General features: G+C 40.5%; 7 protein-coding genes and 1 non-coding gene across 9 annotated transcripts in view; 6 read left to right on the forward strand and 2 right to left on the reverse strand.

Annotated features, from left to right (window-relative positions):
• Positions 1–4,418, forward strand: part of mafgb (v-maf avian musculoaponeurotic fibrosarcoma oncogene homolog Gb) — a 13,745-nt gene extending 9,327 nt beyond the window's left edge. The window contains exons 2-3 of the mRNA XM_030772503.1: positions 3,595–3,661; positions 3,939–4,418. Coding sequence (XP_030628363.1) covers positions 3,626–3,661; positions 3,939–4,418 — 516 coding nt within the window. The 5' untranslated portion in view covers positions 3,595–3,625. The remainder of the gene's footprint in view (positions 1–3,594; positions 3,662–3,938) is intronic.
• Positions 4,419–13,324: 8,906 nt separating this feature from the next.
• Positions 13,325–19,754, forward strand: cp110 (centriolar coiled-coil protein 110). The gene is given in 11 exon segments (XM_030772076.1): positions 13,325–13,462; positions 13,647–13,772; positions 13,901–14,608; positions 14,610–16,023; positions 16,431–16,555; positions 17,559–17,741; positions 17,977–18,093; positions 18,212–18,313; positions 18,617–18,733; positions 19,111–19,193; positions 19,361–19,754. Coding segments are annotated over 11 exon segments (3,234 nt in total). The 3' UTR covers positions 19,482–19,754.
• A 2,783-nt stretch (positions 19,755–22,537) lies between these two features.
• Positions 22,538–35,550, reverse strand: trappc10 (trafficking protein particle complex subunit 10). The gene is made up of 23 exons (XM_030770758.1): positions 35,383–35,550; positions 33,737–33,818; positions 32,821–32,956; positions 31,927–32,123; positions 31,471–31,666; positions 31,215–31,326; positions 30,729–30,976; positions 30,396–30,542; positions 29,980–30,094; positions 29,695–29,771; positions 29,475–29,566; positions 28,101–28,241; positions 27,726–27,846; positions 26,978–27,511; positions 26,626–26,767; positions 26,046–26,204; positions 25,490–25,719; positions 25,091–25,191; positions 24,821–24,947; positions 24,358–24,522; positions 23,932–24,112; positions 23,371–23,565; positions 22,538–23,116 (listed from the first exon to the last, which is right to left on the reverse strand). The coding sequence occupies exons 1-23, from the start codon at positions 35,441–35,443 to the stop codon at positions 22,860–22,862; spliced, it is 3,816 nt and encodes a 1,271-aa protein (XP_030626618.1). The 5' UTR covers positions 35,444–35,550; the 3' UTR covers positions 22,538–22,859.
• A 2,116-nt stretch (positions 35,551–37,666) lies between these two features.
• Positions 37,667–42,206, forward strand: tdo2b (tryptophan 2,3-dioxygenase b). Of its 2 annotated transcripts, none has more exons than XM_030770337.1 (12): positions 37,667–37,770; positions 37,906–37,997; positions 38,201–38,291; positions 38,664–38,734; positions 38,837–38,964; positions 39,297–39,483; positions 39,690–39,797; positions 40,174–40,285; positions 40,647–40,704; positions 40,796–40,875; positions 41,069–41,159; positions 41,540–42,206. In XM_030770337.1, exons 1-12 carry the CDS (start codon positions 37,734–37,736, stop codon positions 41,706–41,708), a joined length of 1,224 nt encoding a protein of 407 aa, XP_030626197.1. In that variant the 5' UTR covers positions 37,667–37,733; the 3' UTR covers positions 41,709–42,206. The 2 variants fall into 2 exon arrangements, with proteins under 2 accessions (XP_030626197.1, XP_030626196.1); XM_030770336.1 differs by having other exon boundaries at positions 37,667–37,768; positions 37,901–37,997.
• Positions 42,207–54,252: 12,046 nt separating this feature from the next.
• col6a1 (collagen, type VI, alpha 1) lies at positions 54,253–82,940 on the forward strand. Its single transcript, XM_030771632.1, has 35 exons — positions 54,253–54,441; positions 56,241–56,370; positions 57,526–57,726; positions 58,072–58,231; positions 58,645–58,758; positions 59,180–59,200; positions 59,314–59,334; positions 59,579–59,623; positions 59,799–59,852; positions 61,227–61,271; positions 61,371–61,397; positions 61,506–61,532; positions 61,621–61,665; positions 62,455–62,508; positions 63,292–63,354; positions 63,651–63,713; positions 64,008–64,061; positions 64,183–64,218; positions 64,406–64,468; positions 64,822–64,884; positions 68,754–68,816; positions 68,914–68,976; positions 69,308–69,358; positions 69,507–69,542; positions 70,019–70,081; positions 76,198–76,263; positions 77,385–77,420; positions 78,135–78,171; positions 79,477–79,485; positions 79,652–79,785; positions 80,140–80,237; positions 80,589–80,775; positions 80,965–81,136; positions 81,251–81,280; positions 81,422–82,940. Exons 1-35 carry the CDS (start codon positions 54,351–54,353, stop codon positions 82,015–82,017), a joined length of 3,018 nt encoding a protein of 1,005 aa, XP_030627492.1. The 5' UTR covers positions 54,253–54,350; the 3' UTR covers positions 82,018–82,940.
• On the reverse strand, positions 74,396–74,467 carry trnam-cau (transfer RNA methionine (anticodon CAU)). Its single transcript has one exon. It is a non-coding gene; the product is annotated as a tRNA-Met (tRNA).
• An 8,332-nt stretch (positions 82,941–91,272) lies between the features above and the next one.
• Positions 91,273–109,014, forward strand: col6a2 (collagen, type VI, alpha 2). The gene is made up of 28 exons (XM_030771278.1): positions 91,273–91,417; positions 93,519–93,606; positions 94,176–94,783; positions 95,085–95,105; positions 95,252–95,317; positions 95,826–95,879; positions 96,093–96,137; positions 96,247–96,273; positions 96,443–96,469; positions 96,661–96,705; positions 97,407–97,460; positions 97,834–97,896; positions 97,991–98,053; positions 98,152–98,205; positions 98,531–98,566; positions 98,656–98,718; positions 98,905–98,967; positions 99,244–99,306; positions 99,569–99,631; positions 99,832–99,882; positions 100,462–100,560; positions 100,713–100,775; positions 101,293–101,328; positions 101,430–101,475; positions 101,942–102,094; positions 102,193–102,648; positions 102,844–102,882; positions 107,355–109,014. Exons 2-28 carry the CDS (start codon positions 93,534–93,536, stop codon positions 107,954–107,956), a joined length of 3,033 nt encoding a protein of 1,010 aa, XP_030627138.1. The 5' UTR covers positions 91,273–91,417; positions 93,519–93,533; the 3' UTR covers positions 107,957–109,014.
• A 982-nt stretch (positions 109,015–109,996) lies between these two features.
• Positions 109,997–114,597, forward strand: zgc:162816 (D-threo-3-hydroxyaspartate dehydratase). The gene is made up of 8 exons (XM_030771751.1): positions 109,997–110,026; positions 110,418–110,578; positions 111,216–111,496; positions 111,939–112,119; positions 112,513–112,634; positions 113,223–113,412; positions 113,688–113,793; positions 113,985–114,597. The coding sequence occupies exons 2-8, from the start codon at positions 110,439–110,441 to the stop codon at positions 114,072–114,074; spliced, it is 1,110 nt and encodes a 369-aa protein (XP_030627611.1). The 5' UTR covers positions 109,997–110,026; positions 110,418–110,438; the 3' UTR covers positions 114,075–114,597.
• Positions 114,598–116,069: the final 1,472 nt, after the last annotated feature.

A 116,069-nucleotide genomic window follows, 5' to 3' on the forward strand; every position in this document is an offset into this window, starting at 1 on the left:
AGGAAAGACTCTATCTGAAGCGAAGGCGGATTCAATATAAACAGCACGAACCCGCCGAGGAGCTGCTGAAATACATCAGCAAGCCCGCACAAACTCGGCTCAATTTAGAAACGCAGATTAAACATTATCGTACTACTTCATCTGTCATTTCACAAGCTTTTAAAAAAATGAATTTAAATAAACTCCAGCACCCTGAGTTTTTTTTTAATATCTAAATCTGTCTAAATTTAGTCCCTGTGTGATTCCAGCACATTCCAATTTGATACTTTGCGTTGTACCTAAACTTCTCCGAAGCACTTTCTGTACACTTGACATCTTGTTTCTATCTCCAAACTGACATCTGTTATTTTATTCAACAATAGCTTGAGGATTATTCGGTTATATGAATCCAGTGTGCTAGACATGCACTTGAACAGGGATGTGTTGTGCCCAGGGCTTGCTTGAGAAGCTGATTGGCAAAGACTGTCACGGTTAGGGCCCAGCTAGTCGGTACTGGCGCATCTGTACCCAACTGGCACTCCGAAAAGGGAGGGGTGGTACGGCGAGAACAGGGGGCTGATGGGGGATGGGGGTCAGGCACCAGGGAAATAAGATCGTGCCTGGCAGTGAAAAAAAAAAAAGAAAAGAACCCTCCCCCAAATGAAATTTCATTGGCTTTGATCTGTCTATTGTGTGGCAAATCCTTTCAGGCCACATGGGAATGCAACGTGTGTGTGTGTGTGTGTGTTTGTGTTTGAGTATGTGTGTGTGTAGGTGGGTGAGTGGGAGTGTGCCTAAGGCAAATGCACTTGGTACAGGATCTGTCTGCATTGAGACAGTGCATCATAGTCTATCAGTATTTTTTTTTTTTTTCTTTTACTTTTGGTGTTTGCCGTTTCCTCTGTCTTTTGTGTCATTGTTTGCCTTGTTTCCTGTTGTTTACGCTTCCTTTTGAATCAGGAAGGTTTAGACTATGTGGCCTAGTCACCCTAATCCTAACTCTAATCCTGCCCTCCTGTGCTTGATTGTGGTGGATTTTTATTTTTTTTTGCAGTGTGTTAATGAGGGGGTGGCAGAGAAGGATTAGAAAAGAGACAGGTCAACTGTAGTCTCTTTTCCTGGGATTTGTGATTTCTCAGTAGTTGGGAGTATCCTCTCTCTCTCTCCTTCTCCCTCCCTCCCTCTCTCTCTCTTTCTTTCTTTACCTCATCTTTGGCTGTTGTTCTTGTGGGTTCAATTCTAAGAATAGCCATAGGATTTGTGGCTGAACTGTCCATGCTCTCTCTCTCTCTCTAGGCAGGAGGGAGGTTCTCTCCAAAGCATATGCCAGGAAACACCCCCCCATACGAACACACACGCACACAAACACACCCTCACTTCCCTAATGCGCTCAGTGTGAGCCGTGTTTGCTTTGGTGTAAAAAGGTCAACACTTCAAATCCAGGCTCATGTACTTCCGTTGAATTTCTCACTTTACCTTACATACTTGGTGCAAGTCCTGCTGCATAAATAAATAATATTAATAAAAAAAAAAAAACCTGGATGCTGCTTTATGCTACTGTAGATAGTCTGATGTTGATCTTTACGTATTGACATTTTTGTAGTTATACACACGCTAGCCAATTCACTTACCCTATTTGTTTGTTTGTCTATTTGATTAGCGTTCTGCTCTCTGACAGTAAACAGGCCCATGTCAGTGTCTTGATCCAGTCGCTGTGCAGTGAGCTGCACTCTCTCTCTCTCTCTCTCTCTCTCTCTCTCTCTCTCTCTCCCTCTCTCTCCCTCTCTCCCTCTCTCTCTCTCCTCTTGCCCTTGGCTGGATCAAGTTCAGAGTAGCGTCTGTTCCGAGTCAGTTGCATAGTGGGCCAGCTAATCTGCTCTGCTGTGTGGTCTTGTCATTCCCCTGATAGAACAGCGGGGAGAGAGAGAGAGAGAGAGAGAGAGAGAGAGAGAGAGAGAGAGGGCAAGGGAGCGATTGGTTTTAGGAATGTGCCGAATCATCCTGCCAGAGTCCCATGATGGCCGATGAGGGGCAGAAACAATGCCTGGCCTTCATCCTGCCGCCTCTCCGCTTCAGGGGTGTCATCTCCTCATTCTGCTAAATGGAGCCTATTGTGTGTGTGTGTGTGTGTGTGTGTTTGAAGCAAGGGGGACTGATCTCATCCATTTCACAGTTTGCTCTTGTTCGCGTAGCTCTTGTGTTTATTTTTGTTCGTATCCTTCACTTGCTCAGACAAATGAAATAAAACACACACTGGATGCTTTGGCTTTCACAGAACTTTCCGGGTGCTCATCTTGATTGTCTGTGAAATCCGTCGCTGAAGCTGTTTCTAAAATATCGACTTGTGAATTTTGTGCTGACCTAAATTAAGAGGAATAGGAGGGATATCCAAGTATTCCATACAAGCGGATGGAACATAACGTTTTCACTAGAGTATTTCTCGAGATTCAGTCCAACTAAATTACAGTCACCGAGCAGACACTTAGCAGGGAGGAGTTTGTTTTAGAAAGGTAGAGCGAGTCTTTGAGGAGTGAATTGCTGTGATGTGAGATTTCTGGGTAGAAGTTATTGTTCTCGCTACCTGCAGACTAAGCTAAAGAACTTCTTAGGATATGACAGTAAAGACAGTGAGGAAACTGAGGAAGAACTAGCGAATGCATTGTGTTTGAATTGGCTCATTTGCCTTGAACTTTCTCATAGAGAAAACGATGTTTTTAATCATTTTAATGTACTCTTTAATGACAGAATCTAGCCAGACGATATTCACTTTGCATATTTTCCGTCATGCCAGATGAGTCATACTCATGTGACGAGTGCCATTGCGGAGTAAGTCATGCCCTTATGAACAATCTCTTGAAGTATTTGGAAGCAGTTCTGTTTTTCCTCCAAACAAACATGTATTATCTAACTCGCTAGACTATTTCTTTTAACGGGCGACGTCTTCTCGCATTGAAATAAAACCATATTCCATGAAGCGACCGCTGCCTGGCTCTATCTGAGAAGTTTGTCTTTGAAACATGCGGGTCAAGAGCTCAGTAAACCCTCGCTTTCCAGCCAGTCCTTATCCTGAAGCCATGGATTTGTAGTTTACTATCTAATTGGAGTCCATTACCAGGTGGTAACCCCCTGGACTCAAGCCCATGTCACCATCACTTCCTTGTAGGCTGTTCACCCCTCCTCTGTTGGTTGCTAGCCAACCCGTCAGCGTCCTGTTGGGCTTTCGTGAAGGTTATGTGTTCTAGAACGTTTAGAATAGGCTCCCGGCCGCCAGAGCCACAGAGGAAGTTGGAAACAGGAAGCTGTGGTTTTAGTGCTGCCACTTTCACTGGTCCAGACGCTCGTTTCTTTTCATTTCTTTTTTTTTTTTCTGAAAGGTAACCAGTTCCTCCTACACGTGGCACAAAAATGAAGAATGCTTTCACTTGCACTTTCCCCTCAGCAACCGTCATATTTAGGGCGAAAAAGTAAAGGTGAAATTTTATTCTCAGCGTTTCAGTGAAGGAGCCTGCGTGCCTGTACTTGCCTGTTTTATTCGGACTCTTTTGTGAATCCGTTGACCCTGACGCTGCTCTGAGACCCGGGTTCTTAATGCCGGCACTGTCTCTTGCCTTGTAGGTTTGTGTTGTTTGACGGCGGTTCTCGTGGCATGACGACCACTAACAAGGGAAACAAGGCCTTGAAGGTAAGTTCTATAGACATGGCAAAAAATGTGTTTTAACTTTTAAATGTCAGAAAGGTCTGTCTTTGTCCCTTTCTATCTGTGTTAGTTTTTCTTTTCTTTTTTTGTTTCAGTCTCTTCTAATTCCTTCTTTCATCTCACTCATTACTTCTTTTCTCCATTTTTTTTGGTTTTGGAATTCCTCACATACTTACATTCTGCTCTCTCTCTTTGTATGTGTGTGTGTGTGTGTGTGTGTGTGTGTGTGTGTGTGTGTGTGTGCGTGTGCGCGCGCGTTCAGGTGAAGAGGGAGCCAGGGGAGAATGGAACAAGCTTGACAGATGACGAGCTGGTGTCCATGTCAGTGCGGGAGCTGAACCAGCACCTGCGGGGGCTCTCCAAGGAAGAGATTCTGCAGTTGAAACAGCGGCGACGCACGCTCAAAAACCGCGGTTACGCCGCCAGCTGCCGCGTCAAGCGCGTCACCCAGAAGGAGGAGCTAGAACGGCAGAAGGCGGAACTCCAGCAGGAAGTGGAGAAACTCGCCTCTGAAAACGCCAGCATGAAGGTGGAGTTGGACGCCCTTCGCTCCAAGTACGAGGCCCTCCAGAGCTTTGCCAGAACTGTGGCCCGTGGGCCCGTGGCCCCCGTCACCAACGCGGCAGTCCCGGTTTCCGGTAGGGGCCCTCTGTCCTCCGTCATCGGCCCCCTCGTGCCTGGCAAGGTGGGGGCCACCAGCGTCATAACAATAGTCAAATCAAAAACGGATGCCAGGTCTTAGTATTCATCAGGGGCTATGAGGAGGGAGGGGGTGGGGGTGGGGGTGGGGACGGGGAGAGAGAGAGAGAGAGAGAGAGAGAGAGAAGAAAAGAGAATGGGGAGGGAGGAGCTTGGTCAGTGCATCATCATTTAGGCACGGGATGGAGTCAGTGTGTGGCAACACCCCCCCCCCCCCCCCCCCCCCCGCCAAATATCAAGGTCAGAGGTCAGTCTTGCACAAATTCCACCTGACTTTCTGTTCACTTTTGGACCGGGGTGGAGAGACGGAGGATATCTGCCTGAAAACTCAACCGCTATTTCTACATTACTCTCAGATGTGGGCAGTCCTACCTCATTCTGTGTTAGAAAGAGGAGCCTACATTGGAGAAAATTCAGTCACCTGAGCTTCCAGTTAAGTTGATTCCTCACGCAAAGACACATAGACACACACACACACACACACACACACACACACACACACACACACACAAAAAAGATGTTAAAGCAGCAGATAGCTGCTAATGCTGATCCCAGGCTATTGCAGTGGTTCTTTGTATTTATATTGGGGTTTTTTTTTTGTAATGTGGTGTTCACATGGGGTCCAAGTGTATTCTGTTTGTGATTGTTCTGTGTTTTTGTTATGAAACTTGTGATCTATGCGGCAGACGTTCGGTTGTTTTGATATACTGTATTTTAGCCACGTTGCTGTTCTTTTTTTGGGGTGGGTGGGGGGGGTGGGGTGGGGGGGGAGTCGCAAAACACTGTTTGTATCACACAGGCCTCCATGGGTTCCCTTGCTCCTCATTCTACATCTTTCAAACTGAATGAAAGGGGGGAGGGGGGGGGGCAGGACTATATTTTACAAAAGAATGATAAGAGTATTGTCATTCACATACTATAAACAGGAGTCAGTGAGGGTAACAATGAATACTGTACTTACTGCACTGTAAAATATCTATCAACTCAAGGTTTTGCAGAAAAAAAAAACAGTATCCCTTTACCTGTGCCTAGTTTTATGCACTGACCAACCACTGATTAGGAGGAAGACTAAGCGGTGTGTGTTCTCTGGTATTGCCCGTTTTTGGAGTTGTATGGTAGCTATCAGGATAATGGAGACCAGTTTATGTGATTGGGTAGTCCTATTTTTGTTTTGTTTTTTATTTTTGTTTTTAAGAGAAAAAAAAGTGAGTGTTGTTTTCCTGAAGCAAACAAACAAATCTGTTGGCAAGGCAATAAGATCTGAATGTTTTAGAAAGCTAAAATGATTATTTTGTTCCTTTTTTTGGAGCTATTGAGAATTTATTTGTCAAACTTGTTTATAGTATGTGAATTTGGTTGTACACTGTTTTTGCAGTTATAGCTGCTAATGAACTGTTTGCGTTAACATGAGTACGAGGTAATAACCGTTGTTTTCTAAGGATAGTTTAGCAAGCATCACCTCCTCATCTTTTCACTAGCTCCAGGTAGAAGTTTTGGTGAAATCACTTTGTTTGATAGAACACAGTTTAGCGAAACAACAATAAGAATATTGTTAAGTTTCCTTCTTTTTTTTCTTTGTTTTTTTTTGTTTTAAATCTTCTCTGGTTTTGAAATGCGGACTATCTGGTCACATAAACAGGTGTGCTCTCACAAGCTTTACCATAAATTTGTCGACATTGTGGCGTTACGTAACGTATTCTAAGAATCTTTGTCTATATGGTGGAGTCTTGAATTTTATAAAATACATAGAGTATCTTGCATTATTTATAAAACATTTAAAAAAAAAAAAAGACTATAAAGTTGTTTGATATCTCTCTTTTTTTTTTTTTTTTGCAATTGTACCAAAAGTGGCTTAACTATTGAAGTCGATAGCTTTTTCTAGTAACTAGGCGCGTAAAAACTGTGGACTAGCGCGTGGTGTGACGTGTAAGTGACAAGGTGACGATATTGTTCACAATATGGTTGTGATGCTCCTCTGTTTTTTTTTTTTGACTTTGGCCAAATACAGGTGATATGTGCAGGGTACCCATAATCCTCCAGCTTGGATGTGAGCGCTAGCTCCCCTCGCGTCATGTTTTAACCTTGACTTGAGCGCGCTTACGACGTGTCTTTTGTAGAAACGCATCTTTATCTTTAAGGATGGTGCACGGTAAATCGTTTGGGCGCCCCCCCCCCTTCCCCCCAACGTTTCAATGAAATTAACAGGAAACTGAGTAACAAAGAGCCCCGGGTGTTAAATCATCCTGGTAGTTGTTAAACTGCAGAGGAACTAACCGTCGTCCCAGTCGACACGGGCGACTGCCGCTCTTCCGAAGAGCCTCTTACAGTCTTACCCTTCCATGCCTTTATCGCAGCCAGCGCTTAGAATACTGGGTCACACTCTGTCCCACACTTGATCTGTTGGCCTTGCATCTCTGTCTGAGCTGTAGGCTGTTAAAATTCTGCTGAACTCAGTTCAGTTCCATTGGCTGGTTCTGTGTGTGAGCTTGGCTTCCTCAATGCCAAAGGATCTGGATGCAGTTTCCTTGACATCAGCAAAAACTGTCTTTGTGTACCCCCCGCCCCCCTTCCTTTTTTTTTTTTTTTTTTTGGGGGGGCAGACTTTCTGAGCCTCAATTTGTGTTTCTGTGTTTAAGAGGGGAACAGGGACAAGGCGGGGTGGAATTGAATGATTTGCACTGAATCCTTAGTTCTGTAGAACTACCTCCAGGGCTTATGGGATGCGATTCGTGGGGCCTGCAGCTCACATTATCACCTGTGTTTGTGTGAGTTCTTTTCGTGATGTGTGATTTTTATATTTTCAGTGTAAAAAAAAAAATTTCTATGGTAATATTGTATTTAATGTGTTTTCTTTATTCATTTTGTTTGTTTGTTTGTTTGTTTTTTTCTTTAAATGCCAGGGAAGTGACTCTTTTATCTGCACTGATTCAAGAAACAAACAAAAATAATGCAATGTGTTTTCTGCTACTGCTGTCTGTGATAGGGCCTGCTAATGGTAATTATGAATCTAGGGAGGTCACAGTGTAAGTTACTGCTGTGCAGTAGAAGAGACTGCACTACTGGTTTGGATTTGAAATTACTGCTATGAATTCAGGAGGAATGGGGGGGGGGGGGCTGTTTATTGTTAAACTCAAATGTTTTTTTCTGTTTTAATCCTTTGGAAGGAAGCAACTTCCATATTCAGTTCCTATTTTTTTTTTTTAGTTTAAATTTAAGACTTGCTTAATTTGCAAGTCACATTCAAGTTAAACTGTCTTTTACAAACACCACCTCAAAAGTTTGCCCAAAATGTATTCGATCTTACCGACACTTAAAGTGATGGCCTGGAATTTTTAACAAATGGTACTTAGTTGTGTAGAATACCCATATACAGATATTTGGAAGATTAAATCTGTGCTTTTCCAAAATTTACCAGATGAAATTGTGTTCATCTTGGCTTACATGAAACTACAAAACAAACAAACAAAAAAAAATTCAATACATTGGGAAGCAGCGCAACAGAACAATAGATTAATTTTTCAGTTCGCCATACAACCTCACCACCCATGTGTAAATGTCTTACTACCTCTGTGACGTTTTGTCCTGATCTGATGGTGGTTTGGGTCCCCATTTAGATAGTACAGTAGACAGCGCATGATCTAAACAATATCTAAACATGACACAAAGGTGTCTACGACAAGAGACAATCCACACAGACCTGTCTTGTACATATGCTCCCCTTTACTTTAACACAAACACATCTTAAATGGTTTAATGTACTTTTTTTTTTAGCAGAACTATTTTGGTACGTTTACATTGTCCTTGCCAGAACCGAGTTGGTTTGGCCTGTTTTGTACAGCTCCGGTGCAGTTTTGTTGGAAACGTGCTAGAATTATGGTCTCTTTAAAGTTCAAAATGAGGAATTTGAGGGCTCTTCTCCTATCACACTTATCTGGCATTTAGGTCCAAGATATGCAGTTTAAGTATAATTAAATATTTTTCTTTATTAAACCACGAAAATAACTTCCTCTGACTGGTAATCTGTGAAATCGTTTTGTAATGGAGTCTTTGGTCCACCTTGGCGTTGCTTTCGTAATCAATGGTAGCGTTCTCCTATTGGCTGTGACAGTTTTGTGGCGTGTCAAACATTCTGTGAGCAATGTGTTAAAGGTTTATAAACTGCTAAAGTTTAAAAAAGTTCTACTAGATGATGCAAACAATAACGTGATCCTTGTCCAAGTGATTGTGTTTCAGGTAGCACCATTATCTTATTTAGAAGCTCCTGTTCTTTTCCTACTCATTTCTTCCACACTGCTGAGAAAACGAGTGGCTCACACAATGTGCATTGTCGTCATGGTTGTCGTGGTGACTGTTTGTGTATAAGTGAACATGTTATTATATGCAAATCAGTGTGCAGTAGGGAAAGACCATCAACAGGAATAGGGGTTTGTCATTGCTGATGTTAGTAACCATGTATACTAACTGACTGAAGGCCGGTTAGTATATGCAGAGATACATTGTCTCTAAATTTGTCAAATCTCAATTAATCGTTTTAATTTCATTTAGCCTGTTTGAAAAATGACCATTCTTTTATACAGTATAACAAGTTGGGATCGGCGTGTCTTATGAATGTATGTTAGTGAGATGATTGGAAGACCTGTTATAAGTCCACCCAGTTTTCGTACAGCTATTAAATTGAAAGATGTCAAAAGTGGGGTATTGCCTCTCCTCCCCAGAATCAGTGCCATGTCCCATGGGCCAAAAGAAATTGTCATAAAGGAAAAAAAGATTTGACAGTCCTGGTTATAGCTCTTAATACACCACCGATATGCTTAGGGGGAAAAAAAAAAACATGCACATTGAATGTTCACTTTCATTTTTTTTTTTTTTTTATGTCATTTAACCTTTCAAGTCACTTAAATACTCATTTGTCAAACAGTCTCCAACCTTCTTTCCCAAAAGGTTGAGTGTTTGTTAGATTTGAAAAGGAAATGACTGGTGATGGCACAAGAGTTCGGCCCTACCTCAGCCTCTAGATGCCTAGCTGGCTTTGACTGAGTTTGGTATTGTTTAGGCTTATACCTATCAAGGGTTCTTCAACCACAAAACGAAAAGCCTCTGCTGTGTTTGGGCTGGAACAATAGTCATACATGCTAAGAGTATGCATGTTAAATGAAAGATATTAGTGCTTTTTACAGACTGGATCAAAACTGGTAGAACAAGCTTTCGAGAACGGTGATTCTGTAGCTGTTTTGTTGCGGCAAAAATCGGATGATCCTTTGACCTCCAGTGTTTACTTGTGTGAGAGTGATTGGCAGAGATTGTTTTGGGTCATTGAGATCAGTTGAGTTTTAATCAATTCATCACTCTGTATTTCAAGATCAATAGAAACCAATCGGCTGAGCAAGACAAGTCTCCAGTTTGTCTGTGTTGCTATGCACATTATGGTCTGCCTACAAACCAGATGCTGTCCTACTTATTACCGCCAAGTGTAACTATAGTAGGTTAAATATTACCATACCTAATACCTTATCTTGACACATATTCTCTCTTCTCTGCCTGATAGCCCCACTGAGGTTTTTTTTTTTTTTTTTTTTTGGAACTACACTTTCAGTGGACTTTTTCCCTGGGCCTCTTGGGATAAGGATTAAGAAGTTTCATTTCAGGGCTAAGAAAAATGAGTGTGGAAACTTCAAAGAGGTTTTATATTGTCTTTTGTTAAGGTTTAACCAGGAAACCGTGTTTTCTCTCCGTATAGTTCTGCCTGCCGTGGTTGTCTTCAAAGGTTTAAATCATTAACTTCTTATCGTACTGCTAGACCAGTTGTTAACATCTTTGCCATTGGAATTTTCAATGCACCAGTCACGCCACCGGACATCTTGCTCAGACTCACTTTTCACGGATCATTAAAACACAAACACACGCACACACACACACAAAAGAAAGCCCCTTATTATTAATGTTAGACATTTGTATTGATAGCACTATCCTTTGGTTTTATTGCAACTTAATACTTTTTCTGTGCTATAACACGATTCATTAAGTGAAACGAATTCTATGTGTTTTAATGCAAAATTGGTTTATATGCATCACTATGGAGATGTGTGTTTAAGCTTCAAATTATTTGTATGTTTTTTGTTTGCCTTTTTAAAGTGTGTATTTTGTATTCGGATTTTTTTTTTTTTTTTTTAACTCTGATGTTTCTTCTTCCCCTCCTCAATGAAACCACATGTCGTTGTCAACTGGTGAGCATATGACTGCGTATGAATAGTCTGCCTACAGGCACAGTGTTTTAGGTGTCGTCCCAAAGTATACAACGAGAAATTTCAAGCTATAAAATGTTGTGAGTGTATGACTATGGCAGTTAAAAATGATTTTTTTAAATGTAAAAGAATCTGTTTTTTTCTGTATGGGGTGTAATAAATTATGATATCATAGTACTTTGTATGGAAATATACATACGGTAAAAGTCCATTTAATTGTAAGTATTTATCAACTAAGTTATTGTACTTTTTGCAATTTGTAGATAAGTAATATAATGTATTGGTATATAACAATGAAATTAACTGTATCAGTCAGTCTGGGGCACCTTTTAATTTATTGATGTATATACTGTATGTTTGTTGATATACAGCTTACTTTATTTTGTATATGACCAATAAATACATTTTGAAAAACACACCCAAATTGTGTGCGTGTGTGTACATGTGTGTTTGTGTGTGTGTGTGTGTGTGTAAATGAAAGGAGGATGTAATGATATCATGTCTTACCGATATATGTCAATCCTGACCTAATTTCTCAAGCATAAAAATTAGTCTCGAATTAAGACCCCGCCACACCTCACCCCCTTTCCTTTTTTTTTTCCCGCTATGAATAGTCCGGCCACATATGATTTTATTTTCGCCGGAACCCAAAAAAAAAAAAAAAAAAGAATCAGAAAGGAGAAGAAAAAGCGACAGATGACCTACTTTGAACAGCCTCTCAGCGGACGTATTTTTGGCCTGACATTAGTAAAACATGACAGAGTCATGAGAGACGTATATAGGTACTCCTGCCACTTAATGGGGATGTGCCGATGGTTGGGTATTTATTGTCACTGTGTTCCAGGCACCTTGGGAATGGGTCTGAGACACAGACGACAGAATACTCTGTTTGTCTGACAAGTGCTGCCCAGGAAATGACTAATGACATTGTTGTCCTCATTGGTGCTACATCTTGAGTCAGAGAGATTTATATTTTGATTGTGTGTGTGTGTGTGTGTGTGTGTTTTAGTCGGAGTGCATTTAATGGCCTCTTTGGGATCTAGTGTATGTGATCTAGCGTTTATTTATTAGATAAAGCTTTTGACTTTTCATCTTTTACTCATCTCTCTTTTTCTCTCACTAACACACACTCACACATAAAGAGGGAATATAAGGTATACAGGTACAAACAGTCCATATGTGATATCTCAAGACACAAGAATATCATCCAACATTTTTCTCCATATTTTCAGTCTACCTTTGCAACACCCTACTCTTTCAAACCTGATTGCTTTGAAGAATTTCAGACCGTTCGATGGAGGTGATTTAGTGGGCAATCTGGGACAAGTGCACTCAGGTCACAGTATTTGTCACTAGCTAGTAGTACGTGTCTGGCCGTGTCCTAGTTCCATCATCCAGAACCAAATACTCCATTAATATAACCCTCTCTTCTAGTGCAAAGTCTTACAATTTTTATGATTTTATATAATCCTTGATAAAGTACCCGTTAATTGAGTTTATATTGCGTGTCATATCTTCTCTCAAAGACTGTTGTACAAGTAGGTTAAAGAAGTACGCTTGTCATTAAACTGAAAAGAAAACTGAAACTGAAAAGAAAATGTAGCGATAAATAATTGCATGGAAGCTCTTTTTACAAGTCAGATAAATTGCATATATGGAGAAAATAATTTATTGAGAAACTAGACTCCAGAAATAGGGTTTCGAAAAATTCAAGATTGTTCACCAAACACCGTACGAGCAGATCGATATTATTAAGTTAAAAAGCAAAACTGAATTTAAAGGTTGTAGTTCGCTGAACAGGACAACATCTGTTATGCAAGCTGTGCATGTTCAATAATCCTTTGTTCTTTACGAACGAAAAGTCATTCAAGACTGTAGGTGGCAGTGGTTAAGATTTAAGTTACTTAAAAGAGAAACTCCATTCATGTGCGCGTGTTAAAACGCGTACTGGAGCGCCATTCTCGAGAGGGTGCGTTTAAATTTATTAGAATCTCAGATCTGATAAAATTTTCATGTTAGGTCAGTGACCTGGAAAATATAGGTTAATGATATCTATCAGTTGTTCCGTTACAAATGATTTCATCTCTATAAGGTTGTAGTCTGACGTTGTCGTGACACACGTGGAAAATCCAGATCCATTTATGATAAAAATCCACCCCACGAAGTCCGAAGAGATCCCCTTTCAAACTGTCAGTTTTACTAGTGAGTAAGCGGGTAAAATGTAAACACCATGCAAACGGAATTACCCTTGTTTCAGTTTAGCACGACGTGCGTAATCAACAGATTTTCCATTTTAGCCCGCATCAGTACTAAAATATTTATTTTGTTTACTTGATCACAATTAGCTGCAGAGTGAATCTTAAAACAAGTTTCAGATTTTTTTCGAGAGTTCTGTTTAGCTAGCGGATTAGCTTGCTATATTAGGTGTCGTTGATCAAAATAACTGAGTCAAGAAAACTCGCCGAGTGTTGCAGTTTATTCTTAGATGATTGCAGTAAGTAAAGCTAAGTAGCGCTTAAGAAGCTCCATGAGCAGTCCGTTGCCTTTTTAAAGCACCCGGTTTAAGTTTACTAAACTGATGTTAGCCAGCAAAGGTACTTTTGCCCATTCTGTGCTCACCAATATTGTGTGATGTTGGTTAGACGTCCCGGATTGTATTGCAGATTTAAGTCTCTGTACTCCTCGTAGTCCGTATTTTGATCCTGCCATGGAGAGTTACGAGGAATTTATTCAAAAACAGCAAAGGAAACTGTGCAGGAGCGACAGCTCTGTGTGCGATTCTTTGTTTAATAGCTATACCTCATCGTTGATCAGCTTTTATGGCTCCCCGATTCTTCCCCCATTGGTAAGATATTCGATAGCTAATTTTAGTTGGATAATTTACCCCTCCTGAAATATTCTGAATGATCTGAAGACGACGCGTTCTTTCTGAGGTGTCAGAGAAATGCTGTTAATCACACAGCAAATCAGTTTGCAAATCTGACATAGTATTCTGCTTATTATAATGAATCCTACGATTTGCTTTTCAGTTGAACGGGGAGCAGAGAAAAGAAATGCAAAGGCTCAGAGAATCGGCTTTGAAAAAGTCGGTCAGATGGAGAGAGTCTTCTAATTCACGAATGTCTTATGCCCAGAAGATTCTTGACAGCGTTCAGGTAACGCGTCATTTTCTAAAGTGTTTTGCTATGTTGCAAGCTTTCTTCACAGATTCAAATATTAAGTTAGCAACCATTAAAAGTATTCTCTGATGTTTGAGGTTTACATGTGTGTGATGTTATTGCAGTTCAGGAAGGCACCAACACTTCTGGAGTTTCAGAATGAACCACAATTTACAGATGTTCTGAATACAGATTTCCCAAGCACCAGTAACAGTGCAGAAAGTCCAGCTGATGAATATGCTGACATCTCAGGAAATTTTTGGAACCCACAATCCATGTCATTATGTCCTTCTGAAATAATTTTCTGTGAGAAGGTGAGAGACCCATGTCATCCTCTGACATCTACTGCTTGTGATGACCTTTCAGCCAGTCCTCTTAAATCTCTTGAGGAAGAAGAGACATTTGACAACAGCCAAGTGACTGTCCTGTGTGAGGGTTTATCAGTATTAGGATATCAGAAACAAAGAGCTTTGGAGTTGAACACTAGTGGTGAATTAGATTCTGAATCGTTCTCTGACTCAAAGAAACATCCTCACGCAGATGTTAGCCACCAGGCTCTTTCATCAGGGTATGTGACAAATGAAACAACTGACGTAGCCTCTCAGCCTAGCTGGGTAGACAGCATTAACGGAGGAACAGAAAGCAAGTTCTTGGCCGAAGGAGACCTTGACGTAGTTAGCACCGCACAACCGACCAGCAAAAGCCAGAACATAATCAGTCACGCTCCAGTAGACGGAGATGCTTTGCAGGAGGAATGTGAAGTCAGAGCTGTTTCCCAGGGTGATGAAATCACGGAACGCGCTGATGTGTCGCCTGAACCGGACACGGCAGAAGGGCCCTTACCGCATGAGCCTTCAGACCCTCCTGAAGAAATCCCAGGAGCACCGGCGTCGCCAGCGCATGCTGCGCAATCAGGCGAAGAACTTACGGGCGTGTAAGACTGGACAAGCAGAGGAGCACAGCCTGTCTGACAAAGAGAACGAGGAATTCCATTCAGCCGCTCTCGGCAAAACGGAACTCAGAAAAGCCAGAGAGAAGAGGAAGGACCAAGGGAAGGTTCAGTTTTCTGATCCTGTCCAGACACACACAGATGAGAGAGAAACAGAGCGGGCAGAGTCAAATAAAATGATGAGCGACGTTGTAGAAACAAGTGTTACACAAACCGAAGTCTTGGTTGAGCAATGTGCAGATAACAGCTCAGATGTTGAGCTTATGTCTGATAGCTTTACTGGGAAAGCTGCGTTTGATGTAGATAACCACCCCCGGTCCACCTCCCCTACAGCTCCAACCACGGCTAAATCCCTTTATCTAACCAAGGGAAAAAGAACAGTCAGTAGACTTCCCAGGCCTTGCTTATTAGATGGTAAAAAATTTAAGAATGTGCCCACACCTCAGTTCTGTTTGAGCCCTGTGCGTAGTAAAAAAGGTGGGGGCAGATTTGACACACTCAGGAAGCCTCTGGGTAAGACGTTGTGTGAAGACAAAGATCCAGATCCAGGGAAACGTGGCAACAAAGGTGCTGATATGTCGTCAGTAACCGAGGTTATCGCACCTTTGGATAGAAGTATGGAGAAGACTCATCAGATTGCTCAGTTGGAGTTGAATCTGTCAAGCCTGAAAGCATTGATATCAGACCTGGAATCCACTCTCATTGAGTCACAGGCGGACCAGATGGAGGCTCCTTCACCTGGATCCACCAGCCTTCAGAAGCAGCAGCTGTCTCCAGCAGGGCATTGCAGTACTGGTATTTTTAATCTTGGGGGGAACCTCTCTTCTTTGGCGTCTGTAAGTGGCCCAAATGGCACCGTGAAGCCAGTGAGTTTCGGTCAGTACGCACCATCTCGCTGTGTTACCTCACTGGTCCAGAAGAAGAGGGTGCCATCTGCATTTCACAACATAGCAGAGGCGAAACGACAGCAACACAGGGGGTCCGTTCTCACAGATAACAGCAATCAATCAAACGAGAGGAGAAAGAATGAAGAGGAGAAGAACAAAAAGAAAGCATTAGATGATGTCAAAGAATCTCTGAGCGCCTCGTGCCTTAATCGATCCTATGATGTGGACACTCCCTCTCGGCTCTGGTCGTGCGACGTTTCCCAGGGGAAACAGCTGACCCCGGAGACCCTGGGTCAGGATGGGGCTTCACGTGCCAAGAGGAGACTCCTGATGCATGCGATGGAAGAGAGCTGTCCATCGGGAGGGGATGGGATTGGTTGGGAACAACTTGAGTACAGGAGCAGCCCTAAAGGTGAGTCTAGCCTAGTCTCCCAGACTGGGAGTTTGTAAGTTACACTGACCATTGAGAACTGAGGGTCAGCAAATCTAGACCATGTAGAGAAAAAAAAGCTCTAACATGCTGAAGGGGATATTATTGTGACAAAAATGAGTACTATGTATGAGTACTATGCCTTCTGTATTATCCAATCATATTGTAGTTTAGTTCAGCTCTTCTTTGAAATGAAGAGACCAGTATATCATCGGCTGTAGAGGAATTTGATGAGTTCCATTCTCATGCCTAGGGCCTGTTTAATACTCTGTATAAAACAGTGCCTGTAACTAGCACTGTGATTATACACTGGTTGATTGGGATTTGGATTTCGGTCGTGGTGAAATGGACGTTGTCTTCTCTCTGCTTTCATCTCGCCGTGTCAGCAGCAGTGCAGTCATCTGCGCAGGAAAGGCAGCTGCTGCAGTTGAGGCTGGAAGATGAGAGCCAGAAGAGAACTTTGGAGGAGGAGGAGCAGGAGAAGGAGCGTAGACGTCAGCAGGAGCTGCTGCAGGTTAGGGCCCTTCAGCGTAATGTGAAGCGTAGTACAACGTGATTACTACAAGAACAATAATACTGTAATGTTATTGGACTATCACTTTGGATTTCAAGTGTAGCTACTTCAGAGAGAAGATGCACTGCATAACGACTTATGAAATAGCAATGCATGATTTATCGCTTTCAGAGATGGAACAATTTTATTACATTTTGAGAAATGCTTTTCTTTTCTGTCTCCCCCTCCCCAACAAAAAAAAACAGAAAAGAAAAGAAAAGAAAAGAGAAAAAAAACCCCATCTGCTGAACAAGAGCTTTGAGATATCACATTGACATTTATTCCCCAAAGATTCAATTTAGAGAATGGGATTGTTCTGGTGGCTGTCAATTAAAATAGAGTACCATCAGACAATATGTCTGTGAAACAGCTTAAAAAACTGGCTGGAAGCCCCAGTGAGCTTTGTTTAAAAGTTTAATATTTTCCCTTTTTTAGAGGATACAGTGACTGGCTGAGTGTCACAGTAATCCAAGGACACCTGTGTTAGCATCCAGTTCTCCTTCAGTGTGTTCTCTGGCCCTGTCCTTATGTTGTTAATTATAGGCTGTAATTAATACGTCTAACAGCCCTTTAATGAACAGGAGCTGTTTTGTACTAAGGCTTTTGGTAATTCTTTTTCTCCCCTTTCTCACCAGATTGGGGAGCAGTCCAGCCATGTTGTGGGAATTGACACAGAAAATGAGAATGTAATTCTGTTTAATTCATGAATGTCTCAGCTTAAGTGCTAGCTCATCTCTTCATGCTCTTTTTTGCTCATCTCTCTCTCTCTCTCTCTCTCTCCCTCCCTCTCACTCTCTCTTTCTCATGAGAGATTTTCCAATCTGTCCCCACCATTAATTTCTTCCTCATGCCTAATTTACTGCCCTTGTGCACTCCTGTTCCATCTCAATCTCCTCCTTTCATTTCTCCCCTCATCCATCTATTGTTCTTTTACTTTCCCACTCTCTCTCTCTCTCTCTCTCAGTCTCTTGCTATGCGCTACCAGTTCCTCCGGAGCATGTCCTTCCCCTGTCCTGGTTCCCGCTCACGTCTAGAGGACACGCCGACCTCCCTCCAACTGGTTCTCCCCTCTCCTGTAGGCCTCGATTCCTCGACGCCCGAGCTGACGGCTCCCACCTTCCCCTTAGTCACGCTGACTAGTTCCCAGGTATGTTCGGTTACTGATCCCTCAGCCCAGTCCAGTGTAAAACAGCACAGTACACTCAATCATTTGGTATCGCCTAAAACAGTTTCATTTCAATGTAAACATTTGAACTTTGGGATGTGCAGCTGGTGTAGGTATACACAACTGTTGCTTGTCAGACAGGTCTTTTTATGGTGTGATTATAAATGGCCAACACTGCTGTCTAATACACTCCCTTCACACGCTCTTTCTCTTTCAGTCCCCCGTCTCTCTGACGGTCTCCTGTGGCCCCCTTGTGGTCGCGGCAGTGAAAGGTTATCTGACTCGCAGGCTTCTTCGCACAGAGAGAGTAACTCAGCTGATCAGAACCATTAAGGTGACTGACAGCCCCCCGGTCCTCACATTCATAATTGGGATGACTTTCCAGACGTTCTTCTTTAATTTTACTAGTCTACTGAGATTGACGTTTTTAATCAGAGCCACTTGCCTCACAGGACACCCAGCTGTTCCTGCTGGGTTTTCAGGCCCAGACTCCAGTCAGAGGAGAATACAGCAGCAGACAGGACCTTATGCTGCAGGAGAGAGTAGCTTTGCAGGTAAAAGCACAGACACGTTCACATTTTCTTGCAGTATTATTCCTGGTACTTTTTGTTTTGTTCTCAAAAACATATTTTGAGTTCTCTATCATTATGTAATACTATAGTTTGTGCTGCAGAAATACATAACTCTTTAAACCTTTGTACACACCAATCGCTCCAGTTCTCAAGTGTCTGGAATGGTAGGTGTGCACAAGGCCATGAGGAAACGTATTTTGTCTTGTGAGTGAAAGTGTATTTGACTACTGTCAGCTCCTTGATCTCCTCAGTTAAGAAGTACATCTTTTCTCCTCTCTTTCTCAGCTGCGTTCAGCCAGGTATGAACTCTATGATCTCTTCTTCAGCGTCTCTTCTTCTGAGCGCATGCAGATCATCGCCTGGGACAGGGAGCTGGCCAGGGAGAGACAACTAAAACGCCAGGTACGATCTGATCCCAGAACAGCCCTGACCTTCTCAGCCATGTTTGTCCTTTAACAAGAACACAGGCAAAACTGATCCCAGAACAGCACTTGAGGGAGCTTTTTTTTTTTTTTTTTACATTAACTGTGGTTCAAAGCACAGCCAGTCTCTGAGAGAGCTTAGGATGTCGTCGCAAGACACATTGGCCTTTTGTGCTAGCTCCATTTCTTTACTGGTTGTGCAAGATATGAAATATTGATTTTAGCTCTGTACTGTCGATACTCATTTCAAAGAGTCAACATAAGAACATGCTGTTTTGTTGAGTGGTACAGGCAGGAGGGCAAAGGAGAGTAATGTGGAGAAAGGGAGTGGGAGTAATGTTTTGGCACATTTTGTAGGAACACAAAGCTCCACGGTCCAGTGCAAAGGGCTCTCTCTCTGCAGCCACTAAGAAAGCACTAGAAAGGAAGAGGAGTATAATGTAAGTGCTGAGTCCGCCACAAAACACTTTTCAAACGAAAGAGATGCTGTATTTGGTAGACTGTCAACCACTGAAGTCACACTTGCTGTACGGTCTAGTCTTAAACGTGTACTGCTATGGATTGACTTTTTTTTTTTTTTTTTTTTTTTTATAAATTTTGGTTTCAGGTTACAAAAGAAAGTGCCAGAAAGGGCAAAATCAGCACAGGGAGGGGAGTGTGGATGGACCGTCATGCCAAATCCTAGAAGGGTGCCCAAAAGGACCACCCCATCTCGTCGCCCTCGGTGACGGCTTTCGCAAGCCGGGATCAGACCGCACCGTACGCGCAAACGGCAGTCGACCGAACGCGGAGCTGCGTTAACCCAGCTGAACCGTTCACACGTTCGCGATGCGCTCTGCCAACGAGCAAATTTAGCCAATTTTTTTTTTTTTTTGTACGCCACTGTTTATTGTCAGACATCAAAAACCATTTTATACATTTGTTTCCCTTTATGCTTCCAATTCTGATGATAAATTCATTAGCAGAAGCAGTGCAGCGTCAAAGCCCATTTTGTAAAGGCACTCCCCTTTCATTTCCATGACACTCAAGTCTTTTTGAAGTGTGAGCTAAATTATTTCTATTTATTCTTCTCTAGTTTCTAATAAATAATTAACAAAACTCCTGCCGACTGCGACCTCCTTAATTCTTTGAAAATGTTCCATGATAATGCTCCAAGTATGAAATGAGGACCATTCAGTCCTCTAATCAGCCATAGTATTGTTGGAGGAATAAATGTACTGAATATGGTCTGTTTCCATTTGAATCAGTGTGGTAAAACTTTTTAAGGCTGAGCTCATAAGAGCTCACATTTTTAAGCAGAATACATGATTATATGTAAAATAACTATCAGAACAAAGCTTTAAATAATTTAGATTGATCTGATCTCATAATTCTTAGTTAAAAAAAAAAGAAAGAAAAGAAAAATACAAGAGTTGGTCTTAAACAAAGGGTGCAAACTGACTTCTTAAGCTGTACAAAAGAAACAGACTACAAATGTCCTTTTAAAACATAAGTATATTTTCAATTGTATAATGCGTACATATTCATTTCATTTAAATAATTAAATCTAAATACAATCTGTGGTGCTCAACTCTGATGGAATAATTTACAACTTGTGAAAACTGTTTTTGTTTCTTTTCTCTCTGGTCAGCTGAACACTTGAATCACATGATAAAACCCAAGGTCAGTATGCTTTTAGTGTGAGAAGTCACAAAGGCTACAGTCCACTTCTGTTTTCTCCAACTCATCTGGGCAAAAATGAAAAGAAAAAAAAAAAAAACATATATCAGTCGCAACATAAATACTGTGCTGGACGTGTAATCACAGGATCCCCAGCGACACGCAGACAGACAAATCTTCATTTATTACGAGACCGATCTTCATTTATGACCTTATCTTTAGCGTTCATGTCCTCCGTTAGCTCCAGCTTCTCAGGACCGACGGTGCCAACATTCAAAACAGAAGACAAGCACCACAAACAAACACAAGTCCGCTCAGAAAAAGCGCTTGCTTTCACAATAATCCCACAGAAAGCTTCAGCTTCAGCCCCCCCCCCCCCCCCCCCCCCCCAAATGAGTTGCTTCACACCCCCTACCCCCCCCTCCCTTTTTTTATTTCTCCCTCTCCATACACTGTAATGCTCTCCTCAATCCGACAAGGGTATTGCACAGCAAAATAAGGGTCACGACCAAAGCTTATGAATCGGCGATTCGACGGATCTCCTGCTCATCATATGAAGTGCACTCAATTATGTTCTCAGTATGCTCTTATCTTGTCTATTCCTAAAGTATCCTTACCATCCGACGCAATCCACACGGGAGGATGGACGCAGGCAGGAGAGAAATACCAGGTGGACAGGGCATCAGGTGCGCTCACAAACCAAACCTCCACCACTGACCGCTGCTTCTACCGAATGACCTCCGACACTGACGGCGACTCTCAACAAGAATGACCTCGACCTTTTATCCTGGACGCCCCCGACCTCTTGGCCTTTGGTGGCTACCCCACCCAAAACTGAAAGATTTTTGTGACCCTCTACCTTAAATCTGTGGCCTTCACCTTTTATGCTGTAGACCAGCTGAATCCACGGACGTTAACCCCACGCAAAAGAACAAAGAGAACAGTTCTAAACCAACAGCACAGTAAACAAAAGAAAAAGGCTGATTGGCATATTTATGACGATTAAATATTCCTTCCAAAGCATCCATGCCAAGGATATGAAACATGTTACTTTGCAGTCATGGATGACTCACCATGTTAACAGATCCGTTCTACGCAGTACAACAAAATATCCATGGCAACATGAGTTCCATACACCGACAAAAGGTTCCATTCATGCTTCATCACTGATCAATACTGAGACTTACTGTAAGGACAAACCTCAGGACCTTGGACATTGGACAAATAATACACAATGTCTGTAAATACCTTAGTTTCAGTCACTGTGTGTGAAGTGCTGTTTAACTGGACTGTGCCTCTCTTAACCCTCTAACACATCAGAGGAAAAAAAAAAAAGAGAATTTAAATAAGGCAAAAAATATATATATATATATGTACTCCCACAAACCTGACGGAAAAAGTAACTATTAAGAACTTTGATACAGTGACTCTCACACTTGCATGGAAACAAAAATAAGATCTTGTTTTTCTCATCTTTTTTGCCAACATCCCTCTCTAAATTGTATTTGGTGCAGCCTACAGACAGTCATTACAGTGATTCTTCTTTAAATAATATCTATGTATTTAACAGTATGTACACTGGCCAGATGGCTTCTTTATGACTGAGGCTGTGAGCAATTTTCAGCAGGTCACGGAGTGTGTATGTCAGGAGGGGAGCGCTACTGCTACTTTTGCCCCTCTATCAGACACACGCACTCGCACACGCACACGCACACGCACACGCATACATGTCCACATTGAATACAGCTACAAGAAAAAATAGAACAGAACCAAAAGCATCATCAACAATATTCAAACCATCCTTTTCTTTTGTCTCTCCTGTCAAAGGTTAACACATTCACACACACACACACACACACACAGACAGAAAGAACAGACACCCACAACCCAACATAATCACACACACATACAAATGCATCCTTGTTAACAGCAGTTTGTCTGTGAATGTGTTGCTGTGAGAACACGTGCAAGTTCGAATGAGTCTCATTCAGCAATTTTTGGGCAACAGGCTTCGTTCAGGAGATGCCCACGCTCTTCAGAACATCCTGCACAGAGTTTAATGGGAGGAGGCAGCAAGGCATTATGGGAATAATCCGAGGCTGCCCCCCCCCCGTGTCCGAGGAGAAAGCAGTGGGTGTTCCACACTTGCATGCTGTGCTGCCCAAAAAAGGAGAAAAGGAACAGATGAAGAAATCTTCCAAAAAGAGAGAGAGAGTGAGAGAGAGAGCAAATAAGACAAAATGATATGACAGCAGATGAATCCTCAGGCTCCAGTGATGTGTTTCCGCATTCAGGTCAGGCCAGCGACCATCTTCTGCCCTGTCAGTCCGGGGAGAGGGAAACCCCAAGGCCCCACATTGGAGCCCCTCCCCTCCTCCAATAGGGGCACAGAAACCAGGGTGCCAGAGCAGGTGGGGTGGGGCCCTGCAGGGTGCGGCCCATGGGTGTCATGTGACGTTGACCTCCAGGATGTGGTCGTCTGTGCCGGGCAGCACCAGGACCTGCCGTCCCTGGCTGCAGTTGAAGACCTGGCCGGGGCTGAAGGGCTCCAGCCGGGGCATGGGGAGACCCCTCTGCTGCTGCTGCTGCTGCTCGTTGCTCCCCAGCGAGTGCACGCTCCCTCGGCTACGTAAGCTGGCTGTGTCGGCCTGGTCCTCCAAACCCTTATCCAGCAGGGAGAGGTTGTCGTTCTCCAGACAGCTGTCTGTGATGGGCCAAAGGAAAGAAAGGCATCAGAACGATCGATGAAGAGCAGTCTCTCAGTCATTGAAAGGGTAGGGTACTTAACATACGTGTAAATACGGACACGATAAGAGAGAGTGAGCAAGAAAGAGTGAGAGAGTGAGAGAGAGGAAGAAGGAGAGCGGAACGACACAAAAAGAAGGAAAACGCTAGAAGAAGAGAGTGAATTCTGAAGGAGGGGAGCTGTGAAAGAAAGCTTGGTGATCGCAGTCGTACCAGTGTCGGGTTGGATGGCGGGTGTGGCGCTGTGGGGCAGGTACTTGAACACTTTGATGCTGGGGAAAGGCAGGTTGCCTGCAAACAGTGGCATGATTTCCATCTGAACCTTGTGGGTTGCCATGGCAGCCACTGGCATGGACACCACTCCTGAGCTTTTCCCACACACAGCCCAGTTGCTGTTGTTATCCACCACTGTACGGCAAACAGTATCAAAGGCACATATAAGGACATATATACGCCGAGACGTGATATTAGAGAAACACACAAACATTTCCTTTCCTCTCTCACACACGCATACCTAGATTCCCGTATTCAACGTTTTCTTAGTCACAAATTAGAAACACACATTGTGTCTCATTACATTTATGTAACACATATATTATGCAACTTGGTGTACAGAAGTCAAAGTCTGATGCAATCAAACACATACACACACACATCACTATCTCTCTGTAGGGATTAGGCATTGCGTTGCATCTCTCTCTCTCTCTCTCTCTGTCTTTCACACACACGCGCGCACACACACACACACACACACTTTTAAAACTGCGCACTTACCCTCATACATTAGTCTAGTGGTACGGAGACCTTCATTCTCTGTAAACTCCTCATCCTCACGCTCGGCGTCACTGGGTTCGGTCAGCCGTGTGATTGACACTTCCAGCCCACAGAGGGCGCCGGTGCGACAGTGCTGCTCTCCGGCCGCAGGGCGTATCTCTGCTTTCAGACTGTACAGAGTCTGAGGAAGAGAAAATGTCTGACAATCACATGTCTGTGTGCTGTGGTTTAACACGACATATACCTACACGCTCATCCGTACAGCACCAGCTTTTTCATTAGATAATATCATTAAAACAATATACTGATCACTTTAACCCAAAGGCATGAAAGCGTAACTTATGTAAATTTCATTATATTAACACGGAGTGTGTTGACGCTGCTCTCCGAACTCTCGGAGACCTGAGGAGCAGTGAGGATACTCACGGAGATTCTCTCCACCTGGAAGTCATAGCTGTAAGGTTTCAGAGCTGAGTCTGGACTGTCCACAGGTGCAAAGCTAGCAGAAAAAACACACTGCAGACACGGTGGGGGCTCTGTGATCCACCTCACTTCCCACAGACAAAACACCCACTGCTTACTGTACACCAACTGTGAAGCAAAACAAACAAACCGTCACATCAGAATGACACAAAGTACAACGTGCGACAGAGAGAAATGTTTAAGGCAGGGTGTGAGTATGTGTATAGTAAACACTGACCAGGCTTGTTTTCTTTGTGCTGAGAAATGTGTGTGTGTGTGTGTGTGTGTTGAATGATTGAGTGTGTGCAGTAACATTGACCTTATGTTCTTATCTGGTGACAGCGTGCATGTGCAGGATGTGTGATGTATGACGTGTGATGTGTTTTTAACACAGGCCTGGTGCATGTGTGTGCTCAGTAATACTAGCCTGATGGGTTTTAGCGTTGAGCGCATGCAGCTGCAGAGAAGGTGTTTGCTGTCGTTCTGTAAGTGTCTGACTGGCCAGTCGAAAGTTTGTGTCAGACACATTGTGGAGGCACACCTGGATATACTTCCTTTAGTCATAACAAACAGTCAAACACAAAAATAAATTAGCATGAACACTCATTTCATTGGAACACAAAGGTAATTTATTATTTTAATTAGTTTATTTATAATCAAAACAGCTGTGTCGACACATTAAGAAACACTGACTGACCTCTTTCCTGCAGACAGTAGTGAGTGCTTGGCTTTAAATGGGATGTAGAAAGTCAGGGATATTAGCGTGGAGTATATAGACCATGGACAGTCTATGGAAACCTGAAACATACAATTCAGCACATTCATTAAATGCAATCACTGAAGTACACTTAATCCTTTTCATCATTTAAAAAAAACCAAAACAGCAATGTCAGAATATTCTACAACCACTAGTCACTCGTACATCATTTTATTTCAATCATTACTGAATTTTTACTAAAAGAGATTAGAATTTGGAGAGAATACTATAACAAAAGCAATTATTGCCTACATAACTTATGAAGCCTTAATACAGTTTTATGTACGAATATGAAACATTTCATGTCTTTGGCACAGAACCTTTCAGTCTCATACAGACCTTCTGGTCTATGGAGGCCATTTTGCTGTTGCCGCGGCTACGGCTCTTGGTTCGATGGCGGACTTCTCCGTTAGTGAGGCGTTCGTTCTCAGCTCGGCCAAGGGCTGACGGGATATGGCACAAGACATCCAGCTGGAACTCTAGTGTGTGGTAGGGAGGGGTCAGCGGCAGGGAGATACTCGTCACCTTTTCAGACGACTGGATGGACAGTGCACTCTCTCCAACCAGCTCTATAAAAAAAGAGCAAGAAAGACAGAGGGAGAGAGAGAGGGGGAGAGAGAGAAAGAGAGAGAGATGGAGAGAACAGATAAACACACAAAGTCAGAAAGTGGGCAGGAGAGAAAGAGGAAGAAGGAGTGAGAAAGAGTGTGAGTGTGTGAAACAGAGTGTATGTCTTGTGTGTGTGTGTGTTGTTCTGCGTCTTTGAAGTTATTCTACGGATAAATGGAAGGCACTGTTACCGTGGCTACGGTCAGCTCTTACCTGCGGTGCCAGACTAGATCTGTGTGGAGCAGGAGGAGTTGAGGAGGATTGGCATGGAATCTGTGTTACTCACCTCCGGTGCTGGACAGGATCCGTGCGGAGCAGGAGGAGGTGTGGAGAATTGGCATGGAGTCTGTGTTACTCAGTTGGAGAGCGTCACCCTTCTTCACTGTGTAGTGACCCGTCACTATGGTGAACTTCACTTTCTGCGGTAAACCTGCCAACAGGTTGTCTAGGAGACAAACACAAGTCATGTTAATCACGCTGATATGGGACTAGAGTGATACTATTTCATTCTCAAACTTACAATTCGAGTTAATTAGAGTTAGCTTTGTGCTATGAAATGTGTGTGTTTCTGTTTCTGTGTGTGTGTGTGTGTGTGTTGAATGACTGAGTGTGTACATTAACATTGACCTTATGTTCTCAAGTGCTGACAGCGTGTGCGTGTATGATGTGTAATGTATGACAGATGACATCCAAAGAGAGTGAACCAGCTTTGAGTGGTTCAGCCAGATGTAAAATGGGAACGGTCGACTGAATTTTTCAGACAAAGGCTGTTTTTAGTTGTAACTAATAGGGCTTCGGTCAGGAACAGATTTGTGGATTTGTGTAGTTGTCAGAGTCAGACAGAGGGAAGCTTTGGGCAGTCAGACCTGTGAGAGGCTCGATGGAGAGCTGAGGCTCCTGGGAGTAGACGTCGTACTGCACTATGGGGTAAATGTGTGGAAGGACAAACTGCACGCGCCCCACTGTGGCACACAACTGACGCAGAGTATAGGTCCCTGGCTTCTGAGTCTAAACGAAGACACAGAGAGAGAGACAGAGAGAGAGACAGAGACAGAGGGAGAGAGAGAACGTTACTGCCTTAGTGACAAGTCCACTGCTGATCTGCAGGCTTGTGAAACCCCTATTTGGGTTTTAGTTAAACCATGAGTCCCAGTGTGGTAGCAAGTCTAAAGTGAAATTCATCCTGTCATTGTTAAATTTTTTTTATTTTAGCCATACCGGTGCTGTAAAGAGGATGCTGTTGTTGCCTGGCAACAGTGTCACATCGTTGGTCTTTAGCATCTGTGCTCCGTCTTCCATGGCAATGGCAGAGGTGGAAGCGTTGGGCGTGTCCAGGGAGGCGGCGCTGTCGTGTCGCCGTAGCAGCAGGTGAACGTTTTTGCAGACCACACCGGCGGAGTTGAGAGAGTTGTCAGACGGGCTGCGATCTTGTATCTCATACAACTCCAGGGCTGGTGGAGGAGCACCCAAGGGTGCTGCTCCGGAGGGGCTGATGGTGGAAAACTGAACCGTGCCCTCGGCGGTACCCTGGCCCTGGCCCGGCCTCCGCTGGGCGGCCGCGGTGCCGCGGGAACCCGGCTGTTCCAGATTAAAGTGCACGCTAGCTGCCAGGTGCTCTAGACGCACGGGCACGGGCATCAGACTCCATAAACGCAATTCCAACTGCAAGGTGGCGCCAACGTGTACCAGCGCAGCCGGAGGGAGAAACTGCAGCTCCCGCAACTGAGCAAATGCAGTCATGCTGAGGCCAACCTTCTGTTCATCTAAAAAAGAGAGAGAGAGAATTAAACGATAACGGACGAGGCAGGGGGGGAAAAAAGGATAGAGGAAGAACGAGATTAGGATTTTGATATAGCCTGGGAAAGACAGATTGCAACAAATTTCAAAGTTCATAAAAACAAATGCTCTTATCTGCACAATTACGTCAGCATTCGAAAGCAAAAACAACATTCGAGGTTTTGTTGGCGTTCCTACCTTGGCTCCCTGTGGTTTGGTTGGCAAAGGTCAGGATCTCTTGGCAGAAATGCTTTCTCTCCTCATCAGTCAGGTTGGCATCACTTGCAAGCAGGGCACTTGTCTGCAAATAGCTGGCAAAGTGGGTCAAGGATCCCAAACAATGGCTTTAAGCCTGAGACTGAAAGACGGAGACTGAGATATGACTGACGCATTCGTCCTCACTGACTAAGGATTAGCTGTAACTGTTTACTGGAACATGAGCAGGAATAGAAAGAGGTTGTGCACTGCTTGGAGGGAAACTGAACTGCGTGCGTCAGTGACGAGTATAACGCATTCTAGGCCAACAAAGTGGTTTGATCTGTTCTGAGATCAGCGTGTAGGATACTCCTCAGTCTTCTGTAGTCGTTTCTGGCACTCTGCAATCTGTTTTCTGGTGTGTGTGACTGGTAAACTCCAGCCTTCTGCCACATATGATTTTAGAGAATCCTGGAGAAAGTTTTCTGCACTCTGGGGGTCTCCCTTCCTCCTGTACACACACACAAAACATATTTGGTAGGTTTTAAAATTACACTACGCAGTTTGCACTGTCAAACATTGTTACAACAATCACTGAATTGACTGCTCATCCTTCTGTCTAAAAATTTCAGCACAGCTAGGTGATGAGAATTAGATCAAAGTAGGACTAAACAATTAATGAAATTAAAACTGAAACTCCAGCATAGATACATACAATTACAAAACCACAAATGGCTGCGATTAAATAAATATATTCATACCATGGCCGCATAAAATACTTGTTTCTGATTGGCCGGCACGTCTCTTTTAAGACTGTATACGGAGACATGTTAAACATAGGTGTGGTCAACTGTTTAATCACTGTTCTAAATCAGTGCTACTGACACATTAAAGGGCATGTAACCATAACAACAGTTATAATAAATGGTAACAGGTGTTTGCTATAGGTTTATGCTATGCTACCTCATTTCAGAGCAATTTTAATTTGCTTGGAGAACACAAAACTTTGCTGTATCTTGGATTAAGTTTTGAAAGAACCAACTAAAAATGTGTTGGCCATGTCCCTTTCGTATCTTGGCGTGAAATTCTTATCAGAGAGATTTTAGTAACAGGGAGACTATGTCAGATAAGCAGTCTCATGTTCACAGATGCTGCTGTAGGGCAATATCCACAGACTGTTTCAGCCAAGGGCGAAATGGGGTTCGACTAGAAAGATGTGAACGTCACAGAAAAGAGTTTGTTTGCTTTTTTTTTTTTTTTATCTTAATGTTTCCCATTATGAATGAATAAAATCTACACAAAGCCAGCGTTGTTTTTAATCCTCGGGTAGTGGTAGTGATATAAGTGTGATAATGTCCTCCTGAGTGTCCTAATAGACAAAAATAACAGACTCGGCAGAGGAAAGTGTGTCATCAGAGTTCTCCGCCTCGGCCATTATTCTCCTACACGAGGACGCTTCAAAAGACATCATCCCTTACATGTCAGACAACACAGAGAACTTTATGATGAATGTACGGCAAAGAAGGCACACGCAAGAAAAGAACACTCAGACCAAAGCCAATGTGAACCAAAACAAATAACAGTTGCTGTTGCTTTTGCAAGCGTGACACCACATCACAAAAAATCTCTTTTTTGAAGAAGAAGAAGTTAAGAACAGCTGGATTGGATAAATAGTGCTTCTTTCTCCGTTTCCATCTGTCGTCAAGAGAGAATGGAATGTCCTTTTATTGAAGAAAATGCTTACATGTAAAACTCGGCCAGGCTCTTCCCGACCAGTCGAGCTGACCTCAGTCTCCCGATCGCGCTGTACATTTCCATGGCAGCATGAGAGAGCTCCTACACAGCAAAAAGGCAGTTAATGAAAAACCGCAGCCTGGTTTATACACATGTATGCACATTTTCAACTGACATGGTCACAAAGTTTTAAACGTAGATCCAATGGACTTTGTTAGACCAAGACTTACTAGATAGTGTTTTTCAAACGTTTCCACGGATGATAAGGCTTCTTTGAGTTTTTTATATGGACTCTGAAGGCTGTTGGCTGTAAAACAGAAAAAGCACACAGAGAATAAGGGTTGTGTAACCTTATTTTAGTATGAAAATAAAATATTATCAATCCAGAGCAAAGATGTGTGCTTTTTGCTGGGACACAGGATCATTATGGATATAGAAACAACAAAAGATATTTACACATAAAACACACTGAAGTGTTTGTTTTACCATATGACTCCCATAATACTCAAAGTTACCTGTTTCTGGCCTCTCTGTCCCCAGCCCAGCCAACAGGTCCACGGTCCGGTTCAGGTCCTCCGAATTGGGCCCGTTCTCCGACACAAGACCACATAAGTAGCCCAGACACTTCAGCTGAGAGTGCACCACCACAGTATAGTAAAGACAATAATTATTTCTATTCTCATCAAATGAGTTCATCTTTATGTATTTTCACTGGATGAACATTATTTATGATTATTTATTATTATTAATGAATCAGCCAAATGTGAAATGCGTTGGATGATATAAATATTTAAGGTTGGATTAGTGTTTCATAATGTAGGTATCCCAAAGAGCTTTCGTTTTAAACAGTGAAAAGTGCTTAGGTGGCGTAGGACCGTGATGGGTGGGTGGATGCGTGCGTGCGTGCGTGCTATCATTTCAACGCTGTTACCTTCTCTGTGGCGTAGGTCCACAGGCCCACCGTGTGGGAAGAGTTGGTCTCCAGCTGGGCTCTTTCGCAGCACCCCTCGATGCGATGCAGCACCTCCAGACAGCTCAGGAAGACCCAGCAATCCAGTGCCCCCTGCACCACAGACACCTAACACAACAACACCCATCCGTCCATTAAAGCAGATAAAGCCAGACGCACGCACGCAAACATCCGCAGGCACACAGGAGCATCCAGAAATACGGTAACAACAACACAGGAGCATCCAGAAAACAACAACAACAACAACAACAAAAAAAAAACACCGCAGTGCGGGTAAGCAGATGGTGTCTCTACCTCCAGTAGTCGGAGTTCCTGAACACAGTTGTGCAGCAGCTCCAAGGCTCTCTGTGTGACCTCCCATGGCCTGTTGAGGAAGATCAGCAGGGTGCACTGGCGTGAGAACAGGTAGCTGCGGAGATCCAGGAGACTGGCCTCCCCTCGCTGTATCAGCTCCCTCTTCTCCATGTCTATGGGCCTTCGTAACACCAGTCCGCTCCAGCTCTTCACCGGCTGACAGAAAGAACTCAGCCAGTTGGCCCCATCTGCAGACGCACACACCGGAGCGCTTAGCAAAATCAAGTCTCATTAACCTCGTCAAACTAATACTAGACGCGCAGCAAAAGGGACCTGTAAGATGAATCGTTTACATTTGTGTTTTGAACATTTTCATTTTAAACTAATCTTGACGTGTCTTCCGTCTCCGAACGGAGCACAGATTTTCTCTCTAAAGGTTATACTGACGCCTTTCACTGTAACTCTGGTGTTCTGATTTGTCTGTACCTCCAGCACCAAAATTGAGCACATATTGGGTAAACAGAGCATCCAGCTCGTCGTACTGGACCAATGCGTCTTCAAACTGCTGTAGCATCTCAAACACAAACGCCAGCTCCTCCTGGAGCAGAAAGTGGGAAAACACAAAGGGAAAAAAAAAAAAAGTTTATGTCACATAAATAAACGTGACGGTTTCTGAGATCGTGCGACTAACTGAGGGGTTTCTAATTGAGCCTCAAACCAGGAGATGTCTTTGGTGACTTACCTGAACCATAAAGTAGTCACAGAAGCTCCAGCCGGGCTCGGTGCGTTTCTCGCGTAGCGTGCGCATGTCATCCTCGAATCGCCCCAGGTTCTTAGTGAAAGACATGAGGAGCAGCGTGCGCAGCTTGGTCAGAAACGAATTCCACGACTCCTGAGAACGAGACGACTCTTTCAGCGGGTCCGACAGCGACACGCACCTGAGAAAGAGGGGGGGGGAGAAAAGCTGCCATGAGGATTTTAGTCATATTTTTATTCAACTGTTCATTCCGTTTCAGTGCCTGACTTACGAAAACCTTTTGAACTGAGTTGTCATTGTATGTGAAATCAAAAGCGGGTTTAACCCGCTGGTTTACTGGCTGGGTGAATGAACATGAGATAGAGTAAGAGGCGTATAAAGCCTGATGGCGTATGTGGCGGCCTGAGTTTCTGCTACAAATTCTTACTACACTGCCCTTACCTGTCACTCTGTTTGTTACAAAAGTCATTTCGGATCTTGTCCATGATGGAGGTGCGCGGCAGGATGTTGGTCTTGTTCTTCTTTTTGCCATCGCTCTCCACCACCACGATGAGCCAGTCGGCCGAGCCGTGGTGCCGTAGCGTGCTCTGCCACCTAAGCATGTCCTCCTTCACCGAGGCCTTGTATGTCTCTGTGTCCTGACGCACACACACAAACAAACACAGGCTGCTCCTTACGCTGCTTCGCACATTAGAGCAAGATGGCTCTGGTCCTTTGAGGTTACCCGATCAGTTACTATTTATACCACAGGAGGCAGCACTGAAACCATGCTGGACTACATTGTCCAGATAGGTCGTGTCCTGCAATCACCTAACTTTTCCTATTTGACACATATTACACATCAGTCTAGCAACAGCTTCAAACAGTCTACACATGTGTAACAGAACCTCTGAAAACTATTTGAAGTCCAAATTTGCAATAGCAGTAGTTAACTAAATAAATACAGTAAACAGACACTCACACAGGATAAAGACCACAGCGTTAGCAAATGAAATGTCACATCCATACAAATCTTTAACAGTCTGCCACTGGAAATGATAAGACGCTTTCCTGTAAATGGTTTCTTTTACTCTGAAACAGGACCAGACATTTTCAAAGTAACGACGGATTTCTCCTAATCGACATTCTGAGGTCATGTCAAGACAAAGCTGCATTCCTTGATTTTGGTGGTTCTTTTTTTTCCCCCCTTGTTCTTTGTTTTGTTTTGGGGTTTTTTTCCCCTGAAGTTTCCCATCATCAACCTCTCATCATACAGAATGATACCGTATGTTCGGTACTGTAAAACCGATTAAAATGTACTGCATGACAGCTGCCTCACAGCAGTGAGTTACTTACACAGCAGTCAGTCCAGTAGATGTGGAGAAAGGGGAATGTGAGCAGCGCTTTGTTCCCCTCTTTCGGAAGAAGTTCCTCTTTGAACTGGACAAAATTAGCTTCCAGATGAATCATCTTTGGTGCCCGCCCATACGACCTGAAGACGAAGACGAAGATGAAGAGAAACGCAGACGCACTCGTAAACTCACAGACCTTGTGCTTTGTTTAAAGTCAGCGAGAACAGCGGTGAAACATTAAGAGATAGTCCCTTCAGAACCTACTATCTCTTATCTCAGAGAGAATGTAGTAGACTCTAATTCATGCCTTTGTCTCCCTCACCTGTTGACACCAAAACACCTCAATTCTTGCCAAACACCTCATTATTCATGACAGAAGGGGCAAATAAAAAGCTCAGTTGTGTTTTACGGGGTCTAAAACCATGTCCGTCAATAAGTCTATAATCACTGTCAAGGATGGCTTTGTTCTAATTTATTTTTAAGGTCAAGACACCAATTAGAGGGGTTTTTTTATGTCTTGCTATCTGACCACTAGGGTTGTGCCAGAATAGGTGCTGGAGGTACAGAACAATAGCCTGAAAATGACTGCTGACAGAGAGAAATCAGCCTGGTGGTTTCCTTTTCCCAGTTTAGAGGCTTAGAGTGAATTTTATGCTGGAGAACACTTCCCAGGCTGTAGTTCCAAACAGGAAGACAAAAAATGCTTAGGTTATACACTGATGATATTCATTAGCCTGTCAGCAGAAAATGCCTTTTCAGACACACTGATCTGTATGACGCTTGCATAGACTTAAACTATGCTTTAACCGTACCGGAAGACATCAACTTCCATATTTATCTTTTTACCTGTCAATAAAGAAGGACAGAAACAAAGAAAGCATGGTTGTTTTTTTCTTTAAAACAGTCTGGCAGTTGCTCACCTTCTCCACTCCATTGGTTCCCTGGGAAGCTGCTGTGCCAGTGAGCTGTAGAGAGCTGTAAACAGGGCCTGGTCCCCGGCACCTGGAGACACGACAAGAACCCGATTTTACGATGACTGGCATCATCAACTATCTTTAGAAATGAGTCATAAAGAGCAGGATTCTTTCTGTTTGGGATGTGTTTTCTGGTAACATAACACCACACAGTTACACCTAGCCATGATCATGCATATTGTAGATAAATGTAAGAAGGTAGGCCTACCACTGACATAGAACTCCTGAAAAACCGTCAACGTGATATTATTTTTACAGCTGTCAAAAATGATGCTGATACTGCTAAAGCTGTCATAGTTGAATCTGCCTATATTTATGATTCTGGTCATATTTATGATTCTGTTCAAATAACTGGGTCCACCTATTCTGGACCTGATACAGAAAACAGGCCCGCCTATTCTCTCAGTCATGTGCTGGTGTGCTCAGTGTGGCTTCTGTGGCAGAATGCTTCTGCTGGCTTGAGGAATAACAACAAACAACAGAGCTTTGTGATACAACAGATTCAATCGTGGCACCTCAGTAACTCTCAGAGCTTGATTTACCCTGACAGTGTATCAGTCTGTCTAATATCCTTTCCACGAATCAACTACCATATGTACAAACAACTGGACAACAACAAAGTTTATGACCTCCAGACAACCGACATGCACTGTATTTTAGACCTGTTTCTACCTGTTTGAGGCATGGCCAAATCAAATGTCCTAATAAGTCCGTTGTCTTGCAGTTTACCTGAGTTTCATGCTTTGATTGGTGACAGACCTGCAAGTTTATACATATCAATGATACTAACAGGTGTTCCCTTGGCAGCTGGATCAGAATACAGGGGATAAATAAATCTACTTCTGCCTATAAACCTCACAAATAAACAGAAAGTGTTTACCTCACACATATATGCAAGCAACGTCCTATTCGCACACATACAAGTAATGTCATACATTTACTTGAATTTATCGACAAAGTGCAGACACACAAGACAGATTTAGCGTCTTGGCTACGTTTGTGGATGGCTCATTTCCAGCTCTCATGGCTGGCAACTATCTATATCCGACAGTCAAAGTTGCAGACCTCCGTAAGGTCTGATGTCTGGTGTTGTCTCTGCTAAGAAATGAAACTCGAAACATGTAAATATGTGTAATGTAGCATAATTACAATTTGTGTGATGTAGCAGAATTCTTGGCAAAACATGCCCTCCTCCGTAATTCTGAGCGTGTACAGTTGACCAGGCCTTGAATCTTATTCAGCTGGACTGTTACTTGAGCTGTCAGTTTAGTATGTAAGAATGTGCATACACAGCCAGCTGAAAACTGCAATGGGCAGTAGACTAGTGGCTAACATTTAAGGATGTCTAAATTGTTCATTCATTGCTAACAGGCAAATTAAGACTTCTGTGAGACCAAACATCACATAATAAGCGATGTCATTAAATATCCCCCTAGCTCCCAAGTCCATGGAATTCCTGAACAGCCAGGAAGCAGGCTAGCTGGCTAGCCGAACAATTCAAAAGCTAATTCTGCAGTGAACACTGCAATGCTAGAGCGACAGACAGGTTAGCTGGTTAGCATATTTGCTAATAACAACTCAGACGTACTTACACGTCACAATCGGCTTGTTTTCCATTGTGTAGATTATAGGCTTTTCCTCAAGTGACTCCATGACTTCTGAGAATTTGCATTACTCCGCCATTAAACGTAAATCATGTCAACAATATTGTCTAAGCACTAATAAATGCAGTAAGCTAGTGTATCGATAAGGCCCCCTTCCTTCTCCATTTCCTATCTTCTGACACGATGACAACTTCCGGTTCTCTTGAGAAAGACAGACAGGAAGTTATATATTACATGAGACAGATACCCCACTGAATGGGGTTTGAGGTGGGGATGTCAGCAATACACTGGTTAGATCGAACATACTTTAAGTTGATATTTTATTTAGTGTCACACAGCGTCTTTATAGTATTGTCTCTTTCCAGAATGATGCATCTCTGAAGCCAGATTTTTCACTATTTCTCACCATAAAACAGGTGCTCTACTCCAAGTGAGAGAAACGCAAATTTCTGAAAGATTCTTTTATGCTGTGTGCATAGATATCACATAACAGACTGTAAATCACTTAATCACTTTACATACCTTTATGTAGCCGTTGGAGGGCGCCAAATGAAAATAACAGAAAAGTGTTAGCAATCTGTGGATTAGTGGTGCCTCTCTTGGTAAAGTGTGTAATTGTGGAAAGCAGTTGCTTTGAAATAGGCAATCCGAGCTCCAGAAACTACCTTAAAAGAAGTCTCATGTAGACCATCTGAAACTACCTTAAAAGAAGTCTCATGTAGACCATCTGAAACTACTGTAAAAGAAGTCTCATGTAGACCATGTATGTCACAGTTTAAGAGTAAGAGCTGCTTTGAAGGAGAAGGTGCTAATTACGCCAGTTTTGGATTGGCACTGACACTGTCAACTGCTTGGTATCACTGCAGAACACTTACAGGAAAATTACAAGACAAGCCATGAATCCCCTCATCATTACGCGCTTCGGCAGATTAGTTTCCCTCGCGACAGTGTGTAGGACAACATCTATACAGTAGATCTGAGAGAAAATCTGAAGAGAGAGAAAAACGAACAAGTCAGTAGGCTGTATGCGACTTTATTAAAATTTTATTGAGCACATGTCCTCTGTTTTGAACCATGTCACGTGGGAAAAGTTATCATGTAATCTGTGACCGATTGCAAAGTCCCTGTGCAAACTTCAACCACCACAGCATGTGACCCAACAAACCGTCAAGGCCAAGCTATTAGGTGCAGGCTCTCTGGGAACCAGCGGTATCCCTGAATTTGCCTTGTTCCTGTGCGTTTGTTTTCACTCGTGTTTGCTCAGAATTTACATATTAACTCGGCTGATGTTGTTTAAGATATTCTGGATTTGCGGACCTTTGGTCATTGCAAAGATCTCTAAGTTGATGATTTTGTTGTAGTTTTTATTAGGTCAGGAGATTTAGGGATGCAAATGTGTTACTTAGGCTCAACAATTCATTTCCCCACGGAAGGCTCATGAACAGAAAAGAACACCAGTTCTTATATAACATATATCTACACACACACACACACACACACACACACTCACACTCAGACGCGTAACTTATATAATTATTGCATGTTTATATCACCTTCTCACTGCTATGGGGAGGTATTTTAGCAGTCTTTGTGTCCTAAGGAAGTTTGTCACAGAACTAGACGTTTGTGTCTGTATTACATTCAACTTAATGGGGAGGTTGTGATCTGTGAATCGGGGTGATAGGCTACTGCTGTTAAAGACAAGAGCATACACGGTCATGATCCAAACAGACATTGACTATTTTCACAGTGATTAAAAAAAAGGCAATAAAGATATGCTTTCACATGGTTCTTTTTTGTGATGTAGGGCTAGTTTATAAGACACTCATTCAACATTTTGAAACCAACTTTGTTACTGACAGCCCTGTAAATTTCATGTGCGGAAACTTCTCAAATTATGTTCCATGCGTCAGCTGAATTGGATTGAACTATTGTTTGGACATGAAAAGGAAGAATTTTAGTATACATTAATTTCAAATAGATGATCATTACACTAGAATATTTTAAAACCACTGTGACACCCATACACATGAGATAATAAACTGAGTGAAAAAATAGCCTCATTCAAAGACATCACCGCTGCAATTTCTCCATTGATAAGAGCAACAAAAGGGTACTCCACCTTTGGTCAAGGTTTTTTTTTTTTTTTTCTCGTACGTCTGGAACCTACTGGCATTTACCTTGATGGGCAGGGGTCCAGGTTTTGGCTTTTGATTGGATACTCAAAATATTTAAATAGTCAGTTTCTTGTGAATGCCCCAGAGCTTTGTACAAATATTCAGTAGCTAACTAAGAGAGCATTTAGCCAAGACAAACTAAGTGGCAACCTGTGGCAAAACATGAGTGGATGTCCTTTTTTAGGGAGGAAATATCAGTATGTATTCTAAGAAACATAATCTCCAGTGATCTATGAAAAAAAAAAAAGAATTCAGATGTCAACATTGCCAAACTTATTATTGTGCAAAATTATTAAAGTTTTTTATTATGTTCTTGCTCTTAAAATTAGATTACTTGCTCACAATACTACAGAGGAGGAAGATGATTCCCAGAAGGGCGTGAACAACGCCGCTAAAGGAGGAATCATTTATGGAGACTATCTAAAGGTAAGAGCATTTGAAAGTTAAAACATTTTTACGTCGCTGGAAAATAACATCTCACAAGTTATTCAAACTAAAATGAAAATTTCTTCCTCCTCTATCACATAACAATAGTTGTTCAGTCTACATACGGAGGGCATAAAACACATTTTACTATTTTTTTTAATGTTTTCTGGACAGTTTATAATAAAATCTTATTCTATCATTAGTTGGACAAGGTTTTAAATGCTCAAGTGTTACAAAGTGAGCTGAGAGGCAACAAAATTCATGATGAGCATCTCTTCATTGTCACCCACCAAGGTAACCTCCATTTTATCTACTTATTGCTAAATTCATTTTCAAATTCATTTTACTTCCACTTCATTTGTGGGACCTGACATCTGACAAAGGGGCAACGGTGCCTTTGATGTTTTGTAAATTCTTCATTTTAGCTATCATGCCAACACATATTTTTCCACGTGTATAGGTTGTGTTTAACAAAATAAAATATTAAAAAAAATGCATGCTTGTCTTTGTAAATGAAGACAGATCTTGAGATTTGAACCTTCTGCACTGTTATCGCTTATAGGTAACAAGAAAAATTGTATTGAAGTACGTCAGTATCTTCAGTGTCTTTGTACATTATTATTAATGTCTATTTCTGACAAAATTAATCCTTTTGTGCCTTTTTAGCATATGAACTCTGGTTTAAGCAAGTCCTTTGGGAACTGGACTCAGTGCGTGAACTGTTCGTACAAAATCACGTAAGTAACTCTCATACAGATGAGTCTGCATCATGTCAGAAAAAAATGAAATATCTGTCCATAATAAGCCACCACTGCTGTATTACCTTCATTTGCTTCCAGGTACGAGATGAGAGGAACATGTTGAAGGTGGTGAGTCGGATTCATAGAATTACCATGATATTCAAACTACTTGTGGATCAGTTTGCTGTTTTGGAGACAATGACTGCATTGGACTTCTTTGACTTCAGGTAAGCTGTACATTGCCAAAAGCTTTTTGTACACATGTTACTTCAGATAGTGATGACTTTATGGTCTGACCTAAGTATAATCCTAAAATCTGAGGCATCTGTTAATTAAAAATATTGACACAGATTGTAAAAAGTTTTTTTTTTTCTTACTGTTTCATATAAGACACAATCAGCGCACAGAAATTCCAAATGATTTTCTTCATATATATATATATATATATATATATATATATATATATATATATATATATATATATATGTATATGTATATATGTATATGTATATATGTGTATATATATATATATTGTTTTGTTTTGTTTTGTCCATCACAGGGAATACTTGTCTCCAGCTTCAGGGTTCCAAAGTCTTCAGTTCCGTCTCTTGGAGAATAAAATTGGTGTGGCAGACAACCTACGAGTTCCATACAACCGTCAGCATTACAGGGACAACTTCCATGGCCAGGAAAGCGAGAACTTACTCAGATCAGAGCAGGACCCTACCTTGCTGCAACTTGTGGAGGTACCTTCTACATTTAACTATTTTAAACTGTTCTGCTTACTCTTTCATCAGCATCAAAACTGACAGAAATGAAGAGAGCAAAATTTGTATTTGAAGTAAAATGGAAATGACCAAAATTGTATTGCTTTTTTGGTGCCATTGTGTATCCTGTCAAATCTCATGTATAGTGATTTTTATTAATTTTGGTATTGTGTATTTATTTTTAGAAATGGTTGGAGAGAACACCTGGTCTGGAAGAAGATGGTTTCAACTTTTGGGGGAAGTTACAAGCAAACATTGAAGAGGGTTTCAAATTGAAGATGCAGAAACTTGAGGTTCATATTGTTTAAGGATAATACTAGTCATCAGGGAATTTTACAAAGATTTACAATAGGTTTTTTAATGTTGTTAACCAAATGAGCCAATACACCTGTTGTATGGACTTTCTGAGTGTGTCTCACTGAAACAGTTCATTGAAATTCTTTATTCTTAGGACATCATTAACATATCTTGTATACTATGCGACTTACAAACCTCAAGAAAACTTGTTTGAAATTTGTTGTGTTTAAAGAATATTTGTATTATTCTGAATGCTCAATCACATGGCCTCCCCTGTCCCAGGACCTCTCCCAGAACTGCCCTCTCACTATTTTACTTCCAAATGTTCCACACAACACTATCAACAATTAACAATCTTCTATCTGCTAACAGAAAGAACCAGATTCTGAGATGAAAGAAGACATGATTCAGGATCTCAACAAACAGATCGAAATGTTCACTTCTCTGTTTGATTCCAAACGTCACGATCATCTTTTAAGCAAAGGTCAGTTTTTGTAATGTTGGTTTGTTTTTCAGGCTGATCTTCATGACTGAGAGATCTTATGAGGCCAAAGTGCTCCTTGTAAACCTAAGTCACCTGAGCTGCCTTTAAAACACAATTTTCACAACGTGTTGCTGTTACATTTCACAATTTTGGTGGGGGCTTTTTCCGTTGACCTGTTAAAAATCAAACTTGTGTTGACATTGTGTCACAGTCAGCACCTATTTGCAATAGGTGCTTTGATTGCATAACTGACTGTTTATTTATTTTCAGGCCAATCGATGTTAACTGTGAAGTTTATTTGTGCAATAAAACCATTAAAGTGTGCTTTTACAATTAAAAGTGATACATTTCTTGTGCGCAGGTGAACGACGACTCTCGTACAAAGGCCTTCAAGGAGCTCTGATGATCTACTTCTACAGGTACATGTAATTTCTGTTTTATAAATGATACGTGACAGGTTATTATGACATGGGACATGGATAACATATACATTATTGAAATATCTCTTAGGGAGGAACCTCGCTTCCAAGTGCCCTTCCAGCTACTGACTTCTCTGATGGAGATTGACACCCTCATGACTAAATGGAGATGTAAGTCAACTGTTCAGAGCCATTAGGCCTATTATTTTGCCTATATAAAATGAAATAGCTTATATTCTTAGAGAAGGGCGTGTCTGTTCAGTTTCATTAATTGCACATGACTTGAATCATTTTACTACTGTTCAGAGGATTAAGACACCATTGACATCGCTGTGGACTTATAAATACTTTCATACTCGTCCAGATAACCATGTGTGCATGGTGCACCGCATGATTGGCAGCAAAGCAGGCACAGGAGGGTCCTCAGGCTACCACTACTTGCGCTCCACAGTCAGGTGAGTGCATCATCATCTCAGGCAAAGGGATAGATAGATAGATAGATAGATAGATAGATAGATAGATAGATAGATAGATAGATAGATAGATAGATAGATAGATAGACAGATAGACAGATAGATAGATAGATAGATGTGTCTCACCGAGAGGATTTTTTTTTTTGTGAAAAGGTACTTTATGACTTCCTGTGCTCAGTGCCCCACATGCAGTTATATCTTTATGTGCAGTCTTTAACTACTGTAATTAAAGTTACTATCTTTGACTATGAAGATTTAAGACTGATAAATGATATGTTAATGATCAGATATAGCATAGAGTATTACCAAGTGCGTATTTTTGATTTCTAATATTGTTGCTGTCTTTTTTTTTTTTTTTGCAGTGACCGTTATAAAGTTTTTGTGGATTTGTTCAACCTGGCCACTTACCTGGTGCCACGTGACTGGGTTCCCAAACTGAACCCCAACATTCATAAATTCCCATATACAGCTGAGTGTTCTGATAGCTCATACAGTTCATGTAGCTCCTGCAGTGGAGAGGAGTCTGATTAAAAACACTGCTTTCTCTCCATTGTGGAGTGTAGACATGTAAGAAGCCAAGCAATTACAATGAGCAGACATTTAAATAAAATCATAAATTGATGAGACTTTCAGATAAATGCTGGCTTCCTCAATCCTGCTGCAAAAAACTGTCTTAAAGATTAAGGAACTTAAATTATTCCATAACATTTGTAGACATAATCCTGTAAATATTATTTATATCCCAAACTTTATGGAGAGCAATCTTATGACAAATCTCATTTCCTCTGTAGTGATTAGATCTCCTAAGAGATTAAACATACATGTTTTGTACACAATTAATTGTAAATATATGATATTTACTTAGATATAACTGTGTATATTGGGATTCAGTGTAGTTTTTATTCAGTTTGTACACAGGAGTATATTTTAGTTGATAAGATCAAATTTATAGTATTGTTACACTTGCTGTATGTTCATATGCTTACAAATAAAAGTTGAATAAAAACATCTGTACAATCTATAAAAAAATTGTAGAAATGTCTCATTCTTTTACGACTGCTTGTCGAAATTCCCTGATGGAGGCAGAATGTCTATCACTTGAACAATGACCCTAAATATTTGTTTAGTGAAAAGGTTTTGGAGAACAGTTTTATAACACTGACAACATGGACAGGGACATGGACAAACGCTCTCTGCCTTTCTTCTGTTGTGCCAATGCTGCTCGGCACTAATGTTTGAAACAAGGACAAATACACAACAAAAGAAGCTGGTCTGTACACACACTACACATGTTGTCATGTTGAAACTCTCTGTTGTCAAGAAATAAGATATTTATATTTGACATATTAAAGATGTTTATATTCAATATAGATAGATAGACAGACATACAGACAGAAAGACAGACAGACCGACCGACCGACCGACCGACAGACAGATAGATAAATAGATAGATAGACAGACAGACAGACAGACAGATAGATAGATAGATAGATAGATAGATAGATAGATAGATAGATAGATAGATAGATAGATAGGTAGATAGATAATCAAATTAATGTTTATATTTGATTGCTCCAAACCATGTCAATATGGTTTCCTTTCTCTGCTTCTGTATTGTTCTCTTGGTGTAATTCAGTCCTCTGAAGAGAGGAAGTAATGGATTACAATGATTAACACAAATATGGAAAATGTTATTTAATTTGGTAAAGAATCGCCAAAAAATGAACTGCCAATTCCATTGCCAATTGCTGGACATTATACTGGTTAAACTTGGGGTCAGAGAGTCGATATACACAGACTGTATTGCTCCACAGGACCTTAAACTTTGACTACGCCTCATGCAATAGAACTGAGTTATGACATAATGCTGTGGTCACACACACAAATGTAATGCAAAGATATATATATATATATATATATATATACAGAGAGAGAGAGAGAGAGAGGGAAGGAGGGAGGGAGAGAGAAAGAAAGAGGGAGGAAATGAGCGAGAGAGTGAAAGAGAGAAAGAGATGAGGGAGAAAGAGGGGGAGAATTAGAGAGAGAGAGAGAGAGAGAGAGAGATGGGGGAGAAAGAGGGGGAGAATGAGAGAGAGAGAGAGGGAAAGAGAGAGAGGGAGAGAGATTCTGCAGCGTCATTGATTCTGCCTTGTCTGGGTCACAGTGCCACCTATTGCCAGTTGGCAGTTTACATGTGAGGGCAATCTGTACTAGGGGTGGCTCGATACCACTTTTTCTGTATGTCCGATACTGATACTGATACTGATACCGCAGCCTTGAGTATCTGCCGGTACCGATACCAATCTGATACCAATCCGATCTTTTTCCCTCTCTTTAACAACTAAACTGTTAAAACACGTTTGTCTGGATGCACTTGCTTAAGGGATAGTCCATCTGTGGGGGTGATGCCCCCTTACACCCCCCCGTGGTGCCGGGTCTGCCTCAACCCACATAGTATATGTTGCAAAGTGTTCATTTCAAGACAAAATGCCACATCTACTGATTCAGCTTTAGCACATGAGACATTTGTGGTAGTCGGCAATGATTAAACAATCAGCTGTTTTTATGCACTTACGGTGAAACCACTGCCTACAAATAACACACAAAATGTACTCGTCCCTGTACTCTGGATCACTCTTACATTTTGATGAATAACACAGGGTCCAGTTCTTTGTGTGACTTGGCTGTAGCCTTTGCCAGGTGGAGATGGACTCTGGAGCAATGGAGCGAAAACACTTAATGTACGTAAATTTAGCTAATTTAAATATTCCTTGTATTTCTGTTCTAATTTTTCGAGAGCAGATGTGTGAGAGAAATTTAGCCCTCTTTGATCGTACTTTTGGTGTGTTAAGCCAGGGAGGTTTTTCCTTTGCATAAAGGGCGGCAATGGAGAGGACAGCGCTTAACGTAACGTAGGCCTTACTATCATCTTCCTTGGATTTTAGTTTTGCTTTTTGGATAGGAGATGGTGTTTATGACATGAGATATCAGACAAATTTGCTGGTCATCGGACGCTATTTTAGAACATTAAGCCACGTTATGCCTTTTCCTGATGGGCGTCAATGGAGAGGAAAACGCTTAATGTAAGATAATGGGATAATGGGATAAATCATAGGATTTTGGTTTTGATTTTTTGACTGGTGGAAGTGTTTAGTGTATTTACACAGCAGAGCATGGAAGTTTGGTGCTCCAAACTCCAACAGGTGTTTCTGTGTTAATGGGATTTTCAGAGTTTCCACACACAGAATTTCATCTCCCTCTGGATATAGCACCGGAGAGGGTTAAAATGAATCAGTTCCAAAGAAAATAGCTGTAAGTGCTTGAATGAGACCCAAGGAGGAAGAAGAACAGATGTGAAACTTGTTTTGGCCAGCAAAACACTTTTAGTCCTCACCTATTTCCATATGATTATTACTTGAGATAGTGTTAGTTAGCACTCTTGTAACAATGGCGTCACCTCCGTTTATTTCTAAGAGTCCAGAATCCAAAGATACAAAGGAACTAAGGAGAGGGAGTAATGAATTACGATGATCCTCACAAAGGTGTGAAAAAATATTAAATATTGTAAAGAACGTAAAACGATGCGATTACAAAATTAACAGTTTTGACTACAACAGCCTTTCTCTTGTGCAGTTAGCTTAAGGGAAGCAGATGTAAAAAAATGACATTAGTAATAGTTTTCATTCAAGCTTCAGGGAAGATCTTCACTGGTTTAAATCTTCAAGGAATTTCAAAGATTTGAGACTTCACTTATCATAGACTATACAGTACTTTAAAAACAAAAAGTTTGACGTGTGACCCCTGTGTGTTTTTGTCTTAATAATTTTCTGAATATTTCTATGGAGCTGTTGGTAGGGCTATTACACTGGAACCATTATTATATCTGAACCATTTTGACATTTTATGCAGATAATGTCAACATGTCTTTGTCTTTGTTTCTGTTCAATGTCTTTGTGTCTCCTCTGACACACAGACCAGAGGAGAAATCATTCCATTTGTTTACTAATGGCAACATCTCTGTGGCTGTGTGAAGATGCTGGAGAATACTATATGTCGTACGGTAACCATTACCAACTTCTCTGCCATGGGAAAGAATGTTACAAATGAACTAAACTAAAACTAGATTAAAAGTCAACACATGTGATGGAACCAAACTACTGCTGTTTCCCTGTTTATGTCCTGTTTAAATAGCTTCTTGCCATAGATACTTTCCCTTGTTATAAATCATAGAAGTAATGCCCTTTCCAGCTGCCTTATCTCCTCTACAGGCATCCCACTCTGTCCCGGCGGTTACGTCACAAGGGCTCATTTAGTTCTCAGGAAGGGGACAGCCATAAAACAAAACAACCCAACACTGTGTGTTCTGTGCTTTAGATTAGAGTTCCTGGCATCATCAATGTAACTATCTGTGCAGAAGTTATTCATCTCTGTTTACATTATGACTGACTGATTTATGCTGAGTGTACTGTCTGCCTGGTATATGCACAATGCCTTTTTGATCCTGCACTAGCGGTGGCTCCCTGCACAGGTTGTACGCTGAAATAAAACTTCAAGTCCTTTGTCTCCCTGGTCCTTCTAAAAGTGTTGGCGTCGCATCAGAATCGCATCACATGCATAAGTGAGGCTGGAGTAACAGACACATACACACACACTCGCGCACACACACACACACATACACACACTCGCGCGCACGCACGCACACACACACGCACACACACACACACACACACATTCTCTTTCTAATTCTCTTTCATTGTTCATAGGCCCCTATTCATATCTTTTTCCTTGTCTGAATGTGCAAAATGGGATAAAAGACCATCTTGGGACAGAGTACAGACGATTCCACTTTGTCTTTGTCACAGTACCACCAGCTGCCACTAGGTGGCAGCCAGTCTATATACCACGGCATCGTAAGAGCTGGAGGTGGGAGATCTGGGAGAGGAGGGGGGATTGGGAGTGGCAGAGGGAATTGTGAGGGGGGGAGGGGGTTTGGACGGTGTGGGGGTGGAAGGGCATAGCTGAGCTGACCAAGCCCTTTGACAGAGGAAGTTCATCTCCTGTGTGATTTCAGCACTGATTTGGCACCACAAATCATTTCCTGTATTTATCCTCAGTTAAACACAAGAACATGCAGTATGAGAGAGGAGAGGGAGAAAAAGTCTACAAGAGACTCAAAAAGATGGCAGGTGTGGGTGTGCAGGTGTGGGTGTGCTCTTCCTAAGAAACTTGCATCAACGTTTTGTTAGAATCCCTTTGACAAGATTGCATCTTTCCATGGAATTACTAAATATGGATATTTGTGGTATTGGCTGCACATGTGATATTACTGTGAAAAAATCAGGCTTCCATGGAAAACCACAAAAAGCAGCAAGTATAGTTATCATGCACTGTTCAATGTCTTGAGACAAAACAGAACCACTACTCCTCCATAGCTCCAACTAATTGAAATGTTCCCTCTCTTTTGACCTTTATCATGATTGCTCGCCATTGAACTATACTTGAGGACAGTGCAGCCTCATTCCACATAATTACAGAGAGTTTGTTATTCTTTTTTCTCATTAAAAAGTACTTGTAAGTGCATTTCTAGAGCTCTGGAGGTTGGGTTAGACTTCATCTAACTCCCCTGGCTCTCTCCATCTGGCGGGCAGATTGAAGATGGAGATAAATGGAACTGTCGCTGTGCTCACTGACTCTACAATGTAGCACAGCTCTGTCTCCAGAATATCATCTCCCTCTGGATACAGCACTGGAGACAATTATACCATGAGGAAAATGTCTGCAAGTGTTTGAATGAAGCCTAAGGAGGTACTAGAACAGATGCAAATGAAAGAATACAGTGTCTAGTATGGTAACAATTACAAACTTCTCTGTCATCGAAAAAAGCGGCACTAAAAACTTCGAATGAACTTAATTTAGATTAATTTAAAAATAAAACGAATTGAAAGTCAACACCTGAGTAAATGACAACATTCAGAGGCTGCAGAGACAGAAATGGAAGTGGATGACGACATTAAAAAGAGTTTAGTTCATTGGCTACTTACTTCACAGCCACCTTTCTCAAGTTCATGCCATCTGGGCATTATGCTAGTTAACTTTTGGGTCAGAGAATGGATATTCACAGACTTTATTGCTCAATAGGACCTTAACATCTGATTATGCCTCATGCAACAGAACTGAAACATGACATAATGCCAGTTGTACACACACACACACACACACACACACACACACACACATGCAAAGAGACACACATGTGTGAACACACACGCAAACATACACACACACACACACACGCACACATACATGCACACAAAACAAAAACAGATACCACAAGCATTATTATTCTTTTTTGACTATACTCTGATTCATAGGGCCTTATTTGTATCTTTTTCCTCATCCAAATGTGCAGAATGGGATAAACGACCACCCTAGGGCAGAGTGTAGAGGATTCCACTGTGTCCGTTTCACAGTGCCGCCAGCTGCCAATAGGTGGCAGCCAGTTTATGTGTGAGGCTCAGCCTGAATGCTGAAAGTGAGGAGTTTGGGGTGTGGTAGTGGAAGGGCATAGCCGAGCTGGCCAGGCTCTTTGACAGAGGAAGTTCATCTCCTGTGAGATTTCAGCACTGATTTGGCACCACCAACCATTTCCTGTATTTATCCTCAGTTAAACATATCAACACAAGAAGAACGTGCAGTATCAGAGAGGAGAGGGAGAAAAAGTTCACCTCATTAAGACTCAAAACAAAACTCAACGGACAAAACTCAACAGAACAGTTATTTTTGTAGGAGTTGAGCATTGCTAGAGAACCATTCATTAAAGATTTGTTTTATTCCTCTGACAAACACACACCTTCCCATGGAAATAACACATTTTGTGGATATTGACTGATCTTGTGATATTTCTGTGAAGAATTCAAGCTTCCATGGAATAACACAAAGCAACAAGCCTAGTTCTCATACTGCGTGTTCTCTGAAGGCAGTCAAACCAGTTTCTCATCCCAAGATCCAATAAACTGAAATTTTCCCTCTCTTTTGACCTCTATCATGATTACTTACACAAGACAGATGCAGCCTTTTTCCACAGAATTAGACACAGAATAGAACTGCTTTTTCTATTTTTTTTTCTTCCAGCCCAAACAGTACTTGTAAATGCATTTCTAGAGCAGAGCTCTAGAGGTTGAGTAAGACTTCGTCTAACTCCCCTGACTCTCTCCATCTGGCAGGCAGATTGAAGACAGACGTGGATTAAACAGTCACTGTGCTCACTGACTCTACAATGTAGCACAATTCTGTCTCCAGAATAGTATCTCCCTCTGGATACAGCCCCTGAGGCAATTAAACCATGAAGAAAATGTCTGCAAGTGTTTGAATGAAACCCAAGGAGGTACTAGAACAGATACGAATCTTGTTTTGGCGGGCAAAACATTTTTAGTTCATACATATTTCCATGTATGAGCCATGAGCCTAGGAGTTGTAATCAAGATTGTAACTTGCAGTTCACTCAATGGCTTCCATGGAATCCATTTTGGACTCAACGGTCCACTTGCATGGCCAGATGCGATACTTGGAAATAAATTTAAATTTTTTCCAATTCTGCTTCTGTCTTTATACATGAATAATTCAGTTAACATTCAGATCCACACAGACAACACCTCTATTTACTGTCCATGTTCTGTCAACAACCCTTCTAAGGACTCTTTGTTATAAACCACTGACTCTTAGTTGTAAACCACTCAAAAGCATTCCAGGGGACTCTCCCCAAAATTCAAACCAAAACGACAGAAAAAGTATATAATTACCACATGTAAATTTGAAACACAGACAGTGAGAAATGCTTTTCAGATAGGATGATTTTAAACATCTGTGTTTATCCCAGAGTCTCTGCTATGAAATTTAGCTATAAGATCCATAATAAACACCACAGCTTCGTCACAGTCATGTTCTCAATAAAGATTAGTGGGTAACTGATGGGAAATTAGCTCCACAAACCACTTGATAAAAGTATTTTTTATTGCAGTGAGGTTGAATTCCGAGAGACCACAGCTATCTCATTCATCTGTGTTCATACATCAATGTTGTACACATGTCACAGGCCATTTACATGTGACAGAGGAGGTTGTATATACTCAATATATTGTATATTTTAACCCACATAAACAACAGTGCCAATGAGTTCTGGTGTGACAGTGATGAGTAGTTTATGGTGGTCTGTAATAAATCAATAATCTATATTTATTTTTCTTTCCTCTGAAGGCAAAATTAAACAATTTATATCAGCCTATGATGACTCTGAACATGACCTTCCTCCTTGGGGAGAACCCCATGGGGAGAACCCCTGGATTCTAGTCCTTAGCCCTCCTTAGAACTGTTACTTTTACCTTCATTGCTACCCTTCCTACTTCCAACACTTGTCTATGTGAGCCTAATTCGAACAAAGCTTTGTCCTCGCTACCTAACCTATTTAGTCAACTGTCTCAATTTCAAACCTTTATCTTCCAGTCAGATTGTCTTACCTCCTGCTCTTTATGACCTTCTGCTCCCTCTGAATAACAGACTTCTCCATCTTAGCCCGTCTGGCTATCCAGGTGTCCACGTAATGTAATTTTTTTCTTTCCATGCAGGAAAGCAACCACTGTGATTTCCAGTTGCTCTGTGGTCTCTACTTGACATTCAGAATGTTGACCTACAACATATCACACACTGTAGCCATTGTTATTATTGTGCGACTTACATCTTTAGTAGTTTTAAGCTTGTATTTTTGTACAGATGTGCAGGTTATGTAATTCTGTGATTTAATCATTTTTGGGAGTATCTAAGATTATCCTTCGCATCAGCATCTGTGGACAAAAAGAATAAATGTTCTCAGAGACTGAAAACTGAAAGGATACTGGGAGTCACTGAAGCTAAATTTCTATTTTATAGTCGTAAACAACTCAAAAACGCAGGTAGACGCATTAAAACTATCTTTGTTCGTTAAGAGTTTTGCAGGCATATGGAAAATCGTTCCATTTTTATGGAACCAACTGTTTTTAGGTTCATATTTAGCAGGACATTTTTGATGAATAAAGTCATTTTTGAGTTTTGCATTTCATCATTTCTCTCAAAATCAAAAAAGAAAAACATGCACTAAAAATGCACGTGTTCAGAAAAAAGGGTTCCTTTAATCTGCGTGGTCAGACTAAGTCAACAATACATCACATACCAGATATCTTATAACATAGGAGAATACACATTTAATGGATTGTACCATACCCTCTATATTCAGATACATGATCATCTCTCCCTCGTTATGCTGGTGTGTGTGTGTTTTTTGAGTAAAATGCTGTGCGAGGTTTAAATGTGTAGTCACATACGCCAAAGATTTGTAAGTTGTGAGCCTATATTTATGATTAGCAGTCAGAGGCCATTTGTTGGCTTTGAGGCAATATTTGTGAATTGGCAACTCCTTGACCTTTCTCCTATCTTGTTAGCAGTTAGCGCAGATAGATCAGTTAATGTTAACAATCAATGACGTAAAGTCACTCTTCTTCGTTGTGTTCAAAAGCCCCTGGTCTGCCCCAACACAGCTGCCAGAGCTCCCCGGATTTACAGCAAATCTCCACTATTAAATGTTGATTATTACCAGATGTTTTTCCCCCTTCCCCCGTCTCTCTCTCTCTCTCTCTCTCTCTCTCTTTCACTCTCTCTTTCTCTCTCTCCTTCTCTCCCCCCCCCCTCTCTGTCTTTTGCTCTCTCTCTCTCTCCCCTCCTCTCTCTTCTGGTTCAAATGATTGCTTTCTTTTCTTCTTCCGAAATGAAAAAAAGAAGGAGAATGAGATCAGTGGAAAAAGCTTGCTGAGCTCCGGCCAAAAGTCACTCTCTGGTAATAGAATTTTAAAACAGAAATGAATCCTAGTTTTTTAGGGGAGAAAAATACGCCCATATCCCCTCTGTTGCCTCTAGGCAACTGTTTATCCAAAACAAAATATTATACACACTCTCACACACTCATATCCACCTCGACCAGTACCCTGCTGCCGTTACCAGGGACCACTGCCGTCTTGGTCATTGCCAAGTCATATAGTTCTCATTAGAGTAAGAGAAAAAGTCAACACTGGCTGTTTCAGCAAGCGGAAATATTTTTCTCCTACTGAAGATTTGCTCGCTTTTTCCTTCATCTCCCTTTATGTAACACTGTGAGTCTCACAATGAAAGAAGTGTTTTAGGTCCTTAAATCTCTCTCTCTCTCTCTCTCTCTCTCTCTCTCTCTCTCATTCTCTCCGTATTTTCAACAGTTTCACTATCACTAAATCAGTCAGTAATTCCCACAACTGAGCATTATGTTAATTATGCATTGGTTATATGTGCATGTACATGTGTTTGTATGCTTGTCTGTGGATGTGTGTGAGAGAGAGAGAGAGAGAGAGAGAGAGTATGTGCATGTGTGTGTGTGTGTGTGAGAGAGAGAATGAGAGAAAGAGAGTGAATGAGAGTGGTTGTTTCAGCCTGAGCGTATACTGGTTGGTTGTAGACCAGTTTACAATGAGGCATTGGAATGTTGACATCAATTTGCTTTCACGGAGTAACTGACATTGTTTCCAACACAAAATGGATTCATTAGCTTGGAGATTTATTATCACTCGTGACAAATCGCCCCACTGTGGTCTTGTCCTCATTGAAGGAGAATGAAATGACAACATGTGTGGTTAAAACAAAATCTAAATTAAAGAGCAGTCAACTACACAATGATGATTCATCACTGTCTAAGCATGGCCAGGTCACATACCACTTTGGCTTCACATTTTGTAGAGAACTGATTTTTATGCACAAGCAGAAATGTTTGCTTATATGGTCAAGTCTAGGCATTAAGGGCTGATCTAAGATCAGTTTAATCAGTGTGGTGCACCATAGTTAAAATTATGATTCATTTGGACATGATCTGATCTTACAGGTAACAGCCAAACCAAAGGAAACACCAACATTGTGTATAAGGGCACTGGGCCATCAGTGCCAGCTGCAGTGCACCTCCAGGCATAGACTCTACTGCTGTCTGGAACTCTTGGAGGGTCATAACATCATTGTACCTCCAGAGATACTGTTGGTGTTTTCTTGATAGTGATGGGAAATGCTGTCATGGTCATTGCCATCAACTTTGTTGCAGCAAAGACTTGAGACAGCTTTATCATATGGTTTACATCAATTTCACGCTTTTCAAACTGCAGCGACTTCCACCCAGTGGATGGAGCATTGTTATCCTGGTAAAGAACACTCACATGGCAAAATGCTTTAACATAGCCTGAAGGTGATGACACAGCATCTGTGGATTTATTGCTGCTTACTTTACCCACAGGGGGGTTGAGTAGACCTACACCATGCAAGGAAAATGCACCTCGCATGAAAACAAAGCCGTCCAAATCCCTCGCCACAGGAAACAACCACTCTGACCTGTAAGTTTCTTTTGACTTTTTTTTAGCACCTATACATGTCCACTGTAAAGAGACCTGTGTTCTTTGGGCCACTTTATATGGAATCGTTCATTTTTGGCATAATGAGGGGGTTTATGCATTGCAACACAATCGCCGAACCCCCAAAGCTCTTGGCAGACAGTTGCTGATGAAAGCGCCGGTTCACATGCTGGGCTGACATTTGCTGACAGTTGATTAATGGATACTCATTACTTTGCTTTACATCTTGAACCATTTCACCATTGTAACAGTCAAGATGTATGTGCTTGCAGTTAGCCCTCCACGGTCATGACTTGACCATCTTCACACTTGACCCGAGACTATACCAACAAAAACCTAACCATTGCTTTTTTCTGGGTTCTGATTTGTACCCAGTGGATTCTGAAATATCAACCAGATGGGCAGCGTTTGTAACTGAGGCTCCTCCCTTTCATACATGGCACCAAACACAGTAGGATATCATTGCTAAATTTACTTGGGGACAACATGTCTGTGGAAGCACCCTCTTTCAATTTGTTTTGTGTTCCCCCTTTAATTCAAGTGTTTCATTTATTTTGGGAGTCACTTGAATGTCATTTTCTAATTGAGCTGTTAAACGGCTTTATAAAAAACCACCTCCGTCCATAGATGGCGCTGTTTCTCTTTCAAAGATCATGATGGCGCTGTAGGGACTACTTCATTTTTTGTTTCTCTTTTTTCCTCTCCCGCTCTTTTTTCTTTTTGGCTGATTTTGAGATCAGTTCTCTGGTAAAGCTGTTGAAGAGATACAGATGTGTGGAGACTTTTCTTTTCCCTGTTGTGGGTTCAGTAACATGTGAGAGAACAGAAGGTTATCATCAAATGTCTGTTCTCTCTCTCTCTGTCTCGCTCTCTCTCTCTCTTTCTCACACACACACACACACACACACACACACACAAACACACTGAAACTTACTCCTTACCCTAATCTCTCTCCCAGAGTTTCCACACCACAATCTTATTTCTTCTCACACAGTTACATACACAACAGCTGACAGTGTACTGCACCACACAAATACCAAACCACCTATGCTCTCCCTTCCCCGCCTCGCCAAAAACCCCTGAAACCTCTCAGACACCCATTAAGAGATCCTCAATCATTCTCCGCGTCCTAAATCAGTTTCCAAACGTTGAGTCACATGCTTCACTAGGCTACGTGTCCTCCCACAGTCACAATTTGCTCAACTCCATTGCCTCTGCGGATTCCCCAGTACCAAACCATTTCACATTTCAAATTCACACTGTATATGTACCTCTAACTGCATCTATAAATTAATCCATTTCACTGGGCAAGAATGTTTGACTGACAATGTACTGAGGTTATGTCCATTGGACTTGAGTGAAATCCACAATGAAATGTATATTGCATAACAGCTGTCTGCAAGGATAATTTTTTTTTCTTCTAAGATTTGCTAAAACCACATTCAGATTGTTCATTTAGCATTTGTAACATCAGGCTAGGGCCGAAGAGATTGAGCTTTTCGGGAGAAGCTGACTTGAGAGGTGAACTCCTCCCTCCCTCCACCTCCAGTTTAAGGCGTTGCATCCAGAAGTCTACTGTGAGCGGATGCGCTTTCCCGTTGCACAGTTCGCTACAGTGGTATCGTTGGGGGGGATTTCTACCCACCTATAGCCACTTTGTTCCCCCCCAAAAGAAATATTCTTCCCTGCATTTTCTCCATCCGGACTTGCAGGAATTTAGAGACGGACTATGGCTTCAAACTGGTTCATTTTGACGGGTTTGTGCCTGTGCTCTCTGTGGGTCGGTTTACTCGCTCAGGATGGTAGACCGAACTTCCAAGGTAAGTAGGGATTGTTTTCTTAAATGTTTGTTGAAGCGTTCTTTAGAAACTGTGTTACGAATCACCTTGTTATTAGCTGTTCCCTCGCGCTTTGGAGAAAGTAAACATATAAATACATTTAAACATTAATTTTAAACATTGAACTGCATTTCAAGAAAAGTTTATAGCTTCCCATCCTCGTATGGGTGCTGAATGGTTATCAGCATCCTGTATGCTCACAACTGGTGGCGCTAATTCATGTTAGTCTGATGTCCTCTGGTGCAGTTGTGGAAATGAATTTATAAGATGTAATTGGTCAGTGCGCGTTTGTAACGTCATTGTTGATTGCGTTGTTTTTGCCCGTGCATTCAAATACAATCACAGAATAAAACAGAGCTTGTATTTGATAACGAAGTAATGTCCAGTTAGAATGTGTGTGATGTTCTGAGTCAGGTTCTATTTTTCATCTCTTGATTACGCGCAGAGACATTCAGTAATGGAATTGTTGAAATAACGAACTGGGATGCTGTTCTGTCTGTATCTGCGTAAGAGCAAGGAAGTATCTGACTGTAATTTGTCCATGAAGAATACATTTAGGCTGAGCATCAGATAGCTGTCCTTCTTTAAGTTAGGGAATTCCAGATAAATCCAATCTATTAGATCAGGTTTAAGTTCTACTGTGTTGTAGCTATTCAAATTGATTTTGGCACATCTAATTACTTAAATGGATTTAATGTCATTAAATGAACTGATGTGGTGATGATGTGGAAGTGTTGTCCAGTGGAATCTGTGGAATATTGGCATTTGTCTTGTATGGTCTCAGGTTTATTGGAGGTGTAGGTTACATACAGTGGATAAACATGCATAATTGTATACACGTGCTGATTTTATTTGTGTACCAAAGCCATTCAGACAGTGCACTGACACCTGTGAGATCATGTGATCTATAAAGCCTGGTCACATGATACTCCATCCATGAAGTGGGAGGATGGCTATCCTGAGGCTTACAAGGCCTTGTAAGGGCATGATTAATGGATGTAACTTTAGTTTAGAATGTAACAAACATTAAATCAGTCATAAATCACATTAAAAAAAATCTGGATTACTGCCAAGCATCAGAGTATCTCCATAGGTAGAAGGGATTCATATAAAAAGAGAATCATGGGGGGGGGGGGGGGGGGGGGGGGGTACTTTTAGAAACATGTATGTGTACTGTTGCATTAGGTCATCATGTATGGCCAAACCGCCCTTCATCCACTCACGGGTCGCACAGAGAAGGACAGAAGGACTGCATTAATCAATCTATTGCCACTTCTTAATTTGGAATTCTTAATGATACAGGCCGACTGAGGAGACTCGTTAATTTAGAGGAGGAGGGATGACAGCGTGTCCATTCATGGTTGTGGAGCTCTGATATAGCTACGCTTGGATTTGTTCCCACAAGCACAGCAACACGCATTGTAATACCACTCCTTAAAAGAAAAAGTCCTTCTAAATATGAATTCATCACTACTTTCCTTTTTTTAAACATACACTGAGGTGCATCTAAATGCTTCTGTGGTTGTCTGATTCAAAATGAGCATTGCTACCTGCTGCTATGATGTATGATGTACTGTGTGTGTATTATTTACTTAAATTTGTCATTACTGAGCATGGGCCCCTGAGCAAGTAGAAGAATTAGCATAGGCATCTGTAAAGTACGGCTAGAATGGTTGTTTGGTGTGTGTGTGTGCATGTCTGTGTGTGTGTCTGTTTCTGTGTGTGTGTGTATGTGCGTGTTTTGGGGATTGGATTTAATTTGGATGTAATTTCTTGTCTAGAATGCCCGGTGGACCTCTTCTTTGTGCTGGACACCTCTGAGAGTGTGGCCCTCAGGGCTAAACCCCCTGAGTTTTACATCAACCAGATCAAGACCTTCACCAAGAACTTCATTGATGAACTGAAAGACATGTATGTTATTTAGCTTAATTCATGACACCCTTTCAACGCTCAACATGTATGAAAATCATTGAATTTCATAACACACGCAGCAAACCTGCACTGGTCATGTCACTTCCAAAGATAGTAAAGTGAAATACTGGATATATCTCAGTTACAGTCCAACATATTAGATCAGCTCATGGTATATAGGCCGATATTTGTGTCGTGCCTTAGACTGGGACATATTACAGGCAGTTCTTTTTTTTTTTTTTTTTTGAACCAAAATATTTTTGTAAAGGAATTTCATTAGTCAAAAGTCTATAGGTGCTTCTGTTGTGAAAACAAGTGATGGATATGGATTATTTAATTCTTTATTCAGCTCCCAAAATAGCCCTTATTGACCTTCAAATTGAGACTATGAACCAAAACATCATGATAATATCGTGGAGTAACATGGTTGAGTGCTGTCATGTCATTATCCCGCTCCCTTTAAGCAGCTTTTGTAATACTGAGGGAATGGTATTTGGGTATCCCATGAAAAAGTTATAGTAACATAGCATAACATTTAATATCCAGGAATGTAGCCAAAGGTGACATCGAGTAATAAGACTTCTACCTTCCCTACCTTCATGTACCTTTGTCTCTCGTGAGGACTGACTTCGTTTGTGTTGATTTACATAGGGATAAAGACCACATTGAAAATTGTCCTGTATTATAATGGGAGCATTTGTCACGCATGACTGACGTAGTCCAACAAATAGAACAGACGTGAATTAAGCAAGTGCTGAAATGTTCATATTTTGTACCTTATATAGTAGTAGAGGAAATGTAGTATGAATAGGAATCACTCACTAAGTGAAGTACTCACACTAGGTAAAGTCATTTTTTTAAATAGTGACTTTATGTTTAATTTTGTAGTTGGTCAATTTTTGATCTCACCAGATTGAAATTAAATAAAGACGAGCTTAAATGGAAATCTAGTATTTCATCTTTGAAAGACTAAGAATATTATTGAAACAGTATCATTTTTCTGCATCACCTGTAATACAAAATTGAAGCAGAAACCCCATCTTACTGCTTTATATGGTAATATTTCCTCTCCCTTACTGGTGTAACGGGTCTTATCAGGGGTTGTCCGTCTTGGTCTCACTCTCTTTTGTTTGTGATTTTATTTTCTGTTGCTAGGCGACAGCCATGTGATCGTGAAGTTACCTGGAATTCTGGAGCACTGCACTACAGTGATGAAGTTCAACTGGTAAAGGGGCTAGTTGACCTGAAAACAAAGCGGGATGAGCTAAAGACAAGTATTGATGGAATCAACTATATTGGCAAAGGAACATACACCGACTGTGCCATCAAAGAGGGCATCTCCCAGTTACTCAGAGCGTATGTGATGCTCAGGATTGTAAAGACAGTCACACACACACACACACACACACACACACACACACATACACACACATACACTCACACCCTCACACACACACACACACACACACACACACACACACATACACACACACACTCATACACTCACACTCTCACACACACACACACTCACACTCTCACACACACACACACATACACACACAAACATCAAATCCTATGAACGTTAAATTAGTCTGAAGTCAGAGATGATAACTAACAGGTTTCTTTGTTGGAGATATTGTTATCAAGGGCATCACTCATAATTGTATGTCGTTAGTAACAAGTAAACTTTCTCTGTTGCAGAGGCTCGTACTATCATGAGAATAAATACATTGTGGTGGTAACGGATGGTCATCCCGTCACTGGATATAAGGAGCCATGTGGAGGGATACAGGAAGCAGCCAATGAGGCCAGGCAGCATGCTGTTAAAGTGTTTGCTGTGGCTGTTACACCTGACCAGGAGGTGAAGTCAATAAAGGAGCTCTAAATTATTGTTTTGACATGTAGCGATGTTATGCGACAGAAGAAACGGCTTATTCAGAACGCATGAAGAAACCAGACTAAGTTCAAGATGGTTTGTTTGAAACATTAGGATTAAAGTGTTTGATACATGCTTCAGGTGCTTGGAGTCAAGATGTGAAACATGGCATAGAAAGTATTACAGTTCACCAACATAGGACATGGGTTAAAAATGTGAATTTCCAAACAATTTCAAAGCCTTTTCAAGGTTTGAGAAATCCTTTAAATGAATGTGCTAAATAACTGAATGTACATTTTGTGAGTGAAAACATAGACTTTTAAGATATGTGATCTGAACACCCTAAAAGCTGACCCTGTTTGTGTGTGTGTGTGTGTGTGTTTGCATGTTTCTCTCAGGACACTAGGCTATCTATTATTGCCACAGACCAGAGCTACAGACAGAACTTCACAGCAGCAGACAATACACGGAACACGCAGATGCGCACCATACACACTATCATCAACATGATTGTAAGTGACCTCATCTGTTGTAACATTAATGCTTTACTCCATCTACTTTTATCAGAGCAGTCATGAGAGTTCACGTGTACTCTTACATTGTTATGCATTCATCAGTGCAATTGTTAGTGATTTCATGTAATGTGAAATGTAGTGTATGTGCAGTAGCCACAACCCAATTGGGCCTGCATAACTATGCTTGTCATGTCAGGCTAACATCTGGGATTTCATTGTATTCATGAGAATCTCATGAAACATCAGACATCAGCCATGACATTGAATTATCATTCCAGAATTGTGCATGCAATATTCTTGTTAATTTTTGCCAAAGAATTTTGGAATCCCCCTGGGATGATGTTCTGACTCTCTCTCTCTCTCTCTCTCTCTCTCTCTCTCTCTCTCTCTCACTCTCTGTCTCTGCTCTCCATTTCAGACAAATGAGACCAAGGATGTGGTATGTAGTTTTTGTTCATGTCCTCTGTAAATATCAGTTTTCATTTGGTATCTGTCACTGTTGGTATCTCTCACTGGTGCTAATATATTTCTCTTTTGCCTTCATCCTTACAGTGTTGTTCTTTTGACTGCAATGTAAGTCAAAACCTCACCACTTATATTTACTTTAAACATATCCAACAGCAATAATAGTTACTTAAAAATTGTTTTTCACTGCACACTGCAATACTGTAATATTATATGTATTTTGGTCACAATTTCATTGAAAATCACATAATGTTATTGTGACCTGTGTTGTTGAATAGTACTTTGATGTACCATCATAACTATCAGAGGAACTACAGTATGTTGCATTATATAACTGTCTTCATTTTGTCAGGCACCAGGCGGGCCCAGAGGACCACCCGGGGAGGCAGGACATAAGGTCAGTGTTATTGATTGAGACTCAGGGTATGGTCTCCACATGTCAAAACACAGCCAAACCTGTCTATGATTACGTATGTGTGATTTCTACATCAGTTATAGGCTAGTTGCAAGCCAGTTTCGAAATCCCAGCACTGATGGATGAAAACCTGTTCTTTTTTTTTCTTTTTTTTTAGGGTGAGATAGGCAGACCAGGGATGCCAGGAGAGAAAGGAGATGTCGGACCTATGGTGAGTATCGGTATTCCTTAACCAACTGGACATATCTGTTACCACAATATTAACATATGTTCTTTTGCTCAAGTACCTGTATCCTCTGTATGGAGTTGCAATTGTTAACCAACTATTCGAGTGTCCCCAGACAGAAAAGATGTGCTGTGTAGTATTGAAATCCCTACTTGATCATGCACGGCATGGAAAAATACAGCTTACTCAAAGTGGTGTTGTTATGAGAATTAATTGTTAATAAATGAATAAGATAAGACTACTCAGCGAAATTATATATAATAAGACTACTCAGCGGAATTATATACCTAATGCTAATTAACCATTTACATATGGGCTTAATTTAACTACTCTCACCACCATTAAACTTTACACTAAGTGATAAAAAATAGATGTTGAAATAATCAGATGGTTTTACTGATTAAACACTCTGTAATAAACTATTATCATAATATCGCCCCGTGGTGTGTCATAGTGATGTATTGCTAGTGTGATGTCATCTCTGTATATACAGGGTAAATATGAAACATTATTACCCTGAGGTACAGAAAACTCTGACATGTCATCTAAAACTCCACATTCTGTTTTACTGCATAGATAACATAGAATTATAGAACCACAGAGAATTTATATGAGGTTATAGTAAACCGGAGTAAACTGAGGTGAAGGTTTCCATCGTTAAGAGTTAAGACATAGGCTTTGTCCTTATGGACCTCAGATTTGACATCTACAACATAAGGGAGAGAGCCCTTAGGAACAGCACCTTTCACCTGTAGCAGCTGCTACATCATAATTCTCTGTAAAAGGATGAACTCTCTCTTTAATTACAGATTCTATTACCCTGCATAGATACACTTTCAGAGATAGTACTTGCTTACTTATTCACACACACACACACACACACACACACACACACACACACACACACAAAACCATCAAACATCGTGCAGTAATCCCACTCAAACATACACTCACATGCACAAGCAGGCACAAATACAGTACATAAATGCTGGAATAGGACCAGCTAAATCATCATGTAGCAGAGCCAACTATTCCATTATATGAAAACTAATATTGACCTTTTTGTAGACACAATAAAATTCAGCACTAAATGTTATTTTAAAATAGGCTTAGTGTATCTTGGCAGGACTCTTCTGTTCACTCCTCTGAACGTTAATGTTCCTGGCAGACAATGGAATTTTTCAGCTTCCTGGAATACAGTGGTCAGACACTGTCATTGATAACAAAATTAATTTGATTAGTGTAAGGTTCCTAGTGTCCAGAGGGATCAGCACTGATAAGTCAATAGCATATATTCTAACTAAAAACAAATATCAGTGACACCAAATGAATAAACATTGTCATATTTTTGTCCAACAGGGAAGTCCAGGTGATCCTGGTCCTGTTGGGTACCAAGGAATGAAGGTTTGTTCTTCCATTTTTGTCTTTAACGTTACTGTTTTGCTTTTAAACAGTACTATCCATGTTTTTAAACGTTCATTTGTTTCTTTTCTCTTCCTCCAGGGAGACAGAGGGCAGATTGGTGAGAAGGTGAGAGGACGTGTGATGGGAGAAGATTCCACAGAATGAGTAAAAACTGTCACATTTACAGTATGAAAAAAATAAGATAACTCTGACATCCTTTTATCTTCTGTTCAGGGATTGAGGGGCCTCAAAGGATTCAAGGTAAGTCACTCATTTTTTTCCCTCTACTTTCTTTTCTTCTATGTATAGTTCTTTTTTCTACTTAACTAATTCTCAATCTCCTGAATAGGGTGAAAAAGGGCAGCCTGGAACTGATGGAGTTGATGGACGAAAGGTGAGATTTTTAGTGTTTCTTTGTCGTCCAGTTAGATGAGTGTCACCAAGAGTCTATCAACAATTTAATTTACCTGCTGCTCAGTGTTTCCAAATTTGTGGTTGTTCTTGTGTGCTCACGACATCTGAAATGCGGCTGGTGTATGCTTTACATTAGAATGCTGAGCCCTCTGGCTCTGCGCAGTGTAATGTATAAAAAAACATATTAATACCATATAGCACATTCTGTGAGATGTTTACTTACACAGCTGCTCAGTCTGTTGGGTTCTCTTTGGATCTTTTCATTCTCGATTGTATTCTATATTCATCATAAATTTGTATGCGTGTGTGTGTGTGTGTGTGTGTGTGTGTGTGTATCTATCTATCTATCTATATATATATATATATATATATATATATATATATATATATAGATAGATAGATAGATAGATAGATACATACATACATACATACATACATACACACACACACACACACACACACACACACATGTGTCACACACATGTGTCTTTGCAGCTTATTGGTTGCACTTTTGGAAATTTTATTACTGTTTCTTCTCATAGTCTCTTTGTTTTTCTGTGTGTTTATGTGCTGTATTCATTTAAATCTCTGTGTGAAGTGCTGTGTTTTATTTCTGGGTCTGTGTGACACTATGTCTTCACAGCCAGAGCAAACTGTGCTGAGTGTGACCCTGAATGTTTATACTACACGTCTATGCTGTGTGTCTGCCCTCTCACACACTGACTGCTGCTCCTATAAGTTTATTCTTTGTGTTGTGTTTTATTTACAGGGTGAGCCAGGGTTTCCAGGTCTGCCAGGCTGCAAAGGGTCCCCAGGGCCAGATGTAAGTTAACGTTGTTTAAAATATCACTTCTCCAGGTGTTTACAAGACTTAATGTCTGTTTATGAACACCCCCTAGCCATGTGTCATCACTCTCTGGGTGTCAGGGCTCCTCTTGCTGCTAAGATGAACAGATGGTTAGAAGACCCGCCTGTCTGCAGCGTGTCTCGTTTAAAAGGATTCTTTTGTTCTGCTATTACTGGGAGTCTTTACTGTTCTTCTGTGACCTCACAGTGATGTTGTGTCACTGACGGAACAGTATAGTCCACTGTTCTTTAAGATTATGACCACAGTAGACTTTTCTGTTCAGAATTGGGCATCTGAACAACAAAACTGCATGTTTCCTAAAAATATATTAGGTAATTCTGTCTTGGCCTAAGATTTGATCTTCAGCCATCTAAATTTTACAGAGACTTCCTTTTAACATCTGTAGTAATCTGATTGGCTAAGACTGTATGTCCCACCTCTACTGGACTGATCTGACAGGCTAGTGGATGTGCCAGACAGATTCTTGCCTGGCACAACTGTTTCTACTCAGCCTGCATCTGGACTCCAGGGCCAAGGATGTTTGCGTCTGAAGCAGCTGACTATTTACCAAACCTGACATTCAGGATGCTTAAAGTGCTCATGTTCTCCAGACTGTTTGCACATGCTTGCGATCAATAATATTGAACATACTGTAGAGAGTAACTCCAACATCAAAGAGAATTTTGACAGAAAAGTCCATTTTCATTTTTCCTCCAGTGTTCGTAAAAACAAACCTTCATTTCTCTTCTACTTTTACAGGGTTTGACAGGTGAACCAGGTCCTAAAGGAGATCCTGGTCCTTATGGTCCCAAAGGAGAAAAAGTATGCAAGAGTCTCTCTTTTTTAGCTCCCTTTTTCAACTAAAAGTTGCTGATAAATTTGTCTTTGACCCTAAAGCAGAAGTCATTTCCCAAATTCTCATTTGAGAACTGAACATTTGCAATTGGTTACAGAGATAATGATCTCACAGTTAAGACTTTTGCCCTGAAGTTGTGGATATGGTGTATAGACCTTAGGTGACATCACACCATGGTGATTGTAAGATTTAAACACTGAGCTAAGATGTAATACAAAACATATTTGGAAATATATGGAATGATATTTTATGTTGCTCTTAGGGTGACACTGGCAGAGATGGTGATCCAGGAAGACCTGGAAACTATGGAACGTTAGGTGATAAGGTCAGTCTTTGTTAAATCAGCCTTTGTTGATTCAACTGTCTTTTAAACAGCTGCAACTCATCTTATTTTGTACTGTTTTTATCATTTGTGAATATGCTTGGGCTTAGGACTATTGAGAACATTTAGCATCTTAAAGGACCACACATGGAGGAGCCTACATGTGGTATACTACAAACATATGGACCAGTTTAGCTGGGGTCTTTATCATCATTAGTACTCTAGAACATGAAGTGGGAGTTTGATGTATGAATTCCTCTTTCTCCATTTATACATGCAATGTGTTTGTTGTTGTAGGGTGACAGAGGGCCAAGAGGCGCCAACGGGGACAAAGGCGAGAGAGGAGATGATGTAAGTCTTTTTGTATTGTTCAGAATGCTGACAGTATTTATGATGGATAGGTAATCATATATGTATATCATATGGCTGACTGGAGAGGTAGAAGTGAACTTGTCTTGTGTGTATTTTTCAGGGACCACCAGGGCAAGATGGACCAAGAGGCGAAAGAGTACTATGAAACATCATCTAAATACACTTCTCAGATTATGTATTCAACATTTTTCAACATTTACCACACTCTTTGCCTTGTATTCGAATGTGTGGTCTTGGGCAATGTTAGATATACTAAAAAGCTAAATAGAAATAGATAGGACTTTCGGTCAAACTCTGTTGTCTGAATTCCTGTTCTTCTTTAGGGAACACCAGGTGAGAAGGGTGAGCAAGGTTCCCGTGGTAACCGAGGTCCAAGGGGAGAGGCTGTAAGTCTATCGCTAATAAAACTAAAATCCAATAATTTATGCTGCTTTGGTAATGAAAAATTCTTCGGTAGCCTCTGTTTCTATTCTGTTGGGTGGCTGCCAAGCTGAATTTTCTCAGACATTATATGTCTGATTTATACCAGTCAACAGTTATGACATTTTGTGTGGTTGTGGCTCAAATGGAGGATCGCTCCATCCTTCGTGGCAATACTGATAACAGTTAGGTTGAAACAGTTTGTGCTGTACTAATGATGGATTTACTAATAAACTGTGAATGTTGCACTGTGCGTGACCTGAGCTCTGTGGTAAGTAGTATTAAACTTGAAAATAATATTGATTTTTGACGTCTGCAGGGGGACCCAGGCCCACGAGGTGAACAGGGGCGTGAGGGATCAGCAGGGCCTAATGGAGATCCAGTAAGTGGACTACATCTTCAGGCGATCTGATTAGATCTAACCCAAACAGACCCTGCTCAAACTAATTATCACATTTCTCAGCCTTGAAGGGGAGACCACAGAGAAGAATGGTATTGGGTGGACCTCAAGACAGACATAGAATACAGAGAGATCATGTTGCTTGTTTATACGATGGTTTGTCTCTGATTGATCATGTATACAATGCCATAAGTAAAAGTAAGCTCGTGCTAGACATGAAATGGCTGTATAGGCAAAGTATGACCTCAGAGCTCAGGAATTTGGAGAGGGCCTCTAAATTCTCCAAGGTCAAAGAACTTCTGCGCTTGGTTATGAGGCAAGCTAAAGAACAAAGGCCAGCTTCCTGGTGAAGAAATGGGACACGGTGCTTTTAGATTGGGGGGGGGGGGGGGATAAAAGATGTGAGGGAAGAGAGGATTTATGTGTTCCCCTGGCTAGGCAACAGGACTGCAGATGGACGCCATTAGGCCCTTAAGGACAAGTCATAGCATGCGGAAGCCTACTTAGTTATCCCAGTAGAACAAATGGGATGATTTAATTAACATTTGAGTTAGCATCAGAGCTAGAATTTAGGTCCAAAGTTAGAGCATATTCAAATCTTCCATAATACAAGTCAATGGAATTTCAGCACGTTCGTCATGGAGCATTAAATGTTCATGTTATGTTAAACATGAAACCCAGGAGTAAATGATCCTTTGAGTATCTGTGTCCTACCCACCAATGTCCACAACACATGGTCACAGATGTGTTGATTTCAAAAGGTTAAGACTTTTTGGTCAACATTTTTTAAAATAAGGTTGGATTATATTAAAATTATCTCAGTATATTCTCCTTAAAGAAATGCATTTTTTTCAGTTCAGGTCTGAGGCTTCTCTTTAGACCTGCACTGGAGTAAAATAAAAAGTAAATCAATTTGTTTGTTCTCATGGATGAGGTTACCACATCTATGAGCTTTACTGGAAGGGTATTACAGCGTAAAACATGCATTTCAGTCTAAAATAAAATGAAACAACAAGCTTCAGATGAGAAAAAGGTGTGTGGTCTAATGAAAACCTCATATTTAATCAAAATATATAAAACAGCTTATCTGTAATAAAATTCCCCTGACAAATTGGGTGACAAGGTTAGAGGGGCTTGATGGCCTAAAATAGGCACAGAGGCACTGATGGTGCTGTGAGGCATTTAAACCACAGATGGTCAAACAACCATTTTGAAATGTCAGAGACCATAGAGTGAATAAGATCAGGGGGATGTTCCTGAAAGCGGGTTTAGTAAAAACTCAGAGTTAGTTCATTCAGAGCAAGTAGTAAACCTCCTAATAGAAGAGCCCTATGGCTTCATGCTCCTAGCAAAACAAAGCCGTAGGGCTCTTCTATTAGGAGGTTTACTACTGGCTCTGAGTTAACTAACTCTGAGTTTTCACTTAACCCGCTTTCTGGAATACCCCCAGGTCATACAGTTTTCTAGTATGTCATTACAATTACAGTGTGTACATTATCACAGCACAATCCTATTCTGTTTAGTGTGGGAGTATGACAAACTCATGAAATGACCACATGAGTTCAATTTGTTTTGATAGTTAATGTTTCATAGATCATAATAGGTGTCAAAATTTACATTCTACCAGTGATGAAGAAGATTATAAATATTATTATATTAAATCTTAAACAATGTTAAACAATGGAAAAAATATGTGCCATTAAGCAGGAATTTTCAGTATAATTAAAATTATTTAATCATTTCTTTGATTAATAATGTTAAACAATGGCAACAATATCAAACGGGAATTCGCAACGCTATCGTCTTATGGTCTTGCTAAACCCTAGACAGAGAATAGTGTTCAGTCATGAAAACACTAATTTAAAAATGTGTCGGATTTTGTGTCAGAGTGGTGATAAAAATGTTTTAGTGCACTCACCAGTTTTAGGGCTGATTTTTGGTCTTGGGACAAAGCCAGAAAGAACAGAAGGAACAGATATATGATGAATGTCAGAGTTTATTTTTCTGGGTATAGCTTAATGTCAGAGATAGGGGTATAACATGCTTCTCTAACTCTTATGGGAACATGCTAATTTATTTGCTTATTGCACTTGGACAGCTACATAATATGTTAAGGTGTCATGTCCTGACAATCATATTTTACCACACCCTGTTTCACTGTTATTACACAACTCCATGCTAGAATGCTCACTATAATTTGCACTATAGTTGTGGTGGCGTGTTTGACATCACTGGTCAACAAACTAAACGATATTTTAGATTTTAGGTATATTTTAGAGTGATGCCACCTCTTCTCAAAGATTGAAGACATCACATTACCACCACAATTCACAGGGGATCTTCCCCATTAGCCCATTAGCCCCCCCCAAAGCTCCTTCAAAATCCGTCCTTTTGAATTGGTTTCTCTTAAAATGTGGAACAAACATCAAATTTTCATAATGTGTCAAATGCCTTCTACCTTGCATTTCACAAAGATTTGAAGTGTACTGATATAGTGCCTTTGAAATTTTTTTCCCTGACTGGATTGTCACATGTACAACTGATATTTTTGTGAAACTTCCAACATAATTGCACAGCTGTTACAGTTCTGTGATGTGTCATGTGATTTTTACAAGAGACAACTGGTTCAGCTGCAAATACCCAAGGCTTATACTCTGGCTTTGCACCAGGCTTGTATTTGTCTTTCTTACTTTATTTTTTATTTTATTTTATTTTTTGTCATCGACCAGAAATTTTGTTCACTTTTTCTAACTTCGTTAGAAAGACTTTCTTTCTAATGAAAGATTTTTCTTTTTTCTGTCTAACAGAGATATTTTTCCAGTGGGACTGGGTGGGTGAGAGGTGGGAAAAACAGTAAATATGTGGAAATATATGAATATGTTGCTTAAGTCATGAGCAAACCACGGCTCTGGCCAAACATTCTTTTTTCACTTCTTCCATGTTTCATAATTCCCATAAAGACCATTTAGGCAACATGAAAACAAACAGTTTGTCGCTTTCTCTGAGTCATTCGCGTAACTCCTTTTTTGAGTCAATTAAACCAACTTTACTATGAGCCAGAAGAAAGCTGAGCCATAGATAACATTCTAATTTCCTTTGGGTGGTTTATTGATCTTTTCAAATTGGTCATGAATAGATTTCTGTGTTCCCATCCACTCTCTAACCTTTCTCAGAGTTCATGTAAATAAGGCAACTGATTTGCACTTGATTAAATATAGCTGACTTTAAGACGGGGGGGGGGGGTGATCTGAATTCTCTGAACATCTGATGTCATTCATAGAAACAGTAGACTTTAGCCTACCTTTTCATTCTGAACCTGTGAAAGAGGAACAACTGAAATAATAACTGTAACGTAAACCGCCAGTATTGAAAAAGTCATATACACAATGCTATGAAAAAGAACGGTAAGAAGGTAAGAAGCACTTGTTGGTTTATAAGGGAGTCCATATTCTAAATGGATGTTTCATCCAGTTCTGTGCAGATGATCATAAACAGATTTAATTCAAATACGCAAAAATGTTTTCTTAAAATCATTTAGGAAGCCCTCTCATGTATTCATAAAGTAAGCCAGGTCAAACGCCACTGGAACCAGTCAGTAATTGTTCCTTATATAACATCTGAAATTCATATCAAAAATTGACATGTGTCTCATTATATGGTATAATGAGATACTTGGTTTGCCTATGCAATATTAGTAGTATTAGTAATATTAGCTCATATTTAGCATACAGCAAGTCATCATCAATATATGGTGACAGGAAACCTGCATACTTAAGGTATATATCTTGATATTTAAACCTAATTTCTACTCATGAGTTGATGATAACTTTGTTGTTACATGTTTATTTCAGGGTGAGCCAGGAAGGGCAGGGTCACCAGGTTACCGTGGTGATGAGGGTCTTCCTGGACCAGAGGTGAGGGAATGAAAATGTGGTGAGCCAAATGGACTCACCAAATACTTGCATCTCCACAACAAAACCGTATGTCTCACCTTTTCACTCTCTTTGTTAGGGACCTAAAGGGTCTAGAGGAATCAAAGGCGCCCCGGGAGACAGAGGCCTTATGGGAGAGAGAGTGAGTTTGCCTTGTTTGTGCTTAATGTCTTTTACCGATGTATTTAATGTGAGTTTTGTTTGTCTGATCGGCAGACACTGGCATAGCAGGCACTGATACTTGATACAAAATTTTTATGGCTGGGAAAGTAACTGTTAACATTAGTGAGGTTTACACAAATGTATTAGGATTAGCCGGACGCTTAAAATCAGTTTGATGCAAACTTGCTGCAATGTGAAGTGCCGTTAAGTGCCTTGAAGTGAAGGTGAAGTGAGCAGCTTTAAAGTGATATCCAAATGTACAAACTGTAGTGATAATATCTATGTAACCCCCCCCCCCCCCCCCTCCCCAGGGTGAAGACGGGGCAGTGGGTAATGGAACTGAGGGTTGCCATGGTTTCCAGGTACAGTCTTATTTTTGCAGTCTCAGGACAACATGTATCAATTTGCTTTTCACAATTATTCAGATTTCATTATTCTCCCTCTCTCTCCCTCTCCCTCTCTCTCTCTCTCTCTCTCTCTCTTTCTGTCTCCCTCCTTTTGTCTTTTTAGGGCTATCCAGGTCCCAGGGGAGATCCTGGTGAGCCAGTGAGTATTTAGTGTCCACTAAAAGATTTTGTGGGAAACCCCTATATTTGAATAGTATCTTTATATCGATGCCAAGATCAACTTTCCTCAGAGTTTGCTAACAATTGATTTCCCTTAGAGATTTAGATGAAAAATATTTGTGTCCACTTATTATGCTGAAGATGAGAAAGATATTTTCATTAACTTTTTGATTCACAAAGTTCGTATGAGGCTCCTGCTAATAGAACATATGATTCAGAAAGGAAAAGATAGTGGTTAATCAGTGCCTCCACCATATGCTCTAAGTGAGACAACAGCTGAGCTGGCCATTTCCCAAGAAGATGTAAACGGTCTAGACGGTGAAGATCAGAGAGTAGACGAGGTCTGCTGATAGAATGGCTCTGTGGAGAACCATTCTCATCGTTCTCTCTCTCTTTCTCTCTTTCTCTCTCTCTCTCTCTCTTTTCTTCATGCTCTACTTGTCTCTGACTCTCAAGGGAGGAAGAGGAACTCCTGGGCCCAAGGGAGATGATGGAGAGCCTGGTGACCCTGGATTAGATGTGAGTCATTTTGGATGAGCTCTGCTATTTTAATCTCTCTTGGTTCCCTTTTTCTCTTTCCTATCGTCTCTCCTTATCCCTCTCACTCCCCCTCTCTCCCTGATACTCTTTTTCCACCTCTCTCTGAAATGTTTATTTTATATTTTATTACTATTGTCTCTTAATCTGTCTCCTTTTCTCATGCAGTCTCTCCTCCCATTACTCTCTCTCTAACTCTCTCTCTCTCCCTCACACACACACTGACACTCACACACACACACACACACACACACACACACACACACACACACACACACACACGCATGCACACACACACATTCTCTCTTTGGAAGAAGCATGGTTTTGTCTTTGCATGTTTTGGTCTGTGTTCATTAGGACACATATATCATGCAGGGTGTCATAGGAATCAGTCTCCCAATAACTTTCCACTGACTGACTCCAGTCTTGAGTAGAGGCAGCTGTGTAAAACTGGTGGTCATAAGCACGGGGCTCAGAGAGAAGGATTTGGACGTGGATTTAGACATCTCAAATGAAAATCACATGACTGAGTGCAGCGTTACTTTTTCTTGGAGGAATACGCTATGGGGAAAAGGTTTTTTTTTTTTTTTTGCATTTCTGCTACCCAAATATTAAATATTTTCTTACATTAAGCCATTAACTGACCAACAGAAAACACTAATGTTTAGATTCTGAAACAATAGTACTGCCAATTTGATTCTTACAGAAGCTTTTTTGATGTGTTTTCTACAAAACAAGAGCAGTTGAAAACCTTGGCTTTGCCAAGAATGTACTTTTCTGCAGCCAAACTCCTCAGCTGGCGTTGCATCTGTAATGGCTCCCATATGCTTCATATCCAGCACACCAGTTTGTGCATATTTGCAAACAACATGTGTGCACAGCTAGTGTAGATTTCTGATCTGAGGCTGTTTTCTGGCATTGACTGTTTAAATCTGCACGGACAAAATCAAAACCGTAAGATTAATCAAGTCATTTGATTGTAGTACAGTTACTACCCGAATTCTGTGGTTCTTGAACAAGAGCATTGGTACCTGTCCTCCCTTAGCCCCTCTCCCATAAATTTTACTGGGCAGTAAGCACAACTGGGCAGTAAGCAAAACTGAACAGTAAGACAAGTAAGCCAAACAGCCAAGCTTGAGATGGAGTGGAAAAGTATAGAGTTTTACAGCCATTAAGTTAGGATTGGTCACAGGATTAGTCACTTTTAACCTGAATAACACAGACAAAAGGCTGTTTAGAAGACAACAGATGTTGATGAGACTTTCTACATAAATTGCCTTTCTGGCTGAAAATTGGAACTGAATTTTCAGAGACAGTCCGGAAAAGGGTGGACAGGACTTGATTTACTACTTTGCCTTGAATTGCTGATCCAAGTCTCTGACCTCAAAATATGTCAACCGGCAGCCAAGTCAACGTTCTCTTTGTAATGGCATATACAGAGTTACTGTATCTACACTATGGATTTGAGACTGATGATATGCTCATCCTCAGTGGTGTTTAGAGAGAGAAGCTATGTAATCTCCATCTGTGTGTAAATACACACTTAAACAGCATAGTCACAAACCTCCTCCACTTCGTCTTTGTTTACAAGATCATGGAAACATGCAGGATTTGGCTCAAAGGAATAAACAGTTCTTGTTCCTTTGGGATGGCTGGTATTTTGCTGATGTTTCCAAAGATTTTGGTTTAGCTAGGCCTTTACTTGTGTTTATTCTAAAGAGGAAGCACATAAGTTGCAGGGTTTTTTGTTTTTTTTTTTTGTTTCTTTTTAAGAGCACCACCCATATTGTTGCTTTTTTGGTACCAGAAACGCTGCACGTGACTGAGCTTTAGCGAAATTCTTTGATCTTTTTTTTTTGTTGTTATGACAGCTTGTGTCATTGAACAAAACACAGATGTAATCCAATGATTTTGGCAGCGTGCCTTTGAGCTATATCATATAAAGTGGCTTTTTTTTTTTTCCCGTGTTTGACTAGAAACAATTTCACTGGAAGTTATGAAATCCAGATCAAAGGGTCTGACTATGTATTTGTGACATGACAAACGATTCCAGGTGCCCAAAAGGACTTTGTGAGACTTTCAACATCACAGTTGTTTCAAGAGAAGATACCCACATTAGAACAAAGCCACGAGAACCTCCAATGGTTTTCAAAATATGCCCTTGATTATTACTGTGTCATCATGCATGTTATGAATGGATTAAGTCGCATTTCATTTCCTTTATGAAGTAACATGTATTGGGTTATTTTAAGTTCTATAAGAAGACAGGTGACAAATCTATAAGATCACAGGCTTTCCGCTCTTCTCATCGGTTGTTAATTTTGAGAACGCGTCTCTTTCTCCCTTTTTCCAGACTGTTTCAATATTCATTTCAGATTTGCTCAGCACGTCATGTTCCAAGGAAAACGACGAGCTGGGAAAACAACTCGGGCTTTTATTTTGGGAGTACTGGTCTGAAAGTTGTAATTTTTATTTTGAAGTCACAGCCCTTAGCGACGAACAGGGTCACTGTGCATGTTGTCTGTTCTTTTCTTCTTTTAAATTTAGACAAAAGAACTCTTTTTTTTCCCATCTTGAGGGGATGTGAGAAGATCAGAGCTTTTTGTTTGGTTGCTATTTCCTTATTCAACATCTGCGTCATTCCAGGACTGGCGCGGTGAACCACATTGGTTTTGACAAAGTAAAGTAAAAACATGTTACATCTGACAAATCCAAGCGCTCTTGCACTAGAGTACACATGGAAAGTCATTGCAATGGTGAAGACCAGGAGGGCAAAATGAGAGAAGAGAGAGGTAAAGGACGAATAATCCAATGCTTTTTATGCACAGTGAGAGAAATTTATATTCGGTTTTCTCTCTGTGCGATAATGAGAGCTTTATTCTGGCTTTTATATGGTTCCCTGCTGCTTACGAGAATTCGTCCAAAACCTCTCTAGATCATTTTATTTCTTGGCATAAACATTTGTGTATATAACTTCTCAGCTATTTCTGACTATACATATAGAAATATAATTCAGTCAAGAACACACAAACAGAGTTGCCCAGAAAGATATATCAAGTGGCACTGAACCCACAAATAATAATTAGTAAAATTATAGTAATAGTAAATCTTGATCTTTATATGTGTTTTTACAACTGTGTTTTAAAAGCCTGCCAGAGGTCATATACAATAAACAGAAACTCAAAAGACAGACATGCACAAAAGCCTAGTCTACTCAGCAGGAGGATGTATGAGAGAAATGCTGCACATGACTTTTGTTTTTTCTTGTCTTTTCTTTTTTTTCCTTGTCTTTTCTTCTCTTCTTTTTTCTTTTCTAAATTAAAAAGAAAAGGATTAAATCTCTGTGACTGAACACACACTGTGAGCACTGAATCTGACCTCTGCATTTAACCCATCTATACACGCCAGTAGTGAAAACACACAACCACTAGGCAAGGGGAGCAGCGGGCGGCACACCTGTGCCCGGGGGGCAGTTGGGGGTTAAGTGCCTTGCCTAAGGGGACTTCGGCTGTGGATGTTTTCCTGCCGGTCCTCTCAAGCCTGCTTCTCTAACCCTTACCCTGCGCTCACGCTGACAGCAACTTTATGTCGCTGTGTTGCTGTCGTGTGCAGTCACCTGGCTATTTGCAGCTAGCTTGTGGGCGTTGCTAACATAGTTTTGAGGAAGTGGGGTACAAATGTATTGACAGGAGATGCATCAATTTAAAAAAAATGTATATACTAACAAATCTTATAAATATGTATTATATTTTATGTTTATTTATATGCCATATTTACGTTTTCTTTGCTATATTCATCGTGGAGTTGTATGTTGATGTATTTTGTGAAAGGCAGGCCTATTAATATATGTGCGTGAACAAATCAGGTGCATTCCCACAGAAAAATATGGTTTGGAGGAAAAATTATTTTCCTATAAATTATGTGATCTTACTTCACGGACCGCAAAGTAGCTTTGGCAATTGCCGTTATCCGTATCCATTTTTCCTCCATGTCGGCTATGGGAACTAAAATGCTATTATAGGAACTAAAGTTTAAGAAAACACTTCACAGCGAAAGAATATAAGAGGAACACATCTTCCTTCTGATTGGCCGTCGCTCAACATGGTCGCTGCTCATTTGCATCAAGGTGAACTTTGCTCAACTTTTTTTGTCACCAAGTCATGGCAATTTTGTCACCTGCCGACTTGTCGTGCCCTGTCGCTCCGTGTAGCCCAGCAACTTTGGAAATGAATGACTTCCAACTGCTTTGTCACTGCAGGGTTAGGCCATGGGCTGCCCATAAAGGTATAGCTGGCTTAGCAGAGGATGGTTTCGATCCATCGACCTCTGGGTTATGGGCCCAGCGCGCTTCCCCTGCGCCACTCTGCTCACTGCTTTCCTTTCCTTTTCTTTCTTTTTCTTTTACTTTCTTTCCCTTCCCTTTTTGCAGCCTAAGGAAAGAGATGTCTGTCCACTTAGTTAAAACAAGCAATATAATTTAAAGCCAAACTGCAGTGATAGAGTAAGTGATTATGCCTGAACTGTTCTGGAACACTTTTCAGTGATAAATTCTGTATACTTTAAGTGGAAATGCAATGACTTTAAAAATCTTCATCTAGTAAATCTTAGGTTTATTAGCGTAAATGAGCTAGCGTTTATTTATTTAGTTTGTCTTTTCATATGAGATTATCTTTTTTTTTTTTTTACTTGTTTTCACATTGCTTATGTCGTGGCTCCATCCGAATTGTTCTGTATCATTGCCGTGTTCACATAATCCATAAGCTCCCCATGTATAGTTGGAATGTTTATTTGCTATGGTATGTGTAGTGGCTCTGCTCTCTCTGAACCATCACAAAATCTGGTAGTTCCTGCAGGACTCCTCCCATGGCATTCCTACACACTGCCCAGACGTCCCGTTTTGTTTTTGTTTTTTGTTTTTTTTGTTTTTTTGCATATTTGCATTTCCAAACAGTTTAGTATAACGGTAAAATTGTAATTAGCCGTAGACGCTTTCGACAGTATTTCTCAGCTGTTTAAAGCTAACTTAGCTAGCTCAGAAATCATGTTTCTTGGAACACATCCCAGGTGTGCAGTTTTTTCAGGACTTCCCCAGTATAAACATGGAGTTCCCTTGTGTCTCCATGGCCCAAAATGATGCCCTGAACTGGGCCTCTCTCTCACATGCGCCAGATGGGGCGTGGAACCGCCTCTCTCCTTTTTTGGGCTGAACGCTGCTTCTCCACATACAAGATTGTTTGGAAATGTTTTTCTTTGTTTGTTTGTTTTGTTTTGTTTTGTTTTTTTCTTATCTGATGGGGGTATTTCTAACCGCCCTTTTGCCTCGAGGGCCTCACTGGGACCTGATAAGTGTCAGCTTAATTATAGCTAGTCAAAACATTAATGCCATTCCATCACCGTTTACGTCGGCCCCACTGCCAGTTTGTCTTTTATATGTCTATGACATGCGCTGGCTTTTAAGTGTGGAATTTGAATGTAATTGAAACAGCATGAAAGCTGCTCTTTAAAGAGGTCCATGTGGTTGACATTACCCTTACAGCAAGACCATATCCTGCCTTGACTTAAAGGCCAAAGTATGGAAGCAGCTGCTAGGGTTTCTTAGTCATGTTTGTATAAATGCAACTCAGAGAGAAATGTAAAGTAGAAGAGGTTTGGCTCATGGTCTAACAGAAATTTTCTAACAAAGACTTTTACTGCAATTAAAGCACACTGGACAGCAGTGGTTTTCCCTATTCAATGATATAAAAAGACTTGAATCAATACAATATAATAATCACAGTATATGTAACACAGTGTATAGTGGTAACCCATGGATAATAATGGACAATCGGCTCATGAATAGGAACATACTATATAACAGTGTGTAGCACTGCATAAGTACAGTTTGCTAGCAGTGTTAATGTGCAATTGTGCAGGTATAAAACAGGTTTTATTATTAAGTAGGACAGAAAATTCTGTATAACCCAGGAGGTAAGTACATTAGCATTAGCTAAGCTAACCCACATGCTCATAATACATTTATTTTTTCGTCACTGTCGCATTACACGCCTCATGGTAATGCTCTAATGCTAATACCACGATACCGTTCCTATGCCCTGCAGAACAACCAGCCAGGATTACCTGGACCTAAAGGAGCAAAGGGTCATCGTGGACCTGAAGGGAACAGTGTGAGTAAAGACGCATGGATTTTCAGACACTTATGTCGATATTGCACACAAGGGGCCACAAACAGTACAATAGGAGGTTTACAAAATGCATCATAGCTTTTGTAACTGCAGATTATTTCGTTTGTTAATCATGAAAATGTTGACCTCTGTTCTGTTCCACATTGCACAGTGGCAGACTAATTACCTCAGTTATGATACAAATCCAGAGTTACAGGTGCAAATGTAATGTTTAAAGAAATTAAAAACATTAGAAAAAGGTGTGCAGGTTTTTATATTGTAACAAACACTTTTTTTGTCATTAGACCTGTTTGGATGGAAACGCAGTCCATAATATTACTGGTTATAACTACGTAATAAATGCAGATAATATTACACAACGATGGACAGCTGCCAGTTTATGGATTGAGAAACTTTGACCGCCGAGGTTGCAGAAATATTTAATTCTTGCCAAAGAATGCAGTCAGATAAAATTTGATCCATAATTTGGACCCATATTTTTTTTTTTTATGACAGCTAGAAATAGAAATAAGAAAAACAAGTTTGTTATGCATTCGAAAGTGCATGAAGGACAGACTGCTGGACTGCATAGATCTGTTGTAGTTCTGAACATCTATCCAAACTTTGTTTAAGACTGAACATATTATAGATAAGGAAGAAAGGTGATATTCTTGATTCCTTGAACTAGTCAATAACAAATCTGTAAGCTTGGCTGTTTCTGTCGGGTTGTCCAGGGTGAGTCAGTGAGTGTACATCTTTTGTTTAGCTAGTCATGAACAACTTGCTTGAGTTATGTGCATGTGGGAAGAGGTTTGAGGTCCAGGCTGCAATTCCATGTTGTTTCTGTCAGGCCATTGGAAGACCTTCAGAAAGGAGGAGACTCCTAAGCCTAAAAAAAATGGTCTTATTTGGCATGTAGATGTCAGGAGTACCATCTTGTTTCTGTCTATGTCTGCTTTGTTTACTGTGTACCAAAACAGAGCTTGGCTTGAGTGAATGTTGAGACGTTTTAAACCAGGTTATTGTCACAGTAGACGACAGGTCAGTGGTTTGGAAGTGTTTAATATTGTTAAGGTCATCTCCACCACTGATAACTGTGGCTATCTTTTCCTTTTCTTCTTCAGGGACCTCCAGGCCCACCAGGACCCCCTGGACCAGATGTAAGTTGGTTTCATTTCATCACTGTGTATACACCAATATCAATATATGCAAAATAAATAAATAAATTTAAAAAATATATATATATGTGTGTGTGTGTGTGTGTGTGTGTGCGTGTGTGTGTGCGTGTGTGTGTATATATGTGTATAGATAGATAGATAGACATCAGTATATATTCAGTAATTAATATATATTCATTTGTAAATCATTCCTTAGATAAAAGCCATGAAACTTAGTTAAGTGGAAGGGTTTTAATGTTGATTTTAGAGCATACAAAAGTTGCGTACTGTGACTCATCAGAATACATAAAAATAACTCACACTGGTGCAAATATGGCACACATATATACAATAAATATTAATGCTATAAATGTTATTGCTGTGTGAAACTGTTTATGCAATATATCATCCTAAAACACATGAGCAGTATTGTGCAAGGAAAAAACGCTTTGATTCATTAGCTTGATTAGTCCAATAACCTTTGAGCTCATGTCAAAATGCGTTGTAAAAATATTTTTCTGCAATAATTGGAAGTTTTCTGAGAGCATTCATTTAAATCTGAAGAAGAATTTCCCCTGATTAAAACAACGCAGCTCTTTGTGACATCATTTTATTGAGAAAAGATTGTGGTGTACAAAGTCATGTGCAGAAGCTACAGTCTATGGTGTGTTTATGTAAAATGTGACTTATCTTTCTTTTTTTTTTTACGGGGTTTAGGATTGTGAGATCCTGGATATTATCATGAAAATGTGCTGTGAGTACTCTGTGTTTTATCAACTGTCACCAGTTAAGAAGTCTCAGGCCAAATATCCTCAGGTGGCCGCCTTAAATGGTTCCTTCTCTTTCATATGTACTGAGATCAGAACGTATGTTTTGTGAAGTCTGTGTATTGAATTGTGGAGCAGTCTAAAGAAAGCAGGACTACATACCAAGGACAACTTTGAATATGTTAGTTGCTGTGCACTTTCTGTTGCGCCCCGGACTCTAACACATGCACTCCTCAATGCCTCAGGAACACTGAAAAAAAGTATCAAGGTATCAAGTATCATGGTATCAAAAGACCATGGTGTTTATTTACTGGTGTGTGTGTGTGTGTGTAGCTCAATTTTTACTACATTTCAGTTTTCCAATAATTTCCTGTTAACGATGTTTTGAACACAAATGGTAAGATGAGAACTTTTAAGCACTGTAATTTAATTTAAAACAGGATTGTCTTGAATACTGCTTTATCCTGTGACTGGTTGTGACTGTCATTTGAAAAGGGGATCGGGGATGCATGTATCAGGTCTTTACCCCCTACCCCCAAGAGTGGCGTAAGGCTTATGCCATGGTGTGAACTTATGGGGAATTGGCATTTCCAAATTGGAAAAAAATCACCCAAGAACAAAAATAGACTAGTGGTGACATGAAAGAACATGAGACGCTGGACAAACCATTTATTTTGGCCTGCGATGCACGTAAGAAACACAGCTGGTTTTCTGAGCGCTACATTTGGAGCAGCTTCCAGAAAATGGCCCATACAAACCAGCTGAAAATAAAGATAAAAAGCCATTAAAAGTTGTCTAAAGGAAGAGGACTATGAAGCTGGAATTGAATGTTGTCCTTAGATGTGCCTTAAACTTTAGTGAAGGAGAGCTGTTTTTCCTTTTGCGTTGTTGGTGTATCATAAATATTGACACTATAAGTCTTGGGATGCTTTCAGAATGTGTTTCAGAATACATGAATAGTGTTTCCCCTGCAGCAGACTGGATACTCTGACAGCAGTTAGAACTGATTTATGAGGGTTATAGCCAGGCCACTCTAAACCATGAAGTTGCTTTTGCTCCAGGACAAGTCAAGAACAGTCCTTTTGTAGGAATCTGTAGACCAAGCTTGTTATTTCAAAACTATGATAAAATTCCAAGAAAATAATCCAGCATCAGATGACAATTATGGTGCACCCCACTATATTTGCATCATCTTCAACATTTATTTCAACTCTTTTCTCAATACTTATTTGCTTTTAATGCAAAAGAAAGACATTTTAATAACCATGTTCTCTTTCTTTTTTTTTCCTCAGCATGCTGTGGTAAGTTGACCTTTTTTCTCACTTTACTTTGAAGTGTTATAAAAAATATTGCCTGCTGTCTGTGTTTGGTTTTCTATTAATTTTTGTCTCTTCCTTTTACATCTGCTTTGGATGGCTGTTGAAAACAGCTGCAGGGAAATATGGTTTATGTCTTGTGTTTATGCAGAGTGTAAGTGTGGACCATTGGACATTACTTTCATTGTGGACAGCTCTGAAAGTATTGGTGCCTCAAACTTTGCTATCTCCAAGGACTTCGTCATTACAGTGATTGACAGATTAATCACAGATAAGCAAGCTGAGGTGAGTCTAGGTCATGTTATTTGAGGCTTTAGACATATTTCATGACATAGGTTTCCAAAAGTATGCTTTACAAGTGTCGTAGTGCTAAAAACATTTCAGTTGAGGAGTTGGAAAGAAGCCTTAAACCTAATGTTTTCATTTCAGAAGCACATTTACATATCTGTTAAGCCTAGCATACACTCTTACTACTAACCACAACTATTGCCAACATTACCATTACTAAGGCCTAGCGAAATTAGCAGATATTATCTTATTTAAACTTAGCATATTCAAAAACGTTGCATTGTGGAACATATGTTATTCCTGACATTGTGTATGTTGCTTCCATTGATCTGTCTCCAATTCTCTTGGCAGTTTTCACGTGTTGCTGTGGTGCAGTACAGTGGAGCAGGGGCCCAGGAAGCGGTACAGCTCGGTGATCCCAGCACCAGAACTATCACAGAGTTCAAACAGTACGAGGACATTCAGCTGCTTACCGTTACTCATACTGCAAAACAATTTATGATGGGCTTTTACTTACTACCCAATTCAAAAGAGACTAATACTTTGCCTTGATGTGATGTTTTACCTCTCATTTCCTTCCAAGTACCATTAAGCAAGTGTGCAAATTCGGTTTCCCAAGAACATTTTAACTCCTGGGGTATGGTACTGTGATAATTGTTGGCTGATGACCAGTCTTATTTGGAAATGTAACGTTGTGGAACAGGTTTCACAGATGAATAATGTGTTATGGTGTGATTATCTGTTGTAATCTGACTGTAATGAACACAGCTGCGTTTTTGACTGTTTGTTCTTCCTAACAGAGCTGTGAAAGATCTCCGGTGGTTAGCAGAGGCCACATACACGGGAGAGGCTCTTGAGTATTCGCTGAACACCACAATCCGCAATATTGTCACAGAAGGGACTGTGGTCCTGGTGCTAACTGATGGGCGCTCAGACACCGTTAGGGACAAAGTGCCTTTGAATGTGCTCTGTGACAAAGGGCTAACGGTTAGAATCATAAGCCTATTATTTCTTTATATCATGAGAAAAACGTTACCCCACAACTGGGGTTTTCAAGTTAACTTCGGATTCTATACGTTTTTATAATCCACGATGTACTAAGACCATTTTTGAATGTATGTGTTGCATTTATGTGTGGTGTGTTTGAATAAAGTGTTATTATTAAATCTCTTCTAGGTGGGTGGTGTTGGGGTGATAGACTACTCCGGCAGAACACCCAATCAGGAACAACTGGAAGATGTGGTCTGTAAAGCCGATCCAAAACCAGGCTTCTCATTTACTTTGAACAACTTTAATGAACTTATGGATGTCAAGTTCCTGCAAGACCTAATAACACAAATCTGCCAAGGTGAAACAAAAACTATTAATTTAAAAAAAAGTGTACCTCTTTGCTTATAAATGTTGGATGAATGTGGTTAATTTAACCTCTGACCTTTGGTTTGTTTTGTTTTGTTTTGAACAGATAAGAAGTGTCCCAATTACACATGCCCAAGTAAGTATAATATGAGATTAGACCTGACATGTGATCAAACATATGTTTGCACCACAATGGTTGTATTCCCTCTTAACAGAAACCATACAAGCAAAAATTCCTGTATAGACAATAACACTAATTATGTTTACTGTGTTCCAGTTTCCTTCAGGGAAAATGCAGACATTCTTATCATGATGGACAGCTCAGCGAGTGTGGGAAGCAAGAACTTCCTGATGTCCCGTGATTTCACCCAGAAGCTTGCTGAGCGCTTTTTGTTTGCAGAGAGACCAAAGACTGTTCAGGTGCGAGTTGCTATTGGCCAGTACAGCAACAATGCTAAAATGGATGTTGACTTCTCCTCCAACTACACTCAAATGGCAGCCCAAATTCAGGCGGCTGACTTCCAGAATGCTGGCACGGACATCTTAGGTGCACTCAACTTTGCCGCCGAACGCCTCCGAGGTCCTCGCAACAGGAAGAAGAAGCTCGTGGTGTTTTCAGATGGCCGCTCACAGGGCATCACCTCAAACGTGATTGAGAAGAGGGTAGAACAGTTGAGCAACGCTGGCATCGAGCTCTACGTGGTGGCAGTGGGCACCCAGTTGAACGAAGGGAACCTGCGATACCTGGTTAGCCGAGGGGGGCGATATGACGTTTCGTACGCCCACCGCCATTTCTTCAAGGCTCCCGACTACCACACCTTGCTTCGGGGTGTCTTTCACAAAACTGTGTCCCGCAAAATATCCCTTGTTTGAGAAGTGGGCATGTCTGAGGCTAATGAAGAGCGGGTAGAGGGAGGGGCTCAGTGAAGTCACATGTTCAACAAATCCATTAGGGTGGGACAGTAGTTCACAGGCATCATTTTTTTTAAAAAAAAATATTTTCAAGTGACTCATATCTCAATTTAGAACATATAGGATGTCTCATGCTATAGTTTCAGTTTATCTTAAAAGACAGAAATTGATGGAACAGTGAATGTGTCTATACCAAGTTGTATGCCAATGAAAAGAAGAGGCCAAGCAAGGTATAGGTTTTACTTTAAAAAAGATAACATGAGATGATTTTCTCAGTGATTTTATGGCCAACCTTTTATGACTATTTCAGCTTCAAAGTTGTACTGGAGTGAAAAAAGATTGAATTCTTTGAATGTACTGTTTACCAGTATATATACATGATTTTTCTTTTTTGACACATCAGTAGTTATATGCACAAAGAATGTGTCGGTTGCTGGTCAAGAGTTCTGCCTCTTTCTTTGAGAAAAGACCTATTGCATATTTTCAACTTGGGTTTTAAAAGAAAATACTGGTTGAATTAATAAAAATTTTACTCTTGACCATTACCAACTCTGATTTTATATGCCAAACATTCTCCTCTGTCTTCTTTCTTCGGTTTATGTTTCCTGTGTGTACACTAGTCTCAGAAACAAGTTGCACTGTCTCTCTGTTTCATTTTCAGTATGCATCAATACATATCACTTGAATATTAATGCGGTGCTATCAGAGTACACTCAGGCTCCTGCAATTTCTCTCTACACAGAACAAAAGACAAACTACTTCAGAGTTGTCAGAACACCTTAACCAAAGACAGATTTTTTTTTACCACTAGAATTGTGTAAAATTTTATACATGTCAGAAATGTACTTGCAAACAGCCTTGGGGCTGCTGTAGAGGTATTTTCAATAAAGGATGCTTCACCCCACAACAGTGTCCTCTGCTTTGTGAGACACTGATCCATTTTTCCATAGGAATGCTTACTGAAAATTCCAGGATTCACCATTTGCATGTTGGAATTGGTCACTGACATATTTTCACTGCTACTGAAGCATGAAGCACGAAATTCCAAGCACTTATGACCCTCACTGAAGAGAGATAAAATTATGAACTGCGTAGTTACAAGAGCTGTGGTTCTGTAAACATACTACAAGAAATTCCATATGTAGATTTTAAACTATCCTAAATCTGTAAGAGACAAAGAATGGAACACTTAGTAAATATGGAATGATTTTCAGGACTACAGTTTCAAAATGGCATTGTTGAGTTCTGAAGAAAGAATGCATTTGGAGGCTCTTAGTGGCAGCCATTGTGTTCGGCTAAAAAAAAATTACTCTATACTAGTATTGTATATTGTGATGCAATACAAAGGTTTTTTTGATTAGTTAAGTAACTGACCAAGATTATCAGTGGAAGCACCAATATATCCAGGAAACCATATTTTGCTACGTATGAAATTTTGTTGCCTTTTAAAGTCATCACACTCTAATGAAATTTTTAAAGTCCATAATTACACGACATAGGCAATGCTCAAACTCGAGCAACAGACAAAGTTTGAAACATCTACGTAATACTGGGCTGATAAAAAGCTTCAAATAGGTCATATTTCACTGACAATCTGGTAATGATTTTTTACTCATACCTCTTAAGCCATTCAAATCATGTTCATCTTTGGACAGCTTTTTGGGTTTTTCATTTCTGAACAATAATTCACATCTGTGTCTGAATATTTCTGCAGATGAGGAAAGATTGACTTGTATAATGCATACAATAGTATCCATTTTCTTCTCTATTAGTTAGACTTGGATCAGATTTGGAAGTTAACTTTTGACTAGTGAATGTCCCACAGCCATATTCATTAAGAAATATTTAAGCAGAGCAAATACAGCTCAAAATAAAGCATGTGACTTCCCAATACACACATGATTTAGGATCATTCTTTCTTTACTGCAAGCTTATAAATCTTTCATTAAAGCTCTAAGAGAAGTAGGATTAAGTCCATTGTAATTTGATTTCATCTTAACGTGGTATTTTCTCAGTACAGACTGTGTCTCTACAAAAGGGATTTTATGATATTTCACGTTTGTTTACATGCCTTTTCAGAAATATTAACCATTCACCTCTCCATTGTCAACTGTCAGGTTAAAATGTGATGGAAGTCATCCAAGACAATGAGCAGGTTCTTGTCTAGATGGATGGCACAGTAGATAAATTCAGTCTTTGTGTCGAAATGACAGACTGTTTACCTAACTACAAGCTAATAACAGTGGTTCACATTTATAGAGGATAATAAGCTTTTTAAACATAAGTTAATATACAGATTATATATATACACTGTGCAAGTCAAATGACTTTTCACGGAAGTGCAGAATTATTTCATTGACTGAAGAGCCCTTGGTTGGGTGCTTTATAATTACTTTTTGGTTTCTTTACTGTAATCTGTTTATATGCAGGGGGGATGTCTATGAGGAAAGAAACTGGCAGCTGGGGCACCTACAGCACAGCTGGTTCATCAGTTGCTTGCTGCCTCTTTCATGAAAGCTTAGATCAAGATGCTGTATACCATTATGTGAAAACAGGTCACATCTGGTCACATTCTGTTCACAGAGTGCAATGCAACGTAGCCTCAGGTACAGTATGACAATCAATGGGATTTCTCATTAAATCTTAGCCACCACAAGTGCAAAAGATTAGAATAATTATTCCATGAGCATTTTCAGGTAAACAAAATACTTAACGCAATCATTAGGAGATGAAACGTTCCTATCTTTTTGATGTTCTTTGACTGAAAACTTCCATAGGAACGCTCCACATGACAAAATGATCTCACTCTAGGATACATTTATATGTTTCAGAGCAGAGTTCCCATGATCCTTGAAACTCGTTTGAGGCTGCAGCTGTGGAGCAAATGTTATTTTGACAAGGTGACATTTGACAGCATCTAGTTGGAGCTTTTCCTGAGAGCAAACTGCTGCCATGGAGAGACTTCCATAGAAGGATCTGTTCTTGGCAAGCCTGCACCATTCACTGATATTACAGTTCCCTCTGTTCCAAGTGCAGGAGGTAAGAAAAGGGGGAAAAAAGAGAGAGAATGTACTCATATTTGATGCTTGCTTGTTTATGGTGAAAAAGAACCAAAGTGTAATGCCGAAAAATGAAAACTTGGTTTGCCTATTTAAGAATTACAAAGTTCTTACACATTCAGGAATAAAGGCGGCAAACATCAGCTAATCCTCTCAATAGTTCTGAATTTGGCATTTGGTATTACTGTGGGGGAGAATTTGGCATCCAACCACTGTATAACATTGAATGTAAAACACAGCATAGAAAGTTATTAGGCCTATGTATTTTTGTTAGCATTTGCCACTGGGTATAATACGACAGTGTCACAATTACATATACTACAGTGACATCTTTCTGTCCTAGCAAAGAGACAGTTGAACCTGAGGTGTACCACATTCTGTTCTTAAATCTATTCTCCCCACCCCCAGCACTTGGAGAATTGTCATAGCCATGGAAATTTGGAAACTTGGCTTTTGTAACTTAGAGGTGGGGTTTAAGAGAAGTGGGCGGGAGGTTAATGGAACGAGCCAAGCTAACGACTCCCAGCTGCCCTGGATCCATGTGCCAGGCACCAACATCTGGAGGAGATCTTCCTGCATAAGAACAAGAAGGATTGAAGTGTTCAGAACAGACTCTGCCTTTAAAGATGAGAGGGATAAAACTAGCCTAAAGGACTAAGCTGAGAGAAAACGTATGGATAACAGACAGAGAGGGAAAGGATGAGATTAAAGAACAAAAAAGCAGAAGATGAAATGAATCAACAAGAATTTTTAGGACTTTGGGTACATAGTGTATTTACATTGAGGTAAGAAGTATTGCTGAGGTAGTATGTGCGTGTGTGTGAGTGTGTGTGTGTGTGTGTGAGAGAGAGAGAGAGAGAGAGGGAGAGAGAGAGGGAGCAAGAGAGAAAAAAGAGAGAGCAGAAGAACCAGAAATAAAAATTAAAAAAGGAGGTTGTGAAAGAGCTGGTGAACGTTGCAAGAGTCTACCCCACAGATCACTCCAAATGTATCTAATCAGCAAGGACTTGAATCAGATCCACAGTGCAGTATTTCTTCTGCTATCAGTGAACAAACCAAGAGGATGGTGAAATACTTAACCATGCCGGGAAGCTGTAATGCATGAGTGCATTACGACCAGCTACAGAGGTTAAAAACCAGAGTCCGGTTTTCAGTCATGTCCACAACCGTGAAAAAACTCCCACAGCAAAGTAGGAGGTGGTTACATGGTGAACCCCACAGAAGAACATACTCATAGCCTACAGTAATTCCTGTGGAAAACCTCACATAATGATCACAAAAGATTTCCATCTTGCCTAAACCACAATTTCACTTCCCATACCCTAGAAACCAAGCAAATAGCCAAACAAGAAACCATACAGTTTTCTCTGGCGTCCCTTGTTCCCCACAGACCTGGCTACTCTGTCCAACTACAAAGGTGCAAAGGAGTGGCTGGGCCCAAACCCTTGGCACCACCCACATCATACCCTCCTGTTTTTTTTAAGCAAACCTTGTCAAACTGTAGCTTATTTGCATTAAGGGTGACTCAGTGGTTGCATCCACCCACCCCCTCCCCAAATCACACACTATTTAAAACAGACTTTTCCTCGCTGTCCATATGGGGTGTTATTTTTGGGCAAGGCATTCTTTCCCCTTGATTCCAAAATCTTCTTTTCACAAAGATGTCCACTGTTCAGCCCTCCTCAGTGAGCGAACAAGCGTTTTCAGTGAAGAGGGGATGGGCCGGATGGGTGATATGTCATTATTAGCTATGGTCAGTTGGCCTTGGCATAAGCAGAACTGGTGCCTGAGTTGTGGTGCACAGCCCAACGTTTTATGTCTTCAGTTGAAATAAAGATGTGACTTGGGTTCAGTGCTTTTGGCAACTTCAAGCTCAAGCACGCACCGACATGACAGGGGGGGTCAAAGTATCACGACATGAGAGGGTGAAGTGTATCTGTTGGAAGCAAAATGTCTTCTCTTTTCACAGACTTTTCCCGGACATTTTTTTTTCGGGTAGATGCCACGATCATAATCCTGAACACGTGGTAATTGTACAAAGTGCAAGAGTGGCCATGAGTTATACAAAAAAAAAGAAAAGCAGGTTTACTTTTTCAGTGCAGAGTTCAACTGTTTGAAAGTAGTAATTGAGCAAGAAGCCATGAGAAAATAAACACTGTCCATATGGTGAACTTGGTGGACTTCGGTGACTGATGAAGTTGTACACTGATGAGTTTTGTCATAGTGCCTCTAGTATCAGATCTCTACATTCACAAGTACAAAGTAAAGGTGAGGTACTGTGCTAAGCCAACCTGCCACTGCATTTAACTGGCTCACGTTCATACAGTAATCCAGATTCACATTCATTGTCCTTGTTATGTTATCTCTCAATGCTCACACTTAAATCAGAGGTGAAATATTGTAGATGAGTAGGATGTAAAATTATTGTTAAGCCAACGCCTGTTCCTTTTTAAAAGATCCTATGATGATATTTCTCAACACTGAGCTAAGCATTAAGGAACTGTGAAGATTATGTTCATCTCACCTCAAATCCATGTCAAAATATTTCAGATAAGGTTCGGAGCACGATATAAACACACATCATGAGCGTCCACATCAGCACCGCTCTTTCACCTTGGCTCCCCTCTTTACGTTCTGTGCGGTAATTTTGGGTTCCTCTACCTGTCAAAAAAGCACATTCTTCAGTAAGAGTAATGGTGTAATGATGGAAATAAATTCCCGCAAATCTGTGAGGTTGTTGCAGCCTGTTAACCTGAAAGGGACGTGAACTCCGTGCTTTAATTTAATCATCTGCCTGATTCTAATCTGTGTTAAAATATAAGAGAAAAGACAATAAATCTGTCAATTTAAATAAAATGCATAGATGATGAAAAAAAAAAAATCCAGAGCTTTTTCAAAGGCGTCTGTCTAATGAACTGTGACTGATTCAAAGCAATATAAAAATATTTGGAGCGCACCTGTCAGATGCGTTGTTTTTTGATTCCCGGTTGAAGTTTGCCCGTCACATTAAAACCAGAACTCTCTCGGAGGAAACATACTATGTATACATGCCTCTTAGCAGTGAACAGATAAGTCTGTATGAAGAATGACTGGTGGGCCAACTGGTTGTGAGATCTCCCTTTATGCTTGAGGGTATTGTAGTGAATTTGGTAGTTAATTTGCAGTTAGTCCATAGCACAAATGATCAAAATCCAGATTTATCTGAACTGGTAAAGGTTCTGGCACCACTTTCTAAGCACAATAATACAGTGACTTTCTCCAAGGGGTTAGCACACTTCAAAAGTTCAAACAAAATATCAATACATGAAAACAGCTGTTTCAGTGAATCTGTGTTTTAGGAAAACTCTAAAATTTGTCAGCAGGTAATGACTTTGAAAACAAGTTAAGGAGACTCTCAGGCCAGTCAAATCCCTTTCTTAAACAAATTTAGTGCCACATTTGTAAACATAAACACAAACAGCTTATCCTAGAATGGCCAAGGCAAAATAGTGAGCTTAAAGTTGAGAACTATATTGAGTCAAGTGATAAAAGAACAGAGACTTTTTTTCCTGCCAGAAACACATTAATTGCCCAAGGTGGCTGACTTTGACTATTCATCTATGCTTATAAGCTGTATCAACTATTAAAGTAGAAAATAAAAATAAGTGATTTTTATTTAGTTGAGTGAAGTTTTTGAGATTGTATTCCAGTATAACGTTGCGGAAACAGTACGCTACGGCCCAGGTGATCAAAGCGACATTACATGCAACACTTAGGTGACTGTGTTTGGATTGAGAATGAGTTTGTAGTGGGAGAGTTGTAGTTTTTTGACTGGTGTTTTATAAGGAAAGAAGAAGAATCAGATGAGTTGAGGAGAGAGTGGTTGTAGTGTGGGGGAGAAAAGCAACCATTTGATTCCTTCAGTGTGAGTCATCAGGAGCCTTAGAGACAGAGCAGACCCAGTTCCCCCCACATCTCTCTCCTTCTCTCTCCATGTCTCCTTTTTAAGGAAATATGCATCTCTTGCCAAGAAAGAGGAAAAAACAATAAATTCATTGCAGCTTTTCCAGTTCTGGCTGTTCTCCATCCACTATTTCAGTTGAAACCCCATTTTGCTCTCTCTTAGTTCTTGGGAAATGGGAGCCATCATTACAAATTTCAAATGTGGAGAACACAAGTTTGCAAGATACGGTGCCAGGCTGAACTATACGTAAAACCAATTCTGAATCATTTAGCGAAAGCAATACAGAGCCACTACAGTAAAGAAGGAGAGCCATGATTTGGATGCTAAATATTTGTCAGTGCTGTAGTGTGTGGTAAGTGGGATTTGGCTGTTGTTTTAAAGCGTCATGCGCTTAAATGTGAAGGAAAGAAGGAAAATGACTGTCAGACAGTCATTACTGTGGTAGAGCACCCCTCCACCTACCCACTGCCAAACTCAGCACACACAGCTGTGGTCTGGAGAGTGTAGGCAGAATCCAGTGCTATGGCTACTTCTTGTTCTCTTATACACAGATACTCAGAACCACACTCACTGTATACATACTCTAACTCTGCTTTCTACAATATATACACATATACATACACCACACACTAGTTGTATACAGTGGTAGAACAGGCAAAGGGTGTTAAGAGGCCCTAAGCAGTTGAAGGCACCTGGAAACTATTTCCCTATGAGTGTTTGTTTATGTTTGTGTGTGTTACTGTACTTGCCTCTGATTTTTTTTTTCAACAAATAGCAGACCCACTGCTGTGTTGGAAGGACTGACCAACACCTTCCCATGCTGAAACACTTTAATTTGGTTTAAATGTCTACTAAAACAACTTCATTTGAATGGAATGATTAACTCCCATATGGACAAAACTTTGGTGTTGTGTTCAGCTATGTTTTTGCATGGATAGCATAATGGCAATTGATGATGGCAGACTCTAAATTTGGGATCCTTGAGTCTTTTACTTCTATTTTATGTAATCCACATTCATGAAGATATCCCACAATATGAGATGGGCCTCTGTAAATCTCTGAGAAGGATGTGGGAGTTATCTGTTCTCCTACCCTGCTACCTCAGGCTCAGGATAAACAGAAGTCTTTCTGCTAACCCACTATAAGAGGAGACACATGGTGCCCAGAAATATAGGGCTTAAATGCTCTCTGATCTCTTCTCAGAGTAGATAATAAAAGTGATTTCCTGCAGTGTCATTTTGTGTGTACCTCCAGAGATGTGTTCCTCTTCACCAGTATTGGTTGTGCATGTGTGCATGTGTGTGTAGTTAGACAGTACATTTGCATATGCATATATACCTGTAAAAACATAAGGCCATTTTCGGGGTGAGAGTGACTCATACTGTGGAGCAAACCTGTCACAGGGGAGTGGCAAGGAAAGTCATTCTGTGATTGCTGAATGGATGCTGTTTAGGTTTTTGCTATGGCAACAGGCACTGTCATCTCCATACAGCAAAAACAAGACCTCCTGTCATTTGGTAACTTTTGAAAGCTGAATTATTGCTAATATGTCCCAAATGGAATACTATGGAATTCTATGCTCAACAAACCAAACAGTTACACTGAAACTTTCAGGAAGCGAGTCATTTACAATCCAGACAGGGTTGACACTCTTCTCAGGAACACAAAGCTCTGTCAACATTTAAGATGTTTTGGAAAATTTAGCTTTAGTTGTAATTTGTTACTTTATGGGAGAGTGAGAACAAGACTGCCAACAAAAGCTTTTCTCTTCACATAAAAAAAAGAGAAACGTAGCAAGAACATTTCTTTTCTCTCATTATATCCCGTTTGCAAACAGGGCACACTGACCTGTACCAAGTGACATACAAGTACGTTTAATTTATGCTCCATCGAGGCAGAAACACTAGAACATGAGGACACATCACATTACTGACAGTGTGGTTAACTTATAAACCGCAAGAAGGTCCTTGAATTGAAATGAACGTTATACTTCCACCGCAGAAGCACGATTACAACCCGCACGTCAGAATATGGGAAACTGGAGAATATCAGCGAACGAGAGTTGAACAATGTGGAAACACAGCGCCGCCACGTGGATAAATTATATAGTGAGTACAGGCTCTGCATTGGCGTTCCTAGGAACTGCAAAAGGAGGGACCAGCGTTCTAACCGAAAGAGGGAGGCTTAGCGGAGAGGCGTAGAGCCGTCCGCTGCTGTTGGACACCTCACCTAGATCTGTCTCGTAGGCTGTGTCTTTTCCCTCCTTGTTTTTGCCAGGGATGCGTGTTTAAAAACTTTTATTTTGGCACTGAGCACTTTCCTCTAAAGAACGAAGATTTCTTGATTGAGCACGGGTGAGGTAAGACCAACTTTCTCAAACTTAGTTCCAGTCTTCTCTTTTTTCCCACTCCGGGATATGACGGAGTTATTACATTATTTAAAAAAGCAAACTGTGCAGTATTGAAAGTTATTTAATACTGAGTTATTCATAACATTTGGAAATTTCAGATGCAAAAAATGTTTGCAGCTCTTAGCTCCAGCTGGAGCTGTTAAGCGTAAATCAGTTTGATTTTCCGATTGTAAAGTTGGTTAAGAAAAACCATAGTTGACTGTTGTCTCTTGGTCACTCATAGCCATAGATACATGTTGATGCTGAGGGTGATATCCTCACTTGTAGTGGACTGTCCTAAACACATAGGTTTTAATTGTATAGGGGGAGGCTTATCTCCCCCCATACATGTGAAACAGCTCGGTGAGAGAGATCCTGCCTCGCCTCATGATTCAGCGTGCATAATTATACACAGGACAGTCAAACTTTTAATTGTCTTAAAGCTGATCATATTTGCAACGTTGCTGGTCTAGATACCAGCGTGAAGTCACAATATTAATAACTGATGCAAATAATCCAGGTCAAAATCTCCTTTGATGGTAATGCGATATTGCGTTTCCCTCTTAGAGATACGCTGTAGGCTACTCTAGAAAATTCTGCTGTATTTTACGAATGTTCTGAATATGTGATGGTGTTATGGTCTGCGTATTCGTGGGTTTTCTTGACTGATTAGATGAGAATGTATGATTTTCTTCATTTCACTAGATCAGACACTTGCAGTTGGTGGGTAGCGTTCCTCAATTTGGTGATATAAGTCTGCATTGCAAAGTCGCCTAGTATCAAGGTGCTCAAAGAGTCGAAGTTTCATTCCATCTTTGTGTCTCAACACGGACACTCTTTTCCAGGGATGTCCAGAGGGTGGCTGCTTAGAGCGAGGGATTTGAGGCAGTTTGTTTAACTATTAAAAAAAAAATAGAACTATTCTGCATGGACTATTCTGCTGCCTCATTTTCGGTGGTTTGCTTCCGAATAGCGCGATCAAACACGCGTGGGGTGGGAAATACTTTTCTATTTATCTGTGGCCTTCTGCATTATAGTCTGTAACAAATGTGTGAGTTGATGAGACTCTTGTTTAATATAAACCAAAACTGCATTCTCCTTATTTGGCATCGGTGTCACTCTAAACCTCTGAAAACGGGCCATGATGAACCAACCTTGCCTACGGTGCTGTGACCCAATCAGTGGTAGGCTAATGACTAACGATCCTCTACACAAGCACAGGCCCATTCTGTACGCATGCGCAAAATTCCAGGGCTGCGAAGTTAACTGTAACGCTGTTACCGGGAGAGTACCTCTAAGTGTATCTGCAGCATCCTTTTATTTATTGCATTACCTCACTTCGTGCCAGCAAATAGAAGATTCTGTATGTTATAAGTTTTGGTTATTGATGAATTATGTCGGCCACACAGTTTTTAAGATTGAAATTTCAAGTCAGTTTGTTGGTTGGCCTACATATAGGCTCACAGGGGTGTCCTAAGCACTGAATGGTAGTTATTATAGTACATCTTTCACATCGATGCTGTAAGTTTAGCATAGCTCGAATGATATCTATTGTCACTTTGAAGTTATAAATACCTACAATTGCATTCATTTTAATAACTGGTACTTCACATACACAGTACATCCTCCTAGACTGCACAATACCTTAAATCGTTAAAGTAAAACAAAGGTCAGGTCGGTGGATAATGTTAGTGCAGATTCCATTTATTGCAATGTCCATGGCATGTGTTGTCTAAAATAACAAAGTGGTGAAGCATTATACCAAAGTGAGCAGGGTGGATGTATCAGATGTGTTTTATGTTTGTGTAAACATTTATGTATACGAACTGACATAAAATATGTATTCCACAACACAAATGTCATTTTTCAGGACAGAACTCTTTTTTGGATGTGGGATAGGTTTGTCTTGATATCCCTGGTATAACACAGAGGATATTATATAATATCACCTGCGTTAATTACTAATGTAAACCCTCTGCCTGGAATATTTGTTTAAGTAATATTGTGACACACTCGCTACACAAACACTTTAAATACTCTGCTGTATCACCGAAATTTGTTTCTCTCTTAGGAGGGGAGAAGTAGGATGATGTGGGGAGGGGAGATCCTCGCTCTCTGCCTCCTATTTGGAGTCTCAGTCCATGGCCAGGAATGCGGAAGTGAGATTCCCTTGTCCATGCTATTTTATTTGTTCATTGATTCAACTGACTGATTGAATTCTTTGTTTATAATGAACTGCTTGACACTTGAATGTGTTCTACAAACCCATTGTTTCATTTTGAAGGTGTAAATCTACAGACAGACCTTAACTGTATATATGGGCACATACATTTATTAATATTCTTTAACGTATTAAACTAAAGTACATTATGCAGTTACATATACGTTCAGGTTCTCATTTGTACTGCATATGATTTTACAGTGTATCAAGCTTTTAAAGTTCTGCATAGCATGTCAGTTAGTTGTGCTAAAGCATTAACCATCACTGCTTCATGGTTTGACTGCACAGTCAGAGATGAGTTTCCAGAATCTCAGGTATCTAGACATATAGCTCACTATTTACAGTGTTTTTGGAGAGTATTGTGCCTTTATTAGTAATTGTGTGCCAAATTATCTTCTGTGTAATAACACAGTGACTTTACTATGTGGATACTTAACAGGGCTTTTCTGTTGACCAGCTGTAGTCTTATGCCGTGTTTCACGTGTGTGTGTGTGTTCTCTTCTCCAGAACCTCCAGAGTGCCACATCGATCTGTATTTCGTTATTGACACATCTGAAACCATTGCTCTGCAGGAGTCTCCTCCTGGCAGTTTAGTGGAAAGCATTAAAGATTTCACCATCCGGTTTGCCAGGAAGTTGGAAGATGTGAAGTACAGAGGTTTGGTTCAGATAGCTTGGACAGTGGGCGGCCTTCACTACTCCCAACGCCAAGAAATCTTCAGCTCCATCACCACCAAGGACAACTTTATCCAAAGATTGAGACCCATCAAGTACCTGGGCAAAGGCACATACACTGACTGTGCCCTAACCAACATGACTCAGGAGCTGAAACGCTCGCCCTCCCCATCTGGAGCAAAGCGATTTGCTGTGATCATCACCGACGGTCACGTGACAGGAAACCCATGCGGTGGGATCAAAGTGGCAGCAGAACGAGCCAGAGATGATCTAGTCAAATTGTTTGTCATCGCAGCATCCAATGTTGTGGATGAGACTGGTCTGAGGGAGATCGCCAACTCCCCGGCTGGTGTTTATCGCAGTAACTACATCGCTGTGGATCTCAGCTCAGGGCGACCAACCATTAGAGAAGACACTATTGATGATATCTATAATACCATGGTGAGATCTTTCTTCTCGTTTTAAATGGGAGGTTCCTCTGAGATTTTTTTTCCTCTGGAAAATTGACAGTGATTAGTGTTTGTAAGTCTTGACTGCTTGAAATCATTAAAGTTCTTCTTTGAGACAAAGCATTTTATGTTTTAAGATCTGCTGTCAACAAGGACCTAGCAACCCCTAATTAGATAATGACATACATGATTAAAAGCTGTGTCTCCCTCCATTTGTTATGGATACCTAATTTTGGTCATGTTTCTCTCTCTCTCTCTCTCTCTCTCTCTCTCTCTCACTCTCCCCTCCACAGCTCCATTTGGCTTTTCAAGAGGTAAGATTCAGACTATTTCTACCAGATTCAAATTGGATGAATAAGAGTAATGATCATTGGTTGTTCTGATGACAATGAGATTAGTTTTAGAGATTGTTGGTTACTTTTTCATATGATTCCTCATTTTTTCTCTTTTTTTTGCTTAGTGTTACAGTGTGAAATGCTTAGAGACAGCAGGTCCTCCAGGTCCAAAAGGACAAAGAGGACAGAAAGTAAGTCTCATACATCCAGTTATTCTCAAATATCATCGGCTTAATGATATTCTGAGTAATGACAGAGTGGCTTGTTGAGGGTATAAAGCTCAATAAAAGGAGTGACATACTACATCACATTAGAAACCTGATGAGTAATGACAGAATTTAGTGCTGCATGTCAGATTCAGAGAATTCAGTGGGTGACATTCAGATGAACAATTTAAATTGTCATTAAAATGCAAGATTTGCTCATCATGACATGCATACAGTCATACACCATTTAGTCAGTAGTTACAGTAGTGGCTAAATAAGATGCCTTTTTTTTAACAATTAAAGATTTTCTCTGCCATATGCTTAGCTCAATGTTAACCCATTGCCTGGCTTTAGTTTTACATAGACCTGGTTGTTTGATATAACCCTTGCAAATTCCTCAGGAAGAGGTCTTTAGTATACTGAGTGAGTCTAATGGTATTTCCTGTCACTGCAGTTGTGTTCCTTCTCATACCCTCTAATTTGTTGATTACAGGGAGCCAAAGGAGATAATGGAGACCCTGGCCCAAAAGGTGAAAGAGGTCGCCCAGTAAGTTTAAGCCAATACCAGTGTTTTCAAATGGGGTATCAGCTTTTGAATGAATGTGTTCAGACAAGTATTTGACTAAAATCAATGCAAACCAGTAGTTTGAACTTCATATCCATAACAGTACAATGAGTTTTTGCATTCTTACCAGTACAGTTTCTAAACTGCTTGTTGTGTTAAAAGATAAAACAGTCTAGCCTTTTTTTCACTTGACAGGGAGACCCTGGTATTGAAGGTCCAATTGGTCACCCTGGCCCCAAAGTAAGTCACTTATTTTCAAAATTTAAATTACTGTTTTTAATTATGTATTATTCATTTGGGGTATTGTCTCTGCTTCACAGACTTATTTTTTTGTTTCTGTTTCTTTTAGGGTGAAACTGGATTTAAAGGTGAAAAGGTGAGATGAACCCTACAATTAAACAAGATGCTTTAACAAGGAGAATAGTATTATATGATTACATGGTTGCTATAAAACATTTGCACGTTCTGCATTTTTGGATATGCTACAAACATTTTTGAGCAAGTAGGCATCTCATTAAACATGTTTCTTTTGTCTGCATTCACAGGGAGAAATGGGTTCGCAAGGAAGAAAGGTAAGCTGTCCTTGCGTTGAATTTCAAATCTAATAATTGTATATAGTCTTGATTTACTTACTTACAATCAAGCCAAACCATTTATTAAAAGACTGGATTTTGAAAGTGTTCTGAGTTTTGTATAACTCTTTGATACACATGTTTTTTCTGTTTATTAATTAATCATATCGAATCGTCTCTTCTTTTACCAGGGCGTGGCAGGTATCCCTGGGCGCAATGGTACAGATGGTCAAAAGGTGAGAGGTCAAGGTCACACAGTTATGGGCAGGGTCTGTGAAAAGGTCAGGTATGTGGTTGTGAGTCTAGAATGGCAGAACTGTGGTTGATGCTTACAAGCAAAGGGCTGTCACTCAGGTTAGGATTATATTAAACATTTACTTATTTCATTTCGTCAAAGATTTTTCCTTTCCTTTGACCTTTTGATATCAGAGAGAACAAATATTGAAAAGAATTAAAACAGAAGTGTGAATGAAACATCAGGGTCAGGTTTAGGTGCACTGTAATATTTGTATTTTTATGATGTACTTTTTATGATCGTAATAACATTGAAACTGACAGCCAGTTCTCACTTTGTTGTATTAGCTGATTTTTTAAAAAAACCATTATGTACTAAGACAGGAGCCAGCATATACTGAGCATTGTTGATTCTCTTTTTCTATACTGCCTTACAATTCAATGTGGCCCGCACACGTTGTATTTAGGGAAGGTCGGGACGCTGAATGAGAATCCAGCAGGAATGAGGATCATATCAATGGCTTGTTCCCTTTTACTGAGCCATCTATCTGTTTGTCTAGGAGGGCAATATTTAATAAGTCATATCAACATGTCAAACACAGTGCTTTATCAGTAGCAATGATGATAATGATGATAATAATGATGATGATGATGATGATGATGATGATGATGACGACGACGATGAATGATCATTTTCACACAGGGTAAAATTGGTCGGATCGGTGCCCCTGGTTGTAAAGGTGACCCAGGAGATAAGGTATGTTTAACCTGCTTTAGTATTCACTTTTTGTTGTTGATTTTAGGACTTACATTTTGACACAATTTTGTTTGGTTATCCTTTACAAATTGTAGCATATGGAACAGCTTTGAAAATGAATCCCCACAATACCACATTGAGTTGTCTGATACACATACAGCTGACTGAACAAACAAACCATTATGAGAAGGTGTTTGAGAAACAGAGGTTTTCAAAAGGAGCAAAATATATTTTGTTTGATTTGTGAAAATAAAAAACAAATTATACTGTAAGATTTTAATGAGCACAAGAATGACCCTGATATTTGTGATTTGATATAGTGAAATGTGTGAAATGTTTTTTACGGTCCTGATATGAGTGAAATATTTTTCAGGGTCCTGATGGCTATCCTGGAGATGTGGGTGACACGGGCCTACCTGGAGATCCTGGAGAAAAGGTACCAGAGGCATTCCTTGTTCATGTGGACATTGAGCACTCTGTACATTTTCATGGTGTATAAAAGTTCTTTACGTTGACTCTGTTGATTTTAGGGAGATTCAGGACGAGCTGGGAGATCAGGGCCACCTGGGCCTGTAGGAGACCCTGGACCTAAGGTGTGCCCCTGTTGCTAAGGAAATGACATCACTGTTTTAGTCTGTAAATACCAGCAATCTGTTGCTTACAGTAATTTACTCTATACTACCCCCTACAGGGTGAGAGAGGAAGCCCAGGATCACCTGGTATCCCAGGGCAGAAAGGCTCTGCAGTAAGTATACAAGTTTATTTGTCTAGTTTATAAGCCTGCGTGAGAATGTAACACGCAATGTGAATTCTGTATATCTGTATATACCATATCGATACTGTTGGTTTCTTCTATTCTTCCTCCCTAGTCTAGCCTCCATGCTTCATTTACAGCATGCATTTGTTTTCTTTTCAATGAGTTGGATACATGTATAAGGCAACACTTATTTGTACATTTTAAGGTAGACCCATTATACGTTTAAATGGGATGATATTCCATGGCATGGGATGACATGAATTTGTTGTTACTATTGCATACATTATTTAATTATAACGTTCATTTTTTTAAGGGAGCACCTGGAGGACCCGGACCCAAAGGCGATCCAGTAAGGCTGAATTACGTGTTTCCTATGTAAGTATTTAGTGTTACAGAACTCATGAATTCTGGCACTGATTTCTGTTGTCGGATTGACAGGGACGAAGAGGAGACTTTGGGGCAAAAGGAAGTCAGGGAGCAAATGGGGTAAAAGGCGATAAAGTAAGTCCTTGCTACTAATGTTTCATTGGTCATTATTGTTGCCAAGATCTCTTCAATCTTATAACTCCAAACTCTAAATAAGGAAATTGATTAACTCATAACAAGCAAGAAGAATAGAATTTGTCTGCTGACAAGCTGAGCTGAATGCTATCTGATCATTGATTATTGATTTAATGTGTATTTCAGGGAGAACCAGGGCCAGAGGGGCCAAGAGGTCTTCCAGGAGAAAGTGGCAACAAAGGCTCCAAGGTAATTAAAACAAAATGGATGGAAAGCACAAGTTGTCATTATCACTATCTTAATAGTTGATGTTTTTTACTGAGCTTTTTCCTCATAAAACTGAAGCAAGAGGACACAGAGTTCTTACATTTAAAAGCTCATGTAATAAATATACATTAGGGTAAATTTGTTGGCATGAGCAAAAGAACAGTAATATAGCTATTTAGTGCCTTTTTAGCCAGACTGACAAAGCGACATGCATGATTTTCCGAGGTATACTTATTCGTCATGTCTGTCTGATTGTAGGGGGACCCTGGCCTGCCAGGACCAAGGGGTCAGCCAGGTGCACCAGGAGAACCTGGGAGAAATGTAAGATAACATAGCATTACATCAAATTTTCCATTTCGTTTTTCAGAAATGTTATGTTAACATGTTGAGTAGAAGATAAGCACCTGAGTTTCTGTACCCATTCTGGGCTGCAAACAAAGTACTCTGCAGTATTCAAGGAGATATAATGGTTGATATCACCATCATCATTCATTATGTTCTGGTTAACTGATCGTCGCCCAGGGCTGCGTTTAGATGAACTGGAAAGGGCTCCATAAGTTTATACTGAGTGTTTCTTGAACAGGGAACTCGTGGAGACCCTGGTGATGCTGGACCTAGAGGCGATCCTGGCCCCCCAGGACCAAAGGTGAGGAGCCACACAGAAAGTTTAAGTCATGTAAAGTCAAGTCTGAGGGCAGTCTCCCTCAGACCAATGTTTTGCTGTGGTTGTAGTTGCGCGGCTGTGAACGTGTTATTGTCTTCACTAAGGATTTCGTGTGAGTAAATTGAACAGTTACCTCTTTGACCGTGAACATTATAACAGTAAATGAACATCTCTTGCTTTAGGGTGACAAAGGCAGACAAGGCTTCAGCTATCCTGGACCAAGAGGACCCACGGTACTGTCATCTCTCTCAACCTTTCATAACCATTTGTAAAATCTTCAAATTTTGTTTTATCTGCTATGTTGTTTGCTCTCTTTTAAGAAAGTGCCCAGATTGCAAAAAGCCAATGAACACTTAGATGAAAAAATAGATGCTTTAAGCATGGAGTCAAAAATGCATAAGGAGTGATTTTCATATGTTCTAATATTCAAGTCAAGTCAAGTGAGATTTATTGTTATTCCGCTCATCACAGCCAGTGAGGTACCATGGCGCTACATTTAACATAGAGCAACAGCAGATACAAATGTAAAGTGACAACAATGCAAAAAGTCAATAAATACAATAAATTACAAGACAATACACAGTAAGTACAGGACAACAGACAATAAGCACCAAACAATAACAAGTACAGAGCCGTAGACTATAAGTACTGAATAATGCTGTTTTTCAGAAACCTCTAACATCCAGAGTCCTTGTGTTCCAGTGGCTTTACTTCTTTATAATAGCCCTCCCCAAAATCCCCTCAGAATCAGACTTGCACCAATGAAAAGACAAGGTAGTTAGGTGGACTAAGTGTTTTGGCATGTTTTACAGGGTGATCGGGGTGATAAGGGCTCACGAGGGCCCAGAGGGGCAAGAGGAGATTGCGGCCAGAAAGGAGAGCCAGGCGAGAAGGGAGGCCCCGGAAAACCAGTGAGTTCCTGACAACCCATGTCTATAGACCTCTAGCCATATATATATAGACTTTGTATTTTAAATAATGTCAACCCTTCAGTTGCTACATTCTAGGTTTCAGTGTTTTTCAAACTTCAGAAGTGTAAATCTGTTTCATGCTCCCTTTTCAGGGGGATTCCGGACCTCGAGGGGAGCCAGGGCAGAGGGGACCTTCAGGAGAATCAGGGCGAGATGTAAGTGCCATAGAGATCAACCAAATGAAGACAAAAAATAGCAATACCATAATCTCATGCAATATCAAGACATAAAGCTGTAAATTTCACAGTGTCTAAATTATACTGAGGTCACAAGTTCAAATCTTAGCTTTACTAGTTGCATGTCACAAAGAACACATCTGGCCGAGTTCTGGGAGGGTCAACTGGGGCCCGCACAGTTCCAGGCAAATGTAAATTGCATGGCCACTCCATGTTCCCATGCAAACTGGTAGAAGAAGAGAAGAAGTTGTGAATGATTTTGCATACATCAGAGGGCATATGTGCTAGTCTTAGAGATCATGGCATGGAAGTGACTTACAACCGTACAGTTAACTGATAATAACAAATTAGGAGAAGAGAGATAAAAAAAATCAAAACAACCGAGAGAGCAGATCCACTAATATAGTCAGACATCTTTCACCATTAACTATAATTAATGTGTTCCAGAATTTAAGATTTGCGTGTCAGTTCATAACACTAAGCTAATGTTTCATAGGGAGATCCAGGTCCAGAGGGGGACCCTGGCCTTACAGTAAGTACTTGTTCTTCACAGCTTTACAGAGTTACAGTTTTTCCAGTTTCACCAGTTAATGAATTTTTGACATCAACAATGTCACCTTTGGCATTTTACAGGAATGTGATGTCATGAATTACATTAGGGAAACCTGTGGTTGCTGTGGTAAGTTGTGTTCACATAGAAATCAACAACACATTCGTATCATTGTGCTGCTGCTTACAATACTGTACTTGAGCTAAATTGTCTAAAATAAATCTCAGAGGCTATTCACTGCATGAAAGTGGAAAATTATTTGTTTCAGCTGTGACACTAAAATATATATGCTGTTTTCTTTTGCTTTTGGTATATGTACTAACTTACAACATGTCACTCATTGGCTAAGAAGTGGACATAGGTAGAAATTAACCTGTAATTGATAGACGAGGAAACTTGAGCACTGGAGATATGTACTTCTTCCCTCTAAACGGTAGACTGTACTGTATATTGCAATCAAACTACAGGTTGGCTTTTGAGACTAAGGCTGTCCTGAGTTAGTGTTTCCAAATATTGCAGCTGAATAAGCTATAAGAAGCTATAATTATACCAAAATTGAATAACTCATCAGATTTTCTCTGTTCGTTTCTTTCAGATTGTGAGAAGCGTTGTGGTGCCCTGGACATTGTGTTTGTGATTGACAGCTCAGAGAGTGTGGGTCTTACCAACTTTACCCTGGAGAAGAACTTTGTCATCAACACAATTAACAGACTTGGCTCAATAGCCAAAGATCCCAGTTCAGAGACAGGTCTGGGATAACTGAGCAATGCACCACATTCATGACAGGCAATAATTATAGAACAAACAAGAGCTATGTTGTATGACGTAAATATGCATGTCTTTTAGGTACCCGTGTGGGTGTGGTCCAGTACAGCCACAGTGGAACTTTCCAAGCCATCCAACTCAATGACTCTAAGATTGACTCTCTAGCGGCCTTCAAAGATGCTGTGAAAAAACTAGAGTGGATTGCTGGGGGTACCTGGACTCCCTCTGCGCTGAAATTCGCCTATGACAACCTCATTCGTGACAGCCGGCGTTCCAAGGCTAAAGTCACAGTTGTTGTGATCACCGATGGCCGTTTTGACCCGCGAGATGATGACAAGCTGCTGACCTACCTGTGCTCAGACAACAGTGTTGACGTGAATGCCATTGGTATCGGTGACATGTTTGACCAGCCAGAGGAGAATGAGAGTCTAAAGTCCATTGCCTGCCAGAGGGATGGGAGGGTGATGGGCATGCGACGCTTTGCTGACCTGGTAGCAGAGGAATTCATTGACAGGATTGAGACAGTGCTCTGTCCTGGTGAGTCCATTACACTGGCCGTCTGCGTCTATAAATGTTCCTGACTTAATCAGGCAGACTTCTGTGAATCCAGTAATTAATGAATATATTACATTTCCAGGTAAATCATGGTTTTAACACCATGTGTTGTATTTTCCATCATTATTTTTACTGAGCTGATTCTCTTGAACTAATACCACATTATTTGTATTTTAGACCCTGTGGTTATTTGCCCTGACCTTCCATGCAAAACTGGTAAGCCATGCATTATTTTATCAGAATATATAACCTCTTTTGATTCCAGACAGCTTGGCTTGGAAGCACTCCATGCAGCACTATCTGGCTGCTGGAGTTATTCTTTCATTTCAAGACCTGTGAAAGTGAAACAAGCTGCAGTATTTCCAGAGGTAGCTGTCAGGATGGCTTTGACTTTAACGAGGAGTCGACACTGCATACACTATAAAAACGCTGTAAGATTTGATACATTCCTAAGAACACACTCATGCCCAAAGGCCTTTTTTTACGTCGTCCCAGAAATTCAGTTTACACGTCCCAGAAATATGTGATTTAGAGAGAATATCTTCTCATGGCTGGAAATTGGTTTTGTTCATAGTTAGAGCATTATCATTACAGCAAAGGTCTTTGGTTGGCGTTCTATGCATTATCCTAGTAAAATTATATGACGGGTGGAGGTAGGACTGAATCCTACTTGTGTGTCGGATTATTTCAGTCGCAAGGATTGGGTGTAGTTTTCTGTTGACAGATATGTATGGTATTTGAATAAAACCAAAATATGTGTGGAGCTTGAATGAGACCAAGAAATCATATCAGAGGGATGTGGAGTTAGCATGTGTGCACAGAGCCTCTCTCCCAGTTTAACCCATTACACTAATTCATTGTCCAGCTTCATCAGCTAACCAACTATAGTTAGATGTTAATTCTCAACATTTCAGATGTAGATTACACAGTCCAAACACAAATGCTCAGCTCTCCATGAAGTTATTGATTTTGCCCAATAAAAAACTTCTATTGATTCAAATAGTCCTTAATTTCAGAATTTGCTTCGTGAATACATATGTTTGAGACCCAACCTTGGAACCGCTTGTTATCCTGCCAAAACAAAAATCATCCAGTCAAAATGCAGTAGTCTGCACTGTGCTCAGTGGGCGGAGCCAGTTGCCTGGAGGCGCCTAAAACTATTTTCTTAACGCTCACTTGCAGATATGGCCTCTACCTGGAATGGGTATCCCATATATGGAGTCGTTGCAGACGTAGGGACCAACAGCCCCGTCCCTCACACTGTTGGAAGCGTCACAGAGTTTCTGAGCTCTCTGCAGGAGCAACGGCACAATGATACATACTACCAAGCTGTAGCCACAATGGTCTACGCAGCCCAGAGAGCCAAGCTTGCCAATGGACTTGAGAGACAGGAGTGGACCGATGTGTTCATTGACTCTTTTAGAGTTATTTATGGCGACATAATTGGAGACCCTAACAAAGCCCTTGGGTTGTGTTAAGAACAGTTGTTGTTCTTCATAGTGGCAAATAGCATGCTTTAAAGTCTGTAACTATTAGCATGTGCAATTGGAAGAGCTGTGAGATTATGAAACAATTTTTAAAAATCTAATACTCTAAAAAGAAAATTGCCCAGGAATATAGAGTGGAAACAACTGGCTGGTCCAAAATTGACCTCTGATTAATGTTAAGCTTAGCAGCAAAAACTCTGTGGCTGAATTTTTTAGTTGAACATAATATTCCAAAGGAAAAGAACTGCCCACTGTATTTAATTTAGTAAGGATCTGTCAAGATCTACCTTATCTTGAGCTTAATCACTAAAAACTAAACAGTTGGAACGATATAAAATCTACTTCAAGTTGTAACAAACATTTGAGTAGTTCTCTCAAATGACAGAAGACTCGCCTTTACTTTTATCTACCCCCCCCCCCCCCCCCCCCCCCCCCGCCCCCCCAAAAAAAAAAAAATCCCCCAAAAAATCAAAAAAGCAAAAAGAAGTTAAGTGAACAAATATATTATTCTGCTTTAATTAGAAAGATAAAAGCACCTCAAACTAAACACAGCCCAGTTGCACTTTTTGTAGTGTATGACTAAATTTCTCATTACAGTCTCTTGATGACTCTTAACTTCGGCAGATTGTTACCATGATTTGGATGGAATGACCCCATGAATATTTCATCTATATCGTTCAACCTTTTGTCCTCATCACACTCTAGTCAGAATCATACTTAGACTTGGGTTTTCAGTCCATTACTTGAAACACAAAATACTCCAAACCAAATATAATGTAGAAGCATTTTGTTTCTGAGACTCTTTTCTTAATTTCTGTTTTTTTTTTGTTTTGTTTTTTTTAATTCTGTTAGGCTAAAGCGCATTTAATTATTCTCAGGGTGTCTGAGAAGTTATGTTGAACTTGGGAATAGAATAGCTTGAACTCGGGAATAGAATAATTTTAGAGATTTAGAGAATAATATGAGGAGATGTTCTCCAATGGTGAATGTCTGAGAAGTAGTCATTCAAAGATTCAAAGCATGCGTATATAATACATTTATTATGAGTCATAAAATTATGATGACATATGACAGTTTTGCAGTTTGCACATTGTTGCTGACCCTCTTATTATTGTGCTTGATAATGGTGACATTTTAGCCATGATTTGTAAATCATGGGCAGTTTCAAAATGCAAAAGTCTTGAAAAAACACAAGCAAGTGCAATTTACATATGACCTAGAAAAAAAATATTCATCAGTACAGGTAACTGGCGTATTTAAATGTATTTTGGTGAATGTATCTGGAACATATTTTTGCTGAATTATATTTTCTCTTTCTCCTCTTTGCAATGCTGCTGAAGTGTCCTGTCAAGCTTGTTAGTGTGTGATTGACCTTATTGGTTTGTCGAGCTGTTCTGTGGGTAGCTCAGAATTAGTCATAAATTCAAACGTATAAAACCTAAAGCAACTTTAATAACACATTAATTACATTATTTTAATGAGAAGGTAAATTTAGGGCACATTCATCTTGAGTTAGTATGTTGGATATTGATAATGGTCTATCGTGAGGTCATTTATGTCAACATGGCACATAATACATGCCTTGTGAAACTTTAATGCATGCTTTGTGTCGGTTCAGTTTTGCTCTGTACTTTGTGCTTGACTGTGTCATGTGATTCTTATGTGAGCCTACTATATAGCTCATAAACACTCAGTACCAATCTCATAAGAACAAGAGCCAAGCCATTTAAGATGTTTTATGGGTGGGAGTATTTGAACTGAACTGAGAACTTGACGTGGCTTCATTTGTCTGACCATAGTCAAAATGTGATTGTTGCTAAACTAAGATTGATGTACATTTGAATTCTGTATATCAGAAATGTGCAATTGTGAAGCAAAAACTGTTTTTGAACCCTTGGACTGCAAGGAATATTCAACCTTTGCTGCAATAATGCTCTGGTAATGATGTGAGTATAAAATAAATGTAGACAGCAAACATATCACAAGAGCTTGGATGAGTTCATTCAAGATTGAAACAATTAGTGTTTTTAGAGTAGGCCTACAGCAGTTGTTATGCATTAAGTGACTCAGATCATTATTAATCATCAGTCAAAAAAATCCATCTATAAGACAATAACTTGGAACTTTAATCTTTGCAAAGCAGATGTCTTGTATTTACTCCCTCCTTGTATGTATAATGACACCCAAACGTAAGTGGTGGCTGTTCTTAGCAATAGGATTGCTGTGTTTAAGAGATTATGACAGAATTTGTGTGAATGTAAGTCTTGCAATGTTTAGGTAGTCTGTAAACTCTTAACTGTGGCTAAATTGTATCTCTGTCTGCTTGGTCAAGCTGTATGACCTAAACTGTGGCTTCACGAACACTTGTCTTCCAAAATAAGTATTATCTTATTAAGCTCCACACATTTTCAACCATTTTCTGTATTTTCACAAATAGAGCACATACTGGGATCTCATTAATCTCAAAGAGGCTTGTTATCCGTGGATGCATTGCAGCACTCAGCATTGTGAAAATGTCAAGTGGTCTACAGACCTGCAAACAATTAAACACGTGTTCTGTGACTCACAGATATACTGAATAAGTTGAACTGTTACTCCTTTAGATGTTCTAGCAACCTATAAACAAACCTACCATGGATGCCATGCGAGTGGCTGTCGTTCTGGAGTAAATGGTTATTTGGTGGAAAAATGTCACAGCTATAATAACTTATCTGAGTGTTCAAGTCTCACTCTTTAGCCTCATCATTGCAGGGGTGTTGCTGTGTTTTGCAAAAGTCCTAATTGGTTAAATTTCTCCATTTTCACAACAGGGCTCCTGTAAAGCAAGTCTTTGTGTGATGACGATGGAGATTAGAGATAAACAGGCACAATTAGTGTTTAGGAAATAGGAGCACAGTGTCTTCTGTGTAATCACATTTAGGCAAATTAATGTCAGTAACATCCGTTGTTGATGTGGATGTTTTGTTTTGACTCATACTGTATAGAACTGAAACACTACGATGTAACATGCTTTATTGTTATGTAATGTTTTTAAATCCATGTAGACCTCAGGAAGAGTCACTGTTGCTTTTTGCAGTTAATGGGGCTCCTAATAAAATTAAGTACTATAAAAATAAATACACAAGATTGAAAACATCTCATTTTCAGGACTGTGCACTGGGCATTTTGCTGCGTCTAATGTTAAAACTACTATTTTCACAGAGCCAGCCGTGGCCAACTGCGCTCAGAGGCCAGTGGACCTCGTCTTCCTGCTAGACGGCTCAGAACGCATGGGTCGGGACAACTTCCGCCAGGCTCGCGAGTTTGTGGAGACCGTGGCCCGTCGCCTCAACCTTGCGCGAGGCGACGATGATGAGAGGAACGCCCGGATTGCCGTTCTGCAGTATGGCAGTGAGAATGAGCAGAACGTGGCCTTCCAGTTATCACACAACTTCACCATCATCTCAGACGGTCTAGCGCGCATGTCCTACCTGGATTCCTCTTCAAACGTGGGCAGCGCCATCATTCATGCCGTCAACAACTTGGTTACAAGCCAGGGCAGCCGGCTGGCCCGTCGAAACGCTGAGCTCTCCTTCGTCTTTATCACTGATGGCGTCACCAGCGAGAAAAACCTGGAAGAAGGCATCAGTTCCATGCGCAGGGCTGAGGGTGTTCCCACAGTTGTTGCCATGGGACCCGATGTTGATAAGGGAGTTCTAACAAAGCTTGCCCTGGGAGATGAGTCAGCCATATTCAGGGGAGATGATTATGGTCATCTTTCAAAAGGTAGCTTCTTCGAGCGCTTCATTAGATGGATCTGTTGAAGGTGGGGTTAGCAACACAGAGAGGGGTGGCATTTGTGTCTTACTGGAATTGACTTGGTTGTGAGGGTAGAAAGAACATTTATGGGTTTATGTACATCACAGGAACACAACTCCAGTTTTCAAGGCCTGGATTCCTGCTGTTTTGGGTTTTTTTGCCCTCAGCTTCTAACTAGAAACTTTTTGTTATCTATTTAGGATACTCTTCTCTCTTTTTTGGTAACATACAGTGGTTGGTTTAAAAAAAGAGACAGCAGGATTTTAGCCCATGAGGAGTAGAGTTGTGCTCCTTTGATGTAAAAGAGAGGAATGAAACCTGCTCTCAGGATGAAGTTGACTCCATAAAACACTAACAGACAGGGGCAAGGGGCTGGAAAAACACCGCGTTACAAATACAAAACAAAACAAAATAAACCCTACAAGTAACACTCCAAAGGCTATGTACTGAATGTTTAATTTTTTAAAGTTTTTTTTTTAAGCATTTGTAGATTTTTTTTCTTCTATTTTTGTTTTTAAAAGGCTTTACCTGAATTTTATATTCACACCAAGGTGCTAAACCAAAGCAGGACTTGAGTTTTTCCTGTATATCTTTGAAATAATCTTATTCCATTGCATATCATCTAAAGATGCCCAAAGGTACTTGATGTCCTGTAGACAAACACACATATCATCAACATCATGCCATAGCTTTATCACCTCAACTTCAGACCATTTTCAACTGAAATCACAGCAATCTTATTTCATTTCTCACCAAAGACCTATGTGGGGAAATTAGAGTCACAAAGGAAAATCAGGTCACACTTCTGAACAGATGCACTAATACTTCAACACATGACACAAAAGAAGAATGAAAGAAATGTTCACAGATATTGTGGAGTTATGGCCAAGGTGACTTTAATTGATGAGGTAGTACTGGGTCTTATAAGCACTGTAATCAGATATAGTCACTAAGTTCTAGGATATGGAAACAGTCCCGTAACGTTTCCACATCCTGTAGGACACTTGAAGGACAAATTCAGTTGTAGAGACTTCAGTGGCCAAACAATAAAAACAAACTGTGGTAACACAACAGTCTTCTGTCATTTTTGTCTGACTTGTTTTTCTACACTCAACCTCTGTGAGATGAAATTACTATGTATGTAGTAGGAGCAATATCACAAAATTTTGTGATAAATTTAACATGATAAACTTAATCCATTAAAACAACTTACTTGGAATGAAATATAGGTCTGCATTATTTGTACACTACAAACATTATGACATTTGCCTCTGATATTTAGTTTCTTCACTTAAGAGGGGGAAATGCAATATTGAAACTATTTAATTATTGGTAAGTTCAGTTATTGATCAAAAGGTTATGAAATCCATGATTTATGGTGAGGCCAATTAATGTAGCGATTTGCAGGCGTCTCCTGCTCTCCACTACTCTTTCTCTATGTCTCTCTGCCTTTCTCTCATACATGAACACAACTACGTGCGTTATCTTAAGATACCATCTCCCTTTATGTTAAGAAAGTCATTTGCAGGATTCATGCCTTTTCTGAACATAAATGCCATTCTATTCCCAACATTTTAGGCCTATTACGCATTGGTTAGATACTCAACCACATGCTACTCTCAAAACCATGGACTTGCTGTTTGGAGAAACAGGCAACATGGGACTCAGAGGGCCAGATAAGAGACATCTTGCCAGTCTTTCCATCCTTAAGTTCAAACAACTGAAACAGAATCCAAGACCGAAAACTGGCATGGTGGTCACTGTTGTCAAAACTTCATCAGGTTATCCACAGACAAACCGTTCCATGCCAAACGAGGTTCTTTTTGCATACAAACAGCATGCCACAGGATCCTCGTGTTCCAGAGGATCGTATGGAACCACAATGCGGAGGATACAGAAAAAATACGCTGCGTAGGTGTGCGCAATTTCCTCTGTTTCCTATCGAACCAATCACTGGCTGTCTTCTCAGGAACGCCTCACGTGCGTCCATCGCAGACATCCCGCTAGTATACAGTATTTTCCGTATAGGGAAGCACAGGAAGTAAACCGCGGATTGGAACAAGAAAACTTTAACGGTAAATGAAATACTCTTGCCTCCTGTGATAATACCCAGTGCAGTGAGCGGATTAAGTTATCGCTGTCTGTCTAAAGGTCAAAATTGCAATCGTGTTTGTCAGCGAATAATGTAATTGTAAAATCGTTGAACTTTGTGCACGTATTTTCAGTGGTACGGTCTTGTAATTAGTAATATGCAGCTGCTCCTTAAATTAACAGTTACATTCAAGATTTTCTTCCTTGCTCTGCGAATGGAATTGTGCAAGCTAAGCAACTGGAGAGATAACTTGCTCGGATATGACATTACAAACTAATTCCTCTCAGTTTTTCAGCTTTAATCTGTATTGCAACTCCCTAAATATTTGTGGAGTCAAATCCATGTCCTTACAGTATATTAAAACACTTTTTCAGCGTCTCGCGGTGGCCGTTGTGATGGAGTTCACCAAGGATCTTTGCACTCCAGCCCTCATTGTTGACCTCGATAAGGTGAAAAAAAATGCTGGAGAGATGCTGGAACGCTTCCAGAAGCTAGGGGTTCAGCTCCGTCCGCACATGAAAACGCACAAAACGCTGTAAGAGAACGAGTCATACGTATGCCCACTGTGATACGCTTTAGAGACTGCTCAACTTTAAAACGGGACAGAATAATCAAAGTGTTCCTTGTTTCATGCATGTTAACTATACAATAATGTTAGTTAAACGGGTCACCCTTTCCCCTTTGTATGTATCCTGCGAGGAAAAATAACGACGCTTATTGGTCAGCAAGCAAGGCTAGTACGCTAAAACATAGAGCTTTAAATATTAGTTAATGTGTGTAACCCAAGAGAAGTGCAGAGCACTGTTTAGACCATATGGTTTTGGAGGGCCTGGGTCCTGCCGTTTTTCTTTTCCCCTTCTTAGTTACCTGTTGATTTTCACCTTGAAAACAGATGTGCATGCTCCTCAGCGAATCAGAGATTATATTTAGTTGGTCGACAAGAAAAACAGCAGGACCGTGGCCCTCCAGGCCTGGATTTTGACGGCCTTGATTTAGACCATAAAGTCATCACTTTATACACATTCAGCCATTCATCAGAACGCTAATTATCAGCAATTCTGTCCACAACATCATAGAGAAGGTCCAAAACATATAATGTCTTTACACTGTACACAGTTAGGCTACTGCAGAGTTGAGGAATGAAAATGGGCCTCTGTATGTATTGTTCGCAGTGAGTGTGCTGACATTATGACAGGAGGATCCAGACGCTGCATTGTAGTGTCTACACTAGCCGAAGCCTCTTTCTACGCGGATCATGGTTATGATGACATTCTGTATGCTTACCCATTGCCCTTCGATAAGGTAGAACGTTGTGCCGAGCTAGCGGAGAGACTCACACTCTTCCACATACTGCTGGACAACAGTGCTGCCCTGCAAGAACTGAAGAAGAGGCCACTGAAGAATAGCAAAGTCTGGCATGTTTGGATGAAACTTGATTGTGACAATGGAAGAGGTGAGAACTGGAATTAAAAGAAATGACCACACATCGGGGTTTAAGTCGGTTCTTTAATTTGAATATAAGATGGAATTGATATCTGTTTTAAGGATTTGGATTTGGAATCAGATCTTAGTTACAGGTAAGAGAATTCAGTAAGCTGAAATCTCACAGCCAAGAGAGGCTGTGTTTAATATTAAATTTGTCCTTTTGATTAACATCATTGGAAACCTGCTGTCGTCCAAAAATAGTTTGTGTGAATCATTCACCTGTCAAGTATTTGCCTAAATAAACCTTATGAGATGGGGCAATGCTTGGGTAGATATGTTTGCTGTTCTCATTTACAGATACAAACCAACAACTCTGGTTCCTAGTTGGTTTCTGTTTTTTTCCAATTCATTTGATATGGACAATTTAGAGCAGTCATTAGTATTTCTTTTTGCTGGTCTTTATCCTTTAGCTGGTGTCCCTCATTCAGACCCTTCAGCGCTGCAGCTCGCTCAGGACATATCTGAGACAGCAGGGGTGGAACTCACAGGGATCTATGCCCACTGTGGGAATACCTACGGTTGTAAAGGGGAGGAGCAAATCAAGGCGGTTGCCCAGGAAACCACAACATTCACTTTGCAGTTTATGGAGAAGTAAGAGGTTCCCAGTGCAGATGTATTTAACATTCTGCCTAAAGCCATTATGAGTTAATACCAGCTAAGCCGAAAGCATTAGTCATTATTACCTATAGCTTTCATTGGAATGTTTCCGGAAAAAGTGTAGTTTGTGTGGATTTTAGGACTGACTTTGTTTTCAGCATAATGCTCAATGATGTCAGTTGTTTTTGTTTTTTTGGGTTTTTTTATAATCTTTCAGAGTGTATAAGTCTTGAATGAGAAATTCCCCACTTAAAATCATCTCAAAGAATTAATTTTTCTTAATCAAAACTAATTAAGTATGAATTAAAATTCTTCTCTAAACGGAAGATTGTGTGAAGCAGTGAAGCAGCTTGTGTTTTTACCAAGCCATCTTGTTACCTGTTTCAGGTTAAAGTTAGCTGGAATCCAAGGTCCCAAGTCCAGCATTGGATCCACTCCTTCCTGTAGCCACCCTGTACCTGATATGGCTATGTTAAGTGAAGTGCATCCTGGCAACTATGTATTTTATGGTTAGTTTAGTTTTTTCTTTTTAATACAATTATGTACATATCCTTTGGTTTGGTGATGGTCAACATGCAAATTTCCTCCTCTTCATTGTGATAACCAGTAGGTGATTTAGAGGGGGATGAAGGGGGATGCCATAACCCCTGTTAGCAAAATGACCAAAATGCATCCCCCTTGTTAACCTGCCATCCCCCTATGTGCTCTACAGAGTAGTGTCAGAGACCATTGGGCCTTCCCCCTGTTAAAAAAAATAACAGATCAGCTACTGGTGATAAGTATGGTCTTCAAGTGAGACTTGAAATTGATAGAAGAGCGTCTTTAATACACAATATGGTGCTACCTGAGGAAAAGATGCCACATATTTCGATATGAATAGTTTATCCAGATGAGTGAATATAAAAATAAAAACACCCCTGAGAATGTTAACAATTTAATGACTTTTTCCTGCAAAAAAAAAATCTTGCTCTGTGTATGGTGTCTGATTTATGAAAAAAGAATGATCATCAGTTTGTCTGAAATGTTTGCTTGTATGCACAGAAATACAAGTGATGACTCATAACACATGCACCTTTATATTGCTGCCACATATACAGATGTGCAGCAGTCTCTGATTGGCTCTTGCAGACTGGAGGATGTGGCAGTACGGGTGCTGACCAGGGTTATAGGACACTATCCACACAGGAACCAGCTACTTGTTGACTGTGGCTGGGCAGGACTGAGTCATGATGGGGGTGGTCGCCTGCCTACTGGCTATGCCATTATTGAAGGACACCCAGAGCTGAAGTAAGAGCTGTTGCAGTAACTTAAAAACAAAGATGACAATGGTTATTGTATGTAGTTGACCCTCTTTATTGGAGTGAATTGTTTAGTCAGATTGATTGTCTTGATTTCCTTGCCATGTGAGATTATGTAACTAAAAAGAATGAAGTTAATGGATTTATATCAAGGGGTAGCTTGAACAGCCTTCCTAAGAATTGTCCTCTTGTTACTTAAATTAAAACATTTACTGTATTAGTATTGGCTTATAGACAAAGGATATTATGCCTTTTGCTCTGCAGACTGCTTTCAATGACTCAGGAGCATGGCAGGGTGGAGACCATCTCTGGTCAGCTGGACTTCAGTCAGTTCCCCATGGGCACTGTCCTCTCCCTTATGCCTTACCATGTGAGTAACCACTGGGCACCTAGCCAAAATCATACCTACTTAATATTAGGCAGAGAAATGTCACGCTGCATCTAAGGGCAGTTTTTTGGCTCCAGATATGATTTTGTACAATGTTATATGTGTGATAAGTCATAATGACAATAAATGGTTCTGTATAGTTAATAGCTCTAATGCTCTGCTTTGTTTCATAGGCATGTGCAACTGCTATGATGCACCCAGTTTACTTTGCCCATTCTAAGGGGAAGATTGTAGCCACATGGAAACCCATCCGCGGCTGGTGACTAATCATCCCTGGGATTCCTTGCTGGGATGCGGAACTTTCTGGCACAAGACGCTATTGAATTGATGACCATATAAAAATTATTTTGCGCTTAGATTTGTGCGTCTTAAAATAGCTGCACTATGATATTGGAATGAGTGATTGCCACTGATTTGTGGTTTAATAGAGGTGCTTTTAGAGATTTAAAAAAAAAAGCACAGTAAGCCATTTCCTATTATGTCTGTAAATACAGTTGTTTCATTCAAGAATTAGATATTGTTCAAGTAAATGTTGATATTTGTATAAGGCTGGGATCGTATTTTGCTCACCAGATGGCAGCAGAGTATCCATACAAGAGCACTTTCACCTCTCTGCAGCCAGAATGTAATTAATGCTTAGATTGTACCCCTAATAACAACATAGACAGTCGTCTGTTTTTATTTTTTTTATTCTTTTCAAATAGAAATGATTGGGTGCATAATGTTCACTTGGGGGCTGATGTCAGTGTGAAGTCTTGAACTCAGTCATGTCTTATAATTTATGCAGCAATGTACATAGTTAATTGTAATCTTTGAATAAAGAATTTAATGCAGACTCTTGTATTTCATCATAATGAACCTTTTTATTAAATCTATAATTCCCTGTTAACCATCCTACTACCGTGGTTTTAATCCAAGATTGTGCGTGTGTTCTGCCAAATGCTACCAGGTGAACTTGGGTCGGAAATAAGACTTCATTTAGCCTGCTACATTTCTCTCGAGGTGCTAGTCATGTAATCTTGAAGTCAGAAATATGAAAATAAGCCAAATGTTTGAATTCATTTGAACTCTTTGCCGAGCGGATTGCACGTTTCTGCACGAGTACACTCCACTGGTCACCTGCTCACCTGACCAATTGAGTTGCTCTTACCAAGCCCTCGACGTGGCCGCCCAATAGCTGCGCAGTGCTCACGTCACCAGAGCTGCAAGTCGGTAGGAAGAGGTAAGACATAGATGTCAACATTGGAAGAAGTCTCGCTAATCGTTATTCAAAGTCATGGTGTGTGCTAACATCCCGTAATGGTTATTCAAGTCAGCAAATAGGAATTGCCCTGTTTGATCTCGGCGGCAGTCATCGTATGGAGTACGTCCTTTACCGTGCTCCGATTTAGCTGCACACATTGCAGGTTCGCTCAAGGACTCGTGTCATCGCCGCAGGAGGAGTAGCCTGCAAGGCAACCCGTCTGTATTAGCTTCCCTGCAGCATCGGGGGTCGCTACATCACACTGGTATGTATTATTAAAAAGACAATCAAATTTGGAGGACGATCCTGTCGATATGTGTGGAATGTTTGATGGTTATTTTTTGGCTGCATCATTAAGAGAACGTAACGCTCGCTGGCTTTTTGTTAAGTGGGAATGCCGAACTATATATATATATGTGTGTGTGTGTGTGTGTGTGTGTGTATATATATAAGAGAGAGGAGAACATGAATGTGTGTGTGTGAGAGAGAGAGAAATTTAAAAAATGGTGAGATCACTGTCAGGTGAAAATTAGCCCATTACTACACTAAACACGAAATTAAACAGAAGGCTTTTTTTGTGACAAAATACTGCATTCCTACACCACACATTTTATTTTGATAAAAACAATCAAAATACTTTACCTGGTCTTGACAGTCCTCCAAGACATTCCGGCAATTGTATCACGTACCCTTGTCCTTTCACTAACTCAAGTCATGTAACCAAAATTCTCCACAACACTCTCTGTTAACACATACATACACACGTTAAAGCGGCAAGCAAGCACGCTCTGCCATGCTGCTTTTCAGGCACAGTCATATTTAGTCTGACTGACATTCAGGCTGTGGTAATACATACACCAAAGTGGAATATTGCCCAGGAGCCACACTGGCACAGTGGCGGTATGTCTAGAGGGCATTCTGTGCCTTTAGACTAGAATAGTGAACAGGCCAACTGGGCTGCAGTTTGGTTGTTACTTATGTGGATGACAGTACAATGCTTGATCCTAAACTAAAC

This window comes from Chanos chanos, chromosome 4, assembly GCF_902362185.1.
Source record: "Chanos chanos chromosome 4, fChaCha1.1, whole genome shotgun sequence".
Lineage (NCBI taxonomy): Eukaryota > Metazoa > Chordata > Actinopteri > Gonorynchiformes > Chanidae > Chanos > Chanos chanos.

Coding starts and splice junctions, on each gene's coding strand:
- trappc10 (XM_030770758.1), bottom strand. CDS start 35,443: ATGGAGTCACTTGAGGAAAAGCCTATAATCTACACAATGGAAAACAAG. Junction 31,327..31,470: donor GTGACTACTTTATGGTTCAG/GTAAGTCACCAA, acceptor TTTCTGCTCCAG/GAGGAGCTGGCGTTTGTGTT. Junction 30,095..30,395: donor GGACCTACGCCACAGAGAAG/GTAACAGCGTTG, acceptor GTGCACTCTCAG/CTGAAGTGTCTGGGCTACTT.
- tdo2b (XM_030770336.1), top strand. CDS start 37,734: ATGAGTGGATGTCCTTTTTTAGGGAGGAAATATCA. Junction 37,769..37,900: donor TTTTTAGGGAGGAAATATCA/GTATGTATTCTA, acceptor TCTTAAAATTAG/ATTACTTGCTCACAATACTA. Junction 38,735..38,836: donor AACTGTTCGTACAAAATCAC/GTAAGTAACTCT, acceptor ATTTGCTTCCAG/GTACGAGATGAGAGGAACAT.
- col6a1 (XM_030771632.1), top strand. CDS start 54,351: ATGGCTTCAAACTGGTTCATTTTGACGGGTTTGTGCCTGTGCTCTCTG. Junction 59,335..59,578: donor GTTGTTCTTTTGACTGCAAT/GTAAGTCAAAAC, acceptor TCATTTTGTCAG/GCACCAGGCGGGCCCAGAGG. Junction 81,137..81,250: donor AATAACACAAATCTGCCAAG/GTGAAACAAAAA, acceptor TGTTTTGAACAG/ATAAGAAGTGTCCCAATTAC.
- col6a2 (XM_030771278.1), top strand. CDS start 93,534: ATGATGTGGGGAGGGGAGATCCTCGCTCTCTGCCTCCTATTTGGAGTC. Junction 98,968..99,243: donor GTGGCAACAAAGGCTCCAAG/GTAATTAAAACA, acceptor GTCTGATTGTAG/GGGGACCCTGGCCTGCCAGG. Junction 100,776..101,292: donor CAGGAGAATCAGGGCGAGAT/GTAAGTGCCATA, acceptor AATGTTTCATAG/GGAGATCCAGGTCCAGAGGG.
- zgc:162816 (XM_030771751.1), top strand. CDS start 110,439: ATGGAGTTCACCAAGGATCTTTGCACTCCAGCCCTCATTGTTGACCTC. Junction 112,120..112,512: donor ACTTTGCAGTTTATGGAGAA/GTAAGAGGTTCC, acceptor TACCTGTTTCAG/GTTAAAGTTAGCTGGAATCC. Junction 113,413..113,687: donor GAAGGACACCCAGAGCTGAA/GTAAGAGCTGTT, acceptor TTTGCTCTGCAG/ACTGCTTTCAATGACTCAGG.